The sequence below is a fragment of the Muscardinus avellanarius genome, assembly GCF_963383645.1.
Source record: "Muscardinus avellanarius genome assembly, chromosome: 10".
Classification (NCBI taxonomy): domain Eukaryota; kingdom Metazoa; phylum Chordata; class Mammalia; order Rodentia; family Gliridae; genus Muscardinus; species Muscardinus avellanarius.
In genome coordinates, this window is record NC_137796.1 from 105,954,207 (window position 1) to 106,073,203 (window position 118,997).

The 118,997-nt window shown below is 52.8% G+C and overlaps 3 protein-coding genes across 4 annotated transcripts; 2 read left to right on the top strand and 1 right to left on the bottom strand.

Moving 5' to 3' along the window:
* Positions 1-20,805: 20,805 nt before the first annotated feature.
* USP7 (ubiquitin specific peptidase 7) lies at positions 20,806-81,753 on the top strand (the record flags this gene model as incomplete). Of its 2 annotated transcripts, none has more annotated exons than XM_080702815.1 (31): positions 20,806-20,893; positions 49,404-49,508; positions 55,182-55,380; positions 58,296-58,434; positions 59,814-59,902; positions 61,128-61,236; positions 62,187-62,317; positions 62,802-62,856; positions 63,810-63,890; positions 64,437-64,527; positions 66,367-66,449; positions 68,681-68,790; positions 70,263-70,419; positions 71,642-71,786; positions 72,312-72,442; positions 72,902-73,036; positions 73,454-73,555; positions 73,741-73,846; positions 74,509-74,601; positions 74,687-74,754; positions 76,312-76,412; positions 77,155-77,308; positions 77,771-77,838; positions 78,146-78,254; positions 78,347-78,424; positions 79,165-79,265; positions 80,126-80,225; positions 81,024-81,143; positions 81,237-81,308; positions 81,408-81,498; positions 81,647-81,753. In XM_080702815.1, 31 exons carry the CDS (start codon positions 20,806-20,808, stop codon positions 81,751-81,753), a joined length of 3,318 nt encoding a protein of 1,105 aa, XP_080558941.1. The 2 variants fall into 2 exon arrangements, with proteins under 2 accessions (XP_080558941.1, XP_080558942.1); XM_080702816.1 differs by lacking the exon at positions 20,806-20,893 and adding an exon at positions 42,475-42,505.
* Positions 81,754-87,972: 6,219 nt separating this feature from the next.
* LITAFD (LITAF domain containing) lies at positions 87,973-88,456 on the bottom strand (the record flags this gene model as incomplete). Its single annotated transcript, XM_080702423.1, has 2 exons — positions 87,973-88,081; positions 88,347-88,456. The coding sequence occupies 2 exons, from the start codon at positions 88,454-88,456 to the stop codon at positions 87,973-87,975; spliced, it is 219 nt and encodes a 72-aa protein (XP_080558549.1).
* A 22,778-nt stretch (positions 88,457-111,234) lies between these two features.
* CARHSP1 (calcium regulated heat stable protein 1) lies at positions 111,235-116,980 on the top strand (the record flags this gene model as incomplete). Its single annotated transcript, XM_080704219.1, has 3 exons — positions 111,235-111,392; positions 112,656-112,778; positions 116,818-116,980. The coding sequence occupies 3 exons, from the start codon at positions 111,235-111,237 to the stop codon at positions 116,978-116,980; spliced, it is 444 nt and encodes a 147-aa protein (XP_080560345.1).
* Positions 116,981-118,997: the final 2,017 nt, after the last annotated feature.

A 118,997-nucleotide genomic window follows, 5' to 3' on the forward strand; every position in this document is an offset into this window, starting at 1 on the left:
TGTTTCTTCACCAGCCCCCCGGGCAACCACTAATCCACTTTCTGTCTCCATGGATTTGACTCTTCTGGACATTTGGTAGAATGGAATCATATCCTACGTGGCTTTTGCATCTGGCAGCTTTCACGGACCATACTGTTTTCAAGGTTGATCTCATGGAACCATGAATTAATGTGTGTGTGTGTGTGTGTGTGTGTGTGTGTGTGTGTGTGTGTGTGTGGTGTGTGTGTGTGTAGGGATGGAACCTAGGGGCATCTACCTCTGAGCTACATCCCCCACCCTTTCCCCCCCACCCTTTCCTTTTTTATCTGGAAACAGGGTCTCGCTAAGTTGCGGAGGGCCTCACTAAGTAGCCGAGGCTGGCTGCGAACCCAGGTCCTCCTGTCTCAGCCTCCCGAGTACACCCTAAGTTGCTGAGAGCCTGGCTAAATGGCTGAAGGTGGCCTTGAACCTGCAATTTTCCTGTCTCAGCTTCCCAAATACTGGGATTACAGGCCTGTACCACCACGCCCAACTATGCCAATCTGTTTTGGAAGTGACTTTTTTAACCAGGTGGTACATAGCTACGATGCCAGTATTTAGGGTTTTTTGCTTGTTTGTTTTGTTTCGTTTGTGGTACTAAGAATCAAACCCAGAGGCATAGTACCTCTGCACTATACGCCCAGGTCTATTTTTTATTTTGAATCAGGGTCTCACTCAGTTGCTGAGATTGGCTACAACCTGGAATCCTCCTGTCTCTGCCTCCCAAATACTGGGATTATAGGTGTGAGCCACCACGCCTGGCTAATCCCTGTAGTTAGCCAGGAGGCTGAGAGAGGAGGATTGCAGGTTCAGGAACAGCCTAAACAATTTAGTCAGACTTTCAGCCACCTAGCAGGGCCCTGTTTCAAAAAACAGAAAGAGCCAGGCGTGGCGCCTCACGCCGCACGCTTGTGATCCCAGCCTTCGGGAGGCTGACACCGGAGGATCGCGGTTTGTGGCCAGCCTCAGCTACTTAGTGAGGCCCTTTGCAACTCAGTGAGACCCTGTTTCAAAATAAAGACTATAAGATAGGGCTGGGGTGCAGCTCAGAGGCAGAATGCCCCTGGGTTCAATCACCAGTAGCAAAAAAAAAAAAAAAAAGAAAAAAAGGTGCTTAGCATTTGGAAGTTGCAGAGGAGCGCTTCCCAGGAGCCATTTGTTTTAACCAGGTGACGGGGATGCGCTCAGGGCTGCAAACTTGCCAGGCCAGGCAAGCCAGCGCTTTGCAGGATCTAAATGCCCAGCCAAGCCTGTTTGTAACTATTGAGAATTTTGTTATTTATTTCGTAGGACAGTGTCTTGGCATACAGAAGGCACTCAATCAATGTTTGTGAAGTGAATGGGGACTTATTATGCTCTCAGTAGACAGAAAGAAAAGAGAGATTTAAGAAGAGCGCTGGCAACCAGTTTACTCTATTCCTGAAAACGTGTTGGATAGCACGTTTTTCTGATAGCCAGAGACGCACATTCCTATCCTTCCTCTTTTCTTTTCTCTCTCATTTTATTTTATGAAAATAGGGCTGGGGATATAGCTTGGAGATAGAATGCTCCAGGGTTCAATCCCCGGTACAAGAAAGAAAGAAAGAAGAAAGAAAGAAAGAAAGAAAGAAAGAAAGAAAGAAAGAAAGGAAAAGGAAGGAAGGAAGGAAGGAAGGAAGGAAGGAAGAAAGAAAATAAAATAAACCAGGCGTGGTAGGGTACACTTGTAATCCCAGCTTTCGGGAGGCTGAGACAGGAGGATCACAGTTCAAAGACAGCCTCAGCTACTTAATGAGGCCCTCTGCAACTCAGACCCTGTTTCAAAATAAAGAATAAAAAATAGAGCTGGGGGTGTAGCTCGGAGGTAGAATGCCCCTGGGCTCCATCCCCAGTACTAAAAGAAAAAAAATTAAAAAAGGAATAGTCTAAGTTGCTAGGCGTCTCATTAAGCTGCTGAGGCTGACTTTGAACCTGTGATGCCCCTGTTTCAGCCTCCAAAGTACTAAGATTTCAAGCATTAACAACAACCACACCTGACTTTTTTTTTTTTTCTTTTTCTTTTTGAGGTACTGAGGATTGAACCCAGGGTCATTCTAGCTGTGAGCTACAACCCCAGCCCAATTTTTTATTCTTTTTTTTTTTTTTGGTGGTACTGGGATTGGAACCCAGAGGCTTTCTACTTCCGGGCTATACTCCCAGACCTATTTTATATTTCATTTGGAAACAGGGTCTCACTAAGTTGCTGAGAGCCTCATTAAGTAGCTAAGGCTGGCTTCGAACCTGTGCGATCCTCCTGTCTCAGCCTCCCCAGCGCGGGGATTACAAGCGTGCGCCACCACACCCGGCTTTTTATTCTTTATTTTGAAACAGGGTCTCACTAAGTTGCTGAGGGCCTCAGTAGCTGAGGCTGGCCTTGAACCCAGATCCTCCTGCCCAGCCTCCCAAGTACTGAGATTACAAGGGTGTACCACCATGCGTGACTCACCACACCAGACTTCTAAACACCTTTGTTATTTATTTATTTATTTATTTATTTATTTATTTATTTATTGCAGTACTGGGGATGGAACCCAGGGGCATTCTACATCTGAGCTACACTCCCAGCCCTATTTTTTATTCTTTATTTTGAAACAGCGTCTCACTGAGTTGTAGAAGGCCTCACTAAGTTCCTGAGGCTGGCTGCCAACATGTGATCCTCTTGTCTCAGCCTCCCAAGTACTAGGATTATAAGCATGCGCCACCACGCCCGGCTTTTATTCTTTATTTTGAAACTGGGCCTCACTAAGTTGCAGAGGGACTAAGTAGCTGAGGCTGTCCGGGAACCTGCGATCCTTCTGTCCCAAATCCCAAGTACTGGGATTACATGTATGCCACCACACTCTAGACACCTTATTTATTAATTAATTTATCTATCTATTCATTTATTTTTGCAGTACTAGGGATGGCACCCAGGAGCATTCTACCTCCGCACTAAATCCCCAGCCCTATTTTTTATTCTTTATTTTGAAATAGGGTCTCACTGATTTGCAGAGAGCGTAAGTAGCCGAGGCTGGCTGCGAACCATGATTCTCCTGTCTCAGCTTCCCAAATGCTAGGATTACAAGCGTGTGCCACCAGCCACCACGGCCAGCTCTTATTTATTTATTTAGTTAGATAATTTTTTTAGTACAAGGGATTGAACTCAGAGTCATTCTACCTCTGAGCTAAACCCTCAGCCCTGTTTTTTTTTATGTATTTATTTTTTTACTTTTGTTTTTGCAGTACTGGGGATGGAACCCAGAGGCATTCTACCTCCGAGCTACACCCCCAGCCCTATTTTATATTTAGTTTGAAACAAGGCCTCACGGGGTTGATGAGAGCGTCAGTAAGTTGTCAAGGCTGTCCCGGAACCTGTGATCCTCCTGTCTCAGCCTCTCAAGTCCTCGGATTATAAGCATGGGCCACCAAGTCTGGCTTTGTATTTATTATTTATCTATCTAATCGTCAGCGTGTTAAAGTGACGCTTTCAGAGTGTCTTAAGCTGGTGTGGTGGCACACGCTTGTGATCCTAATACTTGGGAGGCTGAGACTGGAGGATCACAGGTTCCGGAAAAGCCTCGACAACTTACTGAGCCTCTCAGCTACTTAGTGAGGCCCTTTGAAACTCAGTGAGACCCTGTTTCAAAATAAAGAATAAAAAATGGGGCTGGGGGTGTAGGTCAGAGGTAGAATGCCCCTGGGTTCCATCCCCACATCCCCAGTACTGTGGGGGAAAAAGTGAGGGTCTTTGTGCCGTGTGTGTGTGTGTGTGTGTGTGTGTGTGTGAGAGAGAGAGAGAGAGAGAGAGTTGCTGAGAGCCTCACTAAATTGCTAAGGCTAGGTCTTCTTTTATTTTTTATTTTCTGTGGTACAGGGGATTGAACTCAAGGGCATTCTACCTCTGAGCTACACCCCCAACCCCATTTATTTATTTATTTATTTATTTATTTATTTATTTATTTACTGGGCATTGAACCCAGAGGTATTCTACCTCCAACCTACACTTCCAGCCTGATTTTATTTGGAAGCAGTCTCACTGGGTGGCCGAGAGCCTTGGTAAATTGCCGAGGCTGGTTTTGAACCTGCACTCCTCCTGTCTCAGCCTCCCAAGTATTGGGTTACAGCCCGTGGCCATCATGTCCGGCCCTTTGTGTTATTTAATAATTTGTTTGTTTTTTTTGTTTTGTGTGTGTGGTGTCAGGGACTGATCCCAGGGGCATTCTATCTCCAAGCTACACCCCTAGCCCTATGTTTTAATTTTTAATTGAATCATGGTCTCACTGGGTTAAGAGCCTCACTAAGTAGCTGAGGCTGGCGGCAAACCTGCGATCTTCCTGTCTCAGCCTCACAAGTACATTACACACTTGTACCACCATGCCCAGCTTTATTTATTATTATTATTATTATTATTATTATTATTATTATTATTATTATTTTGGTGGTACTGGGATGGAACCCAGAGGCTTTCTACCTCCGAGCTATACTCCCAGACCCATTTTATACTTTATTTGGAAACAGGGTCTCACTAAGTTGCTGAGAGCCTCACTAAGTAGCTGAGGCTGGCTTCGAACCTGCGCGATCCTCCTGTCTCAGCCTCCCAAGCGCGGGGATTACAAGCGTGCGCCACCACGCCCGGCTTATTTATTATTTTTTTTAAACAGGATCTCATTAAATTGCCGAGACTGGCTTCAAACCTGTGATCCTCCTATCTCAGCCTCCCAAGTATTAGGATGACAGAACCGGGCCACCAAGCCCTCTGGGGAATGTGGGTTTTAACACGTCTTCTCATTCTATACTGGAAAAAAGTCCCAGTTCTGGAAATTACTGCCATGGTCTATTTTTTTTTTTGGGGGGGGGGTTACTGAGGATGGAACCCACGGGCTTTCTACCTCCAAGCCACACCCCTAGCCCTATTTTTTATTCTTTATTTTGAAACAGGGTCTCACTGAGTTGCACAGGGCCTAAGTAGCTGAGGCTGGATGCAAACTGCGATCCTCCTGTCTCAGCTTCCTGAATGCTGGGATTACAAGCTTGAGCCACCAAACCAGACTAGTCTGATCTTTTGTTAGGGGACCACACCCTTAAGTAAACCTAGCAGTCATACCAAAGAGCAGGGATTTCAGATCAGCCCTAGAGGCTTGGTGGGAGGGAAGGTGGGTGGGGAGGTGAGAGGGACAGTGGGCGGGAGGTGGGGCTGGTTATAAGGGTCTGCAGTGTGAGCGATGCGGACCTTAAGTCCTCTTCTCTGCTAGCACCCAGCGGACTCCTGAGCGGCCATGAGAGCCAAGAGGTCCAGACGCCCGCCACACCCCAGGTGCCACAGATCCTGGCTGCTCCCCAAGTGTCTGATGGAGCTTCCCCCAGATGTCCCCAGCACCAGCCGCCGGTCCCTGTGTCTCCTGGCTCAATTTTCCTGGAAGAAACCCAGCAAAAACCAAGGTATGTTTTTGTTTTGCTTTTTCTTTTTTGTCGTTGCTGCTGCTGCTGATTTTGAGACGGGTTTTGCTTCAGGCTGGACTGAAGTTGTAGAGTTATAGGCTGGCCCACACCTCCTTGGGCTGAAGCAGTCCTCCCAGGGCCTGAGCCTCGATCGTTGGCATTATGGGTGTACTCTACCGCACCTGGTTTAAGGGCTTTTTGTTGTTATTGTTGTTTTCGTCATTTCTGCAGGTTGTGATGATGCATGTCAGTAATCTTAGTCCTTGGGAGGCTGAGACGGGAGGCTCACAGGTTAGAGGTCAGCCTCAGCAACTTATTGAGACCCTATCTCCAAATAAAATATAAAAACAGGGCTATGATTTTATTTTATTTATTTATTTTATTTATTTATTTTTTGCGGGTCTGCGGATGGAACCCAGGGGCATTCTACCTCCGAGCTACACCCCCTGCCCTATTTTTTATTCTTTATTTGGAAACCGGGTCTCACTGATTTGCAGAGGGCCTCACTAACTAGCTGAGGCTGTCTGCGAACCGCAATATTTATTTATTTATTTATTCATTTATTTATTTATTTATTTGGTGGTACTGGGGGTAGAACGCAGAGGCTTTCTACCTCCGGGCTATACTCCCAGACCTTTTTTTTAATATTTTATTTGGAAACAGGGTCTCACTAAGTTGCCGAGAGCCTCACTAAGTAGCTGAGGCTGGCTTCGAACCCGTGCGATCCTCTTGTCTCCACCTCCCAAGCGCGGGGATTACAAGCGTGCGCCACCACGCCCGGCTAATAAGTAAATTTTAAAATAACAATAATAATAACTAAGAAAAAGAGCCCGGCATGCTGGTACATGTCTGTGATCCCAGTACTTGGGAGGCTGAGACGGGACAATCACAGATTTGAGACTGACCTTAGAAATTTAGTGAGGCTGGGCATGTTGGTGCAGGGTTGTAATCTCCCGCGCTTGGGAGGCTGAGACAGGAGGATTGCACAGGTTCGAAGCCAGCCTCAGCTATTTAAGTGACGCTTTCAGCAACTTAGTAAGACCCTGTTTTCAAATAAAGTATAAAACAGGTGGTACTGGGTTCCATCCCTAGTACCACCAAAAAAAAAAAAAAAAGAATAAGCCGGGCGTGGTGGTGCTTGTAATCCCAGCATTTGGGAGGCTGAGACAGGAGGATCGCGGTTCTCGGACAGCCTCAGCTACTTAGTGAGGCTCTTTGCAACTCAGTGAGACCCAGTTTCAAAATAAAGAATAAAAAATAGGGCAGGGGGTGTAGCTTATAGGTCAAATGCCCCTGGGTTCCATCCCCAGATTCTCAAAAAAAAAAAAAAAGAAAGAAATTTAGTGAGAATGTCAGCAACTTTGACCCTGTTTCACCATAAAAAAATAAATAAAAATGCTGGGCGTGGTGGCGCACGCTTGTAATCCCTGTGTTTGGGAGGCTGAGACAGGAGAATCCTGCAGGTTCGAAGCCAGCCTCAGCCTCAGCTGGCTTAAGAGACCCTGTCTCCAAATAAAATATAAAATAGGTCTGGGAGTGTAGCCCAGAGGTAGAAGGCCCCTGGGTTCCATCCCCGGTACCATCAATCAATCAATCAATCAATCAATAAATAAATAGAGCTGGGAGTGTAGCTCAAAGGTAGAATGTCCTGGATTCAATCTCTAGTACAAAAAAAATTTTTTTAGTTGAAATTGGCCACAAGGCTGGGCGTGGTGGCGCATGTTTGTAATCCCAGCATTGGAGAGGCTGAGATATGGGAGGATCGCGGTTCGCAGCCAGCCTCAGCTACTTAGTGAGACCATACGCAACTCAGTGAGACCCTGTTTCAAAATAAAGAATAAAGCCTGGCGGGGTGGCGCACGCTTGTAATCCCCACACTTGGGAGGCGGAGACAGGAGGATCGCGCGGGTTCGAAGCCAGCCTCTCTGGTTTAAGAGACCCTGTTTCCAAAAAAAAAAAAAAAAATAGGTCTGGGAGTGTAGCCCGGAGGTAGAAGGGCTTCCAGGAACCCCAGGACCACCCCCAAAAAATTAAATAAATAAATAAAAAGAATAAATAGATTTTCCTGTTTTAGTCTCCCAGGTACTGGGATTACAGGCGTGTGCTACCATACCCAGTTTAAATTACCTTCTTTCTTAATCTTTGTAATCCAAGGCTCTTCCAAAGCAGGAACGGATTAACCTTACTGACCACTGTTGGATTATATTGTTTTTAGCAATCTCCTGACATTTTCTCTATCCTGGGAAAAATAAAAATCTAAAAATCTTTCAGCCAGGTGTGGTGACACACACCAGAAATCCAGTACTTGGGAGGCTGAGACAGGAGGATCCCAGGTTCGAGGACAGCCTCTGCAACTACTGCAACTCATCTACTTATTGAGACCCTGTTTCAAAATAAACAATAAAGACCAGATGTGGCGGTACTGCCTGCGATCTCAGCACTTGGAAAGCTGAGACTGGAAGGTGGTGATGTTCAAGGCCAGCCTCAGCAACTCAATGAGTCTCTCAGCAATTCAGTGAGACCTTGGTTCCAAAAACTAAATAAATAAAAATAGGTCTGGGGAGTACCCCAGAGGTGGTAGTAGGCCCTCTGGGTTCCATCCCTAATACCGCAAAAACAAAACAAAAACAAAATAGGGCTGGGAGTGTAGCTCAGAGGTAGAATGCCTCTGGGTTCAATCCCCAGTACCACAATAAATAAACAAATACAATAAAGATATTTTAAGACCAAGAGTCATAGCAATTAAAGTGACAGAAAGTAGTGTGACGGTACGCATTTGTAATCCCAGTATTTGGGAGGCTGAGACAGGAGGATCACAGGGTCATGGTCAGCCTCAGCTATTCCTTAGTGAGGCCCTTTGCTGCTCAATGAGACCCTGTTTCAAAATAAAGAATAAAAAATTGGGCTGGGAGTGTAGCTCAGAGGTAGAATTCCCTGGGTTCCATCCCCAATACCACACACACACACACACACACACACACACACACACACACACACACACACACAAATTGATTGGGTGGGATGGTGTACGCCTTTAATCCCAGTACTTGGAGACTGAGACGGGATTGCAGGCTCAGAGCCGGTCTGTGCAATTTAGTGAGGCTTTCTGTAATCTAGTGTAAGAGCTTGTTTCCAAATAAGATAAAAACAGGCGAGGGGTATAGACTGCCTCTGGGTTCAGTCGCCGAGACCACAAAAAAAGAAAGAAGAAAGAAATGGTACCAGCTAGCATTAGCAGGCTGGACGTCCGTGCTCCCCATAAACTTGCAAAGCTCCTTTCCTGCCGGGATTTCAAGCGAATCTCACGGGCCCCTAAGCTCTGACATTTCCAATGAAATTCTGGCAGAGCTGGCCGGTGTCCACGCCTCCAGCTTTCGGCCTCCCACACGCCCGGGGACCTTCCCCGGCTTCGCCTTTGCTTGGGATTTGCATTTTTCTTCCAAAACTCCTTCAGAGAGGCAGGTTTGTGGGGCCGGAGTGGGGAGGTTTGGAGAAGGGCTCCCGTTGGGAGTCCACAGCCTCAGGCCGGACAGTTAGTTACCTGAGCTGGCCTAGACATTTTGTTGCCTCCGGGAAAACCTACTCAGAAATCCACTTCTTCCTCTTGGCTATATTTATTAGTCTTTCCTGTGGATTTGAAGTTGAACGAGATGAGGGCAGCTCCTAGCTGTGAGATGCCATTCTGCTCTTTGGAATAGACATTTCAAATTTTGAGCCGGGCTTGGTGGTGCACACTTGTAATCCCAGTATTTGGGAGGCCAGCCTCAGCTACTACTTATAGTGAGGCCCTTTGTAACTCAGTGAGACCCTGTTTCCAAATAAAGAATAAAAAATAGGACCGAGAGCCGGACGTGGTGGTATGCGCTTGTAATCCCAGCATTCTGGAGGCTGAGACCTGAAGGATCGCGGTTCGCGGACAGCCTCAGCTACTTAGTGAGGCCCTCTGCAACTCAGTGAGACCCGGTTTCCAAATAAAGAATAAAAAATAGGGCAGGGGGTGTAGCTTGGAGGTCAAATTCCCCTGGGTTCCATCCCCAGACCCGCAAAAAAAAAAAAAAAAAAAATAGGGCAGGTGGTATAGTGGTATAGTTCGGAGGTCGAATGACCCTGGGTTCCATGGATCTCAGAAACCCAGCAAGACCCTCTTTTCAAATAAGAAATAAAATGGGGTTGGGGCTGTAGCTCAGAGGTAGAATGCCCCTGGTTCAATCCTCAGTTAGACAGACACATAACACACACACACACACACACACACACACACACACACACACACACACAGGTGCCCTGGGAGCATTCTGTGGGGGGATCACTTAGATTCGAGACGGAAGGAATTGGAGAAAGCAGAGATCTTCCTGTCTTTTTCCCACCACCCCCTTAGTACTTTGCAGAAATGATACAAAAAACAAACATATGCACAAAACTGTCACATTTGATAGAGAATCCACAAAACTGCCCAGATTTGATAGAAAAATAGAGATAACACGTTAACGCGGTAATTTTAGTCAGCCGCCGGCTACAATATGTGTGGTGGAGAAATACAGACCCAGGTCGGAGCTGAGCTGGGCCCAGCCAAGGGGGCCACAGGACAAGGTCGAGGCCCAGGCACTTTGCCCTCCTTGGAGGGGCTGGACTGGAAGGTTCTGGACCTACCTAGGCCTGGGGACAGGGAGTTACCTGATCCGGATGTGGGTTTTGTTTTTGTTTGTGCTTTTTTTTTTGTGTGGTACTGGGGATCCAACCCAGGGGCATCTGTCTTCCTGCTACACCCAGCCCCAGTTTTATTTCTTATTTGGAAACAAGGTCTGGCTGGGTTGATGAGAGTCTCAGTACTTGCCGAGGCTGTCCTCGAACCTGCGATCCTGCTGTCTCAGCCTCCCAAGCACTGAGTTTACAGGCCTGCGCCACCACGCCGGGCCTTCTCTGCTTCTTGGAGGCTTGGCTTACAGTGGAGAGGGCCTGGGAGGGAGAGGTCACCCACGGAGGGTGGAGGGGAAGGTACTAGTGAGAAAGACAGAAGGGCTGAAAGGGATGGGGCTCTGAACCAGGGCCGGGGGAGAGAGGCAGACAGACAGACACACTGACAGCCTTGGAGGGAGGACTTGGAGTCCAGCTTTTGCTGGAATGGGCTGGACCTTGCAGAGCTGCGCCGAGCTGCCGTGCTCACCCCTAGTCTCCCTGTGGGCCTGCTTTCATAGGAGGGGACTTGCTGGGGCCTGCGATGACCCTATTTGCTTTAGGAGGCACCGGCCACCTTTTAGAATGTGACTGAAAGGTTGAAAATAGGGAGTTTAGGAGGGAGGTAAAAACGCCAACCGGGTTGTCAGAAGCTGCTTTACTGGGGGAGTCAGCCGGCGGTGGGGGAAGGGACCAAGGGCCATGCGCCGGGAGTTGTGCATAGTCCTTCCTGATGGGCCGGCGGAATCTCGCGGTAGATCCCAGGCGCCGAAGTTTTATAGGCATGCCGGTTCTCCCGTGACATCTGTAGTCTCAGATCTCAAGTATGTCTGGTGGCACCTGTAGTCTCCTGATATCTCCGCTTCTGGCTTCCGGGGTTCACCCTCCTGTTCCCGGGGAGGGAAGGGACCCCACTTACCAGTGATGACCAAGAGATGACAAGGTGATAGGTCATAACCCTGGTTGTGGGTCACTGGCCTAGTGCCCCTAGTTGGGGTCCAGGGAGTATGGTGATAAAGGACTCTGGGGTGAACACAGGAAAGGGTGTGATGGGGGGTCAGTCCTGGGGATGAGGCCATCCTCTGGCCAACTTATTTTACTTTTTTTTTTTTTTTTTGGGTGGTACTGGGGATGGAACCCAGAGGCTTTCTACCTCCGGGCTATACTCCCAGACCTATTTTATATTTTCTTATTTGGAAATAGGATCTCACTAAGTTGCTGAGAGCCTCACTAAGTAGCTGAGGCTGGCTTTGAAACTGCGATCTTCCTGTCTCAGCCTCCCAAGAGCGGGGATTACAAGGGTGAACAACCACACCTGGCTTTATATTACTTTTTTTTTGTGTGTGTGTGTGTGTGTGGTACTGGAGATTGAACCCAGAGGCATTCTATCTCTGAGCTACACCTTCAGCCCTATTTTATTGTTAATTTGAAATGGGATATTGCTAGGTTAGAGTTTTGCTACATGGCTGAGGCTGGCCTTGAACTTGCAATACCTATCTCAGCCTCTCATATACTCCCTAGTGGTTGCAGTGTGTGTGTGTGTGTGTGTGTGTGTGTGTGTGTGTGTGTGTGTGTGTGTGTTGCCAGAAATTAAACCCAGAGGCATTCTACCACTGTGTGACACCCTCAGCCCTATTTTTTTATTCTTTTTTTTTCCCGGTATGGGAATGGAACCCAGGGGCATTCTACCTCTGAGTGACACCCCCAACCTTATTTTTTAGTCTTTTAATTTTTTTTTATTTTGAAACAGGCTCTCACTGAGTTGCAAAGGGCCTCGCTAAGTAGCTGAGGCTGTCCTCAAACTGTGATCCTCCTGTCTTAGCCTCCCAAATACTAGGATTACAAGCCTGTGCCACCACGCCAGGCTCACAAGTTGCCGAGGCTGGCCATAAAAAACTTGTGATCTTCCTGTCTCAGCCTCCTAAATACTGGGATTACAAGTGTGTGCCACCACGCCCGGCTCAATGGTTGTGTGTTGTGTGTTTTGTGGTACTGGGAATTGAACCCAGAGGCATTCTACTTCCAAGTTATGTCGCCAGCCCAGTTTTATTTCTTATTTGGAAGCAGGGTCTTGCTAAACTGCCGAGGCTGGCTTCCAACCTGCAATCTTCCTGTCTCAGCCTCCCAAGTACCGGGATTACTAGTGTGTACCACCACGCCTGGCTAAGTGGTTGTGTTTTAGGCAAAGGATGGTTCCTGCGGACTTCTTGTGATCCAGGAGACGTCTGGGCTGGAGATGGAGCTCAGTGGTCCAGCATGCGAAGGCCCTGGGTTTAACCTGCTGTTGAAAGTGGCCGCTGTCTGTTTTCCAGCCAACATAGAGGAGACAGTGTAAGGGTAGCTTTTTCCTCCAGCCGGGCACTGAGCGCCAGGGCGTGGTGCAGGCTCTGCACTTGTCTTATCACTGAGCTACATTCCCAGCTCCTCAAACACGTCCTAGGAAGGATGATGCCTTTCTCAGTGCGTGCTTTCAGTGGGGGTTGCTAGAAAGTGACTCTACAACTAATATCCCCAGTACCTAAAAAAACAAAAAAACAGCTGGGCATGATGGCGTATGCCTATAATCCCAGTACTTGGGAGGCTGAGACAGGAATTTGGCCCCTGCAACTCAGTGAGACCCTGTTTCAAAATAAAAACTAAAGGCGGGGTATGGTGCCGCACCCTCGTAATCCCAGCAATCAGGAGGCTGAGACAGGATCATGGTTCATGGACAACCTCAGCTACTACTTAGTGAGGCCCTTTGCAACTCAGGGAGACCCTGTTTCAAAATAAAGAATAAAAGATAGGGATGGGAGCCAGGTGTGGTGGCGCACGCTTGTAATCCCCGCGCTTGGGAGGCGGAGACAGGAGGATCGCGCAGGTTCGAAGCCAGCCGTGCGCGCTGGCTTAGGAGACCCTGTTTCCAAATAAAAATGTAAAAATAGGTCTGGGAGTGTAGCCCGGAGGTAGAAGGGCTTCCAGGAACCCCAGTACCACCAAAAAAAAAAAAAAAATCAAAATAAAGAATAAAAGATAGGGATGGGAGCCAGGTGTGGTGGTGCACGCTTGTAATCCCCGTGCTTGGGAGGCTGAGACGGGAGGATCACACAGGTTCGAAGCCAGCCTCAGCTACTAAGTGAGACCCTGTTTCCAAATAAAATAGAAAATGGGTCTGGGAGTATAGCCCGGACGTAGAAAGCCTCTGGGTTCCACCCCCAGTACCACCAAAAAAAAAAAAAAAAAAAAAAAAAGATAGGGCTGGGGGTGTAGCTCGGAGGTAGAATGCCCTGGGTTCCATCCCCAGTACCGCAAAACAAACAAACAAACAAACAGAAATGAGGAAGCCGGGGGTGGTGGCACATGTTTGTAATTCCAGTACTTGGGAGGCTGAGACAGGAGGGTCACAGGTTTGAAGCCAGCCTCAGCAACTTAGGCCCTCCACAATGTACTGAGTCTCTGTTTCAAAATAATAAAATAGGGCTGGGGGCGTATCTCAGAACGGCCCTCGGTTAGGTCCTCAGTGCCACCAAAAAAAAAAAAAAAAAAAAGAGAAAAAGAGGAAAGTGGGTACCGGTAGCTGCCCGCGTAGCCCTGGCCTCTCTTTCCTCTTTGAATTTGTTAACATTTTCCCCCCTTTGTTTGGTACTGGGATTGAACCCAGGGGTGCTCTGTGAATGAGCTACATCTCCGCCCCCTTTTAAATTTTATTTTGAGACTGGGTCTCAGTAAGTTGCCCAGGCTGGCCTCCATTTTGCAATCCTCCTGCTTCAGCCTCCCAGGTCGACGGGAATATAAGTGTGTGTCACCACACCAGCTATTTTGTTCAAATGAGTCAACCTGCTTACTCTACTACATCTTTGTGAGTTGGCTTATTATTTTTGTTGTTGTTGTTGTTGTTGTTGTTGTTGTTATTATTATTATTATTATTATTATTATTATTATTGGTACTGGGAATGGAGCACAGGGGCATTCTAGCTCCGAGCTACACCCCTGCCCTGTTTTTTATTCTTTATTTGGAAACAGGGTCTCACTGAGTTGCAGAGGGCCTCACCAAGGAGCTAGCCGAGGCTGGCCACTAACCGCGATCCTCCTGCCTCAGCCTCCCAAATGCCGGGATTAATTACAAACATGCGCTACCACGGCTGGCCCTATTTTTTTATTTTTTAAGTAAGCTTGACTCCAACCTCTATGTACACACCTGCCAAACTAATGATTCTGTGGAGAATTTGCTTGGTAATTTTTTTTTTTTTTTTTTTTTTTTTTTTTTTTGCGGTACTGGGGATGGAACCCAGGGGCATTGTACCTCCAAGCTACACCCCCAGCCCTATTTTTTGGTCTTTTTATTTTTGAACAGGTTCTCACTGAGTTGCAGAGGGCCTCACTAAGTAGCTGAGGCTGTCTGAGAACCGTGATCCTCCAGTCTCAGCCTCCCAAATGCCGGACAAGCGTGCGCCACCCCACCTGGCTGTTTTGTGGATATTTGACTGTGTCCTTTCCTAAAACATAGGCAGGAGGAATTCTAACTCAGCACCCCTTGGTCATTTACTGAGCCAAGAGGCAGATAACAGGCCCAGCATATCCAGCCCATAAAGATCTGAGTAAAAGAGCGGTAGGTCTTTCTTGGGTTAGGCGCGGGGTCCTCAGCTCTTGTCTTTTCCTGCTTTTATTTATTTTATTTTTATTATTTATTTTTTTGCAGTACTGGGGATGTAACCCAAGGGCGTTGCACATCGGAGCTACACCTCCAGCCCTATTTTTTAGTCTTCTTAGTTTTGAAACAGGGTCTCCCTGAGTTTCAAAGGGCCCACTAAGTAGCTGAGGCTGTCCGCGAACCATGATCCTCTGGTCTCCGCCTCCTGAATGCTGGGTGTACACTTGTGATCCTGATTTTTTTTTTTTTTTTTTTTGGGTGGTACTGGGAATGGAACCCAGGGGCCTTCTACCTCCGGGCTACACTTCCAGACCTATTTTATTTTTTATTTGGAGACAGGGTCTCTTAAACCAGCTGAGGCTGGCTTTGAACCTGCGCAATCCTCCTGTCTCAGCCTTACAAGAGTGCCCGGCTCAATGATCCTGCTTTTATTCTTAAGCATCTCACAGCGAAGGGCAATAGTGCACACTCGCTCGTAATCCCTGTATTTGGGAGGCTGGGACAGAAGGATGGCAGGTTGGAGGCCGGACTCAGCAATGCCCTGACCGCTTAGCAACCTAGTGAGATCCTATTTCAAAACAAAAAATGGGGGTGGAGGTTGGAGGTTGAATCCCTCTGGGTTTAATCTCCAGTAACAGAAACACACACACACACATCCCATAAATAAAACCATCTTACCACCTCTGAATATTGAAATTTTTATCATTTCTGCCACAAGCCTTACTCCCCATTTTCCTGATAAGAACCTTGAGTTCTGCCGGGCGTGGTGGCGCACACTTGTAATCCCAGCGTTTGGGAGGCTGAGACCAGAGGATCTGCGGTTCACAGCCAGCCTCCGTACTTAGTGAGGACCTTTGCAACTCAGTGAGACCCTGTTTCAAAATAAAGAATAAAAAATAGGGCTGAGCCAGGCGTGGTGGCGCACGCTTGTCATCCCAGCATTCGGGAGGCTGAGGCCAGAGGATCGCGGTTCGCGGACAGCCTCAGCTACTTAGTGAGGCCCTCTGCAACTCAGTGAGACCCGGTTTCCAAATAAAGAATAAAAAATAGGGCAGGGGGTGTAGCTCAGAGGTCAAATGCCCCTGGGTTCCATCCCCAGACCCTCCCCCCCAAAAAAAAGGCTGGGCTTGTAGCTCAGAGTTAGAATGCCCCTGGGTTCCATTCCCAGTACCACAAAACAAAAACAAAACAAACAAAAAACTTGAGTTCAGAGAGGTTACTTAACTTTTGTGTATGTGGTTCTAGGGATTGAACTGAAGGGTGCTGCAGCATTGAACTTCATCCCGTCTCTGTTTTATTATTTTTATTTTGAGATGGGTCTCAGAGTTGCCCAGGCTGGCCTCCCACCTTACTTTTTTGAGTTTTGTTCAGATTACAGGCATATGCCCCTGAGCCCAGCCAAACTTTTCAAATTCAGGATTTTTTTTTTTTTTTTTTTGGTGTGTGTGTGTATAAAACAAGGGATTGCATCTAGGGGTATTCTACCTACCTCCAAGTTACACCCCCACCCCAGCCTTTTGTGTGTGTGTGTGTGTGGTGTGTGTGTGTGTGTGTGTGTGTGTGGTACTGGGGATGGAGCCCAGGGGCATTCTACCTCTAAGTTACATCCCCAGCCCTATTTTTTATTCTTTCTTTCTTTCTTTTTGTGGTACTGGGGGTAGAATCCAGGGGCTTTTCTACCTCTGGGCTATACTCCCAGACCTATCTTATTTTTTATTTTTTGTGGTACTAAGGGTGAAACCCAGGGGCCTTCTACCTCCGGGCTTCACTCCCAGACCAATTTTATATTTTATTTGGAAACAGGGTCTAAGTTGTTGAAAGCCTCACTAAGTAGTTGAGGCTGGCTTTGAACCTGTGCAATCCTCCTGTCTTAGCCTCCCAAGTGCAGGGATTACAAGTATGCACCACCATGTCTGGCTTCTATTTTTAAATTTTTTTTTTTTTTTTTTTTTTTTTGGTGGTACTGGGGGGTAGAACCCAGGTGTGTTTTCTATATCCGGGCTATACTCCCAGACCTATTTTTTTTTATACTTTATTTGGAAACAGGGTCTCACTAAGTTACTGAGAGCCTCACTAAGTAGCTGAGGCTGGCTTTGAACCTGTGCAGTCCTCCTGTCTCAGCCTCCCAAGCGCGGGGATTAAAGCGTGCCCGGCTTTATTCTTTATTTTGAAAAGGGTCTCACTGAGTTGCAAAGGACCTAAGTAGCCGAGGCTGTCTGCGAATCTGGATCCTCCTGTCTGAGCTTCCAGAATGCTGGGCCCAGGCTATTTTTTATTCTTAATTTGAAAGAAGGTCTCACAAAGTTGGGCAGGGCCTCACTTAGTAGCTGAGGCTGGCTGCAAACCTGGGATCCTCCTGTCTCAGCCTCCCAAGCACTGGAATTACAAGCGTGCGCCGCCACACCTGCATTTAAAGTCAGGATTTTAGAGAAGCCTGGATAAGATCCAGGTCAGGTAACTCAGACTCTTCAAGCCCCTCACTCTGGCCTGGCCTTAGTTGCAAAACCTTGGGTGAGACCCATCTCTCAATCTGAACCCAAATCCCCATTGCTAAACGTGTGGTGTGTGTGATTTGGTCATCTTTGTGTGTGTGTGGCATTAGGGAATGAATCCAGGGTCATTCTACCTCTGAGCTATACCTCTATTTCTATGTTTTTTTTTTAAATTTATTTTCAAACAGGGTCTCACTAGGCTAATGAGATTCTCACTCTGCTGAGACTGTCCTTGAACCTACAATTCTCCTGTCTCAGCTTCCCAAGTACTGGGATTACAAGTGTGCACCACCACGCCTGGCTGGGATTTGGCCATCTTTCTAAGGCACAGATTATTTAAGCCCTTGGTATTTCTTGGAGGACAGTGTAAAGACCTGTTAATCCATTTTTCCTCTGACACTCCTATGATTTCAGACCCCGACCAACATAGTCTCTTAGGTAGATAAATATTTTGGTTTTTCAAGAACAAAACTGAACCAACTGTTTATGCCAAGTCATGGGCCGGCCCCGGGAGCAGCAAAATATGTTTTGCTCACCCAGTAATGATAGGGTGGCCCCTCCCCGCACTTTACTGGTTCTACCTAATGACAGGTCAGCTTCTGGGGTGGTTCCTGTCTCCCCGGTTTTCCATCTCTTCCTTAGGTTTCTTTCTTCTTCATTTTTTTTTTTTTTTTGAGTCTAGAGATGGAACTCAGGGGCATTTGACCTCCAAGCTACACCCCTGCCCTATTTTTATTTTTTCACCCTAGTTTTTATTCTTTATTTTGAAACAGTCTCACTGAGTTGTGGAGGGCCTCACTAAGTAGCTGAGGCTGGCAGAAAGAGAACCATGATCCTTAGGTCTCCACCTCCTGAATGCTGGGATTACAAGCATGCCACCACGCCCAGGCTCTTCCTTAGATTTCTGAATCAGAGTGGACGTTACGATTTTTTTTTTAAATAGCAGCCATCAAGAATGGTGCCCTTAGTCCTCCACCCTTTGGGGCTCTCCAAGCCCTTTGGAGGGAGGCTTGTTGGCAGGAAGCAGGCATTATTCAGTGGATTCCCCTCTGCAGCTTTTCAACACACCCATTCTACCTCAGAGCTACAGGGTCTCACTAGTAGATTGCTGAGGCTGTCCTTGAACCTGTGATCCTCCCATCAAAGCCTCACAAGTACTAGGATTACAGATGTGTGCCACCACTCCTGGTGTATTTATTTATTTATTTATTTGCGTACTGGGGATGGAACCCAGGGACATTCTAGCTCTGAGCTACGCCCCCAGCCCTATTTTTTATTCTTTATTTGGAAATAGGGTCTCACTAAGTTGCAGAGGGCCTAAGTAGCTGAAACTGGTGAACCGCGATCCTCCTGTCTCAGCCTCCTGAATGCTGGGATCACAAACTTGCTCCACCACACCCGGCTTATTTATTTTTAAGACAGCGTCTCCCTAAGTTCCTGAGGGTCTTGAACCTAAGATCCTACTCTCCCCAGCCTCCCAAAGCACTGGAATTACAGACGTGCGCCCCCTTGCCAGATTGAAAGCGTCCTTTTAAATCTTGAACTCAGCAAATGATGAGGCTGGCGTGTGAACCGATAAGCCTATCACGTTCTCCCCAACTTTTCCTCTGCCAGAACTGGCCTTCCTTCCGCAAAGCCCGGGAGCACCTTCGCCCAGAGCTCTTTTGCACGGGGAACTGTTCATTAGCATTTGTGTGAAAAACAAGTTTTCCGAGCTCCGGAGGAGGGGGGGAATCACCTATCAGCCGCATTCTGCCCCCCTGGCCCGGCAGGAAGTTCACTGGGGGGGAACCTTCGAGTGTCTGAGCTGCCTGGGGCGCGGTGGAACCCCACCTCCATCCAGCCCGCCCTCAGTAGGAATCCCACCCCCGGGAGCCCGCGCGTCCCGAGCTGCGGGCTCACTTCTGTGAACCCAGTGTTCTTTGGGGGGTGAGCAGATGTACTGTGCAGGAGCCGCAAAGAAACGCGGCGAGAGGGGGTAGGGAGGTGGCGTGCGGGACAGGAACCCCCCTCCTGGCCTTTCTAGGCCAAAATTACATCCCCCCGGAGACGGGGGCGGTAGAGACGCCCCCGACCCTCTTCCTCCTCCTTCGCCTGGTCCACACAGCCCCGGTTACCATGGAAAAGCGGGGACCCTCGGCATCAACGGGCCTGGGCCGGGCCACAGACAGGGGATGGGGGGCGCGCCCCGGGGCTTCTGAGCGCGGAGCGGGCCGGGCCGGGGCGCACACTCTCGCCCGGGCCGGCGGGGAGGGGGGCGCGCGCGGCCGCCCGAGCCTTGGGGGTGGGCGCCGGGGGCTGAGCGCGGTCTCCCGGGCCAGGGGGGTGGGCGCCGGGGGCTGAGCGCGGTCTCCCGGGCCAGGGGGGTGGGCGCCGGGGGCTGAGCGCGGTCTCCCGGGCCAGGGGGGTGGGCGCCGGGGGCTGAGCGCGGTCTCCCGGGTCAGGGGGTGGGCGCCGGGGGCTGAGCGCGGTCTCCCGGGTCAGGGGGGTGGGCGCCGGGGGCTCAGCGCGGCCGCCCGAGCCTTGGGGGCGGCGCCGGGGTCTGAGCGCGGTCTCCCGAGCCTGAGGGGGGGGGCGCCGGGGTCTGAGCGCGGTCTCCCGAGCCAGGGGGGTGGGCGCCGGGGGCTGAGCGCTGTCTCCCGAGCCTGGGGGGGGCGCCGGGGGCTGAGCGCGGTCTCTCGAGCTTTGGGGGGGGGCGCCGGGGGCTGAGCGCGGTCTCCCGGGTCAGGGGGGGGGCGCTGGGGGCTGAGCGCGGCCGCCGAGGCCCCGCTCCCCGCCCCGCCCGGCCACGGGCAGCAGTTGGGGCCGCGCCCCCGCCGGGGCGGCGCCCGCGCCCCGCCCGGCCCCCGCGGCGCGGCCCCCCCGCAGGCCGGGCCGGGCCGGGGGCGGGCCCCTGCGGGCCGCGGCCCCGCCCCCCGCGCCGCCCCCCGCGCCGCCCCGCCCTCCGGCTCCCGCCCGCGGCCGGCGCTCGGCTCGCTCTCGCCCCCCATGCGGATGTGACATTTCACGCCGCCGCCATTTTGAGAGCCCGCGGAGCCGAGCGCCGGGCCGCGTCCTCCGCCGGAGCCCCGCCGCCGCCGCCGCCGCCCGCGCCGCCGCCCCGCCCGCCGCCCGCCGCCGCCGCCGCCCGCCGGCCCCCGGGCCCGCTCGCCCGCCCGCCGCCCCCGGCGCCCGGCCCGCGGCGGGGCTGCGCCCGCCCGGCCGCCCTCCGCCCGGCCCGCCGCCCGGCGCGCCGCGGCCCCGCAGCCCCGGCCCCGGCCCCGGCCCCGGCGGCGGCGGCGGCAGGCGGGCCCCGCGCGGGCGGCGGCGGCGGCGCTGCGGGAGGCCCGGCCCGGCCCGCCGCGGCGCCGCGATTGGGCGCATCGCGAGCAAGTACGTGCGCGTCTCCCTGCCGCCGCCGCCGCCGCCGCCCGCCGCCCGCCGCCCCGGGGCCGCCGCCGCCGAGGACGCGCGGGAGCAGGAGGAGGAGGAGGCCGCCCCGCCGCCGCCGCCGCCGCCGCCGCCGCCGCCCGGCCCGCCGCCCGCGCGCCCGGCCCGCCGCAGGCCGCGGCCGCCATGAACCACCAGCAGCAGCAGCAGCAGCAGCAGCAGCAGAAGGCGGGCGAGCAGCAGCTGAGCGAGCCCGAGGACATGGAGATGGAAGGTGAGGCCGCCGCCGCGGCCGGGCGCCCATTGTGGCCGGCGGCTCGCCATCTTTACGCAGGCCCGGGCCCGGCCGGCCGCGGTGCACCGTCATGGGCCCCGCCGCGCATTGTGCGGCGCCCGGCCCGGGCACAAAGCGCGGGCGGAGCGGGGCCGCCGCACCTGCGCCCGCGCGGCCGGACACCTGCGAGGCCGAGGCCGAGGCTCGCGGCCCCGGGCCGGACCTCGGCGGCGCGCGCTGGCCGGGGCCCGGCTGCCCCCTCGGCGGCGTGATGGAGGCGGGGGCTCGGGCCGCGGGGCGTCGGAGGGCACCCCGCGTGGCTCGTGATCCGCGGCGGGGAGGGGGTGGCTGGCCTCCGCGCCCGCGGGGGGCCCGGGCTGCGGCGCCCCGGGTCTGCTCCCCGCGGGAGGGCTCGGGTGTGGGAATGAATGGAGGCCCTCGGAAGTGGCGGTGGAGCGCTGTGTCCCGCGGCCAGCGCTGGGCGGCCGGGTGGGAGCCGTGGTGGTTCCGGGGTGACTTACTGCTGGCAGTCGGCTGGCCACGGAAGGACCGGCCGTGGTGCGGAGGACAGGGCGGCTGGGGCGCTCGCCAGTGGTAACTTACCGGGGCAGGCCTGGGGGCAGGAGCGCGGAGTCCACGCCAGGGACCAGGCCAGCTGCTTCCCTGGGCCCCGGCAGGCCGGCCACTAAGCAGAGCGGCCGGCAGGTCCGATTAAGCAGAGGTCTGAAGGAATCCGTCGCCCAGAGAAGTTTGTGTCTCCCTGTTACACTCGGACTCTTTTGCAGCATGTCTAAAACCAAACCGGAAGGATTGCTCTTCAGCTTCCTTTTCCAGTAGTATCTGACCAAAATAAGATCCGGAGCACGTCAGTTTGCCAGGCACACGCTCTTACCTACTTTTCAAGTGTCTTAAGCACTAGTGAGAGCGGGAAAACCCGGCCATCGCCGGGCAGTTTGCTCGGCCCCCCCGGGGTCCGGGTTGGCGTCAGTGACCACAGGTTTCAGGGCTTGGCTCAAGGCTAGAGTGTCGAGCCCAGGAAGAGTTTTCCTTGGAGGTGGCGTGTGCTTTCAGGGTGGCTTGTATTTGCACGTCAGAGCAGTGTGTGCTTTGGAGAGGTAACCCCTGAGATCCCCTGATCTGCAGGATCCCGCAGTGGGTGACAGAGGGCTGTTGTTAGTGGCTGCCGCGGCCGCCAACTGTTCCGGCTGAGCCTGGGTCCAGGTTTCCTTATGCAGGAGGCCCCCGTCCCCAGGGCCGTGGTCCTTGAGGAGTCCCAGTGAGCGTCCACAGGTGTGCGGTCGGCTCAGCCTCCCCTCCTCACGTGGGGGCTGCTCTGTAACTTTGGGTGGGGGAGAGTAAAAAGCCAGAAGGGTGGGATGGGGAATGCGGCCTAGGCGGGCTTCCTTAGCCCGGCGTGTGAGTGGGATCCCCATCAGGCGAGCCAGCAGCTTACACCTGTTGGGAGCCTTTGCCTGGCTTCCTCAGAGCCAGCAGCTGGAAGCTGTCAGGGTCCTGGCCAGCTCGAGGCTCGGTGATGAGCAGCCGCCTGCCCCTCTAGGGTGGGTGGTTTCGAGGAGCCGGGGAGACTGGTTGGGTTGGTTGGCGCTCAGCCCCTGCCCATAGGTCAGGGTTAGTTCGCTCCCCTCCCGCCCCACTTAATGGGGGTGCGCCTGCGTCCGACTGAACTCAGTCTTGGCTCAGGATTGGGTTTTAATTATGAGCAGGTAGGGGGTGGGAGGCGGAGATGAGGCCGCGTTTGGGAGCGCAGCACGGAGGCGGAAGCGGCCGTCGCACCGTGTGGGGAGGCCTGTGGGGCGGTGGAGGAGGTGGTGGTCTTAGGACTGGCCGGGATTGGATTTGCCTGGTGGTTTTGTTTGCCGTCTACCTTTGGTGGCCCGGAAGGCGTGTCTGGCTCGGGGCTGCTTCTCAAGGCCTTGGAGAGATGGTGGTCTGGTCTGTACCCTGTTGAGTCCACAAGAAGTTTCCCCAGAGCTTTCCTCCTGCACAGACGGTCCACAAAGACATAAACGGTCTGTTCCTTGCGGTCGGTTCCTGGGCCCAGGTGAGCGGGAGCTCCAAGGTGGACGGTAGTCAGTTCCTGTCTCTGTACACCTCTGCCTGCAGGAGCAAATCCTGTGTTGCCCACAGCTCCTGAAGAGGTCGTTGCTGAATTTGGGGCTCCACACCTGTGTGGGGAGATGGGGTTTCAACCTATTTTCCTGCTGAGGAATGCTTAGAAGCAGAAAGTGAGTTCTTGCGTACACACACCGACCCAGATAAGCGTCCACTTGTGCTTTCATATCTAAAGTACAGGCTCTTTCAAGTAGCCGTGTGATAGTACTGAGAGGCTGGAGGCCTTCCTCGGGGTGCTTCGGTGGCCGGAGCTCCCTTGGAGTTAGGAAGTGAGCATGGGCACGGAGAAGCTGGCACAGACTGGGCAGCCCCGGAGCGACGGAGGCGACGGCGCCCAGCGCCTGCATGCCGGCCCTGGAGCTCCACTCTTCCAGGCTGTTGATTGTTCCATTATTATCTTCTGGGATCAAATGATCCATACTGGCAAACCTGGGAAGAAAGTGTATAGTTTGTCCTGTTTTCTTCTGAATTACTTTTTTTTTGCGGGGGGGGGGCGTTAAGTTCATAGTAGGGCAGGATGATGGCTGAAAAGAATGTGGACGCCGGGCGTGGTGGCCACGCTTGTAATCCCAGCATTCTGGAGGCTGAGACTGGAGGATCGCAGTTCGCGGACAGCCTCAGCTACTTAGGCCCTCTGTAACTTAGTGAGACCCTGTTTCAAAATAAAGAATAAAAAACAGGGCAGGGGGTGTAGCTCGGAGGTCGAATGTCCCTGGGTTTCATCCCCAGACTTGCAAAAAAATCAAAGAACCTGGACTTGAGTTGGGCCTCATTTCCGTTTGCTTTTGGTGCTGGGGCAGACTTGGCTAGGCAAGTGCTCTGCCCCGGGCCGCACCCCCAGGCCTGGGTTTGAGCCTGGGTTTGCTGTGCGTTGCTGTGTGATCTCATGCAGGCTGCTTGAGCTCTCGGGTTTCTGCATTCTTGGAAAGGAGGTCATTCATACCTGCCCAGGTTGTGGTGAGACCAAACTTGGCGAGCGCGTGCAATGTGGGAGCAGCCTGTGGAGCGCAGGTGTCCACTGAGGGCGCTGCTGTCATGGTCAGACCTTCGCAGCTGAGGAGGGGTCTGCTCAGGGCACGAACCAGGGGAAACAGGCCGCAGGTGGGCCATTGACTGTTGGTGGTATGCAGATGTCCTGCCGGAATGGCTCCCTGGTGTGGAATTGCAGGAAAACCGGAGCAACCTGAGTCAAAGCAAGTGATGTCCGTGCATGCCTGGGTTTGATGTGCCTGCAGCGGAGTTTTAAAGTTGAGGCAGAATGTTTTGAGGAAAGTCGACTGGGTAATAGGAGTTGGATGTGTTGCATCGGGTATCGTGTGACTGCTGCCAGCCGGTCAGCTTGGTGGCTTCCGACTTACTGCGATGGTGTGGGAGCGCCTGGCGACGACTTGGAGAACCAGGTGGAGGCCGGCAAGCCAGCTCGCCCAGCGTCCTGTGTCGGAGTTGGCCTGAAGTTCTTCTGGGGCCCCGCATCCTCATCAGGCCTGTCGGTGTCTCTTGTCAGCCTCCTAACTGAGGCTCTGGTTGGGGCTTGTGCTGTCCCTTCTTACGGGTTCAGTCCTGAACCCCTCATAGCCAGACACTGCAGGCTGCCTGAGGCACCGCGTCGCCTGTGTTGCCCAGTGAGCCTGCACCCCAGGGTGCGGCCGTAGGTGTCTCAGTGGGGCTCGACTCCAGCGCCCTTCCCCAGGAGAGGCCGCAGTCGGGGTCCTGCATCCTTTTGGAGCAGACAGACACCTCGGGAAAGTGCTCACACCCTGCTGAGGTGTGGCCTTTCTCCTAAGCCCTTCTTTCTAGCTGGCATTTCAGCCACACTCCGAGCCAAGGGTCCCCCTGGGGGACCTGCCTCTCTCACCGTGGGATCATCAGTTTAGATGACTGAGCCTGACGCGGTGGTGCACACGTGTAATCCCAGCTTTTGGGAGGCTGGGACCAGAGGACCGCAGTTCTCAGTCAGCCCCAGCTACTTAGCGAGGCCCTCTGCAACTCAGACCCTGTTTCAAAATAAAGAATAAAAAATAGGGCTGGGAGGTGGAGCTCAGAGGTAGAATGCCCCTGGGTTCCATCCCCAGTACCACCAAAAAAAAAAAAAAAAAAAAGAAAAGAAAAAAAAGAAGGCCTTGTGCTGTTCTGCCATGTGTTTATGGAGGCACTCATTCAGGAAACAGGGCTTCCATGAAGTCTGAGGCTCAGCAGTAGTGCAGGGGCTGGCCGGCTGGCAAGGTGGCCTTTGAAAGGACGCTGAAGCCATAAACCAGTATCACTTTGATAGCTGCTAATTCACTTTTATTGCTTTCAACGTAAGTTGCTTTAAGTAACATAATGGCATTTTTTTTTATCCTGTTAGAAGAAAAAGCTTTTTTCCCCCAGAGGAGCATTTTCATAGACCTTCATAAATTACCAAAAGTTTCTTTTGAGTATTTCAAAGAATTTTTGATACTGTTTCCAGTTTTTGAATGAGTAATAAGTAGCCTGGATATTCCTGCTTGATTGCTAAGGCAGAGAACCACCCTGGAGAACAGGGTTGTAACAAGGTATTTCTTGACATTTCCCCGGGCAGAGTCAGAAGTTAAATGCCACCTGCTTCATAGACTACTTGTTCTGAACCTATCTGGACTGTTGAGAGTTGGAGCAGCGGGCTTTCCGGTGGCCAGAAAGCAGGTTGTGCCATTCCCTAGCACGCCAGCCCGTGCCTTGGCTACTGTGAGGTCGACTGTGGAAACGCTTGAGGAGAAGCAGACCCGCTTCCTGGGAATCGGAGCTTTTATTTGGAAATTGGAAACAGTTTTTAGAAAGCTTCTCAGGCAGGGACAGAAAGGCCTGGGCAAGACCGGGGGTTTGCAGAACTCAGCGGGGCACCCGTGAGTGGGCCTAGCACTGCCTGGAGAAGGCTGTGGCCTTGTTCGCCCGCAGCCCTTGGTGGTCAGATGCGCAGGTGCCCTCGGGCGCCCGCGGAGTCCACCTTGGGTCCCTGGGAACTGGACGCTGCCGAGGAGGAGGCTCCCGTGTGGAAGCAGGACAGTGTTGTGTGACTTCCTGCCTGCCGCAGGACGTCCAGGCCCAGGCCCTGGGTTCTCATTCCAGGCCAGTGACTGAGGTTTCCTGACATCCTGCTGCCGGGAGGGCAAGGTCCTGCGTTGCGGATCAGCCCGGGAACCTTGCGCAGTGCTGGCCTGCCCTGCAGTAATGGTGCCCTGGTATCTGGTGTGGAGCGAGTCGTGTGAGTTTGGTTGGGCAGCCTGTGTTGCCCAGTGAGCCCACACCCAGGGTGCGGCCGCAGGTGTCTCAGTGGTAATCAGAATTCTCTCCGCTGTCCCTCCTGCCACCCCTTTGGTGGTACTTTCAGACAGTGAAGGGCGCCTTCCCGAGGAAGCCACGTGGTGCTGCTCTGTGTAGGCCGAGCCGTGGGCCGGCAACTTAGAGTTGCAAGAGCGTTTCATCAATATGACTTTGGGGAGTGAATTATATGTCAGGGCTCATAACTGACCCTATGCGATTATTCTTTTAAAACAATTACATGTAATGCTCCTTAAAATGTGCAAATGGCTACACAGGCCAGTAGTAGCATAAACCTCTTCTCTTCCTTTCCTCTTTTTTTTTTTTTTTTTTTGGTGGTGCTGGGGATGGAACCCAGGGGCCTTCTACCTTTTATTTACACCCCCAGCCCTATTTTTTTTTTTTTTTTTTTTTTTGGTAGTACCAGGGATGAAACCCAGGGGCATCCTACCTCCAACTACGCTCCCAGTCCTATTTATTTATTTATTTTATTCTTTATTTTGAAACAGGGTCTCACCAAGTTGCAGAGGGCCTCACTAAGTAGCTGAAGCTGGCTGCGAACCGTGATCCTCTGGTCTCAGCCTCCCAAGTACTGGGATTACAAGCACCTCTTTTTAAGTAGCGTAGGATATTGGTAATATTATAAGTTCTTCTATTCTTCTATTTAATATCTGCTCGCAGGAGAAACTCACAGCTGGCAAACTGAAGTAGTTAAAACACTCAAATACTAACGTGCTTTACAACTGTCCTGGATACTTGGAACTCTCCCCATATGATTCTGGGCCTTCCTGTCTCAGAGCTAGAGCTTGTAAGGACTGAGGTGGGCAGAGGGGAGTGGAGATCTAACCTTGAGCACCCTGGGAGGAGCTAGCTGCTGAGTGGGGACAGGGTCTGCCTGGAGCCACAGCCTCCCAGCTGCCTCTCACTCTCGGTAGCAGGGATGATCAGGGCTGCTTCTCCTGGTGCTGTGTCTTCTTTGCCCTGGCCAGGATCCCGTGTTTCCCTGAAGCATCCCAGGGCTCTTAAGAATCTAACCCCAGCCAGGCGTGGTGGCGCAAGCTTGTAATCCCAGCATTCAGGCTGAGACTGGAGGATCTGGGTTCGTGGACAGCCTCAGTTACTTAGTGAGGCCCTTCGCAACCCTGTGTAGATCCTGTTTCGAAATAAAGAATAAAAAGCTGGGCGTGGTGGCGCAAGCTTGTTATCCCAGCATTCGTGAGGCTGGGACTGGAGGATTGCGGTTTTCGGACAGCCTAAGCTACTACTTACTGAGGCCCTCTGCAACTTAGTGAGACCCTGTTTCAAATTAAAGAATAAAAAATAGGGCAGGGGTATAGCTCGAAGGTCGAATGCCCCTGGGTTCCATCTCCAGACCCCCCCCCCAAAAAAAAAAGAATCTAACCCCACACCATGCAATTACTGTAGCCACCAGCCAGGGGCCAACTTAAGTTTGGAATCAATTCTTCCTTTGACTACCGGTGTTTGAAGTCTTCAGGGGTCAGCGTGCCGCCGCCCCCCCCTTCCAGTACAGATAGAGGACCCTGCATCTCCACTTGGAGCGTAAGCGCTGTGCCGCCCTAATGGATGTGGTTGGAGTCTTGCCTAGGTGTCCTGAGGACCTCATCACATGACTGTTGGAAAGATGCATTGTGTCCTGCAGGAGCAAAATGAGTAAGAAGCATATTGGAAGGGCTTCTCAAATTACTTGGGAAGAACCAGGGTTTTTTTTTTTTAAATTTCTAGTCCATGGATAATACTACTTGTTAGAACTGTAATACAAACAAATTAAGTGGAGCGGAAAGGACCTAGGAGCCGGGTGTGGTGCCCCATGCTTGTTACCTTGCAACTCAGTGAGACCCCGTTTTAAAATAATGAATTAAAACGAAGCCAGGCATGGTGCATGCTTGTAATCCCAGCATTTGGGAGGCTGAGACGGGAGCATTGCGGTTCACGGCCAGCCTCAGCTACTTAGTGAGGCCTTTGCAGCTCAGTGAGACCCTGTTTCAAAAAAGAAGGAAAAGTGGATCTGAGGCTGTAGCTCAGAGGCAGAATGCTTCTGGGTTCTATCCCTGGCACTACAAAATAAATAAATAAATAAATAAATAAATAAATAAATAAATAAATAAATATAAAGAATAGGGCTGGGGGTGTAGCTCAGAGATAGAATGCCTCACCCTCGCCGGGCGTGGTGGCGCACGCTTGTAATCCCCGCGCTTGGGAGGCGGAGACAGGAGGATCGCGCAGGTTCGAAGCCAGCCGCACGCTGGCTTAGGAGACCCTGTTTCCAAAATGAAAATGTAAAAATAGGTCTGGGAGTGTAGCCCCGAGGTAGAAGGGCTTCCAGGAACCCCAGTACCACCAAAAAAAAAAAAAAATGCCTCACCCTCCTTCCGCAAAACAAAACAGGAAAAGCTTCAGTTTAGTCGGGCTTGGTGGCGCACGCTTGTAATCCCCGCGCTTGGGAGGCTGAGACAGGAGGATCCCACAGGTTCGAAGCCAGCCTCAGCTACTCAGTGAGGCTCTCAGCAACTTAGTGAGACCCTGTTTCCAAATAAAATATAAAATAGGTTTTGGAGAGTATAGCCTGGAGATAGAAAGCCTCTGGGTTCCACTGCCAGTACCACCGGAAAAAAAAAAAAGCTTCAGTTTGTTAATAAATTCAACAAACATGAATTGCTGAATTAGATTTCAGCAGTTTGAAACAGACACTTGGTACATGCCAGTAGTCTCAGTACTGCGGAGACTGAGACAGGAAGACCTCAATTTCAGGCTCAGCCTAGCAACCAAGGAAAACCCTGTTTCAAAATAAGATAGCCCAGGCATGGTGCACATACCTGTAATTTCAATAGGTGGAAGGCTGAGATAGGATTGCAGGTTTGCAGCCAAATTCAGCAACTTAGACCCTGTTTCTAATTAAAGAATAAATTCGGGCTGGGGGTGTAACTCAGAGGCAGATTGCCCCTGGGAGAACCCTGATACCATAAAATGAATGAAAGGGCTAGGTGTAGCTCAGACTCCTTGGGTTCAATTCCCAATGATCCCTCCTCCCTCAAACAACAACAACAAAACAGTACAGGCACAATTTGGAGGAAAAAAAAAAGCATTGCAGAAATTGCATGTTTGAAGCCGGGCGTGGTGGTGCACACTTGTAATCCCCACGCTTGGGAGGCTGAGACAGGAGGGTCGCGCGGGTTCGAAGCCAGCCTCAGCTACTTAGTGAGGCTCTCAGCAACTTAGTGAGACCCTGTTTCCAAATAAAATATTCAAAAAGGTCTGGGAGTATAGCCCGGAGGTAGAAAGCCTCTGGGTTCCACCCCCAGTACCACCAAAAAAAAAAGAAAAAGAAAGAAATTGCATGTTTGTAGAAGGCACCAATAGATGATCTGTTTGTCCCCTTGTACCAGATGTGGAACAACTGTGAAAACCTAAAACCTGACCAAGAAACAGGCCACCTGGGGTAACTTTGAAATACTCATGTAGCAGAATCGAAGGCCCGGGGCGTATGTGCTTTTTCATTCCAGTGGTTACTGGGCAGAACCTTGCATGGAATAGCAGTTGCTTGTGTCAACGCCAAGTGCACACCCCAGGCAAAGGCCACAGCGCGCCTGCACACGCAGCTCTGAGTTATTTTGTGGCACTGGGGATTGAACCCAGGGGTATTCTACCTTGGAGCTGTATTCCCAGCCCTATTTCATATTTATTTTGAAATAGGGTCTTGCTAGGTTGATGAGAGTCTCACTACTTGCTGAGGCTGTCCGTCCAACCTGTGATCCTGTCTCAGCCTCCCAGGTACTGGGATCGCAGGCATGTGGCACTGTACCCGGCTCGCAGCATTTCATTAGACGGCTTTGATGTATCCTGAAAATTATAACTTATCTCCCACTGGAAGAGAGTGATCGGGGCTTCATTTATCTTTGGGTTATAGTTCCACTAGTCCTAAGATCTCCCGGGCTATGCCATGGTCCTACGTGTGTAGGCTGCCTGCAGCTGTCCGATGTGCGTGGCCGCACCAGCTTGGCAGTGCCCAGCCCACCCCTTGTTAGAGATGAGCCCCTGGGTACAGGTTGGATGTGGCAACAGATCTAAAGTTCACTCCTTGCTAGGGTACCGGCTGTAGCCCCCCACCCCATACACACACACCTGCCTGCCTGCCTTTGTCCTTTCAGGGACAGAGGGCTGGCCTACTTGCAAGGGGTGGGTTGGGGAGGACTTCCAGAGGAGGTGACATGGTGGACTGGTATCCTGAGAAATGCGGGGGAGTGGGGCTTGAATCTGCTGGCCCTGACTAGAGGTTTTGGGTCTGTGGTAGCAGAAGGACCCCCTCGCCCCCTGTGACATCTGTGCCCTGATCCCTGGCACCTGGGACGCACTCGGTCACACAGCAGAGTCCTCCTGCGGATCCCTGGTGAGGCCGTCCTTCGTGGTTCAGATGGACCTGTGTGGTCACAGGGTCCTGGGAAGGAGTCGGGTCCTGTGGCAAGAGTGGCATGGCCAGCCCCTCCTGGCCTGGAGGCACAGGGGCAACAGGGGAAGAAGTCCATGAGCCCTCAGAAGGAGCAGCCCTGCCGACACTGTGATTTTGGCCAGTGAGAGCCATTTCAGACTTGGGACCTCCAGGTTTTCAGTGATGGGTTACAGCAGTTCAAGGAAGCTGGTATGCAAGGGGCGGGTCAGGAGGTGCGCAGGTGCATGCTGAGGGCCGTTAGTGGTGTGGGCTCCAGGTGCCCCCCCCCCCCCCGAAGGGGTGCACCGAGCGAGTTGGAGAGTGGAGCCCGCTCACCCAGGGCAAGTGCAGGCCAGGGTTGGAGCCAGGGTGCCTCTGGCAGTGGAACAGCGGCGTGGCTGTGTTCATTGAGCAGCCTGGCTACCTTGTCTCCTACCTCGCCCCAGAGCGGCCAGCTGCAGACGGGCAGCCTCGTCTGAGTGTTTCTGTGTGGTTCACCACATGCTGTAAGTAGAGAAAGTCTCCTGCCACCGAAATGTGCTGGGGCCCACACAGCGCAGCATCCGGAACTTGGTGCTATAGAAAGATACCACGCGCCTCGCTACACATTGCCGGTGGCCTCCTCTGCCAGTCGGGTTCTGTGGCGCGTTTTGATAAGGTCCTGGGCTGGCGTGATGTATTCCTGAAGCGAGCCCTTTTGTGCCGTGTGGCTGAATGCGTGCGTGCGTCGGGATTCAGGCGGGCCCAGACTCAAGGGGCCTGGAGTGCTTGGCTCTCCAGATGGTGGGCTCGGTGGCGAGGTGTTTGGAACAGAGTGGACCCGTCAGCGTGGTGCCGCCCGCCCACCCACGGGCCTCTCCCCGGAGCAGCCGGCTCTGAGCGCCCAGGCGCCCACTTGGAGCCTGCAGGTCACACTCGTGGGCTGGTGAGGCTCGGCTCCAGGCCCAGGGCCCATCCGAGGCCCTGGCTGCCTGTGTGGGTGTCCTGTCACCTGACCTCCTCCTTTCTCCAAGCCTGCAGATTGTGCAGGTGGGAAGGAATCCGGGTGGAGGCCCTGGCGCCTCAGGATTCCTTAGCTGGGCAGAGGTTGAAAGCAGTGAGATGACTTGGGAGGTGGTCGCCGTGAGCTCCCAGCCAGCCCTGTGCGGCCAGGGCTTTGGCTTCTAATCAGTCTCCTCACCTGACTGTGTGTGTCGCTTTGATTGAAACTGGGGCATGGGTTCTACCACTAGTCCATACCCCAACCCTTCCCCCATCTTGTGGTACTAGGGCTAGAACTCAGGGCATTCTACCACTGAGCTATACCCCAGCCCTATCTTATTTTGAAAGTCTCACTGAATTTCTACACACTGGCCTCAAACCTGTGATCCTCCTTTCTCAGTCTCTTATACTAGGATTACAGGCTTGTGCCATATGGCCAGGCCCCTGATAGTGAAAAAAATTATTTGTGGTACTGGAGGTGGCATCCAGGGGCTTTCTACCTCCAGGCTACACCCCCAGCCCTGTTTTATAACTTATGTGGAAACAGGGTCTCACTAAGTAGCTGAGGCTGGCTTTGAACCTGTGTGATCCTCCTGTCTCAGCCTCCCAAGCGCAGGGATTACAAGCGTGCGCCACCACGCCCGGCTTCTGACAGTGAATTTTAAGGATGGGATAGGTATGTGTGGTGGCACACACCTGTAATCCTAGTACTTGGGAGGCTGAGATGGAGGATCACAGGTTCACGGCCAGCCTCATCTACTTAGTGAGGCCCTCTGCAACTTGTGAGACCCTGTTTCAAAATAAATACTAAAAAAATAGGGCTGGGGGGTGTAGCTCATGTATAGAATGCCCCTGGGTTCCATCCCCGGTGCTGCAAAAAAAAAAACAAAAAAAAAAACCCACAAATAAACGCTCGGTTAACTGCATGTGCCTCTTAGTCAAATAAAGTTGAAAATACCAGTTCCTGTCAGTAGCCACATTTCAAGGCTCAGAGCCACACGTGGGCGCCTTTCAGGTGGGAAACACAACTTGACACTGCATCGGCAGGTGGTGGGACCGCAGCACTGTAGACCCGTGGGCTGGGTTTGCCTCTCTGCTTATAGGGAGCTCTGTCTTGGTCAGGACTGGTTAGAGTGTGGAAAATGAGGCACTTTGCCTGTAATAACGGAGGAAGAGGGTCCAGAACTGAGCAGCAAGGTGCATGCTTGAAGGCAACCGGTAGTCTCTCCTTCAGGTCCACTAGCTGTCGGAGATGAAGTGATCAGGGGTCTGAGCAGCACTCCCCGGGGTTCGCACACAGATTTCTCCAGGCCGTGGGGCGGGGCACTGTGGAGGGCCGTGGAGGACGTTGGGATTGGACTCGCGAACTTAGGCAAGGTCTGAGTGAGGGAATGGAGCACTGGCCTCTGCTCCTGGCCAGTGTGGCCACGGCGCCTCTGCCTTGCTCCCGCGTCCTGGTTCCCACAAAGCACAGCGCTTTTCCCAGACTCAGTGCTTTCTATACGGTAACTGAGAAGTGCTTCACACTGCATGGGCACTGAGGATGGAACCAGGGCCTTCCACCCCGCATGCGCTTCCAGGCAGGTATGTATGTACTTTTGTTTTTTGCAGTACTGGAGATAGAGCCCAGCAGCATTCTACCTCCAAGCTACACTCCCAGCCTGTTTTTTATTTTGAAACGGGGTCTCACTGAGTTGCAAAGGTTTCACTAAGTAGCCGAGGCTGGCTTCGAACCTTCAAGGTCCTCTTGTCTCAGCCTCCCAAATGCTGAGATTACAAGCCCAGCTGCTTCACACTTTTATGTTTTAGTTTCAGTCAGATAGCAGCATGCTACACTGTTAAAATTTACCTGTTTGAGCCTGGCGTGGTGGCGCACGCTTGTAATCCAGGCAAGCGCTCGGGAGGCTGAGACAGGAGGCTCGCACAGGTTCAAAGCCAGCCTCAGCTACTTAGTGAGGCTCTCAGCAACTCAGTGAGACCCTGTTTCCAAATAAAATATAAAATGGGGCTGGGAGTATAGCTCGGAAGTAGAAAGCCTCTGGGTTCCACCCCCCAGTACCACCCCCCAAAAAAAAAATTTTACCTGTTTGGATAACAGTTACAAAAGATTAGATGAGCACCTCCCCTCCTCCCTTGCAGTTCTGGGGTCAGACTCAAGGCTGTGTGTGCTGTGTGTGCGTGCTAATTAGGATTGAACCTGAAGGCATTCTACCTCTGAGCTACATCCCCAGCCCTAGTGTAAACACACACACACACACACACACACACACACACACACACACACACACAATTTGTGGTGCTAGTGTTTGAACCCAGAGGCATTCAACCTTAGCTATACCCCTAGCCTATTTTTTTTTTTTTTAATTTCTTTTTCGGAAACAAGGTCTTGCTAGGCTGCTTAGAGCTTCATTAAGTTGCTGAGGTTGGTACGCACCTGTGATCCTCTTGTGTCAGCCTCCCAAGTACTGGGATTGCAGGCATGGGCCACCACTTTCAGCTTTATTTTTATTTTGAAACAGGGTCTTGAGTAGGTTGATAAGTCTCACTACTCATTGAGGTTATCCTTGACTTTGTGATCTTCCTGTCTCCTCCCAAGTACTGGGATTATAGGCCTGTGCCACTGGCTTGGCTTATTTTTTTTTATATAAAATGTAATCATGATTTCAGTATCTTCACAGTTTCATTGCTATCAGCATAATTTTAGGACTTTTTTTTTTGCGCACTACACCCCCAGCCCTATTTTTTATTCTTTATTTTGAAACAGGGTCTCACTGAGTTGCAAAGGGCCTTGATCCTCCAGTCTCAGCTTCCCAAATGCTGAGATTACAAGTGTGCGTCACCATGCCCGACAATTTTAGGACATTTTCACCACCACAGAACCCTCTAACTGCAGGCAGTCACTCACTGTTCCCCCCCAAGGTGACCACTGATGGATCAGTGTGGATTTGCCTTTGCTGGGGTTCACGCCAATGGGGCCGTCAAGTCTGTGCCTTGGGTCTGACTTCTTAGCATACTGCCCTCAAGCCCCATCCCGCTGGGCCAGTGTCAGCACTGCCATTCCTCTGCGGAACCCCGTGATGTGATGTGTGCCGGACCAGAGGGGCATGCAGGTTCTCATGAGACCCATCAGCTGTCATGGGTTTCAGCCAGCGCTTTGAAGGGGGGACTCCACCGCTGAGCTAGGAACATTCTTTGGTACCAAGCTGCAGAGTGACTGGGTGGTAGAGGGTGGGTGGAGGCACAGTCAGTGGGGTTCCATTAGGAGGACCTGTGGGCTTTTCTCTCCACAGCTGCGGGGCTGGTTGGCGTGGTCTCTTCCTGGGGTTGGTGTTGGAGCTGATGTGCGCAGGCGGTCTTGGGGTGGGAGTGAGGAGCCAGGCTGCACCGTCTCTGGCCCTGGCGCTGTTTCCAGGTCTCCAGCTCAGTGACAGCCGGTGCTGCTCAGAAGGCAGACAGCCTCCCCCAGGTGGGAGGCGCTCCCCTGTCCCTCCCTCCAAGCAGGGAGGGGCTTCTGGTTCAGATCTGGAGGGCTGCACAGTTCAAGGCCACAGGTGGTCTGTGCTCGTGATGAGTGGTATAGGTGGCTACCCCGTATTGAGGACACACCCCTTGGTCTGGCATGTGATTTGCAAATGTTTTCTTCCCCTCTGTAGTATGTCTCTGTTCTCAAAGCCTTTGACTTTTTTTTTCCCTGGTGGTACTGGGGTTCTTGGAAACCCTTCTACCTCTGAGCTACCCTCCCAGACTTTTTAAAAAAAATACCTTTATTTGGAAACAGGGTCTCTTAAGCCAGCGTGGCTGGCTTCAAACCTGCAGGATCCTCCTGTCTCCCCCTTCCAAGCAGGGGGATTACTAGCGACCCCCACCAAGCCCGCAGGCCTTTGACTCTTAACAGTACAATTTATCTCATTTGACTTGAGGGCTGTGGGGGTTTTGCCCAGAGGTATAATGCTTGGCTAGCATGCCTGAGGCCTTGGGTTTCTTCCCCACTGCTGCAAAAGAACTTTTTGGGTTCTTTTTTTTTTTTTTTTGTGGTACTGGGGTTCCTGGAAGCCCATCTAACTCTGGGCTACACTCTCAGACCTATTTTATACTTTTTAATTTGGAAACAGGGGTCTCTTAAGCCACTGGCTTCGAACCTGCGTGATCCTCCTGTCTCCACCTCCCAAGCCACCACGCCAGGCTATTTGTTTTTTTTTTTTTGGTAGTACTAGGAATTGAACCCAGGGACATTTTACCTCTGAGCGCCATCCGCAGCCCTATATATTTATTTTTGTGGTATTGGGGATTGAACCCCAGGGCATTCTACCTCTGAGCTATTACCCCAGCCCTGTCTTCTTTTTTTTCTTCCTTCCTTCCTTCTTTCCTTCCTTCCGTACTGTGGATAGAACCCAGAGGCATTCTACCTCCGAGCTACACCCCCAGCTCTATTTTTTTATTTATTTGGAAACAGGGTTTCACTGAGTTGCAAAGGGCCTCACTAAGTAGCTGAAGCTGTCCTTGAACTGTGATCTCCCAGTCTCAGCCTCCCAGGCTTGCACCACCACGCCCAGCTTAATCTTCTGTTTCTTGAAACAAGGTCTCACTAAGTTGCGAGGACCTCACTAAGCAGCTGGGGCTGGCCACAATCTGCGATCCTCCTGTCCCGGGTTCCCTGGTACTGGGATGACAGGCCTGCGCCACCGCGGCCACTTTTTCATTTTATTTTGAAATGGGCTTGCTAGGTTGAAGAGGGTCCTACTACTTGCTGAGGCTGGCCTGTGAACTGGGATCGCAGGTGTGAGCCACCATGCCTGGCTGGGTTCTTGAAATTGGTACCATGCCGCGGTCGCCTTGCTCGCCTTCCATGACAGTTTTCCTGCAGCTTCCCTTCCCAGTGTGTTTGGCTGGAGGTTTCTGTGGAGGCTTGTGGCTTTTCGCCATCGTTTCTGCCCACAGACGTCTGTTCTTTCCCGTGCCATTAGCGAGGCTCCTCTTTCCTTTTGGTGCTTCTGTGTCTTTGTCAGAATCCAGCACGGGCATGTGGGCTGCCTCTCTTCTGGACCGCTACCCCATCTTAATTCCAAGGCCTCACAGCGGACCTCAGAGCCAGGTGACGGCATTCCCGAGTCTGCCTTCTGCCTTCCCACGTGCCATCACCTCACCTTCATGTTGGGATCCGCTTCTCTAGAGTTACAGAAGAAATTGGCTTCTTTTTTTTTTTTTCTTTCGGGTCTGGGGATGGAACCCAGGGGCATTGGACCTCCAAGCTACACCCCCTGCCCTATTTTGCATTCTTTATTTTGAAACAGGGTCCCACTGAGTTGCAGAGGGCCTCACCAAGTAGCTGAGGCTGTCCCCGAACCGCGATCCTCCGGTCTCAGCCTCCCGAATGCTGGGATGACGAGCGTGCCCCCACGCCCGGCTTGGCTGGATTTGTGTTTAAAAATGATTATTGTTGTTGGTGCTGGGGTGGGATTGAAGCGTTCTTCTTCCAAGTACATACCTGGCCCTTGTAAAACAAGGTTTTAGCAAGGTGTGGTGGCGCACACCTGTAATCTCAGTACTTGGGAGGCTCACACAGGAGAATCACAGGTTCGAGGCCAACCTCAGCTACTTAGTGAGGCCCTCCAGCACTTGTGAGACCCTGTTTGGAAATTTTAAAAATTGGGCTGGTGGTGTAGCTCGGAGATAAAATGCCCCTGCGTTCAATCCCCAGTACTGCAAAACAAACAGACAGACAGACAAAAAGTAAGCCTTATGTGGTGGTATGTGTCCTAGGTGTTATTTAATTAATTAATTAATTAATTTTTGTGTGTGTGGGTCTGGGGATGGAACCCAGGGGCATTTGACCTTCAAGCTACACCCCCTGCCCTATTTTTATTCTTTCTTTTGAAACAGGGTCTAAGTTGCAGAGGGCCTAAGTAGCTGAGGCTGTTCGAACTGCCATCCTCCTGTCTCAGCCTCTGGAATGCTGGGATCACAGGTGTGTGCTACCATGCCCGGCATAGGTGTTATTTTTTTTAAATAACAGCAAGTTTCTTTCTGTGTTAGGTTCTTGTTTGGCTCTTTCAAGTAAAGAAACTTAGTTGGAACTGGTTGTGTTTGGCCAGTTTGGGAAGTTTTCACCAGCAAAACCTGTTTACCTCTGAGTTCAGCCCCCCTCCAGCCTGGCTTGTCTTTGAGTAGTGCTTAGGGAAGCCCAGGCATGGGGCGGGGAGGGGGAGTGCTGCGCTCGCCAGGGAACAGCCCTTCCAGGCCCAGGCCTCTGCATCCCTCTGTCAGGACCCCAGCACCACGGTCCCAGCAGAATAGCAGGAGCTGACCAGGAAGGCCTCCCTCCTGTCAGGGTCTGTCCAGGCTGCAAGGTTGGCTGAGGACAAGCACTGGGACTCTCTTGGTCTGACAGCTCCTCCAAAGACAGGGTGGTGTCTTCATCCAGGGCCAGGTGCCCCCAGGAATATGTCAGAATGAGATTCAGCACCTTCACTTTGGCCCTCAAGGCCCTGCCGGCCCCCGCTCCCCTCTCTCCTTTCCCGCACACTCCCTGGCCACCTGTGGCTGTGTGGGTGTGTGTTCTGCACCCAGAGGTCTCTTGGCCAGCCGAGGTGTTCATTTCTCCCCCGTGGCCCTGCCACTGCTCTCCTCCATTAGGGCATCACCTCAATCTCTTGTGGTCTTGAGAGCCCCTGGGACTCGAGGGCTTGTCTTCTCCAGCTCACCCAAGCCCAGGCCCAGCGCAGGGGTAGCTGGGAACTGTCAGGCCCTGGGTGACGGTGTTTCTGTACTTGGAGGCAGGTAGGGTGTGCTTACTCTTTAGGAAGAAGTCTCAGCCGTTCTGCAGTCCACACTGCTACTGAGAGGAAGGGGTTTATTTGCTCACTGTTTTTGGAAATTCTGGATTCATTCTCCATGAGGCCAGGGTCTGAGGCTAGGGCATGGCAGCTGGAAGCCAGGAGAGGGAGCATGCAGAGCTCCCATCGTGGGGGCCAGAAGCAGAGTGGGCTAGCAAGGACATTCAAAGATAAGGTCGCGCTGCCCGCCTGGAATCCCAGCACTTGGGAGGCTGAGGTAGGATTACAGGTTCAAAACCAGGCTCAGCAACTCAGTGAGGCTCCCATCAACTTAGGGAGGCCAGGTTTCAAAATAAAAGGTAAAATAGGGTGGGAGTTGTTTGGCTCACAGTAGGATGGCACTGAGTTTAATCCCTAGCACCACAAAAAAACAAACAAAAAAAGATGTGGGCACAGCCCTTAAGGCTGCACCCAGAGGGACCCACTTCCCCAGCCATGCCCGCCCTCTAGGTCACCACCCAGTAAGTCCATTACAATAGACTAATCTTAGTGAGATTTAGCTGTCATCCCTGAGCTGGGGGGCATTCTCTACCTGACCATAGCAGGGGACGAGTGACAGCTTGGGTCGCATAATGATAATGGGTTGGAATGGACCTTTAATCATTATCTTTGAAGCATAGTAGACATTTTCCACTTAGCATATTCCAGAATGTGGTGCTTCCAAGAGCGTTTCCATATCTAGTCAGGTACGGAAGAAGTGAGCGCCAGGAAGTATCTGCGAGTCTGGTCTTAGACTGGGGCGGCTACTTGCTGGCCGGTGAGTGAGTGTCTGCTCCTTTCACCCAGTGGCTGCAGGGGCCGGAAGCTTGGCGCCCTGAGCCGGTAAGGAAGGACCAGCTTTTAGATCTGTGGTGGGGCAGAGGTCCCTCCGGCTTGCACGATTTCTGATCATTTTACATCCTTTTGTTCTTTGCACTCTCACTGAGTTTCCCTAGACCTTTTTATGTTTTGAGATGGGATCTACCTAAGTTCCCATGCCGGCCACAGACTCGCTGTCCTTCCTCAGCCTCCTGAGGAGCTGGGACTACAGGCGTGGGCCACCACAATTGACTTTATTGTATCCTTTGGATTTTTTTTTTTTTTTTTTTTTTGTGGTACTAGGGATGGAACCCAGGGGCATTCTACCTCTGAGCTACACCCCCAGTCCTAATTTTTAGTCTTTTTTTTCTTTGGGTGGTACTGGGGTTCCTGGAAGCCCTTCTACCTTCGGCTACACTCCCAGACCTATTTTATTTTTGGAAACAGGGTCTCTTAAGCCAACTGCGGCTGACTTCAAACCTGCGCGATCCTCCTGTCTCCACCTCCCAAGCGTGGGGATTACAAGCGTGCGCCACCACGCCCGGCTAGTCTTTTTTTATTTAAACAGTCTCACTGAGTTGCAAAGGGCCTCGCCAAGTAGCTGAGGCTGTCTGTGAATCGTGATTCTCCTGTCTCAGCCTCCCGAATGCTGGGATTACAAACGTGTGCCACCACGCCGCCCAGCGTATCCTCTAGAATTTTACCCCTTCATTACTTCATTACATTCCAGAGCTGTCCCTGAGGCCCATGTCTACACGGGAGCTCCCAAGGGGACTTTGTCCACCATCACTCAGATTTCCCGCTCCCTGGGTGGTCCGGAAATCTGCTCAGGAGATTCTGAGGAGTGTGGTAAGCTGGCCTGGGTGTGGCTGGCCTGGGTGTGGCTGGCGCTGTCCCTCCCTTCCGGGTGCCCCCTCCTGGTGTAGAGGGCTGGTTATGGCTGTGCCGCCTCCTGACCTGGCCCCACATGAGCGCCTCTGAGGCTTTTGTCCCTCTGGCGGACAGTCCTGGCGAGCTGTTCTTAGCACCTTCTGCTCCGGTTGGGGTGCTGGCTGGTCATTTGTTTCTCTTGTGAGCTTAGTGCTAAGCTTCTGGGCTGGCTCTTTAGGGGCCTGGACCTTCGGGAGGTGAGGGAGTGGTGCGTAGAGCTGCAGGAGTTTGCTGCGCTGCATATGAGCCTTGTGCAGCCGTGTCGTGTGGCCCAGTGTGCAGAAGCGATTGGGATCGTTCTGCTTCTGGCCAGTCTTCGCTGGTCGTGGCCTTTGGACAGAGCAGGGCAGGCTCTGTGGAAACCGAGAGGCCGCCGGGCCCTGAAGTGGAAGCCGCGGGCTGCGCTGTCAGTCTTAGGATCACTCTGCAGAATGCGGCAGGGGAGAGGTGGGAGAATGGCTGAGTAAGCTGTGGCCCAGTGTCGTGGCTCTTAATAGAAATTAAATCTTGAGTGTGTTTATGCACATGTACACGCACCCCCGCCCGATGGCGGTCACTTACGGTGTAACTGAGGAGCGCTGGTGTTTCCTTCCTGAGGCGCACGCGTGCTGTGCACATTACATGCGTGTCAGCGCCGAGGGGGCTGGGGAGGCAGCACGTGGAGCAGAGCCTTCTGCGGCGTCTGCCTGGTGGGGAAGGTCCCTTCGCCTGCGCGGCCGCCGCCTTGGCATTAGATGCTCGAACATCTCATTCTCTCCCAATCCAAACGTAAAAAATCAATGAGGAGCCAGTTTCTGTAGAGAAATGTGCACCACATTGCGATCTGTACTGCCCTCAAGCTGGAAGTGCCCAGTGTCAGGACCGGCCAGCGCTGCCACACCCCTCCCTGTGTTGGATTCCTACTTGCCAAGAGAAAGGGACAGGTCCACGGGGCTTGGCGGCACACGCCTGGAATCCCAGCACTTGGGAGGCTGAGGCAGGAGAGTCACAGCTTCTGGGCCGACCTCCGCAACTTAGACCTTATTTCAAAATAAAAGATGAAAAAAGACTGGATTTGGCCCCTGGTAACAAAAACAAAACCTGCTTAGGAGTTTACAGTTATTTCAGTTTAATACGATTTTAGTAGGAATTGTACAGGTGCATACGTTCTTTGGGGAACACCCGTTTTAACAAAGCATGTGTATGGTTGGACGCAAGGCCTGTGATCCCAGTGACGGGGGTGGGGGGGAGTGGGGTGGGGGGGTCCTGAGGCAGAAGGATCGCAGGCTAGGGACCGGCCTGGGCAACTAGTGATGCCCGTCTCAAGCGCGAAGGGGTGGGGTTCAGCTCACAGATGAGCACCTTGGGTCGGGCACAGGTGAGGGCCTTAGTCCTCACTAGGTGGGTGTCTCCTGCTGCTGCCCCACAGATGCTGGGGCTCCCGCTCTGTCCTAGCGTCCCGTGCCAGGCCCAACCGTTCTGCCTTAATCCAGCTTGAGAAGTTAAGGCACTTCGAGTGCATGGTGCTGAGGTTTTAATGCCAGTTATCTCACCTGCTTCCTAGGCTTGAGGACTCGCCATGTTGCTATTATAAGATATTTGGCCAGGCGTGGTGGCGCACGCTTGTAATCCCTGCGCTTGGGAGGCTGAGACAGGAGGATCACGCAGTTTTGAAGCCGGCCTCAGCAACTTAGTGAGACCCTATTTCCAAATAAAATATAAATAAAATAGGGCTGGGAGTGTAGCCTGGAGGTACAAAGCCTCTGGGTTCCACCCCTAGTACCACCAAAAAAATAAAATAAGATTTTAATTTTGGGATTTTCAGGAAAGTGCAGCGTTAGTATGGAGATTTTCCACCTGGCCCGACTGGGTCCTCTGCCTTGTGCATGGTGCCCAGCACTAGGCTCCTCTGCCGTCTCAAGGACGGGACCTCAGTTTCTGCTTACCAAATACAACACTTGAGGTTTTCACCAATTTCCCCACTAGCACCCTCTCTCTTTTTTCAATTGCCGTATCTAAATATGATGAGGTTGTTTAGAATGTGTTTCTGGTCCTAAGACTAGAAGTCTGTAGGATGTTTTTGAAAAAGAACGCTGAGGCCCAGGCCCCGCCTCTGGAGATTCTATTCAGTCACTCTGGAAGAGAGAACCCTCCCCCTCCCTCCCCCCCCCCCCCCCCCCCCGCACAGACCCGCGGCAGCCTGCGACATGGCTGGGAACCACAGGCTGGGGCCAGAAGGTGATTAAGGGTTTCAGAACCAGTGCTGACGTTTCTGAACTATTCTTCTGAAATGTATTGGGGATTGCCGGTCAAATTGTACAAGTTTATAATTTATATGCAGAAAGTACAGGTTTTCTTTTGTGTATGTGTGTGTGTGTGGTACAGGGGCTGGCTGGAACCAATGGGCTCTCTACCTCTGAGCTACACTCCTAGTTCTATTTTATTATTTTGGTACAGAGTCTCACTAAGTTATGGAGGGCCTAAGTTACTAAGGCTGCCTGTGAACCTGTGATCCTCCTGTCTCAGCCCCCAGAGTACTGCGATTACAGGTGTGCGCCACCACACCCAGTTTCAGGTTTTCTTACTGATCTGATAACCTCTATGTTAAATATTCCTTTTTTTAAATTTGTTTTGTACTGGGACTTGAACCCAGGGATATTCTACTTCCAAGCTATACCTTTAGCCCCCCCCTTTTAAATTTGAACCTGTCTCATTTCCTGAGGCTAGCCTTGAACACGAGAACTTCCTGTTTCTGCCTCCCAAATACTGGGACTACAGGCGTGGGCTGCTGGGTGCATATATTAAGTAATATCATGAGTTCAGGGAGCTGGGTGTGGTGGCACACACCTGTAACTCTTGGGAGGCTGAGATGGGAGGATGGCAGGTTTGAGGTCACCTCGGCAACACGTGAGACCCTGTTTCATATTAAGAAATAGGGCTGGAGGTGTAGCTCTGAGGTAGAATGCTCTTGAGTTCAATCCCAGCAGCAAACAAAAGCATTAGTTTGGGGGATGGAGAGCAGAGAGAAGGGGGACCTGGTGGAGTGGGGGTGAAGATGTACTCCAGGCTCCAAGCCTCCAGTCCTGAGAGGCGAGTCGGCCGTGCCCTGTGCCTGCGCACTCCGCCTTCACAGCAGGTGCTCTCTCCACCTGGGAGAGTAACGAGCAGTGAAGGGGTGCCTGAGCCCGCGGCAGCATCGGCTGTTTAGCCCAGGCACTGCCTGGTGGCCCTGCCCCCCCTGCTGGGGGCCACGAGGTTTCCGTGTCTCTTGGGGGCCCCCCACTCTGGCCTTGAACAGCGACGAAATGCTAGTGCCAGCAAGCTGGAGACCTCCACTTTCTGGCCTTTGATCTTATCCAGGGGTGAGATTCGCGTGTTCATTAGTCCCACTTGATTTCCATAGCAATTGGCCAGAGTTCTTTGGTAGAATAGTAGTTCTGTGTTGACATCACAAATGGAAGTCAGTGGGAGAAACCGGACGCGAGCATCGCCGTCCATCCTCAGCAGAAGAGGAAGAGGGGAAGATTTTATAATCTGGCCACAGGAGCCCGTGATGTCTCTAAAAATAGGTATTCTGTGCCTTTCAACACACAGCGTGTCTCTGATACTTAGAGTAAGGAAACTGTCTTCTGTTGTATTTCTGAGTATAATGCATACTTTGGAATGTTGATTGCTATCTTTAATACTGAGGGTTGAACTCAGTGGAACTCTGCCTCCAGGCTACCCCAGCCCTATTTTTATTCCTTATTTTGAAACAGGTCTGGGTAAGTTGTGGAGGACCTCACTAAGTAGCTGAGAGTGGCCGCAAACCTGTGGTCCTGCCGTGTTGTGCCTCTCAGGCACTGGGATGACAAGCATGCGCCACCACACTCGGCTCCCGATTGCTTTATTCTCCTGCAGACATTTAGTATACCAGGAACGTGTGTGTGTGTGTGTGTGTGTGTGTGTTGCTGAGGGTAGAACCTTGGGTCTCCTGCATGTAGACAAGTGCTCTACCATGAGCTAACCCCAGGCCCCAGTGACTTTTAAAATCGGTTTTAAATCATTAGTCTTGGGTTGAATGGGGTTCCGCTCTTATTAAATTTGATAATTGTGTCAAAAAGTGTTGTAGTTCATGTATGGCCAAATCAATGTTATGTCTTACAAGTTTCCAACAAGGTGAGACCTACGTCTAGAGCAGAATCGGCCCCCGCAGGCATAGCGTATGCGCAGGCCAGCTCTCCACACGCGCTGCTGCCCTCAGACGGTCCGAGGCCATTTTCAGAAGCTTGGTACAACCCCCCCCCCCCCCCCCGGGAATTAGATACTTGCAGATTTACTGTGTCTTGATTAAATCTTTAGTGTGGGGAACCTTTAAAAGCTGCATATTCTGTCCCTTGGGAGATAGACCTGAGTTTCCTTGCAGGCTGGCTGGGTCTCTAGGAAGGACCTGCTCTAGAGCTCACCAGCACCTGGTCTTTGCCGTCTCCGACACCGTCCCCCTGCCGCGAAGGGTGGTTGGCTGCGTCCATCTGGATGTGAGAGATGGGCTCTGGCTCAGGAGGTGAAACTTGCCTGATTTGTGTATTAGGAGCCAGCTGCAGAGAAGCCCTGTCTTGATTTCTGATACATCTTATCAGGCTTTCTTTATTCCTGGTGCTGAAACATGGAGTCGAATTTTGTTAACTTTTCCCACCTCACAAAGTAACAATTGGGATCCGTGCATACATATGAGTGGATTTTAATTTCTATAATTGCCATAACTTGAAAAGCACTTGTCACAAGTCACCAAAACAAATTCTCCTTTCTGCTGTAATCTGAATTCACTGGACCTCATAAAACCAGAACTGTTGTCTTTATTTCACAATTAATTCTATAACTTGTCACAATTTAGACCACTTGTGTTTTCATAGTATCCTAATCTTAGAAGGGTCTGTAATTTTCAGTGGTCTGTAATTTTTGCATTTGTGTATTATAAACCATGTTTGTTTTTTGTTTTGTTTTATGCTACTGGGAATTGAACTCAGGGGCATCCTACGTCTGAGCTACACCCCAGTCCTGTTTTATCTTTATTTGAAACAGTTTATCTAGGTTGCTGAGAGAGCCTCACTACTTGCTGAGGCTGTCCTCAAACTGTGATCCTCCTGTCTTGACCTCCCAAGTGCTGGGATTGCAGGCATGCGCCGCCACACCGGGCTCTGCCGCGCCACACCGGGCTCTGCCGCGCCACTTACGCAAACCCACCTCTGGGCTCTTGTGAAGCAGTCTTCATCATTAGGTCCTTAGGCGCTCTGTAAAGAGAAATATTTTATTTCTGTTCCAACACAGTTCTACTTATTATAAGAATGGTTGCATGTAATAATAATTGCTATCTTTATTAACTAAACATATCCTGGAATTATATAGGTACATTGAGAACTTTAAAAAAAAAACCTTTTGCAACTCGGTAAGACCCTTTTTCAAATTAAAGAATAAAAAATAGGCTGGAAGTGTAGCTCAGAGGTAGAGTGCCCCTGGGTTTCACCCCCAGTACCACCCCCCAAAAAACCCTGCAGCATAATATAACATTGGTAGAATATGAACCCAGGGGCAGTCTGTCTCCCAAGTTATATCTCAAGCCCTTAATTATTTACTTAATTTGTGGTACTCTGGATGGAACCCAGGGACATTCTACCTCTGAGCTACATCCCCCAGCCCTATTTTTATTCTTTATTTTGAAACAGGGTCTCACTAAGTTGCAAAGGGCCTCATTAAGTAGCTGAGGCTGTCCTAGAACCTGAATCCTGTCTCAGCCTCCCAAATGCTGGGATTTCAAGTGTGTGCCACCACGCCCAGCTTTTTTGTTTTGTATTATTATTGTTATTATTATTATTAATTATTAGTGGTACTGGGGTGGAGCCCAGGGGCTTTCTACCTCCAGGCTATACTCCCAGACCTATTTTATACTTTATTTGGAAACAGGGTCTCAGTAAGTTGCTGAGAGCCTCACTAAAGTAGCTGAGGCTGGCTTCGAACTTGTGTGATCCTGTCTCAGCCTTCCAAGCGGGGGAGCCACCACGCCCGGCTTTTGTTTTGTTTTAAAAGCAAGGTCTCATTAGGTTGCTGAGTGTCTTGTTTTGTGGCTGAGGCTGCCTGTGGAATCTGTGACCCTCTTCTCTCAGCCTTCTTAAGAACTGGGATTACAGATGTACATCGCCACACCTGGTTCCCATAAAACTTTTTTTTTTGGTTGTTTTTTCCATGATTGGTGATGGAACCAGGGATATTTTACCTCTAAGCTATACCTCCAGCCCTGTGTTTTTTTTTTTTTTCCTTTATTTTGAAACAGGGTCTCACTAAGTTACAGAGGGTCTAAGTATCTGAGGCTGGCCCAACCATGATCCTCCTATCTCAGCCTCCCAAGTTCTGTTATTACAAGTGTGTGTGACCACACCTGGATAAAAACTTTTTAAAATTGTGATTTGTTTAATCCCAGCGCTTGGGAGGCTGAGACAGGAAGATCGCACAGGCACAGTATCACCCACAAAAAAACCCAAGAAACCCCAAATTCCCTTCTTTCTTGTCCCTTACATCGACTACCTGTCACTGATAGGAATGCGGTTCCTTCCCTGTCACTCTTGTGAGGGCCTGGAAGTCAGGGGACCAGTTTGAAAGTATGTTTTTTTTAAAATTTATTTTTATTTATTTTTTGTGTGTGTGGTACTGGGGTGGAACCCAGAGGCTTTCTACCTCCGGGCTATACTCCCAGACCCATTTTTTAATATTTTATTTGGAAACAGGGTCTCACTAAGTTGCTAAGAGCCTCACTAAGTAGCTGGGGCTGGCTTCGAACCTGTGCAGTCCTCCTGTCTCAGCCTCCCTAGCGCGGGGATTACAAGCGTGCGCCACCACGCCCGGCTGAAAGTATGTATGTTTTTAGAAACAGCTTTTTAACACAATCAAATGTATATATTGGTATTTATTTTGTATTTTTAAAATGTTTACTCTTTTTGAAGGTGGGCATGGTGGCACAAGCTTATAATCCCAGCATTCGGGAGGCTGAAATGGGAGGGTCACGGTTCAGCTACTTAGTGAGGCCCTTTGCAACTCAGTGAGACCCTTTTTCAAAATAAAGAAAAAAAAAATAGGGCTGGGGGTGTAGCTCTGAGATAGAATGCCCCTGGGTTCCATTCCCAATTAACCCCCTCCCATTTTTTTTTTTTTTTTTTTTTTTTTTTTTACTCTTTGTGATACTGAGAATGGAACCCAGGGGCATTTCACCTCCAAGCCACATCCCCAGCCCAGCTTCTTTTTTTTAATTTTTATTTTGAAGCAGGGTCTCACTAAACTGCAAAAGGGACTCTATATTGATATTTATTTAGTAGAACAACTAAGAGGCAGTCAAGATTGGAAGTGCTCTTGATCGTGTCTAAATATGGGTGGCAGTACCCACTTCTGGTATTGGAGAATTTGGGGAACCGTAAGAGGAGGAAGCACTTTTGCAAGAGTCACGGGAAAGGTCTTACAGTGCAGTCAGTGAGTGGCTAGGGGGCTTTCGGAGCACAGAGGAAGGCCATGGAGCTGTCCGTGGTGCTGAAGCGCCTTGGCTGCTCCTCTGACCCTAAGGCCGCACACACCCACCTTTTGCTCTCTACTGAAGCACACCTCCTCATCCTGAGTTTCCTGATTTCCTGTTGAAATGTCTGGTGCACCAGGGAGAGCTCACTCTGGCACAGTGGGGTCAACCTTGGTAGCTGTGAGCTCTTCTAAAACAACCTTTGAATTGAAATGGGAAGTACGAACTTCTTTAAAAGTTTGCCATTGTTTGTTCTTTCTGGAAGATACGCCCTTCATCAATGTGAGATAACTTTTTAAGTCGGTGAATGAAAATCATGCTTATAAGGCTGTAATTAGTTATTCCCATATTAACTAATCATGACTTAAAAGGGGTGTGTGTGTTGTGTGTGTTTAATGTACTGGGGGTGGAACCCAGGGGCTTTCTACCTCTGGGCTATTTTATTTGGAAACGGTCTCACTCTGTTGCTGAGAGCCTCACTAGGTAGCTGAGCCTGGCTTTGAACCTGTGTGATCCTCCTGTCTCAGCCTCCCAAGTACTAGGATTACAAGTGTTGCAGCACCATGCCCTGATCAACTTAAAAGTTTTGAAACCAGCCTTCTGATTTATTTCTTTGGGGGACAATACTAGGGATTGAACCCAAGGGCATTCTACCTCTGAACTGTACCCCCACTTGTATTTTATTTTTATTTTGAAGTAGGGTCTCTCTTGATTGAGTCTCATTAGTTGCCGAGGCTGTCTTCAAACCTGTCTCAGCCTCCCAAGGACTAGGATTTCGGACGTGCACCACCACGCCCGGCTGATGGTGTTTGTAAGCTAAGTTTTAGTTAGAATTTAGAATGACAAGCCTATTCAGCCAGTGTCTAGGTATGTCCAGACTCTTGACGTGTTTACACAGAAGTTGTCTGGTGGCGGTTTCAGGACAGGAGTGTAATGATGAAGGGACTGGCATGTGTCCATGACAAATCTCAGCGTCTGTTCTGCTATGTACATTTCTATCGACAAGTTACTGTAGGATTAAGTTTTAATTCTCAGGAAACCTGTTGCAATTGACTGTCTTCCTCAACTGTATGAAGGTTCTAAAATCTAAAGTGACTAGCGATTATAGAATAAGCTGGAAAGAAACTAAGTATAAACGCTCTATGCGTAGAAAATTAATTTATAAGTAAAATTGTGCATCTAGCAGCTTGTCCTGCAGTGTGCCCTGTGCACACATTCCACCTAGCCACCTGGGCGTGGTCGCGCATGCCTGTAATTCCGCACTTGGGAGGCTAAGACAGGAGGACCACAGGTTTGGAGCCAGCCTCAGCTACTCAGGGAGGCCCTCCAGAGCTGAGTGAGACCCCGTTTCCAATTAAGAAAAAAAATAGGGCAGGGGTGTAGCTCTGAGGTAGAATGCCCTGGGTTCAATTCCCAGTACTGGGGGGGGGGGATTCCACTTAGCATTTTGAAAGCAACATAAATGAGTGTTTTATAAATATACCAGTAATCGGCCTGTATCACAAAGAGTTCTTATTACCATACACTTAGGAAAGCACTTTTTGCTTATTCAATCCTGTCCATGAAGGTAACACCCATGGAATTTCTTTGTTTTTGTTAAAGCTGGAGACACAGACGACCCGCCAAGAATTACTCAGAGCCCTGTCATCAATGGGAACGTGGCCCTGAGTGACGGCCACAGCAACGCAGAGGAGGACATGGAGGATGGTAAGTGCCGGGGCTGGCGCTCCCCGCGGGGCTGGCGGCCAGAACGCAGGCTCCTGTAGCTTTTCCTTGAGTACCTGTGAGTGGAAGAGTAGCTAGTCTGGGCAGGTTAGATCCGAGCACAATCTGGAGTCCTGTTTTGTGTGGGATTTCACGGTAAGTGGCTCTCCCGCCCGGCAGGGAGGCCAACTCCGGAGGTGTGTGGCGAGTGGGCGTCTCTCCTGCCTGCAGTTCTCCCGCCGCAAGTCCGTCGCGCTCCGCTCTCCTCTCGTTTGCAGCCCCGGGCGTGGCTCCCCGCATTCTCCGTAGTGTGCAGCAGTCGTTGTAGCTGAGCGGCCTCCCCACCTGTGAGGTGTGAAGTCAGAGTGGAGCGTTGGGCTGCCTGCCGCCCACTGCCTGTGTAGCACACACATGAAAGGCACACGCACACGCATGGACAGTCTGTGTAGGGAAGCAGGATTTTCTTTTGGGACCATTTCTTCGTTATAACTTAGCAGACCATGTGACCTGAAGATTGGCCAGGTCAGAATCTTGAGAAAGGAGCAGCCAGACATTGCTCTGTGCAGCCCCTGGAATCGTGCAGTGTGATGTGAAACCATGTTCTGTACAAGCATGTCCATCAATCCTCATGAGGGTTGTGTCCTTCCCAGGGGAGTAACGGGGCAGTTGAAAGAAACCCTGAGGCACGGGCTGCACCACCAGAAGGACTGCTGTTCAGACCTCCTGCCAAAGTCCAGCCTCCCTGCGAAACTGCAGCCGTAGTTGAGAGTTCTCTCACAGTGCGGCTCCCCCCTGGCAGCTGGCTGAGGCAATATCTGAGGAAGGTAAAGAGGCGGGCCTGAGCCCTGCTGCTCGTTCTGTGGATGTGGAGTGCGCTTTCCACGGTAGCCGAGGGCAGCGGTGTGGGTGCGGTGTCTGGTTCTTGGGCATTTCGTGGTTTTCTTCAGACACCAGAGAGGCCAGGTGCGCTTCCGAGAGCTCCTCGGGAAGGCGGCCGTTCCGAGGTGCAGGTGTGCTTTAGGGTCAGTTTGGGCCAGCCCACCCGCAGCACTCCCAGCACAGCTTGCTTCTAGCGCCACCCCCGTGTAGGGGAAGCTTTGGAAGAGAGTGAGGTTAGGTAAAGATGGGGCTGCCCGTGTCTCCCCTAGCCACAGCCTACCCACCTGCAGGCACAGCTACCGAGACTGCGTCTAGACCTGGCCGGGTCTCTCCGTGGACCCAGGCTGCCTCAGTGAAGAGCCGCAGCTATGAGGGCTTAGATTTCACACAACTATTAGGCATGAGCCCTGAGGGTAAATGATAGGCCCCCAGGGCAGGGAGGGGCCCTGTTGTAGGAGCTCAGGTGGAAAGGTCCAGTGCTCTTCGGTGGTCACGGCTTGGTCTGGAATCTAGCATGGTGGGTGTGGGAGGGAGAGGGCCAGGGTCCTCCAGGCGACGCTTGGCCGAGGGCAGCATCTCTCCAGCCATGAGTGCGTGGTGAAACACCTTTCTGTAGGGAATAAGTGCAACACGGCGTGTTCTGATCGCTGGGAAATTTGAGGAACTCTGGGCTGAGCATGGTTCTTTACCACGCCAGGCATCGGTGCCTTGACTGCTGCTTCTCTGGAGTTTTGCTGGGTCCCCCAGCCTCTGGACTTAACCCCTTTCCCTAAAGCTCTTTCAGTCATGTCAGAAAAGACATACAGTCTCAGAAATGTTCGGCTAGAGGGTTGGGCAGATTATCAGTGATTGACTTGAAGTGCACAGCATCCCTTTGTAGGGACCTTGCTCGCGTGAGTCCAGTGTCTGATGCCAGGTGGCTGGGAGGATGTTTGGTGTTAGGAAGAGCGTTCTACGGTCTCACTAGCGTGGGGCAGTGAGCAAACCACGGTGGTTCTCGTCATATTTGTCTGTTCTTCGTTTCTCATGGCAGCTTCTCTAGATCAACAAGAGAAGCTTTACAGCAAACAGCCCCTGGAGACCTAGTTGAATTTAGATTAGATTGGTGTTACTCATAAGCAGAGGTTGAATTTAGATTAGATTGGTGTTACTCATAAGCAGAGGTAATTTCTGGACTTTTAAGTAGGACTTGCAAAAACTTGAGCTAGCCGGGTGTGGTGGCACGTGCTTGCAATCCCAGTACTTGGGAAATTGAGACTGGAGGATCATAGGTTCGTGGCCAGCCTTGGCTAATTAGTGAGGCCCTCTATACCTTAGTGAAATTCTGTTAAAAAACGAGAATAATTTAAAAAAATATATGGTTGAGGGTTTAGCTCGGAGGTAGAATGCCTCTGGATTCAATTCCCAATACTGAAAAAAGGGAACAAAACAAAGAAAAAACCAGTTGCATTAGAGTGAATAATTGAGGTTTGATAAAATTGCTGCCAGAATTGTGCGTGGTGGTGCACACTTGTAACCCCAGAACTTGGGAGGTTGAGACAGGAGGATCGCGGCTCATAGCCAGCCTCAGCTACTTAGTGAGGCCCTCTACAACTTAGTGACATCTTGTTTCTAATGAGAATAAAAAAAAAATAGGGCTGGGGGTGTAACATGGAGGTAGAATGCTCCTGGGTTCTACCCCCAGTTCCGCAAAATAAATAAAATTGCTGCCAGAGCGTCATTGAAGAAATTTTTGACTGTCAACCCAGGCTGTCCAACGGCCTTTGCCCTGTAAAGATCCCAGTGGTGGAAAGATGGGTGCAGGTGGGAGCTTTTGGGCCGGGCTGTCTGCTTCTGCCAGAGTCTGGCTGGCCTGGGCGATGACAGCTGCTGGCGGGAGCCTGGGCCTCTGTAAGAGGCGAGGCGGAGGCAGTGACGCTGTCTGAGATGACAGCCTACGGTCGAGTGAAATGCTGATTCGGCTGAGTCTGAAGTGTCCTTTTCAATCCTCAGCACACTTTGTTTGTCACCTTTGAAATAATTACAACCTCACGTGAAGTGGAAAATGTATATAAGATCCCATATGTTGCCATATCTGTTTTGTTAGGCAGAGGCCTTTATTGGTCAGTGACATTCCTTGTATGAGGCTAATTAATTGCTTAGATCTTTCTGAGTTTCAAGTATCTTTTTGTAGGCATTTTGCTTGGCATTTAATGTTTTTAATTCTATGAATGTGAAGAGTTTAGAGCCACTGAAGTGCATTTTCTCTTTTCTCTTTCTTTGTCTTTTTAGTGTGTGTTCGTGCTCAGGATTGAACGCAGGGCCTCTTGCGAGTTAAGCATGCTCTCTGCCACTGAGCTATATACCGCTGGCTCCCAAAATTATTTACATGAAGTTTCATGCTTTTCTGTAAGATAAGTTGGTTCTAAGAATGTGCCTTGCCCATAAGGCTGAGGCCCAGTGTGTCGTTGAGCAGCGTGTGCCCGGCAGTGCCTGGCTCGGGGCCCAGGAGGCACGGCGTTGGTAGGCGTGGTACCACGCTTTATTTCATGTCTAAAGAATAATTTAAGAACTTAACTGTGTGGGGTGGAAAAATTTAAAAAGCATTTAATTATTTTGGTACTGGGGATGGAGCCCAGGGGCATTCTATCTCCAAGCTACACCCTAGCGTCCATCCTCTCCCCTTTTAATTTTTTTTTTTTGGTGGTACTGGGGTTCCTGGAAGCCCTTCTACCTCTGGGCTACACTCCCACGGGCTACACTTCCAGACCTATTTTTTAACTTTTTTATGTGGAAACAGGGTCTCTTAAACCAGCGGGGCTGGCTCCGAACCAGCTCGATCCTCCTGTCTCCGCCTCCCAAGCGCTGGGATTACAAGCGTGCGCCACCATGCCAGGCTCCCCTTTTAATTTTGAAGGAGGGTTTTGCTAAGTGGCTAAGCCTGGCCTTGAACCTGGGATCCTCCAAGTACTATAGGCATGTACCACCAAGCCTGGCTTTAAAAAAAAAGCATTTACATATATATTGATTCATACCAATTGTAACCCTACAAAGCTGAATTAGACAAAATAGATGAGTTTGAAGCATAAACTTTTGGTAAGAGAACATGATTCTTCATCGGTTTCAGTCCGTTTTCTTGTTCTGTGTAAATGGCACCTATGAAGCGCCAGGCTGCGTCTGATTTCATTGGTGTCCTCATGTTGTGGAGGGTTACGTGAAGGCCGGGAGTAGATTTGTAAAACCACAGGTATGAGCCCTGCTGAGGGGCTGACGAATCTTGAGTCTGTAGCCCTGCTTGCACGATATAAAATGCTTAACTACTCAGTGTGCCTCAGTCTCCTAACCTGCAAAGAAACTAAGTACCATCCACCTTTCTACCTTGCAGAGTTTAAATGCTGTCCTGGTGTGTGGTTTGTACGTCCATAAACACGCGTGGCAAACGTTTCTTGCCGGGTTGTTTTAGATATTGCTGTCTTGAAGGAGTTAGACTTGTGGCAGACTCGGTGTCTCTCGGAGAGACGGGCAGCCCTGCCGGGCCAGGCTTGAACTGGGCATTCTTGTAGACGGGAGTCCCTCTTTGAGCTGCTTTCATTGTGAAATATGCCCCGGGTCTGGACCACAGAGCTGCACGCCACCGAGCAGGGATAGAGTGTGAAGGAGTTGGGGATAGGAGTGCTGTCACCAAGACGGAGCTTTATTTTTCTGGTGAAGAATACTCTCTCAGGAGGACTGATGGACATGTTTTCTAAGAACAGATTCAGTTAGTTGCAACCTTGGAGCAATTTCTGCATAAGAAATTGTGCAGAATTGGCCGATCCTGAGAACTCAGTTGTGTGCGTTTTTTGGAGACATGGGTTGTGGGGTCCCGTGGCGATGGCTGCCGGAGTTCCAAGGATGCACGGTAGCAGTGCGTCCTTATTGATGGGCTTTTTAACCTGAGCTCACAGCCCCGTTTGTGCTTTGGGACCCCGGGGTTCAGGGATGTTGAGGACTCCTGGTTTGAATGTAGGGAAAGCCTTTGGGGCCGCCTGTTCAAGGAGCACAGCCCTCAGTGTGGCCCTTGTCCTCACCTTGTCCTCACCGACGCCTGGAACCCCCCACCTCCAGGTGGTGGTTTATGACGCACCAGTGCTGGTCAGTAACAGCCTGGCTGGGTGGCTGTGGGGTGACTGTAGGCTCCCTCACGGTAGTTTGAGGACTGAGCAGACGCGCTGCGGCTCATTGAAGGCCGCGGGCCTGTGGCCTGCACCCCTGCCAATGCTCCGTGAAAGGTGCGGCTTGAACCTGCTAAGACGCGTTGTGCTGGCAGAAACTAAAGTATTAACACTTGATAATGGCTCCTATTCATGTTGAAAATACCACTTCCTTACCTTTAAAAAAGTCACTCCCGTCAAGAGTCTAAGCTTAGTATTTCACAGAAATTGTGAGGTAATGAAAGTGTGTTCCAGTCTGAATCATCTTGCCCGAGTGGTGCTGTGCGGCCAGGGCGAAGGCTGCCCCTCGCCGGCCCCCGAGTGCCCGTGGACTCTGCCCCCCCTGCATTCACTCAGCGTCCCGAAGACTTGGGGAGAAAGGCAGGTGAAGAGACATTGCCACCACAGTGGGCTGTGGCGTCCGAGGGGAAGGCGAGTGCATGCGCCCTCCAGGCCAGGCAGGCCTCAGCGCGCAGGCCGGCCCGCAGCCTGGCCCTCTAGAGGGAGCAGTGCTGTCCTTTCCCCAGGGTCCTAGCAGCTAGGCGGAGGCTGCACGGGGCAGTGCACCCACGCGTGCAGGCGCTCCCGCTAGCGCGGCTCTGACTGACGGCGTGTTTTCTTGCAGACACCAGCTGGCGCTCCGAGGCGACCTTTCAGTTCACTGTCGAGCGCTTCAGCAGACTGAGTGAGTCGGTCCTTAGCCCTCCGTGTTTTGTGCGAAATCTGCCATGGAAGATTATGGTGATGCCACGCTTTTATCCAGACAGACCACACCAAAAAAGCGTAGGATTCTTTCTCCAGTGCAATGCTGAATCTGATTCCACGTAAGAGTTTAAATGATGCAACTAAAATCCACAAATAGTTATATTACATTACTGGAAACCAAATTCGATCGGCCTCACTCAATTTCATTTTCAATTTTCTTGCTGCCTCTACACAGTCCTTTGATTTTTAAATTGTACTAAAAACATCTCTCTCTCTTTAAAAACGACTGGTACGTATTATCCAAAGTAGAATAGTATGTCTTCCCCTTGCAAATAAAAAGCCTGTGTGTGTGAGTCGACCAGCCCGTGGAATCAGGGCCCGTCAGGACTAGCTGACCGCTGGCTAGCTCCAGGCCTTCTCATCCCCAGTGACCTTCGAGGGGCAGGCTGCATCTGCTAGGGCCTCGGAGGATAGACTGAAATATGTCCTGCGCTGGGCGTGGTGGCGCACGCTTGTGTAGTCTCAGCACTTGGGAGGCTGACACAGGAAGATCACAGGTTTGAGGACAGCCTCAGCAAATAGACTCTGAGCAACCTAGTGACACCCCATTTGACTTTTTTTTTTTTTTTTTGCGGGTCTGGGGATGGAACCCAGGGGTATTCGACCTCCGAGCTACACCCCCTGCCCTATTTTTTATTCTTTATTTTGAAACCGAGTCTAACTGAGTTGCAGAGGGCCTCACTAAGTAGCCGAGGCTGTCCGTAAACCGCGATCCTCTGGCCTCAGCCTCCCGAATGCTAGGATGACAAGCGTGTGCCACTATGCCCGGCTTTGAAATCCTATTTGAAAATAAAAATAGGGCTGGGAGTGTGGCTCACAGGTAGAATGCCCCTGAGTTCAATCCCCAGTGCCACAAACAAAGTAAATAAATAAAACATGTCCTGGGGCATTTACCATATATATATGGGCCTCTGGCTTATTTTATGGGAAAAATTTATTCATAAGTTTTTTTAAAAGAGACTTTAAAATGTCTTTAAAGTTGACAAAATCTTATTGGTCCTTCACATGAAAATGAAGATTAAAAACACCCTTCACGTTTTTACGACTAGTTCAAACTTTCTACCCATTAATTTTTTTAAATTTAATCTCAAAGTTTTTGAATCTCAGCTGGTCATGGAGGCACATGCTAGTAGTCCCAGTACTTGGGAAGGTGAGACAGGATCACAGGTTCAAGGCCAACTTGAGCAATATAGCAAGACCCTGTTTTGAAATAAAAAGGGTGAGGAAATAGAACACCTCTGAGTTCAGTCACCAATACCAAAAGAAGAAAAAAAGAAAAAGGGGGGCTGCTGCCGACATGTACCTCTTCTGTCCCGCTCCGCTGCCGGCATGGGCCGGCCCTGATGGGGACGCTCTGCAGAGGGCCTAGCTCCGTGATGGAGTGTGCGGGGTCCTGGGCTGATGCCCCGGCGGGTTCCCAAAGCCATGTTCCTGCAGCAGCCAGCCAGACCTCCCCTTCTGTCTGCCTTATGATGTGACCCTATGAGTGGGCCGGATTCGTCTTCCCCTGCAGGCTTTGGCCTGTATAGTGATTGGGAAAGAGTGAGTTCGCATGTCTTACAAGCATCCCGAGCAAGTAGAAATGCCTGGCTAAGTAACTGTCCTTCCACTTGCTTCAAAAGGCACAAACCATGCCGTAGGCCAGTGCTTAGCACCCACACACAAGGCCCTGATTGAGTCGTACACCTTTCCTGTAGTGGGCTTTAAGGTGATAGACCTTTCTGATTGCCTTTTTTTTCCCCTTTTCTTTTCCTTTTCATACTAGGATGGAATCCAGAGGCATTCCACCTCTGAGCTATATCCCCAAGTCCTCTTTTATTTTTTTAAAAGAGTCTTGCGAAAGATGGTACATATTGGCCACAAACCCGCAATCCTCCTGTCATAGCCCTCTAAGAACTAAGATTGCAGGCCTGTGCCACGAGCTTTTAAGCAGTGGCTCAGAACCCCTTCGTGCCCTGCCCTGTGCCTGGCTGCCTGCACTGGCTGCTCTTGTGGCTGTGACTCGGTGCCCGTGTGTGCTGAGTTCCTTGATGCCGGGCAGGACCGCAGCGGCCCGTGTGCTTAGTCCATGCTCGCACGTAGGGGAAGGTGTGCTGGGAGACCTGAGAGGCACAGGGGACCGTAGAGATGCCAGGAAGGCGGCGCCCAGTCAGTAGAATCCAGAGGTGTGGTCTCTCTTGGCCGACCCCTCCTCGAGGTGCTGTGCATTGAACCCATGGCCTCATATTTGCCAGGCATGTGCTCTACTTTTTCTTTTTTGAACTGGGGATTTGAGGATTGAACCTAGGGGCGTTCTACTTAGCTACATCCCCAGCTCTTTCAATTCTTTATTTTGAAACAGGGTCTCAGTAAGTTGCAGAGGGCCTCACTAAGTAGCTGAGAATGGCCGCGAACCTGTATCAGCCTCTGGCTCCATTCTTTTCGCGTAATTACCTGACCAAATAGTTAACTATTTTGGTTTTTGTCCCCCTCCTCCCAATTACTGGGGTTGACCCAGGGGCACTCCACCACGGAACTCTATCCCTGCCCATTTTAGTTTTCATTCTGAGATCGAGCCTCACTAATCTTTCCATCTCAGCCTCCTAAGGTGGTGATCCTCCTGCCTTAGCCTCCTGAGTAACTGGGATTGCAGGCGTGCACCGCCATGCCTGTGCGCTCCCCTAGTACACTAGAGTGCTAGGGGTTGAACCCCAGGGCTTCGTATGTGCTAGACAAGCACTCTGCTGCTGAGCTACATTCTTAAGATTGAAAGCTTGGTTTTTCAGTTTTGTAGATAGAATTTTGAAATACTGGCCTCAAATCTTAGGACTTTAAAACCATGAGTTAAATCACTGTACTCCACAGGGGTGCCCCCAAATCCCCTTTTCTCTTTTAAGGGTAGATAGAAAGGAACTTGCAGGTTCTGGTTTAGTGTCTTTAAGGACACCCGAGGTCAGCGCTGCGGACTAAGGCTCAGGTGGTTTGTCTTGAACAGGTCATGGTCCTGCCACGCACAGGCCGTGCTGAAGATCATCAACTACAGAGACGACGAGAAGTCCTTCAGCCGCCGCATCAGCCACTTGTTCTTCCACAAAGAAAACGACTGGGGGTTTTCCAATTTCATGGCCTGGAGTGTAAGTAACAGCACTTACAGTGACCTGAGCAGTCTTGTTTGTTCTGCTAATTCTTTTATTCTTGAGATTTGTCCTTGGCGAGTGGGACAGATTGAGAATGTGTTTGGCCCCTTGGCTTAGGTGCTTGATAATACCCATCTAGACTCAAGTCCCAGCTTGAACGACACGTCACAGGGCCTTCCCGACAGGCTGAAGTTCTTCTAAGGACATTAACCCCTCAGTCTCGTCCCGAGTCAGACCAGTACTGGGTGCTTTCATGTGACGAGTTTCACACGAGGTAGCTCATTGTAGCGCCTCCTGCAGAGGTGCTGGCCCGTGGAGTGTTCTTAGGAACGTTCATGCTTCTAGGTTTTCCATCGCTGCTTAATATTACTCCCCGGCCCAAGTTCTCTAGACTCCAATCCCTGCCCTGATGAGCAATGCCAGTTCCTCCTGCCGCACTGTGGCACTGAGCTGAGCCCAACTGCTTCAGGAGAGCCTCCCAGAGGGCCTTGCTTGTACAGACCACAATTTAAAACACACGGAAAGCCAGGCGTGGTGGCACACGCTTGTAATCCCAGCATTCGGGAGGCTGAGACCAGAGGATCGCAATTCGCGGACAGCCTCAGCTACTTAGTGAGGCACTCCATAACTTGGTGAGACCCTGTTTCAAAATAAAGACTAAAAAATAACAGGGCAGGGGGTGTAGCTCGGAGGTTGAATGGTTTCATCCCCAGCCCTGCAAAACACACACACACACACACACACACACACACACACACGGATGCTTCTGATCTAGAAGCAAAACTAGTGTTTTTAAAAGTGATTTTTAGAGCCACGGGTAACAGTGCACACCTATAATTCCAGTACTTTGGAGGCTGAGACAGAAGGACCACAGGTTCAAGGCCAACCTCAGCAATTGAGTAAATCACTGCTTCAAAAAAATAAAGGCGAAGTGTGGTGGCGCACGCTTGTAATCCCCGCGCTTGGGAGGCGAAGACGGGAGGATTGCGCAGGTTCGAAGTCAGCCGTGCTGGCTAAGAGACCCTGTTTCCAAATAAAAATATAAAAAATAGGTGTCTCGGAGTGTAGCCCGGAGGTAGAAGGGTTTCCAGGAACCCCAGACCACCAAAAAAAAAAAAAAAAAAAAAAAAGTAAAAAGGGCTGGGGGTGTAGTTTAGAGAGATATCCTCCTGGGTTTAATCCCCAGTACCAAATAAAAATAAAGAGGACTGGGAATACAGCTTGGAGGCTAGTGCCCCTTTGTTCAATCCCTGGTGCCAAGTAAATCAGTAGTAGAGCTTTCTTCTGTTGAATACAGGGCACAAGGATAATTCTCTTTGGAATAAAGTATTTGTGTGTTCTTGTACACGTTGGATATTCTCACTTATCTCTTACAGGAAGTGACGGATCCTGAGAAGGGATTTATCGATGACGACAAGGTTGTGTTTGAAGTGTTTGTACAAGCGGACGCTCCCCATGGCGTTGCGTAAGTTTTACACTGGGGCTCCTAACAACGCCTTTAGTGCTGAGCTGAAGGCGGCAGTCAGTGTGTAAGAGACACCCGTGTTCCGCACACACGCGTGCTCCGTCTCGCCTCGGCACACACCACGGTGTCTGCTGCACGTTCACCCTCACCAGATGTGCGGGCAATTCCTCTGAGTCCTTCACGCTGGGCTGGAGGGATGTAGCCTGGGTCACTGGGGCAGCCATCTCAGGTCGTAAAGAACTGTGGACGGGTCTGGCTGCATGAGAGCGGCATGTGAAGAGTCACCGCAGAGCTGCTGTGCTGTGGAGGCCCGGCGTGGGGGAGGCCGGGCAGTGCATGGTGGGCGAGGGCTGCAGCCGTGCAGCCCCGGCCTCCCTGAGCCACGGTGCAGCCGAGGCCGGGCCGGGCCTGCTTGCTTGCAGTCTGTGCAGAGGAGGCGGGCGGGTGCTCGAGTGTTCTGCCTTCGGGTCCCATTCTCGCTCCCTGTTAGCACAGGAGGGCTGATATGGGCACAGCTCAGAGGCGGCTTTTTCCTCTAAGCTACCAAGTAGTGGGATGAATGGGAACTCTACATTCCCGTCATTTCCTGCGTGTGCAGCGCTTTGCAGGAAAGACACGTCTTGGCCTTTTTCATGTCTTGCTGACCACACGTGACTTCTGTAATGTGTGTGTGTAATGAAAGTGCTCCTGGAGCACATTTGTATATATATAGGACCCTATCGGCACCTATGGGTGTCATCTTGATGATGGTAGCCGTGTGCGGGATGTGGTGGCCCTCACTGGTAACCACAGCAACTCCAGGGGCTGGGCTAGGCTCGCACGTTAGGGGCCAGCCAGTGAGGTCCTGTCCCGGAATGGAAGGGCTGGGGAGGGAGGAGCTCGGGGTGGCGCTCTTGCCTCGCCTGTGGACAGCTCTGGGCTCAGTTCCAGTACCACAGACAAAGCAAACAGGAGCGCTGCAGAGCATCAGCAGGCGTGTGATCAGCGGCCTGTGCGTCCAGGGACTGTGGAAGAGCCTGCGAGAACGCGGCCCAGTGTCCTTAGTGCTGCGGGCCTGGGGGTGCGGGACCTGGACCCTGCCCCTGCTTGGTCAGGATTAGGAAGGAGGTGATGGTGCAGGATAGTGCCATTCGGCTGCCCCGGCACCACCTCCGCCGCCCCACACGCGTCGCCGAGGCCGGAGGTGTCCTGTGCAGCTTACCCTCAAGCCCGACTGCTCTTTCAGGTGGGACTCAAAGAAGCACACGGGCTATGTCGGTTTAAAGAATCAGGGAGCGACTTGTTACATGAACAGCCTCCTGCAGACCTTATTTTTCACAAATCAACTTCGAAAGGTAAATGAATGGTCTTTCTCTCCTGCATCCTTGCACCACTCTTCTCCGTCAGTATCTTAAAGGTCAGAGTCCCCAGCCCTCTTGTGCCATGGCACTGCCTCCACCAGGAAGGTGTCCCTGGTGCCGGGACACCTATTAGGCCAATAGGTGTTCAGAAAGTGTACCACAGACCTAACTGAAACTATTTGAAATAAGCTTAAAAGTCTCTTTAGAACATGAAAGCCATTAGTGGTAACAGCTGTGAAAGCCTTGACGTTGAAATGGGCGCACTGGAGAACTCCTGGCTGCATCTGCGGCCGCTCCGTCAGCATGTAGACGCGCCCTGGACCTAGCCTGGTGCTACTGGTTACTGCCTCGGTACAGTGCGAGCTGCTCTTGGCAGGGCCTTGGCCTCCTCCGCCCCTCCCATTTCGTTTGTACTCTCAGATAATACCATGATAGGACGATGTGGCAGGGGTAGCAGAATGGGGATAATTCATTTACAATTTTACAGATCTTTTATTCACAAATGATAGTAATTAAAAACATTGTTCTAGGAAATAGGATATGAATTTTGCTCTCAACTTTTTTTTTATTTTGGGCATGGTGGTCCACACTTATCATCCCAGCCCTTGGGAGGCTGAGATGAGGGGGGATCACAGGTTGGAGACCAGCGCCAGCCATTTAGTGAGGCCCTCTGTACCTTAGACGCTGTTTCAGAATGAGTAACACAGGGTTGGCGGTGTCGCTGGATAGAATGCCAGTAGCACACATAAATTTTTTTTTTTTACCTCCTTGTGTTTTCTAGATTATCTCTAAAATCATTGATGGTTTTTCAGATCGTTTTTTTCTACTTTGGGGTTGTTACATGCCTTAGCATTTACCCTGCTCATTGTGATGTTAGAAAGGATGGCTTTCTAAGGATGGCTTTCTGAACGCTCGAATTCTCATTTCTAAATCACTTCTTTCAGGCTGTGTACATGATGCCAACGGAGGGCGATGACTCGTCTAAAAGCGTCCCTTTGGCATTACAGAGAGTGTTCTATGAATTGCAGCACAGTGATAAGCCTGTAGGAACAAAGAAGCTGACAAAGTCATTTGGGTGCGTACCGGGGTCTGCTCGCCTGCTTGTTGAGACGACCGGGCAGGAGACGAAAGTGAGGGAGAACGCAGCGCGGACGGCAAACCGGGAGTCTGGGCTCCTACGTGTCGCAGTGTTTTTAATCTTTGCATTTTATTTCACCTCTAAAAACAGAGGCTTTGTTTTAGATTTTTGCTAGAGAAATAATTCACCACTTAAAAGTTCGATTTTTTTCATCAGAAGCACAGAGGTAACTTGGAAGTGTGTGTGCTCAGAGGCACCACTGCTGGCGGTGAGATGCTCAAAACCGTTTTGTAAAACAATTAGAAACATTTTGCTGTCTGCTGATAAAAGCCAGCTCACCTGTGAATTAGAGCCCCCCCAAAAGAATGAGTTGAAGAATTATAGTTGATTATTCAGTTTCGTTTTTTAACCTAAGTTGCTTTTAATTTACTCATTTGAAGTCTGGAAGTTTAAATAGAGATGTCCATTTTATCTTTGAAAGGTGGGAAACTTTAGATAGCTTCATGCAACATGATGTTCAAGAGCTGTGTCGAGTGGTAAGTTTTAAGCCATAATTGTATGGTTCTTACATTGAAAACTTTGTTACCAAGTAAAACCTCGGGCTTACTTCAGACAACCCCCATCTTTGTTCAGAACCAAACCTAAGCCTGAACAAAAAGGCAGCACCTGTCTAGTTTCGAGCTAGAGAGAACTGTTTTATTTCAAGGTAGAGTGTTAGGGCAACCTTGAGCCAGTAGTAGGCAGTAGGCGTTCACCTGCTTAAGTCAGTGTGTATGTTTATGTGTGTGGGTCATTAAGCTGAGAACCAGATTGGCTTCGGCGAGTGCCCTAGTGGTCCTCAGCCGCCGCAGGGTGGCAACGTCTACGCTGCCATCCAGGCCCCTCCAGCACACCTGCGTTCTCACGGATGCGTACCGAGTGCTGGTGCCTCTCCCCAAACCCTTGTTAGTCACTAGCAAGCGCTCAGTTTCCAGTTGTGATGAAAGACACACACACACACACACACACACACACACACACACACACACACGTGATATGGCTGTTCAAGGTGATTGGCTGGGCAAGGTGTGTTTTCTTTTTTGCAGCACTAGCTGGATTGAATCCAGTTCATTAAATATCCATGGACAAACCAGTCAATCCTGTTGACAGGCTCAACTCATTAATCTCTTGGTGTGGACCATTACGAGTTAAGTTTAGTGATCAATTTACATGCTTTTCCACAGAGGTAAAATGAATATAAAAAAATGCTTCTAAAGACACTACAGATTACTAATTCATTCCAAAGGCTGTATAAAAGGTTAACCTCAACTGTTGCATGTAGATATTTTTGTAAAAATCCAACCAAGGAGAAAGATTCTGTATGTTTTTGATAATTGCATGCCAAAGGTCATGATAGCCTAGAATTGCTTTGACCATTGACATTTTCAAGTATTAAGTTACTGTTACTTAAGCATAAACATGATTCTAAAGTTCAAACCCTCTCTTTCAGTTGCTTGATAACGTGGAAAATAAGATGAAAGGCACCTGTGTAGAAGGCACCATACCAAAATTATTTCGAGGCAAAATGGTGGTATGTGCTTTCTAGTTGTTTGTTTGTGTTTGGTGGTAATGGGATGGAACCCAGGGGCTTTCTACCTCTGGGCTATACTCCCAGACCTATTTTATATTTTATTTGAAAGCATGGTCTCACTAAGTTACTGAGAACCTCACTCAGTAGCTGAGGCCAGCTTCGAACCTGTGCGATCCTCCTGTCTCAGCCTCCCAAGCGGAGGGATTACCAGCATGCGCCACCACACCCAGCTCTGCTTTCTAGTTTTAAAAAATTGGTTTTGATGCCGGGTGTGGTGGCGCACACTTGTAATCCCAGCATTTGGGAGGCTGAGACCGAAGGATCGCGGTTCGTGGACAGCCTCAGCTACTTAGTGCGGCCCTCTGCAACTCAGACCCGGTTTCAAAATAAAGAAAGAAAAAAAAATAGGGCAGGGGGTGTAGCTCAGAGGTAGAATGCCCCTGGGTTCCACCCCCAGACCTGCAAAAAAATAAAAAATGGTTTTGAGATTTTAAAATGCAGAATTGACTTAATACTAAAGCTGTGCTGTGTTTTGTTTGACCACAGTCCTATATCCAGTGCAAAGAAGTAGACTATCGGTCTGACAGAAGAGAAGACTATTACGATATACAGCTAAGTATAAAAGGAAAGAAAAATAGTAAGTTTCACGTACCTCATGGCATGAGTTTTGTTACCATTTCTGCTATGGTTTAGCATATCGTTCACACAAGTGGTCTTTACTGAAATACAGCTCTGGGAGGCGGCTGGTCTAAGGTGGCTGTCCCCTGCAGGCCGCCCACTCAGGCCCTAGGAGCCCCCATCTGAGGGTCTAATGGCCCAGGCTACTCTTGCGCGTTCTAGGAGCATCTTTAAAGGGAATCATGTAGTTTGTGTTTCCCATTCTCTTCTTAAGATACTTGCAGGTAGCATAGTTTGATTTTTTTTTTTAATTGCTCTATAGTCTTCTTTTTTGGGGGTATACTACAAAATTTTGGAAACCGCTCTTATCTAGATGTTTTTGGTGGTTTTCAGATTGAGGTGGCGGGCCCAGGACTGACCTTGTTCGCACCTGCTTACATTTGCAGCACGTTGGGCTGCGGCCTGGTCTGTGGGTTCGGGCCTGGTCTATAGATCCTGGAAGGTCTGTAAAGCTGGCTCCTTTTCACACGGGTGTGTTGGCGGTTAGGTTGGTTTTTTTTTTTATTTTATTTTTTTTTTATTTTGGTGGTGTTGGGGATGGAACCCAGGGACCTTCTACCTCTAGACTACACTCCCAGACCTATTTTATATTTTCTTTGGAAACAGGGTCTCTTAAACCTGCTGAGGCTGGCTTCGAACCTGTGTGATTCTCCCGTTTCAGCCTCCCAAGCGCGGGGATTATAAGCGTGTGTTACCACACCCTGCTAAGTCTTTATTATTTTATTTATTTATTTATTTATTTATTTTTATTTTATTTTATTTTATTTTGGTGGTACTGGGGTTCCTGGAAGCCCTTGTACTTCGGGCCACACTCCCAGACCTATTTTATACTTTTTTATTTTTGGAAACAGGGTCTCTTAAGCCAGCGCGGCTGGCTTCGAACCTGCGCGATCCTCCTGTCTCTGCCTCCCAAGCATGGGGATTACAAGTGTGCACCACCACGCCCGGCTTTTTTTTTTTTTTTTTTTTTTTTTGTTGTTGTTGTTGTTGGTGGTGGTGGTGGTGGTACTGGGGTTCCTGGAAGCCCTTCTACCTCCGGGCTACACTCCCAGACCTATTTTATACTTTTTTATTTTTGGAAATAGGGTCCCTTATGCCAGCGAGGCTGGCTCTGAACCAGTGCAATTCGTCTTTTTTATTTTTGAAACATGGTCTCGCCGAGTTGCGAAGGGCCTCACCAAGTAGCTGCGGCTGTTGGCAAACCGCGATCCTCTGGTCTCCGCCTTCGAATGTTGGGATTACAAGCGTGCGCCACCATGCCCGGCTTAGGAATTATTTTCTTGATTTTAGTGAGATCCCATAGTTGGTTTTGCTTTCCTGATGCTCTGTTACCTGTTATCGCTCCCGTTTGTATACAGTCCACCTACAGCAGGTGTGTGTTGGGGCGTCAGGGCCACCGCCCGGCTGCCTCTGGGGTTCCAGATGACCCTAGAGTTTCCTCGGGGCTTGGAGTCACCACCAGCCTTCGTGTCTGTGCCCGCCAGCTGTCCCCATGCTCGCTCGTGTCATGCTGTCTTACGTGCTTCTTTAGTGTTTCTGACACAGTCCAGGCCTGACCCTTGCCCTGGGCTGCCTTTGGCTGCCCTGGGCTGCCCTCCAGGTCTTGGGGTCAGTGAAGGTGGCAGCGCTACATTTCCCTCAGTCTAGGAGAGGGGAGCCGCTGTCCCTCACTCTAGTCAGGATCTCGCCTGGTTTTCTCAAAGTATTAATAATACACATAACTTGCACCGCATAGGCTGTTATCATAATTGCTGTTTTAGTCTTCACACGGGATGACCTATTTCTCGTTCTCTCTAAGTATTTGAGTCATTTGTGGATTACGTGGCAGTAGAGCAGCTAGACGGCGACAATAAGTACGATGCCGGCGAGCACGGCCTGCAGGTAATGCGGGGCCCTGCAGCGGCCCGCTGCCCTCCCCTCTGCCCCATCCCCATTGTGACACGAGGTGCTCCGGCCCCTCTGCACACTCCGCTGTCTAGAGCGTGGAGTTTCTGTCTCCACAATGTGGTCCGGCCGAGGGGGCATGAGCTGGAGTGCAGCGCCATGTTGACTACGGACGTCCTCCGGGAGGTGGGGGATCACCAGGGGCCTGCAGAGGTTTTCTTTACCAATATCCTGTTCCGTGGTGGTGGTGTCCTGGTCACACAGTTTCCTAGTCATTTGGACTCTCTTATTTACCCCAGGACTCCCCTTTTAATGCATCTAGTTTTCTGAAGGTTGCAGCTTCTAGGGTAAGAGTCCTTCTTAGGCCCATGGTCCCACAGGGCTCTGGCCCTCTGCTGGAGCTGTGAGTTTCCTGGACCATTGGCCGGCCAGTCTGCTGAGAGGCCCGGCTCCTGCAGCCAACCACCCCGGGTCTTATTCTGCAGCCTTATAAACTGGACTCATTGGCTCAAATTATGTTATGATTAAGGCTTTTCAGATGGGCCAGTTGCACCCTTATGGTGTTGGTGGTCTCCGTTTTGGAGCAGGGAACACATCCGCTCTCCCGCTAGACCAGCCCACCCAGGGCGCTGAGTTGTAAATAGCAAAGTGTGCAGATATTAGAGCTTTGCCAGTTGGGTGTGCAGAGTATTTGTTAGCTCACAGGAGTTGTTCTGGGGGCCAGGTGAGCAGTAGATACAGCTGGGGGGGGGCCAGTGGTGGAGATGCAGGCTGGTCTCTCAGGCCACTCCTCCGTGTGGACCAGGGTCACTCCTGTACACCAAAGAACGTTGCCAAATAGGTGTGTCATGTCAGAGCCTCAGGGCCTCCAGGTCTCTGGCCTTTCTTGGAGATAGGGGTTTACAGCCTGAAGAAAGATCTGATTTGGAAATTCAGCGGTGTCAGACAAGCCACGAGGGCCCTGCCTGCCCACAGGCTAAGTGTCAAGGTCTCACCTCAGTCTAGTGAGGACCAAGGAGACCTGGGCGAGGGGAGCAGGATAGATGGAGGTGGAGGGCAGCCGCGGGCCATGGCGTCTCTCCAGCTGGACCCTCCTTGAGGTGGGTGTGCTCTGGCTGCAGAGGCTGGCCCTCCCTGGGGAGGGGCCTGCTGGGTGGCCTGGAGCGCAGGGCGCAGCAGCGTGCGTGATGGGAGGGACTGGGGAGTCAGGCTGTTCTCGCGATCCTGCCAGCCACCCTGTGTTCATTTCACTTGTTCTGAGCAGGGCTTCCAGGAGCATACCTAATCTAACGTAACCGTTACCATAATTTTCTGCTTTTCCACGTAACAATTTTTCTGTGGTTCTCCATATTTTTCAGAGTGCTTAATTGCTATGCACTATGGCAGCAAATGGCTGTTTTCATCAACCCTCCCCCATTGCTGGGCAGCCAAGCCAGAATGTAATCTCCCACACTGTACGGCAGAGACCTGGTGTAGACCAAAACAGACATTTTAATTAATTAATTTATTTATTTATTTTTGTGGTGGTACTGGGTTCCTGGAAGCCCCTTTACCTCCGGGCTACACTCCCAGACCTATTTTATATTTTTTTACTTGGAAACAGCGAGGCTGGCTCAGAACCAGCGCGATCCTCCTGTCTCCGCCTCACAAGCACGGGGATTACAAGCACGCGCCACCACACCTGGCCAAAACAGACAGTTTAAAAGCACCCTAATATGATAGCTAAACTTCCTTGCCTGTCCCCAACCCAAGTCCCCAAACATGTTCAGTGGTGCTGAAACAGTACTGAATCTTACTGCTTCAAGAAATAGTGGGGGCAGGCGCCGTGGTACATGGCAGTGGCCCAGCACCCCAGCAGGTTAAAGTAGGAGGACTGTGGATTCATGGCCAGCCAGGACAGTGAAGCAAACACCGGAGCCAAACATGTGCACGCTTGCAATATCAGCACTTGGGAAGCTAAGACAGGAAGGTCACAGGTTCAAAGCCAGCCTCAACAACTTAGGCCCTCAGCAACTTATTGAGAGCCTGCTTCAAAATAAAAGAACAAAATAGGACTGGGGTGTAGCTCAGAGGTGGAATGCCCCTGGCTTTCATCCCCAGTACCACACACAAAAAATAAAAGCTGGGGGTTATATCTCAGTGGTAGAGCGCCCCTGAGTTCAGTCTTCAGTCCTGCGAAAAGAACAGAGTAGAGGTGAACTAAGCTTGTGTTTCTTCTCTCTGTTCAGGAAGCAGAAAAAGGTGTGAAATTCCTAACGTTGCCACCAGTGTTACATCTGCAACTGATGAGATTTATGTATGACCCTCAGACGGACCAAAATATCAAGATCAATGACAGGTAGTCTGCAGCGGGGTGTAAGCGGCCGGGGCGCGCTGTGTCTGTGTTTTCAGCTGTCTCTGGGTCTCTCATGCTCTTCTGCCTTTGGGCTGCGGCCTCCAGCTGGCAGCCCCCTCCCAGGGTGCTTCCCTGGCCCCAGGCCTCTGCGTGGCAGACTAAAGTCTCTAAGGATGAAGGTTATTCCTGTTTTATACGGATTGGCACTTGCTGGCATCTCTAAGAAGTTGGATTTTGCCACAATGTAGATATTACCACAGACTAGTGCATTCCCTGATATTCTGTAATCTCTCCGTTGGTGGTTACCTTCTAGAATGTGCTAGAATTTTCAGCAGCCCGGAAGTACTTGGATGCGTGCCCTAGTTTTCCAGATTCTTCAGGTAACAGGTGTAAGAGTGATAATGATGGAGGGAGATAATGCAGACCTCTTTATCTCATTGAGGATACCAAGATTTCCCCTGATTCGCTTGAGCACCAGCTTTGCGCAGGGTAGAGGGTGGTCAGGCACCCTTCACACTGGGGAGTGTGACCCACTGGTCCTTGGCCTGCTCACACGCTTTTCTATGGTGTGTGTGAGAGCCTGTCCCCGGTAGCCCTCCCCCTCTCCGCCGGGTGGCCCTAGACCAGTATCACCACTGCTATGTTTAGTTCCACCCTCCCCGTGTTTTTGTTTCTGTTGTTGGAATTTGTTGTCAGTGTTTAAGAAATCATGAGATCTCACACAAATGTCCAGATTTCTGGCTTTGTTCTACAACTCAGGACATTTGGCCACACAGGGCTGCGGCTCTCGGAGGTGGTGGTGCTGGGTCCGAGAGCGGAGCCAGCCCTGTGCACCCGATCTGTCCTCCCCTTGGGCCTGCCCTGCCTCCTCATCCTCCCTGCCTCTCTCACCCTGGTGATGAGATTCGGTCAGCTAGATCCCACAGTGTGGAGCTAGCGCTTGCGGGGCAGGGCCCAGGGTAGGTGCCTGCGGAAGGTGGAGCCAGGGCGTCCTGTTTCCTGTCTGTCTTCTCGGGCTTTCCCATGCTTCTCCGGGTCAGCTGTCCTCGGTAGTCTAGCTCCTGGGTCTTCAGACTCGGGTACTCATGAGAAGGTCAGTGTGAGCTTATCACACAACTGACTGTCCGTTAGGTCCTTGGACTTGAGACTCTGGTGTCTCACGGGTATTTGGGCCAAATGCAGCCTCAGCGGGGAGGGCTAAACGCGCGGTATGTGCGTGTATGCCTCTGCCGTCGTGTGCCCCGTAAAGATGCATGACGACAGCGCACAGTCTTTATGTTGACCTGAAGAGCTGACCCATTTTCTCATAAGTAGGGGGCTGCCTCAGTGGTAGTTCAGATTGCCTCTGAGTCAAATTCATTTTTCTTCACTAAAGAAAAGTAGTCATTAATTAAAAAGGCCTTAATAAATAAAGCTGAAAGGTGTGTATAAATGAGTGGTGGTTTCATTTTTAAGTGTTGGTTTTGTTTTAACAGGTTTGAGTTTCCAGAGCAGTTACCACTTGATGAGTTTTTGCAGAAAACCGATCCTAAGGACCCTGCGAATTATATTCTGCATGCAGTCCTGGTGCACAGTGGAGATAACCATGGCGGACATTATGTGGTGTATCTCAACCCCAAAGGGGATGGCAAGGCAAGTGTGGGGCCCCGGGCGATGCCCATCAGGAAAGCCAGCTGCCGGGTGCCCTTGCGTTTCTGCTTTGTGAGCTTGGTAGGCGAGGACGCCTGGCCCCTGTTGGGTCCGTGTAGTGGTCTCCTGTACAAAGTGCTGTTTTCCAGTTTATTTAACTGCCTCTACTTTAAAGGTAGGGATGGCACTTCTGTTAGTAACGGACCCTTGGACCTCACAGAATCCTTTCGCAGTTTTCAGCTGCACACGCCTTAAGCCATGGGCCTGAGCGGGGCACGGTGGCATGGACCTCCTCCTGTCATCTCTGTGACCCTGCGAGCCCCGAGGGCTTTACTGCCTGGCAGATGAGGGTCAGAACTTGTGTCTAAGGCTGCAGGGCCAGCAAGTAACTGCAAGGGTCGACCACCTTTCCCCTGGCATTTGACTTTTAAAGTGGCTCCAAGATAAGGCACTGGAAGATAATAGATACTGCTTAGGTACGAGCCGGGTCGGCTTTCTAAGTCCTGGGTTATGCCATGGGGGAGAACAAAATGCCCCTACAGGGTTATAAAGGCACGGCAGGAAATGTTTGCCATTTGAGATAGGTGTGCTTATGGCAGTGTGTGTGTGTTACTGTGGATTGAACCCAGGGGCATTCTACCTCTGAAATACACCCCAGCCCTATTTTTAATTTTTAATTTTGTTAAATTGCTGACAGCCTCACTATATTGCTGAGGCTAACTTCAAATGCACAGTCCTCCTGTCCTGGGATTATGGGCATGTGCCACAGTTCTACAGAGGTGTTGCTGTCAGCGGATTAAACCTATGTGGGAAGTGGGCTATTTGAGTTGATTATAAAAATTGCTATTGGGCCGGGTGTGGTGGCGCACGCTTGTAATCCCTGCGCTTGGGAGGCTGAAACAGGAGGATCGCACAGGTTCGAAGCCAGCCTCAGCTACTTAGTGAGGCTCTCAGCAACCTAGTAAGACCCTGTTTTCAAATAAAATATAAAAATAAGGTCTGGGAGTATAGCCCAGAGGCAGAAAGCCTCTGGTTTCCACCCCCATGACCACCAAAAAAATAAAAATTGTTATTTGGCGGATAGTAGTGCTCGGCGGCACCGAGTGTCAACTGAGGTGGGCAGATGCCCAGGGCACCTTGTCTGAGGCTGGAGGCGGTGCCCGCATGCCCCCCTGGTCCGTAGTGCCTGCCGCTTGGCCCTGATGTCTGGCTGCTTTCCTTGCAGTGGTGTAAATTTGATGACGACGTGGTGTCCAGGTGCACTAAAGAAGAAGCAATCGAGCACAACTACGGGGGTCATGACGACGACCTCTCTGTCCGACACTGCACTAACGCTTACATGCTGGTGTACATCAGGGAGTCGAAACTGAGTGAGTGCGCTTGGTGTCTGCTCTTTTCTCTACTGTGAGGAACTCACCCAGCTGTGCCATGAATCCCTCAACCCCCATGGTATTTTATGCCAATAAAATATAATCAGTGCCAGGCGTGGTGGCCCATGCTTGTAATCACCGCGCTTGGGAGGCGGAGACAGGAGGATCACACAGGTTTGAAGTCAGCCGCGCTGGCTTAAGAGACCCTGTTTCCAAAAATTAAAAAAAAAATAGGTCTGGGACTGTAGCCAGGAGGTAGACGGATTTCCAGGAACCCCAGTACCACCAAATTAATTAATTAATTAATTAAAATATAATCAATATGCAGCAGAGAGCAGTGGGCCAAGCTGTTTCCTGTCCAATGCCTTCTCTGCTAATTAGACCTATTTCACATCGCAAAACTCTTGGGATCGGGTACCAAGTTATTTCACTTTAGTAGATGACTTTTAGTGGCCGAGAATCAGGACCTGGTGAGAGGAGGGTCAGGTCGGCACCCAGGTGAATGAGGATGTGTCTGTCCTGCAGGTGAAGTTTTACAGGCCGTCACAGACCACGATATCCCTCAGCAGTTGGTGGAGCGATTGCAAGAAGAGAAGAGGATCGAGGCCCAGAAGCGGAAGGAGCGGCAGGAAGCCCACCTCTATATGCAAGTGCAGGTCAGCTCCCCCTCGGCCTTCTGGTCCCCAGGGCGGGGTCCCCATGGCCAGGGAGAGGGAGCCGCACAGGCGCTGGCCCGCACTTGGCCTCTGTCCGGAGCGTTGCAAAGCCCCTTCGCTCAGGCCACTTCTGGAATGTGCATCCAGTTCAGGGATAAGGGCTGAGGTGTGAACAGAGACGCAGGCCACAGAGGGCCTCAGAACCGAGGAGGCCGGTCTGGAGGAGGCCCACCGGCAGGCATAGTCGGTGTGGCTGGGGCCCAGGGAGGAGTCGCACGGTTGAGCGCACTGGGATGGGAGCGTGTTTTCTGGATGCTGGACTGAGTGGCAGGCTCAAGGCTCCCGTGCTTGGTGTTCTGAAGGTTCTTTGGGAGCAGAGCTTGGCTTAAGCATGTGCTTAGCAGCCACCTTGTGCTGTGTCAGCTCCAAGGTCTCTTCTGTGCTCCCGTGCCGTTTCAGATCGTCGCAGAGGACCAGTTCTGCGGCCACCAGGGGAACGACATGTACGACGAGGAGAAGGTGAAGCACACGGTGTTCAAGGTCCTCAAGAGCGCCTCCCTCTCCGAGTTCGTTCAGAGCCTCTCCCAGACCATGGTGCGTGCCGGCCTCCCCGATCGCTTCTCACTCTTCCCGACTGCTTGGGGGCTTGGCGTCCGGGTGCAGGCACCGCAGAGGAGTGGCGAGACTCGGCTCCTGTAGAGCACGGAGGGCAAGAAAGGGCTCCTGACTGGGCAGGAGCGCCACGGGCTTCCAGAGCACGTCTCTGCCCGTGTGCTGGCGTCCCGGAGAATCCCTATAGAGGCGGGCCTGCGAGCGCTGCCCGCCCCACCGCCGCCAGCCGTGAAGTGGGTGCCCGAGCCTCGGATGCTAGTCACCCTAAGGAAGGGGTCAGAGCTGTCCAGATCAGGGCGAGGAGTTGTTACTATTTTTTCCTTTTAATTACCAGTTCATTAAGTTGATATTGAAATATGTAGTTGTTTTTGCCTTCGTTAACTTCTCATTTTCTTTCAGGGATTTCCACAAGATCAGATTCGACTATGGCCCATGCAAGCACGGAGTAATGGAACCAAGCGACCCGCGATGCTAGATAACGAAGCCGACGGCAATAAAACAGTAAGTATCGTTGGTGCTGGGGGTCTGGTGTGGGCGCGGGGGAGGCTTTGTCGCCGCGGTTGGCACACTGTGTGGCCCCTGCCCTGCTCAGTAGAACCGGACCTTGCCTGCGGTGCTTAAGTGTAGATTTCACGCTGACCTAAGTGAGTAGCCGCATCTAAAATCAGCATCTCTTTTGGAAATAGATGATTGAACTGAGTGATAATGAAAACCCTTGGACAATATTCCTGGAAACTGTTGACCCCGAGCTGGCTGCTAGTGGAGCAACATTACCCAAATTTGATAAAGACCGTAAGTGCCACGCAGTGCCCCACGGGTAGATGGCAGAGCTGGGTCCTGGGTCGCTCTGGGCACAGGGCGGGCCCTCCTCCCGCAGAGGTCTGGCGGCTGGCCCCGCGGCGCGCCCGGCTCCTGTCCAGCGCTTCTTGATGGAATCACCTGGGGCTCGCTGCAGGCGGTCCATGAGGCCAGGGCCGGCAGCGGCGGAGCGAGTGGCCAGGCCTGGCTCTTGCCCGCATCCTGCTCGCCTCCTTCTCAGATCAGATAGGGCAGGGTCACAGGTGTCTGTTGGGGTCAGGTAGTAAGTATTTTAGTCTCTGGGCATTTGGCCTGGTGGCCATTGCTGCTCTAACGTTAACAGTCTCCTCGGATGGGTGGCTGTGTTCCGCCTCAGCTTTACAAACAAGCTGACCCTTGCAGTGAAGTTGCAGGTTGGTGCCTTTGGCATAGTCACGGCCTTTAGGCCAAAGCCCCACAGCAGTGATACTCACCCAGCTGGTCGGTGCTGGGTCTCTAACGGAGTAGCCCGGTCTCCTGGCGCGCCTCTTCTGACCCTGGAACCTCCAGGGCATCCGCTGCCATTCCGATGTCGCTGAACTGCGAGGCTCACGTAGTTCTTTGCTTTTTACTAACTTTTCTGCTAAGAGTCTAATGGCCTGTTCATCAACTTGTAGACGATGTAATGTTGTTTCTGAAGATGTATGATCCTAAAACACGGAGCTTGAATTACTGTGGGCACATCTACACACCCATATCCTGTAAAATACGTAAGTCCTGGCTGCACCTGCCCACTAAGTAGATTTTGCTCGGTTTACTACAACCTTGGGTTAAAATATCTTTTCTTTATCCTAGGTGACTTGCTCCCAGTTATGTGTGACAGAGCAGGGTTTATCCAAGACACTAGCCTTATCCTCTATGAGGTTTGCATCATTTCTCTTTCATAATCAATGTGTGCTCAATAGTTGGGATATTTGTTTTTCTGGCCCTTTGTTTCTTGATTACGTTAACTCAGGGCCTCTGGTGGTAGTCTTGGGAATTACAAATTTTTATTTTGTATGTATGTATGTATGGTGGTGCTGGAGAGTGAAATCCAGGGGCAGGCTACATCCAATCTACGCCCCTAGCCTTTATTTATTTATGGTACTGGGGATTGAACCCAGAGGCATTCTACCTCTAAGCTCTATCCCCAGCCCCTTTTCTTTACTCTTTATTTTGAGACAAGGTCTTACTAAGTCACAGAGGACCTCATTAAGTAGCTGAGGCTGGCTGCACACCTGTGATCATCCTGTCTCAGCCTCTCAAGTACTAGGATTACAAGCGTGTGCCACCACGCCTGGATTTATTTATTTATTTATTTATTTATTTATTTATTTATTTAATTTGGAGACAAGGTCTCCCTAGATTGATGAGCGTCTCACTACTTCTTGAGGTTGTCCTTGATTCTGTAATCCTCCTGTCTCAGCCTCCGAAGTCCTGGGATTGCAGACAGGTGCCACCACACCTGACTACACATTCTTAAATATGTGATTTTTAACTATGTGGGATCAGTGATTACTAGAAACGTTTGCTTGTTTTTCCCACTGGCATAACTTATTAAAAGTGTGAGCTAGCCGGGCGTGGTGGCGCACGCTTGTAATCCCCGCACTTGGGAGGCAGAGACAGGAGGATCGCGCAGGTTCGAAGCCAGCCGTGCGCGCTGGCTTAGGAGACCCTGTTTCCAAATAAAAATATAAAATAGGTCTGGGAGTGTAGCCCGGAGGTAGAAGGGCTTCCAGGAACCCCAGTACCACCACCACAAAAAAAAAAAAAAGTGTGAGCTAGGAGCTGGGTGTGGTGGTGCACGGTTGTAATCCCAGCACTTGGGAGGCTGGGACAGGAGGATTGTGTAGGTTCAAAGCCAACCTCAGCTACTTAGATTTTCAGCAACTCACTGAGACCCTGTTTCCAAGTAAATTATAAAATAGGTCTGGGGTTGTAGCCCAGAGTTAGAAAGCCCCTGGGCTCCACCCCCAGACCCCCCCAAAAAATGTGCGCTGAGCAGAGCAGTAGTATTAGTAATGAAAGTCTCAATTACTAGGGGTCTCTTGGGCTGAGGCGTTTAGGGCCACTTTGAGCAGCACAGGGAGACCCTATCTCTTTCAAAAGGCCAAAAGAGCTGGTTGTGGTGGCGCACACTTACAATCCCAGCTCTTGGAGGCTGAGACAGGAAGATCGCGTAGGTTCAAGGCCAGACTCAGCTACTTAGTGAGGCTCTCAGCAATTTAGTGAGACCCTGTTTCCAAATAAAATATAAAATAGGAAATAGATCTGGGAGTATAGCCCAGAGGTAGAAAAGCCCCTGGGCTCCACCCTCAGTACCACACACACACACACAAAAAGTAGATGAGTAGGCTTGGGTATCGATAAAATAGTATGGCCATTTTAAACATTAGAATTAAAATTTGCAATGAAACTATTTTATATCTTTTTTACTCTAGGAAGTTAAACCGAATTTAACAGAGAGAATTCAGGACTATGACGTGTCTCTTGATAAAGCCCTGGATGAGCTGATGGACGGCGACATCATAGTGTTCCAGAAGTAGGTGCCTTTGGCTTCCCCTCGCTTCCTTCTACTGTCAGAAGTGTGTGGACAGTTTTAGAGACAGGAATTGTTGGACGCCGCTGAGTGTTGACAGTAGCAATGCTCTTGCACTTCCTAAAGATGTCCACAGTGATCTTGATAGCAGTTAGTAGTGTATAAAAATTATTTTTGAGAGCTGGGTGTGGTGCAGCACGCTTGTAATCTCAGCATTTGGGGGGCTGAGACAGGAGAATCACAGTCCCGACAGCCTCCGCTACTTAGTGAGCCCCTCCACAACTTAGACCCTGTTTGAAAATAAAGAATAAAAAAATAGGGCAAGTCTTTTTGAGTTATTTTTCTTCCCTTAAAACATTTGAAGTTAAAATTCCTTCGAATGCACCTGCTCCGTTAGCTCTCCGGTCTGTCTGGAGTGAGCTGTGGACCCACTCAGGCCTGTGGTCTGAGGCGCACAGTGGCCAGAGCCGCTTCACAGCGAGCAAAGGCTGACCCCGGCCGAGGCCCTGGTGCTGGTGCTGCACCTCGGCTGGCTCTGCGCAGGAGGCACTGGCTGTGTGCTGCTCTTGGGAACCAGCCTCTCCTGTTGCTCTAGTTAGAGTGGCACCGGCAGCTGCTTGGGCCCCGCTTCTGGTGGGGCTTTCATGATCGCGAACCTCTTGGTCACCGCCGCCTGCTGAGGGGGCCTTTTCACCAGCCACCGCGGGCCAGGACTTAATTCAGTCTGCGTGCTTTTTCTCCCCAGGGATGACCCCGAGAATGACAACAGTGAATTGCCTACCGCAAAAGAATATTTTAGAGACCTCTACCACCGCGTTGATGTCATCTTTTGTGATAAAACAATCCCCAATGACCCTGGATTTGTGGTTACCTTATCAAACAGAATGAATTATTTTCAGGTATTGAATAACTGCACTCCCTCTTTTCCACACCAGAAGGACCCGTTAACTTCCCTGATGTCAGAGAAGCTTTCTGATGGCTTTGCTTCATAAGCAGGGTTCAAGTCAGTTGTCTGGTAGACCCCTCGGGCTAAAGCTGCCTGGGAGCCGGGGCTGTGTGCACCCCACGCCCATCCACCGCCCCAGCAACCAGGGTATTGTCCCCTGAAATCTCTGTCCTGGCATAAGTCTGGGACGGCCTCACTTACAGCGTGCCAGGTGTTTAACACCATTAATAAGTAATCATCAGAAAATACACTATAGGGGAGAGGAGTTCAGAGATCCCAACACCAAAAATGGAAAAGCTACCCCATCAGACACGATGCTCCCGTGGTGCTAACCACGAGGATTATGAGCGGGTGCCAGTCAGCTCTTCACCAGAGACCCGACACTTGCCTCTGTTTCCCCCGGTGGCACCTCCAGGTCGCAAAGACAGTGGCACAGAGGCTCAACACGGACCCCATGCTGCTGCAGTTCTTCAAGTCTCAAGGGTAAGGCCGGCCCCGGACACGTCGTGGGAGCTGCCACTCCACACCTCTCGGCTTGAGAGGGGCTCGCCGGTGCGCCCACCGCAGCCAGGCCGCTGGGCACCGCCTCGCTGTGGGGAAGGGTCATCCGCCTGTGGCCGGGCTCAGGGTTGTGCCGTGCTCTCGGGAGCATTGTGTGACCAGGAGCGGGAGTGTGGAGGCGAAGCCCCATCTCCTGTGTGAGGCCAGTGCCTGGCGTGTGTGCACACTCAGGATGCGGGCGTTAGGCCAGTAAACAAGCCGTTTATTTATATGCTGTTTCCTTGTGTAGTTATAGGGATGGCCCAGGTAATCCTCTTAGACATAATTACGAAGGTACATTAAGAGATCTTCTACAATTCTTCAAGCCCAGACAACCTAAGAAACTTTACTATCAGCAGGTACGAGTCCAAATTGATGCAACTGGGTAATGAGGAGCAGGCCCGGGTTTTTGCGGAAGCATCTCTACAACTCGTGTCTCTTTTCTTAATAGCTGAAGATGAAAATCACAGACTTTGAAAACAGGCGGAGTTTTAAGTGTATATGGTTAAACAGCCAATTTAGGGAAGAGGTAAGTTTGCTTCCCACTGTGAACGTTGACTTTCATTGAATCCTGCCTATGGTTTCTACCCCCAGACCTTGAGAGCTAAAACTCAAGACACTCGCCCCTGGGCGCAGCCTGGTGGGGCCCCAGCAGTGCCCTGCCCCGCTGCCATAGCCTTGGGCCTCAGGTGGCGACAGTGCTGAGCCAGGGACCCGGCTGCTTTCCTGCGCAGTGGGGAGCTTTGGGTGGGTGTGGCGGTGCCTGCTCGGCCGGCCGGAGTGTGCAGACATCGGTGCTGCCGCAACCCAGGCCGCCGGAGCAGAGGTGTAGCCAGCCGCCACCCTCCAGGGCCCCTTTGCTCTCCCCTAGCTCCTTAGGTGTGGAGGGAGCCCTGAGGCCTAAGCGCCTCCTGTTTCGACTCCATGGGGCTGAAGCCGCAAGGCCGGCCTCAGGCCTTCTCTGCACTAGCTTTTTTTTCTTGATGTGGGGAGAACTGGAAAGGCTGTGGCTGAGCCCCTGGGGACCGCCTCCCCAGAAGCTGTGTGGCGAGCCTTCCACAACCAGGCGGCATTTCCTCTCCATCCTGGCCTGATCCTGGGGCTGGGCAGATGTTTCCCGTGAGGGGATCCACGGCACGGGGCTATGGGCAGGGTGGAAGGAGGCCGGCCTGGAGAGCTTGCACGAGGCCAAGTTTCTCTCCCTCTTCAATCAAGTCCATTATAGGAGTCGTTGCCTTTATTAAACAGCCATGTCCGGTCTCTCCTTAGGAAATAACACTATATCCAGACAAGCACGGGTGTGTCCGGGACCTGTTGGAAGAATGTAAAAAGGCCGTGGAGCTCGGAGAGAAAGCATCAGGGAGACTTAGGCAAGTGCTTCCCGAGGCTGAGGGGGGAGCGGTCCTGGGACTGCCCACTCTGCACACGAGCCCCGGGCCAAGGCCTCCTGAAACTAGCGAGCGGCCGGGGTCTGGATGGAGTTCCTAATTCAGCCATTTCCTCCTCCCTCCTGGTCTGACCGTGTTACTAGCTGCAGTGATAGAGAAGCCCCTGAGAGGCAGGGTGACTTGATTGGGTTTGAGGTCAACCTGGAGCTCCTCTCGGGACTCTTGGCTGACAGCCCAGGTGAGGCCGAACGCGCGCCAGAAGCCCAGGCCACTTGTGGTCAGCGTGGCCTTGGGGCCAGCCCGGAGGTCACGTGGCCTCTGGGCAGTTAAGCTCTCAGAACGGTCTCCTTGTAAACTCACTTAGCTAAGGAGGCCAGTATCACCTCAAGTGGAGTGAGCAAAGGCCAGCTCGCCTTGGATTCCCTGTGGGAAAGGTCAACAGCACCGTCCTAGGACTCCCAGCTCGCAGGCATCTGCTTCTTTCTGACTTTCCCAATCTCTTATTTAAGAAAAGAAAAGAGAAAAAGGAAAACGATAGGCATATCTTGGTAGCATGACAGGCATGTTTTCTTTATTGGGTATTTTGATTTTGGTACTGCAATTGAACCTGGGGTGTTTTATATTTGAGCTACAACCTCAGCCCTTTTTATTTTAAAACAGGGTCTTGCTAAATTGCAGAGGGTATTCTTGAACTGTCTCAGCCTCCCAGCCACTGGGATTTCAGGTGTGCCACTGCACCGGCTGATGTGGTTTCTTTCCAAACACGATTCGTTTGTGTTGACATTTTATATTTACCCAAGCGTGTGTACTTCACTGTTGGCCCTTGTTTTTCCTTCATTCAGGCTGCTAGAAATTGTAAGCTACAAAATTATCGGTGTGCATCAAGAAGATGAACTATTAGAATGTTTATCTCCTGCGACGAGTCGAACGTTTCGAATAGAGGTAACTGGCCCTTGTTGGCCCAGAAAGAACTGGTGGCCCCTCAGGCAGCTCAGCCCTCCGCTGCCTGTGTGAAGAGCACCGCAGGCTGTACAGTGGCCTGAGTTTGCTTCATGTACTAGTAAAGTGGGCTTCGAGGTTAATTTTATTCTTCCAGATTTTGGAAACGTTCTTTTATGAGGAAATGACATAGAATGCGAAGTTCCCATTTCTGTCATTTTCCTGGTAGAGTCTGGGGACCTGAGTTCCGTCACCTTGTCACTCGGCCATCTCGCCTTCCACCTCGCCTCCCCAAACTCCACGTCTCCCCATCCTCGCCTCCCCGCCGCCTCGGCGCTCATCGTCTGCCCTCTGATACGAATTTAAAATGAGCACCAACAGATCTGAGCAAAAACTAGGGATCACCTTAACTTTAGAGTTGGGACATTTCTGTAGTAACTACAGAACTACATTATTTTTTTTCCCGAAAAAATTTAAGTATTGTCTTCTGGCTCCAAACTCGCATTATTTTAATTATATTCATCATGACATTTTGCCAAAAATATGATAGCGGTAGGCAGCTCCTCGTCACTGTAACAAGACAGCGGAGATCCGCAGTGTACCAGGAGGAGGGCGGCCCCACCTGCCGGCCCTGCTGCTGTGGGGTCTGCGAGGAGGCCCCTTCCTCACCTGGAGGGACAGACACAGTGAAGGGACCAGGCTCTCCGGCCCAGAGACCGGACCTGGCCTCTGGGAGTAGAAGTGAGGATTTAAACACAGCCGCCCGCCCCTGCTGACTGCGCTCTGTTGACGTGTCCCCAGGAGATACCGTTGGACCAGGTCGACATCGATAAGGAAAACGAGATGCTCATCACAGTGGCCCACTTCCACAAAGAGGTATTTGGGACGTTTGGAGTTCCGTTTTTGCTGAGGATACACCAGGTAAGAGTTGTGCGGTGGGTCAGAGCCGGCAGTGGGGCTGGGGCTCTCCCGGGGAGGACGGCGGGCCTGAGCGCACAGTCCTTTCCCTTCCAGGGCGAGCGCTTCCGAGAGGTGATGAAGCGGATCCAGAGCCTGCTGGACGTCCAGGAGAAGGAGTTCGAAAAGGTGCGCTGGCCCTGCGCGGCGGAGCCGCCGGCCTGTGCTCCCGGATAGGAGCTGTGCGCGTGCGGAAATAACGGGGAAGTCTCACTTTTTGTCTTGTAGTTTAAATTTGCAATTGTAATGATGGGTCGGCACCAGTACATCAACGAAGATGAGTATGAAGTAAATTTGAAGGACTTCGAGCCGCAGCCTGGTGAGCGCCCTCTCCTTGGGGATCCGGGGAGGGTGGGCGGCCCCTCAGTGGCCAGTGCTTGTGGCGGGGGGGCTGCAGGTGAGTGAGCAGCGGGGGTCGGGGGGACTCTGGCCGCCCGAGGGCCTCATGGGCTCTTCCTTCCCACCAGGTAACATGTCTCATCCCCGGCCTTGGCTGGGGCTGGACCACTTCAACAAAGCCCCGAAGAGGAGTCGCTACACCTACCTTGAAAAGGCCATTAAAATCCATAACTGACTTCCTTGGCCAGTGTGTTGAAGGCGAGGGACAGCGGTGGGTGTGCCCCTTTTTAACAGCGTAGAACTTTGGTACACGTTTGCTCTAGCCGAAGTCTCCAGCAAGAGGATTTGCTGCTGTTAATTTTATTTTGTTGAGGCTGTTCAGTTTGGCTTCTATGTATCTATTGACTGCCCTTTTTGAGCAAAATGAAGGTGTTTTTATAAAGCTTGGATGCCAAGGAGAGTTATTTTATGGTAACCACACTGCAAGGCGCTATCAGCCTACGGGGAGAAGAGGTGCCCAGGAGGCGGGCCGCCCGGGGGCTGTGGCTGGGTCCCGGGCGTTGCTGCCCGGGGGGCTGCCTGGCCCCCGCCAGCCCAGCCCTGCAGCTAGCAGCTGGGGTTTAGGCTCGTCCGAATCACTTCCCTCAGTTACACTTTCAATGACCTTTTGTGCATCTGTAAAGGCGAAACAGAGAACTCACAACCTAATAAATAGCGCTCTCTCCTCCCTGTGCGCTGTCGGCCTTCTCGGTTCCTCGCCTCCAGCTGCCCGGGTCTTTTAATAAACTCTCACTTCGGTCAGCCACTACTGTCTGCAGCCCGTTGGCAAGGCGGATGCACTGAATACAGTCCTGACAGACATTCTGGGGTCTTTTTGTCCGATTGGAAATGTTGTGAAATGCAGTTAAGGTTTACTCTGCTGCCCTGGCAAACTTAACAACGATCTCCACAGTTGACACGAGCAGGTTTGAAAGAGTTACAGGGAGAATCCCGCCAAGTGGACCGGACGGAGCGGCAGGGAGGGAGCTGTTAGCAAGAGGGCATGCTCACTCGTGGTTAGTAAGCTGTTGACTTTGTAAAAAGGGTAAAATAAAAAGGAAAAATGAAATTGTATATTTAATGAATGAACATGTACAATTCGCCCGGGCCTCGCCGAGGGCGAGTGCAGGCGGTCTCACTGATGTCCATACTCATTGTGTGCGGTTTTATTTCCACCCCGCCTCATTTCCTTTTGTTTGGAGCTAATGCCAGCTGCCTGTCTAGTTTTGAGTGCAGTAAATAGAATCAGCAAATCACTCTTTATTTTTCCCCCTTTTCCAGTATTTTTTTGTTTCTGTAGCAGCAGTGTACACCAACTCTTCCTGTATATTGCCTTTTTGCTGGAAAATGTTGTATGTTGAATAAAATTTTCTATAAAATCTGTAATTCAGTGAGTGCCGTGGAAGCACAGGGTGGCTTCTGCGCTCCCCGGACACAGGCTCGGGAGGCCCTTCCCCAGCCGAAGGAGGTGTGCTGAGAGGCGTTTCTGGGTGGCAGGGTGTGGCTCTGTCTGGTAAGTTTGAGTCCAAGGCAGGATACCAGCCAGACCTGGAAGTGTAAGGAGGTGCTGCTAGCCAGAGGGCCCTGGCTCCAGCCTGCAGAGGAGCAGTCAGGGCGGGTGAAGCCGCCCTGGTGTTTTTTAGGTGTGGGCTGGGGTCTGTAGTCTTCAGACACTCGCCTCCGTTTCCCCCTGGGACACACGACCTCCTCTGTGGCGGGTGCTGTGCTCCCCTTCCCAGTCCCCAGGTCCAGCACCAGGAGTTTGAGTTCATGTAACTGGTTCTGAGGAGATGTGAGTGGGGCTTCTTAAATGTAAGGGAAGAGAAGGAGCCGCAGGGGGGGCTGGCTCCAACCCCCAGGCCACGGCAGCCCTCCTGTACCTGCAAAACGTGGCCACCTGTGGCGGCAGGGGCCTGAAGCCGGCGAGCCCGTCCGCGTGCCGAGATGAGCAGGGAGGCGCCGGGACGCGGCGTGCGCCATCCTCCCCGTCCGCAGTTACCTAGGCTCGGCCGCAAGGCACCGCGCGGCCCTCGTGGGAACTTCCCTGGAAAGGACTCGCCGCCTCTGCAGTGTGGAGCCGCCCGGGTCAGCGTGCCCATGGAAGACGGCCGTGCGCCAGCGACGCACGTGGGCGCTGCTGTTAGAATAAACGTGTCATATCAGAGAACCAATCTGTGCCCACACGGGTGGGGCTTTGGCGCACAGGGAGGCGGGACCCTCTGCGTGTGGTGTAGGTCCCGGGGCTGAAGCGGGGAAGCGGGTGGGGGGTGAGAATCGCACCCAAGCTTCACGGCTTCTTGTGAGGCCAGTGTTCCCTGGGGCCCAGACAGACCACTCTAACGAGTAGATAGGTCCACTGGGGAAAGTGGGTGGGAGCTGGGCCTCGCCCCTCAGGGAAACACTTAAATCCTGTCCAGTTAGCACCGTGTCCCCAGCGCTTTGTGGGGCTCGTTACATGGCGTTCTGTCGGCCTGGCCCTGTCCTGACGGCACTGTCCAGCAGAACCTGCTGCTGAGGCAGGATAGTCTATCAAGTACTGGGTGCAGCGGCCACGTGGGCCTCCCTCTGCTGAGGGAGCAAAGTGCTTTTGGTCGACTTAGGTCCTCCCTGCCCCTAGCGTCTGTCGTAATGGGTGAGTAGGTGTGTGTGGCCCTGGGGATTTAACCCAGGGGCATTTTGCCTCTGAGCTACACCCTCAGCCCATTTTTATTTATTTTTTTATTTTATTTTATTTTTTTTTTTGGATCTGGGGATGGAACCCAGGGGCATTCAACCTCCGACCTACAGCCCCTGCTCTATTTTTTATTCTTAATTTTGAAACTGAGTCTTACTGAGTTGCAAAGGGCCTCACTAAGTAGCTGCGATTGTCCGCAAACCGCGATCCTCTGGTCTCAGCCTCCCGAATGCTGGGATTACAAGTGTGCGCCACCACGCCCAGCTCCATTTTTAATTTTTTTTTTGTTTTTTTTGTTTTTGTTTTTGGTGGTACTGGGGTTCCTGGAAGCCCTTCTACCTCCGGGCTACACTCCCAGACCTATTTTATATTTTTGAAACAGGGTCTCTTACGCCAGCGCGGCTGGCTTCGAACCTGCGCGATCCTCCTGTCTCTGCCTCCCAAGCACGGGGATTACAAGCGTGCGCCACCACGCCCGGCTCATTTTTTAATTTTGTGACAGGGTCTTGCTGTTTTTTGGAGAGTCTTTGTTGCTGAGGTTGGCTGCGAACCCGCAGCTTCCTGTCTCAGCCTCCCAAGTACTGGTATCACAAGTGCCTGCCGCCATGCTTGGTTCAGTGGATAACGCTTCTTACAGGATTCTCCTCACCTTTGGGGGTCAAGCCCCAGAGCCAAACCTGCCGGCCGCCCTTTCCTCCATCTGCATGGCTTCGGGTTTCTACAGAGCCTGTTTGTGCATGGCTTGGCATCTAGGTCAGGCAGTGATGCCAGCCTGAAGCTGCGGGCGGGGCTGGGTGTATCCTCCCTGGCCTTGGCCCCTCACCCTCCGCCTGGCAGTGGGGAGAGCTACAGGCGTCTGGCAGGGAGCGGGCACACGTAGATGGCAGAGCCCTGCCGCGCCCCTGCTGTCCCCTGGCGATAGGCGGGGTGGGGCAGTCCTGGCTTGTGCCCCAGTGGGATGGACAGCAATGGCTGATGGGGCTGCTAGGGTTAGCCCTGTTCCCTCTGCCTGAGCCACCGCTGCTGAGCACTGAGCTGGCCAGGCGCTGTGCTGGGACTTGAGGCTGGCAGGAGGCCTCAGGGCAGCTCCGGGGGGCCTCATGTGGGCTCACCGCCCACCTGCCTTCTCCAGGACCCCCAGCTCAGGCCTCCTTGGCCGGTGGATCGGACCTGTTCTCAGTGTCGGCTCCAGGGACGGCCTGACTCCCTCAGCCCTGACGTCTTCTTGGTGATACCTGTGGCCACCCTCGACGCCCTGCGTGGAGGGTAGATCCTGCTAGGGAAGGGGCTCCTTGTCCCCACCTTGGCGCTATTATAGCCACGGCTGCCCTTTGTGAAAAGGAGGAGACAGTTTACGCCAGGTTGTGTGTAAGGTGGGGGCAAGATGCGGTCATCCCTGTGGGTCAGGACATCTGTGTGAGATCCCCCACCTTTGAGATGTCAGAGGCTGGGCATGGTGGTGCACACTTGTAATCCCAGCTTTCGTGGGCGGGGGGGGGGGTGCTGAGACAGGATGTCGGTTTGCGGAGACCCTGTCTCGGGGCTAGGGGTGTCGCTCTGAGGTGGAATGCCCCTGGGTTCCATCCCTAGTACTACACAAAAAAAAGATGTCAGCTGGCATGTCCCTAGTGCCTTACCGTCCCACCCATGGGACTGGTTGTCCTGGAGCTCGTCCGTGTGCAGTGAACAGGGCTTTGCATACCGTGTCAACCAGAGGAGCCAAGACCGACAGTGGGCCCTGTCCCAGGACGGTGCTCCGTGGATCCAGGTGAAAGCCAGCTAAGTAGCTCAGAGAGCGGCGGAGTCGGGACAGGAAGGCGCCAGCTACGTAGGGTTCGGGCTAACCGAGCGAGCATGTCCAGCAGGACCAGGTGGCCTGCGCCTCTTGCTGCTGCGGCCTGGACGCCTGCAGACTCACCAAAGATAAGACTTTTCCTCTGGATCACGAAGGTGGCCTTCTTTCCCAAGACCCCATGGCCTCGCCAGACCAGCGGCTGCCCACTGTATCAACCGGGCCTCCCTGGCTCACTGCTGACGTGGCGTTCGTCTGATGTGTTGCAAACCCGAGGGCACCACCGTCAGGTACTCACCGAGCTTCCCGGTTGCTTGGTCTTTCTAAAGCACCATCTAATCTTAAACATGCTGCTAAACTGGGCCTCCGTGTGGGTGCTGGGGTCAAGCCTCCCAGTCCTGCGGCAGGGGCCAGCTCAAGTTAGGTTTCCGGGGCCTCCCGCCAGGGTGAGAGGCACAGCCGCCAGGGCCTTCAGATCTGGAGAGCTCTGCCCTGGAGCTCGTCCCTCCCGTCTGCTGTGACAGAAGGACCTGCGTGGCCTTGGGCTGGGTGGCTTTTGCCTAAGCTTCCAGGAACCTCTCAGCCTAGGTCTGCTAATAAGTCCACCCCTGCGGGCTTCTCTTAGAGTTACTATATTTGCACCACCTGGCTCTGCATCGTGGGCCAGGATAGCACTGCCCTCCCGGTGTGGCTGTGGGCATTTCAAGTCCTGGTACAGTTCAGAGAACTACCCTAGCTGGGCCGGCAGCTAGCTTCCTGTTAACGTTTTTCTCTTGTTTTTCTCTTTGCCATGTGTGTGTGTGTGTGTGTGTGTGTGTGTGTGTGTGTGTGTGTGTGTGACTGAGGATGGAACCCAGGGGCCTTCTACCTCCAAAGTACACCTCTAGACCTATTTTATTTGGAAACAAGGTCTCGCTAAATTGCTGAAAGCCTCACTAAGCTGGTGAGGCTGGCCTCGAACCCATAATCCTTCTGTCTCAGACTCCCAAGTTCTGGGATCACAAGCCTGTGCCACCATGCCCGGCTCAGAGCGATACTTTATATTTTACAAAACTAAAAAAAAAAAAAAAAATCATCCAGTCAGACACTGGATTTTCCTTCACCCCATGGCCCTTCCTCTTCTGGTCCCCAGACCCATTTTACCCAGCGTGGGTCCCACTCAGGTCAGTGTGCGGCGGTGGTCTGTGAAGGGGTCCTAAGTGTTTATGATATCAGTGAGGAGCCAACCCCCGCTAGGTCCTGCAGGTGCTAGGCTGAGTCAGGAACCTGGGGAACATGGCGGAGACCAGAGAATGCTGGATGGAACTGGACGCCGAGCAGGGAAGCAGGGCCATGGGGGTAGGGGGAGCCGCCAACTCATTGAATGGGTGGAAAGAGGGGAGAGGAAGAGGTTGCTTCAGGGCGGAGGGGACAACTGTGGGGGCTGCTTGGCAGAGTCGGTGACCAGAGGTGGCAGCGCCGTCCACAACCACACAGCCCATGCTGGGGGAGAAGAGGGTGTCCCCCCGAGACCTGTGGGTTTGGCAGGCCCCGGGGCATCCTAGGGAGGTGGCTGTGAGATGCGGGAGCTGGAGAAGAGGCCCAGCTCGGGACTCTGAGAGGACTGGGCGGGCTGAGGGAGCCCACAAGGAGGTGGTGGCTGGACATCAGCAAAGGACGCAGCGTGAGGCTCGAGGGCCGGTTGTGTGGCAGTTAGCAGCAGGTCACGGTCCACCAGGCGAGGGCAGGGGTGGGGGTGAGCCTCGAGGGATGCACCTTGGGGTGACCGGAGCGCAGGCTCCCTGCAGAGACGGCAGGCTTCCCCTAGACAGAGGCGATGGCAGGGAGGCAGGGAGGTGGGAGATGGTCCGCAGGCTGTGGCTCCTGGAGAGGAAAGGACAGACCTCACGCTCCATCCTTGGTCTACCGAGGGCCGCCAGCAGAACACACAGGCATTTATTCCGCAGCAGTCACAGGCGGCGGTGGTGTAAGAGCTCCCGCTGGCACACAGGGCAGGAGTGGCTCACGTCCATCAGGCTGTTCATGCAGAAGGGGAGGAAACAGCAGCCCAGAAAGCACCTGTGTCAAGCAGAGGCGGCTGAGAGACAGCAGCAGCCCCAGAGCCCTCGCCGCCCTGCCCCGGGGCTGCCCAGCCGGCGCTGACACTGCTGGGGTGACTTCGGGCCAGGGGGCCAGGCATCGCCCCATCCATCCCGCACGGGTGTTGGGGCAGAGGGCCCTTCCTCCGAGGGCGGTGAGAAGCCGATTTGGGGCCTTCACCGTCCTGTCTTTGACAGTCCTGCGGGCCAGCACCCCAGACCAGCGGGGACCCCACGCCACTCACCCAAACACAAAGAGGCCTGTGCACAGCAGCCAGGTGAGGAGCCCAGGCACCGGGGAGGTCACCGTGATGATGTAGTTTCCGCAGTAGGGACAGATCATCTGCATGGGCATGGAGGCTGTGGTCCTGGGCATTGTGTACACCCCTGGGGGGTGGGAGATCAGTCAGACCCCCACCATCCCTCCCACCGTCCACCTCACCCCACACTGCGGCTTCTCGCCTCTGTGATCCACTAAGTATCGAAGGCCTTGCGGCTGGGGCCCCACATCCCACCACCCACCTGCCTCTTAGCCATGGGGGCTCCCCGGGTCCAGACCCCCGGCTTCCTGCTGAAGTGAGGACAAGTCAGGGAATCAAACCTCTGGGTTCAAACAGGGTCCCCACCATCCCATGAGTTCCCAGTTTTCTTGGACCACCTAATTAGCCAGAGCCAGCTGGGTGTGGTGGCGCATGCTTGTAATCCCAGCGTTTGGGAGGCTGAGACGGGGAGATCGTGGTCTAGGACAGCCTCAGCTATTTAGTGAGGCCCTGGGCAACACAGTGAGACCCTGTTTCAAAGTAAAGAACAAAAAATAGGGCTGGGGGTGTAGCTCCGAGGTAGGATGCCCCTGGGTTCCATTCCTGGCACTGCAAAAAAAAAAAAAAACACCCCAAAACTGAATCCATCCCCAGCCCTGCCCCACGCCCCAGCTAAACCCGCTGCCTGAAAGGACAAACCTTCTGTGCACCTGTATTTTACTTGGACCAAACAAAGTGTGCTTAGTGACCACGGCCTTAACCCAGGTGCGGGGCACACGCCTGAATCCTAGTACTTGGGAGGCTGAGACGGGAGGATCGCACGCTTGAGGACAGTCTCAGCAAGTGGTGAGGCTCTTACCAACCTAGCAAGACCCTGTTTCAAAATACCAAAAAATAGCAAGCCAGCTACTGTAAACCCCAGGACTGGGGGGGCTGAAACAGGAGGATGGCAGGTTCCGAGGCCCTCCGCAACTTAGTAAGACCTTGTTTCAAAATAAAGAATAAAAAACAGGGCTGAGGGTATAGCTTGGAGGTTGAGTACCCCTGGGCTCAATCCCCAGTTCCACAAGTAAGTAAAATAAAGATAAACATAAAACAAAATGGTGGCCCTTTTGGGTTTGGGGTGGTTCTATTTGTTTTTCTGTGTGGCTTCTGTGTTCGCTTAGCATGCAGGAAGGACTGGGTCCAGTCCCAAACCAGAGGGGAACCATTCGAGGGCTTTTTGTTTTGAAAAAGGGTCTCACTGAGTTGTGGAGGGCCTCACTAAGTAGCCGAGGCTGGCCGCAAATCTCCATCCTCCTGTCTCAGCCTCCCGAGTACTGGGATGGCAGGCGTGCACCACCACGCCTGGCTGACGTGGAAGCCTATCCCCAGTCCAGCCTGAGCTTGAGAATTCCTTGGGAAGTTGGTTTAGAATCCCAGAGCCCAGGCCTCACCTTGGGGGCTCTGCCCTCCTCAGTAGTTGCGAGGGGGAAGACAGGGTAGAGGGGTGTTCGCAGGGCGTTCACCGTATAAATATTGCTGGAGCCCGGCATGGTGTAATCTCAGTATTTGGGAGGCTGAAACAGGAGGATCGCCTCTACATCTCAGTAGACTATTTCAGAATAAAAAATAAAACAGAGCCGGGCGTGGTTGAGCATGTGTGTAATGCCAGCACTTGGGAGGCTGAGACAGGAGGATCGCGGTTTGTGCACGGCCTCAGCCACTTAGACCCTTTGCAACTCGGTAAGACCTGTTTCAAAATAAAGAATAAAAAAAAATAGTGCTCGCTGGGCATGGTGGCGCACGCTTGTAATCCCCGCGCTTGGGAGGCTGAGACAGGAGGATCATACAGGTTCAAAGCCAGCCTCAGCTACTTACTGAGGCTCTCAGCAATTTAGTGAGACCCTGTTTCCAAAAAAATATATAAAATAGGCCTGGGAGGATAGCCCGGAGGTAGAAAGCCCCTGGGTTCCACCCCTAGTACCACACACACACACACAGACGCGCGCGTGCGCAAAAAAAAATAGGGCTGGAGGTGTAGCTCAAAGGTAGAATGCCTCTGGGTTCCATTACCACAAATAATACCAATACCACAAATAATAATAATTAATAATAATATAATATCCTAGCACTTGGGAGACTGAGACAAGAGGATCTTGGTTTGCGGATAGCCTCAGCTACTTAGGCACTTTGCAACTCAGACCCTGTTTCAAAATAAATAAAAAATAGGGCTGGGGGTGTAGCTTGGAAGTAGAATACCCCTGGGTTTCATCCCCAGTACCACAAACAAACCTTTCTAGAGAGCACCTGTTGTATACCAGCCTGGTCCCCAAGCCCTCACATCAGAGAGCGGTGCTTTGGTTATGAGTAGCTCCTGGGAGCCAGGGCTCCCATTTTAATCGATTTTAATTGGCGGGCCTTGGGGCTGCGGGCTGGGCTGGGCTGGGCTGGGGCTCTGCACTCACCAGTGTGATGGGTCTGCGAGAATTGCGGGTACTGAGTAGAGCCTGGGTTTCCCACAGGAGGAGAATAGGGAGGCGGCGCCTCTTTGGGAGGCCCTGGATCTTGAGGAAGAAAAAGCGCTTTAAGGTGCCAGCTCTCAGCCGATCACATCAGCCCCTGCAGAGAAAGTGTGACCAGCCAGAAGGGGAGTCCAGGTGCTCACAACCAAATCAGGGTCTTGCCAAGTTGCTGAGAGGTTCGCTAAGTTGATGAGGCCAGCCTCAAGCCTGTGATCCTCCTATTGCAGCCTCCCAATTACAGGCATGTGCCATGATGCCCAGCTGAGCCCCTCGATCTTAAATGGTGGGGGCAATGGGGCGACCGGGTGCCTGTGCGCTTTCCTGGAGAGCCATGAAGCATTCACATGGGGCTTGGGTGCTGTGTCTACCTCCAGCCTCTTCTGTCCCTCCAGGAGAGGAGTCTGGTGGCTTGAGATGGGCTCCTGGGACACCCTCCACCCAGCACCTGCTCCCAGAGTGGGAGCCACCTCAAGACACGCCCCAGTTTACCCACAAAGTCCTGACTCTGCGGGAGAGAGAGGTGGGTTTCGTAGCCATCCAGGACCCAAAATCCATACCCATCTTAAAGATGAAGACGTGGGAGGTGAGGGTGGCATTCAGGCCTGGCTGCCTGCTGCCGGGGGGGGGGGGTCATGCCAACCTCAGCTCGTGAGCGGTGCCCAGCCCTAGTCAACCCTCTGAACCCATCCCTACAGCCCAAGGCCTTTCAGAGGAGAGAGCTGCCCAGGACTGCCGCTCTCCCAGGGCCACATGGCTGCGCCCCAGCTGGCCGGACCCCCAGCCCACCGGCCTGGCTCATGTCTGGGCCCCGGGGAGGATAAGGCCACGCCAGATGTGGGAGAGTCCTGAGCCCTGCCGGATGAGATCCCTATGACCTTCGAAGAGAGGGCTCATGGGGTGCGGGCCTGCCCACTGAACCTGTTGGGTCACCTCGGTGGCAGGAGGTAGGGGTCCTTGGGTAGAATAGGTCCCAGGCTGAGGGAGGCCACCATGAATCCCACCCCGCCCCCCATCCTGGCCCCTCCAGCCCCGCCCTGGAAGAGGGCAGCCTCACCCTGGGGATGGTTCCACCTTGGCATGGTGGGGGTCGTCTGCCCCAGCAGTGGGGTCTGGGCAGCCTGGGGTTTCGAGCCCTGAGCGGCAAAGCACTTGTCATGGGGTGTTCCCATGTTGGGACTGGCAGCGTGGAGGAGTGGGCGGCCTGCGGGCCATGGCCATTGTGACCTCCTCACAGTGGCCTGCCAGGCCCTTGTCCCCAGGCCCAGCAGGAGGGGTGGGGCCACCGGGGCCTGGCCTGTGGGGCTTCTGAAGACCCCAGACACCTCGCGGCTGGGAGACCTGAGGACTGGTGGAAATGACCAGGAGCCTGGACACTGCGCAGCCATCGCATCTGGCCTTCTCTGAGGAGTCCTGCGGGAGTCCACCCAAGGTCTAGCCCCGAGGATCTGTGTCCTGTCTCTTATTTATGTATTTACTTATTGTGTGTGTGTGTGTGTGTGTGTTACTGAGGATCCGTGTCCTGTCTCATTTATTTATGTATTTACTTATTTAGTGTGTGTGTGTGTGTGTGTTACTGAGTATCCATGTCCTGTCTCTTATTCTCTTATTTATTTACGTGTGTGTGTGTGTGTGTGTGTGTGTGTGTGTGTGTGTGTGTGTTACTGGGGATTAAACCCAGGGCCATTCTACCTTGAGCTACATCCCAACCCTCCTCCATTTCTTAAAAATTTTTGAAGCTGGGCGTGGTGTCTCACACACTCGAAATCCCAGTACTTGGGAGGCTGAGACAGGAAGATTGTGCGGGTTCACCCACAGCCTCAGCAAGTTAGTGAGGCCCTCCAAAACTTAGTGAGACCCTATTTCAAAACAAAGAATAAAAAACGGGGCTGGGGTATAGCTTGGAGGCAGAATGCCCCTGGATTTAATCCCCAGTACCATACACACACACACACATACAATAAAAGATAAAAAAGTTTTCTTGTTGCCAGGTGTGGTGACGCACGTTTGTAATCCCAGGATTCGGGAGGCTGAGACTGGAGGATCGCGGTTAGAGGACAGCCTCAGCTACTTAGTGAGGCCCTCTGCAACTTTGTGAGACCTTGTTTCAAAATAAAGAGTAAAAAATAGGGCAGGGGGTGTAGCCCGGAGGTTGAATGCCCCTGGGTTTCATCCCCAGACCTGCAAAAAAGTTTTCTTGATGCCGGGCGTGGTGGTACACGCTTATAATCCCAGTACTTGGGAGGCTGAGACAGGGGCATTGCACATGTTCGAAGCCACCCTCAGCTACTTAGTGAGGCTCTCAGTAACTTAGTGACACTTTTTTTCAAAATAAAATATAAAATAGGTCGGGGGGTGTAGCCTGGAGATAGAGGCCCCTGGGTTCCATCCTCAGGACCACACACACAAAAAAATGTTTTCTTAAAACAGGGTCTCATTAAGTTGTTGAGGCTGGCATTGAACCTGTGATCCTCCTTTCTCAGTCTCTCAAGTATTGGGATTACAAGCATGCACCACCATGCCCGGCTTTATTTACTTGTTCTTGGTATTGGGGATTGAAACTAGTAGCATTCTACCTCTAAGCTATAACCCCACAGCCCTCCTCCCTTTTTGTGTGGTAATGGGGATGGAACCCAGGGGCGTTCCATCTCTAAGCGACACCCCCAGGCCGATATTTTATTCTATATTTTATTCTTTATTTTGAAACAGGGTCTCACTGAGTTGCAAAGGGCCTCACTAAGTAGCTGAGGCTGGTCGCAAACTGTGAGCCTGCTGTCTCAGCCTCCCGAATGCTGGGATTACAATAGTGCACCAGCATGCCCGGCAGCCCCCATCCCTTTTTATTTTGAAACAGGGTTTCTCTAAATTGCTGAGAGCCTCAATAAGTTGCTGAGGCTGACCTCAAGCCGGTGACCCATGTACTAGGATTACAGACATGTGCCCCCAAGCCTGGCCACTTCTTCATATTTAAAAACGTCTGCAAGCCGGGCGTGGTGGCGCACGCTTGTAATCCCCGCGCTTGGGAGGCGGAGACAGGAGGATCGCGCTGGTTCGGAGCCAGCCGCGCTGGCTTAAAAGACCCTGTTTCCAAATAAAAAAGTATAAAAATAGGTCTGGGAGTGTAGCCCGGAGGTAGAAGGGTTTCCAGGAACCCCAGTACCACCACACAAAAAATAAAAATAAAAAATAAAAACATCTCCAAGTGTCTGCCTGCAGAGGTACACATCTGTGTACAGGTGTCTGCCTCTCCTCCCTGTTTAGTTTTGGGGACACGGGTGAGATCTTACCTCTCTCTGAAACTCCGTTTTTCATTCCTCATCTGTAAAAGGGATAGCAGCAGCCACGGTTGCTGAGAAACCAAACAAGACCCAGCTGTGGTTTGTGAGAACGGCCCAGAGGAGGAATCCCCATCACCGAGGGTGTCCCCTGTGCGGAGGACAGGCTTGGCACCAAAAGCCGGGACCCTTCCCCACACTGCGGCAGGGCTTCCCCTGATGCCAAGTGATGGGGACTGAGCCTATATTGATGCTTAATAAGAGCTGTATTCATTGCTAATAAGAATAAGCTTTCATACTTAGGCAAAACAATAAAATCTTTTCTCTGGTCTCTTAAACTGTCAGCCAAGAGCTGCAGCCAATGCTAACCTCGGTCAGCTGAAAGTCAGCCGTCAGCCCAAATATGGAATGCTAAACACTAAATTCCTACCGTAGTTTAGTTTAAGGTTAAGAGAACCTGTACTAATTACCAAGTACACAAAAGAGTTATAGCCCGAGGTCTCCATCCTTTAAAAATAAGTTTTCAACATAATAATTTCTAGCAGACAGAGATAGAAAAGGGCTGAAAACTCCCCACGGACACGGGTGGATGGTACAGGCCTCCTCCGAAGCGGGCGCATCCCATGGAACCCCTGACCTTGTTACCAGGTAACACGTCTCGGTCATAAATCTAACAAGAGAGGCTGACACCGTGGGGTCATTGGTGGCCTGGGCTGCGTAAGAAGACTGTGGCCAAGCAGGATGGGAGGAGGAGATGATGAATCCTTATAAAAACTGTTCAGCACCCAAAAACTTCAGTGACTTATTTCATGTCACTCCACTGTACCTCAAAAGCAGTGCTTCCTGTCCGTCTGTCTGTCTGTCTGTCTGTCTCTTTCTGCCTTTATAATAATAAAAACTGCTTACGCTTACAGCAGAAGAGTCCTGGCTATTCTTTGCTACAAACAGGAAAGAACAAGAACCCGCAGCTCCATCTTACACCGGTATAGTCTGGCTGTCCCTCCCTAACACTAAGGACACGGGGACCTCCAAGGAGAACACGGCCTATTGGCTTGGCAGAAGCCGAATGTTAGAGACAGGTGTGGGGCACACGCTTACGATCCCAGTACTCGGGAGGTTGAGACAGGAGGATCACGGGTGTGAGGACGGTGTCAGCAAGTAGTGAGACCCTGTTTCCAAATAAAATAGGGCAGCCAGGTGTGGTGGCTTACACTTGTAATTCCTGCGCTTGGGAGGCTGAGACAGGAGGATCGTGCGGGTTCGAAGCCAGCCTCAGCTACTTAGTGAGAGAGGCTCTCTGCAACTTAGTGAGACCCTGTTTCCAAATAAAATATAAAATGGGTCTGCGAGTATAGCCTGGAGGTAGAAAGCCTCTGGGTTCCACCCCCAGTATCACCAAAAACAAAACAAAACAAAAAATAATAAAATATGGCTGGGGGGTGTAGCTTTTGGAGGCAGAATGCCCCTCAGTCTGATTCCTAATACTACAAAAAGTTAAAAATAAAAAGGCTGGGGGGGGGGGTCTTGTTATCCCAGCGTTCGGGAGGCTGAGATGGGAGGATCACGTTTCACAGCCAGCCTCGGCAACTTAGAGGCCCTTTGCTACTCAGTGAGACCCTGTTTCAAAATAAAGAATAAAAAAATAGGGCTGAGGGTGTAGCTTGGAGGTCGAATGCCCCTGGGTTTCATCCCCAGTACCACACATACAAAAAAAACCCAACTATTAAAAGCAATAGCTAGCTGGTAAAAATAAAGTAATAATAATAATTAATAATAAATGAAAATAAGAAAAAAAATAAAGGGAGGGAATGGAAAAGGATAGGAAAGAGAACAATTCCCATAGATTGCTACACGGTGGTCTCTCCAGGATATGTTGTTTCTGTTTTAAAGGAAGCCAGGTGTAGTGGCTCACACTGTGTGTGTGTGTGTGTGCGTGTGCGTGTGCGTGTGTGCGTGTGCGTGTGTGTGTGTGTGTATACTGGGGCTGGAACGCAGGGGCGTTCTACATCCAAGCTACACCCCCAGAGCCCTATTTTTTTTTTTTTTTGGTGGTACTGGGGATGGAACCCAGGGGCCTTCTACCTCCAGGCTACACCCCCAGACCTATTTTATATATTTTTGAAATTTGGAAACAGGGTCTCTTAAGCCAGCAGGCTGATCTGCACGATCCTCCTGTCTCCACCCCCGAAGCGCAGGGATTACAAGCGTGCGCCACCGCGCCTCGTCCAGACCCCTATTTTTTATTCTTTCTTTGGAAACAGGGTCTCACTGAGTTGCAGAGGGCCTCACTAAGTAGCTGAGGCTGTCCGCGAACCGTGATCCTCCTGGCTCAGCCTCCCGAATGCTGGGATGACAAGCGTGCCCACCACGCCTGACCCGGCTCATGCTTTTAATTCCAGTCCTTGGGAGGCTGAGATAGGATTGTAGGTTTGAGGTCTCAGCCTCAGCAACTTCAACTGTCAGCAACCTAGCAAGAACCTGTAACTCAGAGGGGTTAAAACATTTGCAGTTCCTAAAACTAGAGGGCAAACAACAGGAAACGAACCTGACCGTGTATCAATTTGACAGCAAATCCACACAGAGGAGCCTTATTTAAATAGCTCTGTCAGCGGGGCTTGGCACCCTGGGTGTGAGCGAGGAGGGAGCCCACAGCGGCTGCCGCGGCTCCGGCCATCGCCGCCAGGGGGCAGCACGTGGCCGCGGCGAGCCAGCCTCGCCACGCCTCCCTCTGGCAGAGCAGGCCCAGGGTTCCCCCAACCCTGGCAAAGAGAACCCCGTTTTCCCGGCCCCTCATGGGCCTGGCTCGGAGTGGGGAAGCCTGAGGGGTCGTGCAGCTAGCCCCAGCTCACTGTCGGACAGCCGACTTAGACCCGGGTGTCTGGACACCGGGGCACAGCCCTGGGGACATTCAGACCTAACTGGCTCCTGCAGCCTTCTGTCTTGAATTTCAGAGCTCAGGAAGAATTGAGTTTCTTTCCTTTTTTTTTTTTTTTTTTTTTGTGTGGTACTGGAGATTGAACCCACCGGCATTCTACTGCCCTTTTTAGTTTTTGTTTTGAAACAGGATCTGGCAAGGTTGCTGGGAGGCTCCACAAGTTGCCGAGGCTGTCCTCGAACCTGCGATCCTCCTGTCTCAGCCTTCCAAGTGCTGGGATTACAGGCGTGTGCCACCCTGACTGGTTTCATATTCATTTTTGTGTGTGTGTGTGATTGAACTGGGCATTTGACCTCTGAGCTACATACACCCTCAGCTTTATTATTATTATTATTATTATTAATTATTATTATTATTATTATTATTATTGCAGTACTGGGGATGAACCCCGGGGTATACTACTTCCAAGCTACACCCTGAGCTCTATTTGTTATCCTTTATTTTATTTATTTAGTGGTACTGGGGATGGAACCCGGGGGCTTTTCTACCTCCGGGCTATATGTCCAGACCTATTTTATATTTTACTTGGAAACAGGCTCTCACTAAGTTGCTGAGAGCCTCACTAAGTAGCTGAGGCTGGCTCTGAACCTGTGCGATCCTCCTGTCTCAGCCTCCCAAGTGCTGGGATTACAAGCGTGCGCCACCACGCCCGGCTCTATCCCTTATTTTGAAACAGGGTCTGAGTTGCAAAACAGTAGCTGAGGCTGTCCACAAACTGTCATCCTCCTGTCTCACCCTCTAGGATGCTGGGATTACAAGCGTGCGCCACCACACCCGGCTTTTTATGTTTATTTTGAACCAGGGTCTTGCTAGGTTGAGGAGAGTCTCATTCCTTGCCGAGGCTGTCCTTCAATCAGCGATCCTCCTGTCCCAGCCTCCCCAGGACCGCACCTGCCACAGGATCAAGTTTGACAAGAGTTCCCATCTGGAATGAACAGCTCACATTAGTTTAGTTGCTGACATGTTTAGTTGCTGATCACTGGGCCCGAAAACCATCCGCTCCGTGAGGGTAGGACTCTCAGTTTCCTTCAGAGCTGTCTCCCAGGTACTTAGCACAGCACCTGGCACAAAGTAGGTGCTCACTCAAGCTTACTGAATGAATGGGAAGTGAAGGGCGCTCCCTGCCTGGCACAGAGGACACGGGCCGTACTGAGTGTGCAGTTGATAATAATGAAGGCCGGGCATGACGGCGCGCGCTTGTCATCCCAGCATCCGGGAGGCTGAGATCGGAGGATCGCTGTTCGAGGACAGCCTCAGCTACTTAGTGAGGCCCTTTGCAACTCAGTTAGATTGTTTCAAAATAAAGAATAAAAAAATAGGGCTGGGGGTGTAGCTTGGAGGTGGAGTGCCCCTGGGTTCATCCCCAGTATATTTATAAATAAATATAAGGCTGGGGGTGTAGCTCGGAGGTAGAATGTCCCTGGGTTCAATTCCCAGAAACACACACACACACACACACACACACACACACACACACACACACACACACGGGAGGTGGCCGAGGACAGAGAGGGGGCTGTCAGAAGGAAGTGGCCCCAGCAGGCCCCGGCAGGGAAGCAGGTGTTCCTAGAGGCTGAGGCCCGCCGGCCCTCCCTGCGCCCCTGGCGGAGCCAGGCTGCCCTGATTGTAGACCTCAAGGCCACCAAGTCTGCTGTGAAACTCAGAGCTTTCAGGGGGATGCTGAGGATTTGGGGGGCGGCATGGCAAGGAAAAAAAAAAAAAGGAATCCAAGCTTCAGTTTCTTTATTTTCCTTTTTTTCTTTTTCTTTTTGTAGTATCAGGGATTGAATCGAGGGGCATTCTATCTCCGAAATACACCCTCAACTGTTTTATTCTTTAATTTTTTTTTTTTTTTTTTTTTTTTTTTTTTGCGGTTCTGGGGATGGAACCCAGGGGCATTCGACCTCTGAGCTACACCCCCTGCCCTATTTTTTATTCTTTTTTTTTTTTTTTTTTGGTACTGGGGTTCCTGGAAGCCCATCTATCTCCGGGCTACACTCCCAGACCTATTTTATTTTTGGAAACAGGGTCTCCTAAGTCAGCACGGCTGGCTTCGAACCTGCGCGATCCTCCTGTCTCTGCCTCCCAAGCGCGGGGATTACAAGTGTGCGCCACCACGCCCGGCTTTATTCTTTATTTTGAAACCGGGTCTCACTAAGTAGCTGAGGCTGCCCGCGAACCGCGATCCTCTGGTCTCAGCCTCCCGAATGCTGGGATTACAAGCGTGCGCCACCACGGCCCAGGTTATTTTTTAATATTTTTGCATTACTAGGGATGGAACCCAGGGGCCTTCTACCTCCAAGTGACACCACCAGCCCTATTTTTATTATTCTTTATTTTGAAACAAGGTCTCAGTTGCAGAGGGCCTCACTAAATAGCTGAGGTTGGCCGCAAACCACGATCCTCCTGTCGCAGCCTCCCAAATGCTGGGATTAAAAGCATGCAACACCACACCTTGCTTTATTCTTTATTTTTATTTATTTACTTATTTATTTGTGGTACTGGGGATGGAACCCAGGGGCATTCTACCTCTGAGCCACACCCCAGCCCTATTTTTTATTCTGTATTTTGAAACAGGGTCTCACTGAGTTGCAGAGGGCCTCACTAAGCAGCTGAGGCTGTCCGCGAACCGCGATCCTCCTGTCTCAGCCTCCCGAATGCTGGGATGACAAGCGTGCGCCACCACGCCCGGCTTTCTTCTTTATTTTTGAAGCAGGGTCTCACTCAGTGCAAGGGGCCTCGCTGAGTAGCTGAGGCTGGCCGAGAAGGGCCATCCTCCGGCCTCTGTCTCCCAGGTACCGGGAGATGCGCCACCACCCCTGGCCCCGCGCCTCAGTTTCTGACCTGTGAAATGGGACCAGAACAGTGGCCTTGGAGTGCTTTCTGGAAGGACAAGAAAACACGAGGCGCTTCGGCGTGAGGTGCAGGATGGGCAGCGCGTCTGAGCGTTGCTCCCCGAATTCTCCACCCTAACTACCGCAGCCGGGGGTACCGTGAGGTGAACGAGGTAGGTCCTGCAGGGCCCGGTCCCTCCTTATCTGTATTTTAAAAGTTCGTTATTTTGCTCGGCAGGGTTTTTTTTTCTTTTTTCTTTCTGGCATTAATTTTGATTCTTTTTAGGGATCGGCAGGAAAATCCTGTTCACCGTGGCTGCGTTGTCCAGCACGCTCCTAAATTCTGTCCCTCAGGCGAGTCACCCTAGACGGGGCCTACTAAACAGCGTGTACCTCAGGCCCGGCCTGTACGGTTACCCGCCCTTATGAATTTCCAATTTTCTTTTACATCTGTACTTCCCTCTGGGGAGGGCGGGAATCCAGGGTTCTGTTGGGCCTTTTAAAAGCATAGCAAGCTGGGCAGGACACACGCTTGTCATCCCCGCGCTTGGGAGGCTGAGACAGGAGGGTCGCGCGGGTTCGAAGCCAGCCTCAGCTACTTAGTGAGGCTCTCAGCAACTTAGTGAGACCCTGTTTCCAAATAAAGTATAAAATAGGTCTGGGAGTATAGCCTGGAGGTAGAAGGGCCCTGGGTTCCATCCCCACTAACACACACACACACACACACACACACACACACACACACACATCAAACTGGCGCAGCTCATGCTTTCAATCCCAGTGCTTGGGAGGCTGAGACAGGAGGATCGTGCAGGTTCAAAGCCAACATCAGCTACTTAGGCTCTCAGCAATTTAGTGAGACCCTGTTTCCAAATAAAATATAAAAATAGGTGTAGGAGTGTAGCCTGGAGGTAGAAAGCCCCTGGGTTCAATCCTCAGTACCACACACAAAAAAAAAAAAAAAAAAAAAAAGAAAGAAAAAGAAAAAAAGAAAAGAAACTCTGATCTTTTTCTGGACATCATGGTGCATGCTTGTAATCCCAGCATTTGGAAGCTGATATAGGAGGATTGTGGTTTGTGGCCAGCCTCAGCTACTTAGTGAGGCCCTTTGCAACTCAGTGAGACCCTGTTTCAAAAATAAATAAATAAATAAATAAATAAATAAATAATAATAATGATGATAATAATAGGTCTGGGGGTGTAGCTTGGAGGTAGAATGCCCCTGGTTTCCATCCCTAGTACCCACCCCCAAAAAACAACTCATCTCACTTTATTTATTTATTTATACAATTTATTTTCTGTACTGGAGATGGAACCCAGGGGCATTCTACCTGAGCTACACTTCCAGCCCTATTTTATTTTTTTATTTTGAAACAGGGTCTTGCTAAATTGCTGAAGGTCTCACTAAATTGCTGAGGCTGGCTTCAAACCTGGGCTGCTCCTGCCTCGGCCTCCCATGTACTGGGATTTCAGGTGTGCACCCACATGCCCGACTCCAATCCCACTTTGAATCCTGCTTGGTCCCAGCCCGTCCCCAGTCCTGGCCCGGAGGCCCCCGCTGTCTGATGTTTAATAACAGCTCTACTGGATTACAATCCATCCATTGCAAACATACAATTCAAGAGTTCTTAGAATATCCACAGAGTTGTGCAACTCTGGCCACAATTTTGGAATATTTGCCTTACCTCCAAAAGAAACCGGTGCCCTTGGCCATCAAGTCCACCCCCGCGCTGTTTTGCAGTGTGGGGCGAGGAACCTGGGCGCCTGCGCCGGGCAAGTGCATCCCAGCCGAGCCACCGCCCAGGCCTCCAAGGCTGCGTCCTGTCTTCCTGGGCTGGCCTACTCAGTGGATTTCTCTTACCTGCCTTCTTTCCTTGAGCACACCCAAGCAGTATAGATACTTTATTTTTTTTATGGTACTGGGGATGGAACCCAGGGGCTCCATCTCTGAGCTTACACCCCCAGCCCTATTTTTTATTCCTTAGTTTGAAATAGGGTCTCATTAAGTAGCTGAGGCTGGTCTCAAACCTGCAATCCTCCCGCCTCAGCCTCCCTAGTTGTGGGATTACTAACGTGTGCCACCACGCCCGGCTTCCTAGTTTTATCTATCGCTCAGATAAGACAACCTTTGAATACGTTTGTGAATATATATTCTCTCCTGAAAATGTCTATTTCTTAGTTTTCTTTTTTCTTTTTGCGGTACTGGGGATGGTACCCAGGGGCATTCTACCTCCAAGCTACACCCCCAGCCCTATTTTTTATTCTTTATTTTGAAACAAGGTCTCACTGAGTTGCAAAGGGCCTCACTGAGTAGCTGAGGATGTTGGCATACCGTAATCCTCCGGTCTCATCTTCCCAAATGTTGGGATTACAACCGTGTGCCACCGCGCCCGGCTCATTTCTTAGTTCTGTAAATAAATCTTTATGTCTGGCCTCTGCTGAATATTTTTCCATCATATAAGTCAAGGTCCCCCTCCAGTCCTGAGTTGCGGGACCAGCCCTTCTCCCGCGACATGGCTCGCAGGGTGGGGTTCTAGCAGGGTCGGGGGCCTAGCGCCCCAGGACAGCTATGGGATTCTCCTTCCCTGTGCCCGCACACACCCACCTGACCCCGGGTGCAGCGGCTGGGGCTGCTCCCCGCCTGGGTAGCCTCTCTCTGCTCAGCTTCTGTTCCTTCAAAATGGTATCAACACCACCTGCTTCCAGAGACAGAGGACCCCAGGACTGAGTGGATTAAAAAAAAAAAAAAAACAAAAAACCAGAAAAGCAAACAAAACCCACAGCTCTCCCGCCGTTCTTCGGCCGTTTTTATTTTGTGTTGTTTTTGTTCCTCTTCGGTGTCCCGCCGTTATCTCGGTGCCGAGACGGAGGCGCCGGGCTCATCAGGACGTAGAGCCCAGCGCGGGTGCGGCGGGACCCACGGGCCGGGGACGCGCGCGGCCTCCCCACGGGCCGCGGCGGGCTTCCACCGCGCGGGGTCCCGGCCCCTGCGATTGGCTGGAGCCCCTGGGGGCGGAGCCTCGGCGCCCCGCCCCGCCCCCGCCCCGCCCCGCCCCGGGCTCCGCGCTCGCAGTCGGAGCGGAGCCGCGGGCAGAGCCGAACGCGTCGCAGGTGGGAGCTCCTGGGACCCCCGGGGGGGCGTGGGGCGCCGGGCCCGGGCTCCGGGGGCCACAGGGATGGGGTGCCACCTGTTGGGCCGCCGCTGTCCCGCTCCAGCCCCTCGTGCGGGGCCTCTCCGGCCCCTGCCGGGTGCCCCGGCCGCCCGGGCCAGTTTGGGGAGCGCGGGCTGTTCATGGGGGGGGGGCGGCGTGGGTGTGGCCGCCCCCGGAGGGATCCGGTGCCACTTCCCGCCCGGACACCTGTTTCGTGCTCGCGGGGAGCTGTCCCCCGCCCTCCCCGACGGGCCGGGGCGCGGATGGGGTGACTCGCGGTGGGGGGGGTGAGGCGCGGGGGCGGAGCCAGCCCCCGGCCCCGCCTGGCCCGGCCAGCTGTGCGCCCCGGGGTGGGGCGCTGGCCGGCGGGGCGGGGGAGTCCCCGGGCGCCGCGCGATGGGCGGCACCTGGAGGGGAGGGGCCGGGGCCGGGGGCGGGGGGGGGCGGGCGGAGGCGCCACACTTCACCGCGCCCACCGGCCGCGAGCCGCGCTGGCCGCCCAGGGTTGCGGGAGTGCAGCGTTTAAGAAGGGAGGTCGGGGCTGGGGTCGGAGGGGGTGTGCGTGCGCCCCCCTCTCCCCGCGGGAGGCAGGGGTCAGCCCGCCCCCGGCAGGGCCTGGGTTCCTAGGGATGGAGAGGTCTCGCGGCCAAACACTCAGGCCCTCGGAGCCTCCTCCGCGGCCGCAGAGAGGCGCTGGCCAGCCCAGGGCCGGGAGGGGCGCTCGGTACTTTCCCTCCTGCTGGCCGGCTCGGTATTTCTTAATTCTCCTCGCCACCCAGGCCGCTCCTCCTGATCTGATCGCCGCGCGGAAGGCGGCGGGCGCTTGTAGAAACGACCGCTTGGAACCACCCCCGGGGTTTAAACTTGCCCGCTGGCGGCACCTTGGTCGTCTAAGTGCCAAACTTTTCAGGGATTTCTGTTGTCCCACCCCACGGCCTTCTCCAGCCGTGCCCAGTCTCCTGGCCGCCCTCCCCCGGGGCCTTTGGGGCCCTGTGCGGGGACTGAGGCTTGTGTGGCCCTCCTTGGGCCCGGGCCCTCTCACAGCCTCCCTCTGCGGTGCCCCCGGGGCAGCCTGGGTGGGTGGGTGGGGTCCCCCCACCCCCTGTGCGCCGAGCCGGGCCCAGCATGGGGCCTGGGGTCCTGGGCGGGGACCGGCCGTTCTTTGTTCTGCTCAGTGGCCAGCCCAGGCTTCGGGTTGGAGCCCCGCCGGGGGCCGAGGGGGCTTGGGAAGGGTTTTTCCAGACCGCCCAGCGCCCCGTCCACCCTGGGCAGGGCTGTTGTTGGTTCAACACAGGCACGACGCCGTTCCCGGCGCTTGGGCAGAGGAGGAAACTGAGGCAGGGCCGAGGGAGTGGGAGGGCACATGGGGGTCGCGCGGCCCGGCTCTGCTGGGAGCGGGCTTGGTCACTCTGGAGAGGCTCCCGGGCCGAGCGGGTGCGTCCGTCCGGGCGGGGAGTGGCCAGCGCCCCCTGCGCGGAGCCGTCGGCGCGCTCGTGGGTCCGCTCGAGGGTCAGCCGGGCGGCTGCACGCCGGCCCGGAGGCTGTGTGTGCTGTGTGCGGGGTGGGGGAGCTGCCCCCCCAGGCTGGGTGGCCGCGGGGTAGGGACGGCGCCCTCCGCAGAGCCGGCCTTGTTTGCGCCCTCCCCGCCCCACGTCCCGCCTCTCCCCGCCCCTCGCTGCCTCCGCCCTCGCCAGACCCGGGGAACAATGGAGCGGAGTGTGGCCGAGTGGAGCTCGCTGTCGGCCTCGGCGCTTCCAGGGACCCCTCTGTCCCAGCTCAGCTGACCCGCCCTCCCCGCCCGCGGGCCCCCAGCTCTGCCAGGCCCAGCTGGCTGGGGCTCGGGCTGGGGCTGCACGGGGTCCCTTCCAGTTTCCCGGAATCCAGGGCCCCTGGGTAACTTTCCGGAGCCTCCCCTCAGCCGCTCCAGCCCCCTGCACCTGCTCAGGGCTGCGGGCTGGGCTGCGGGGCGGGCTGCGGGGCGGGCCAGCCGACGGGCCGCTGCTCAGTGCCGCCCCCTTGGGAGCACCCTTAGAGACGTGTGTCTCTCCAGAGGATCCAGGAGCCGGGGAGTAACTCCGTGGTAGCCCCTGGTTCAGCATGCGGGAGGTCCCTGGTTTCCATCCCCAGAATGTGCGCGCCCGCGAACACACACACACACACACACACACACACACACACACACACACACAAGAGCTGCTCAGACCCCATCCTCACCTACAAACCAGAAACTGCATTTGATCGCTCTCCCCGGAGGTGCCTGGGTGCCCTAGTTTCCACATCTGTAAAATGGCCTTGGACAATGACCCGGGCCCTCCCCTTAGGCTGATGTGGGGATTAATCTAGGTAATGTCTGGCCAGGTGTAGCGGGCGCGGCTGCCATCCCAGTGATTGGGAGGCGGAGACAGGAGGCCAGCCTGGCAACTTAGTGCCACCCTCAGCCACTTAGGGAGACCCTGTTTCAAAATAAAAAAGAAAATAAAAATAAGAAAGGGCTGGGGCTGTAGCTCAGAGGTAGAATGCCCCTGGGTTCAACCCCAGTACAAAAAAAAAACCCAAAAAAAACCACCTAGGTAAGCTGTATGTGCCCAATAGAGCCCTCGCAGGGGGGCAGCACAGCCTCGCAGCTGCCTGCCCCGTGCCCACCCTCGGGTGGCCTCATGCCCACTGGCTGGGGGCGTCCCAGCTCCGTGCCCAGGTGAAGCCTGCTCTTCTCAGCGTCCCACAGCACGAAGGCAGCCTGGTGCAGGGAGCGCCTCTCACTAAGGCGTGCACGGCAGATGGCACCCCAGGGCCCCCTCCAGAAAGAGCACCTGGCGCCTGGCTCAGGAGCCCGTCCCTGAAATGGTGGACTTCCAGGCCTGCAGGGCAGCAGGGTGGGGTGAAGCGGGAATGGGGGTCCGCACACTAGGCTCCTCGGGAGGAGGGGTAAGGCCTGCTCCCCTGTGCCCGACGAATTCCAGAACCTTCCAGGAAGAGCTCAGGGCCCGTGGAAAATTCCCAGGTATTTTGGGCTGAGGTTCCCCTGTCCCTGGAATTCATAGGGTGGGAGCCCCTGGGGACAGTCACAGTGGGCGTGGCTTCCTGACCCCCAGGTCCAGCCTGCTTGAATGGGTACTCATCAGAACTGGAGGCTGCCGGGCGTGGTGGCACACGCTTGTCATCCCAGCATTCGGGAGGCTGAGACGGGAGGATTGTGGTTCACAGCCAGCCTCAGCAGCTACTTAGTGAGGCCCTCCGCAACTCAGTGAGACCCTGTTTAAAAATAAAGAATAGCCGGGCGTGGTGGCGCACGCTTGTAATCCCCGCGCTTGGGAGGCAGAGACCGGAGGATTGCGCAGGTTCGAAGCCAGCCGCGCGCGCTGGCTTAGGAGACCCTGTTTCCAAATAAAAATGTAAAAAAATAGGTCTGGGAGTGTAGCCCAGAGGTAGAAGGGCTTCCAGGAACCCCAGTACCACCAAAATAAATAAAGAAAGAAAGAATAAAAAATAGGGCTGGGGGTGTAGCTCAGAGGTAGAATGCCCCTGGGTTCCACCCCCTCCCCAGTACTGCAAAAATAAAAGAACAAAAAAACTGGGGGCTGACTGTGGAGGGTACACAGCGGGTGGTAGGGGTTCCCCCCATTTTACTTTGTTTCCTGTACCCAGCGGCTGCACTAGGAGGAGGGTGTGGCCCTGGGGTCTCTGGGTGAGACCCCAGCCATGGCTGCCAGAGGCCTGGGGCGGTCCCATCCACTGTATGCCACTGATGGCGGCTCGCCCTTGCACCTGGGTGTGGGTTCCCGTGTGTAGACAGCTGTGTGTAGCGTGGGCATGTGTGCATAGACACACCCCCGGCAGGTACATGGGGATGCCCCATACGCCTGAGCACACACCCTACCCGTGTAGTCATGTGCACAGAGACACCACACAAACAGCCGACATGGCCTGCTTTGGCGGTGACATTGGGTCTGAATTGTCACTGGCCGGTCACCAGGGCCTGGCTTGGAGCCACCCGCCGGCCTGACCTTGAGCCCCACTGGCTCCCGCTGGAGGGGCAGAGGGGCGTAGGAGCTGGGCAGAGGCGGGCCCTACCTCCTGGGGGCCTGGGTGACCGGCTGTCCCCCTCCCATGACTGGACTCTGGCCCTGCCGCCTGCGCTGAGACCACTCACTGCGCCCCGCTGGGCTGGCTCTTAGCCAGTCTGCCTGGCCATCCCGCCCTGGTGGCCCCAGGAGGCTGGCAGGTGGTCAGGGCTCCCGGTCGACACCGTCTTCCAGCATCGTGACTGTGGGCTGGCACTTGGCACTCCTTCGCACACCTCGAGGCCAGCCTCACTGGGAAGAACCTTCGCAGGTGCCCCGGGCCCTCGGGGTGCAGAGGGACCCTGCGTGGCCCTCACGCCATGCCCCGCAGGCCTGGGGCTTTCCAGGAGGGGCGGAGCTGCAGAAGGAAGGGCTCCTTCGTTTCAGGCCTATATTTTTGGCTCAGAATGAGTGTGGGCAGAGAGGCACTGGGGTGTGGAAAGGAGTCACAGGACGAGATGACAGCAGTTCCTACCTGGCTCCCGCCTTCCCTTGCCCCAGTCTCCTGATGAGCTTTAGTCACAGCTGGGGGCTTGACAGCCCCAGGACCTTTGCACCACCACCACTGTTGCCCTCCATTCTTCCCCTGGCTGGGTCCTTGCTCCAGCCTTCCCCTCCCTCAGCTCCCTCCCCACTTTGCTTCCATTTTCTCTGGGTTTACTGGTTTCGGCCAGCACTGATGACTGTGTATATATACATATTGGGGATGGAACCCAGAGGCATTCGACCTCCCAGTGACACCCTCAGCCCTATATTTTACTCTTTATTTTGATACAGGGTCTCACTGGGTTGCAGAAGGCCTCACTAGGAGGCTGAGGCTGGCCGCGAGCTGCCATCCTCCTGTCTCAGCCTCCCGCGCGCGGCTTTCTGTTCCCGTTTTTATTTACTTCTTGATGGCGCGGCCCCAGGCTTGTCCCCGTGTCTCCAGTGTCCTGAACAACAAGGCCTGCTACGGGGCGCGTATGCATTGGGCGACTCTGATGACACCTCCGTCCACAGGCGAAGCTGGCCGTTACTGCCTAGTGCTCCGGGCAGGTCGGTGCCTTAGTGTTTAGTGTCTGTTGGTCCCTCTCAACTTCACGATGAGGCCGTGAAGCCGGGGCTGTCATCATTTCTCTTTTGCGTCGTAAACTGGGGAAACCAGAGCTTAAGAAACTTGCTGGAGACCACACAGCTGGCAGGCGGCAGGAATTGAAGTCAGCCGTGGCTGGCTTGTTTTTTTTTTTTCCAGGATTGGTGATGGAACCCAGGAGCATTTCACCTCCGAGCTACTACACCCCTGGCCCTATTTTTTCAGTCCTTTTAAATTTTTTTTGGAAACAGGGTCTCACTAAGTTGCAAAGGGCCTCGCTAAGTAGCTGAGGCTGTCCGCGAAGTGTGAGCTTCCCGATTCAGCCTCCCAGATGCTGGGATTACAAGTGTGTGGTTGACTTTAAGAGAGGGAGGGAAGCCGGGGCTGGTGACGCAGGCTTGTAATGCCGGCACTTGGGAGGCGGAGATAGGAGGAGTGCACAGGTTCGAAGCCAGCCTCAGCTACTTAGTGAGACCGTTTCCAAATAAAGTATAAATTAGGTCTGGGAGCATAGCCCGGAGGTAGAAAAAGCCCTGGGTTCCACCCCCAGTACCACAAAATAAATAAATAAATAAATAGATAAAATTAAAATTAAAAGAGGGAGGGAGACTGATTATAAAGGGGAAGGGCTGCACGTCTGTAATCCCAGTCCTTGGGAGGCTGAGACAGGGGGATTGCAGGTTTGAGGACAGTCACAGCAAGTAGCAACACCTACCAACTTCGCAGGACCCGGTTTCAAAATAAAAATAAAATAGGGCTGGGGGCATAGCTCTGAGGTACAAAGCCCCTGGGTTCAGTATCACCAAAAGAAAAAAGAAGAGGGGAGGGTCGGTGCCACCCGGTCCTGCGAGGCGGGGTGGGTGGGGGCCGCTCCTCTCTGGGTTAGCCTTCTTCCCAGAACTCCGGGCGTTGGAACATTCTAGGACTCTATGACCTGTCCTGCTGCTCATGCTGAGGCGCTGACCGCCGGCCCAGCAGCCGGGGCCTTTCCGAGGTGGGGGCTCCTGGGACTCACCGTGCTGCCAGGCTGCGGCTGCAGCTGAGACAAGGGTCAGGAGGTACCAGTGTCACTTGATGCCGGCTGGCTGTCCCCTCCCAGCTGCGCAGAGCCGAGCCCTGACGGGAGTGTGGGGATGGGGAAGAAGGCCGCCCCTTGGGGCCCGCAGGGCTGGAGGCCCTGGGGCACTGCGGGGAGGCCCTGGGCTGCCCGGCCCTTCTTGAAGGAGCTGGAGACTTCTCTCTCCAGGCAGGCTCCTGGGATCTTAAGACAGTTCTACCTCTGAGCTACACTGGCCCTCTTTTTATTAATATTATTATTAATTTAAGCCAGGCATGATGGCATACACTCGTAATTCCAGAACTCGGGAGGCTGAGACAGGAGGATCTTGGTTTGCAGACAGCCTCAGCTACTACGTGGGCCCTTTGCAACTCAGTGAGATCCTGTTTCAAGATAAAGAATTAAAAAATAGGGCTGGGGAGCCGGGCATGGTGGCGCACGCTTGTAATTCTAGTACTTGGGAGGCTGAGACAAGAGGATCGCACAGGTTAAAAGCCAGCCTCAGCTACTTAGTGAGGCTCTCAGCAACTCAGTAAAACTCTATTTCCAATAAAATATAAAAATAGGTCTGGGAGCGTAGTCCAGAGGTAAAAAGCCCCTGGGTTCCATCCCCAGTTCTACTTAAAAAAAAAAAAAAAAAAGACTGGGGATGTATGGGGATGTAGCTCAGAGGTAGAATGCCCCTGGGTTCTATCCCTGGCACCACAGTAAATAAACAAACAAAATTTGAAACAGGGTCTCACTAAGTTGCTGAGGTTGGCCACGAACCTACGATCCTCCTGTCTCAGCCTCCCAAGTACTGGGTTGACAAGCGTGCTCCCATGCTTGGCTTTGTATTTTAAATTTGAATATTGCTTGGAAGCCACAGCAGACCTAGCCGGGGGTGTCTGTGTCCCACCTGTCTGGGAACCTGCGGACCTCTGAGCTCAGGCTGACCCCTGGGCTGCCAGGGTTGTTCTCTGTCCCACCCACCCTGTGGCCCTGTCCCCAGCCTGGGAAGCTGAGCCACCCTGCTGCCCACTTCCTGGGTGTGGACATTGAACCCAGAGGGGAAAGGACCTACCCAGGGCCTGGGAGCCCGGGCCGCTGCCCTCCTTCCTCACCTTGAGCGGGGCTGGCCACATCCTTGTGTCCACTGGGCGCAGTGGCCAGGTCCTGCCTTCTGCAAAGTTGCTAAAAGCGAGGCAGGGGCAGGGGAATGCTCCCTCTGGGTCTAGCCACACCCCAGTTCTCTTGGGGGTCTCCAGAGGGGACTCACTCTCAGAGCAGGGGCCCGCTGGGGCGGTGGAAGCTCGCTTCCAGCACCTGGCCCTGTCCAAGGGGCCTGCTGGGTCTCTGGGCTTGCTTGCCCTGTTTCAGTTCCTGGGTGCAGGCTGTGACGGCCCCTTAGGCTTCCTTTTATTGTGACACTGGGGATGGAACCCAGGGGCGTTCTACCTCTGAGCTACACCCCCAGCCCTATTTTGTATTCATTATTTTGAAACAGGGTCTCACTGAGTTGCAAAGGGTTCACTGAATAGTTGAGGCTGGCTGTGAATGGCGATCCTCTTGTCTCAGCCTCCAGAATGCTGGGATTGCGAGCCTGCCCCCCCCCCCACGCCCGGCTTCCCCTTGGGGTTCTTGTAGGGCGTTTGAGCTCCTTCTGGAACGTGCTGGGGTGTTTCCTGCACGTGAGGTAGCCCTGTGTCTGCCTCCTGTTTGCTGTGTGGCGGGGTTCTGGGCTAGCAGCTGAGGGTTCCTGACCCGCCTCCCTCCCTCTCACAGCCTCCTAAGGAGGCCAGGGTCCATGCCAGCACCATCCTTTTCAGAGATACTGTCCTGCAGAGCGGTGATAGGAGAAGGCTGTCACGGCACCTGGGAGCCCAGAGCAGGCGCCCCATGAGCCTGCGGCAGCCAAGAAAACAAGTCTCAGACACAGGGGGGAAGCGCTGGCCCCACCCCTGAGCCATGACCCCTGAGAGCCCCCCATCTCTTTCCAGGTCAGCAATGTCATCTGAGCCCCCGCCGCCGTCACAGCCCCCCACGCACCAGGCCCCCATCGGGCTGCTGGACACCCCTCGGGCCCGAGAGCGCTCGCCGTCCCCGCTGCGGGGCAACGTGGTCCCCAGCCCGCTGCCCACTCGCAGGACAAGGACCTTCTCCGCGTGAGTCTCGGGCGGTGCAGACACTTCCTGAAGTGGCCGAGGTCCCTGCGACTCTGGCCATCTCAGGGTCTCAGCAGTCCCTGGGGAGTCTTAAGGCTGGGGGGAGGGCTGGTCTACACTCCCAGGCACTGCCCAGCCTGCAGGGTCTGGGGCCAGTGTGTGGGAAGCTGCTGGGTTAAAAATTGGGCTCAGCTGCACCATGGGGGGGTCTCAGGCTGGCCACAGGGCTGCGAAGGACCCACAGGACGCCTGGCAGGTGCAGTCGGGCCCAGGGACCGGAGCCTGCTGCCGCCGTTATTAATAAGTAAGCTGGGGTCGGGTGTGGTGGCACATGGTTGTAATCTTAGCATTTGGAAGGCTGAGACCAGAGGATCGCAGGTTCAAGACCAGCCTCAGAACTTAGATTTTCAGCAACCTAGTGAGACTGTGCTTCAAAACAAACCAAAAAAGAAAGGGTTGAGGTTATAACTCAGTGGTAGAACACCTCTGGGTTCAATGCCCAGTGCCAAAATAAAAATAAAAAATAAAAAGTGGTATACTCTGGAGGGATGCTCAGAGATCTTCTGGTTCAACCCATTCCTTCTACATGCGGATGCCAGCCTGAGAAAATTGGCCAGAGTCATCCAGAGAGGTTTTTTTTTTTTTTTTTTTTTTTTTTTTGTAGTATTGAGGATTAAACCCAAGGGCATTCTACCTTGGAATGGCTAACCCCACGCCAACCTTATTTTTTATTCTTTTTTTTATTCTATTATTTATTTATTTATTTATTTATTTATTTTTTGTGGTACTGGGGATGGAACCCAGGGGCATTCTACCTCCAAGCTACACCCTTAGCTCTATTTTTTAGTCTGTTTTGTTGAAACGCAAGCGTCTCACTGAGTTGTGAAGGGCCTCGCTAAGTAGCTGAGGCTGCCCACGAACCGCAGTCCTCCAGTCTCAGCCTCTCAAATGCTGGGATTACGAGCATGCGCCACCACCTCTGGCCTATTTTTTATTCTTTATTTTGAAACAGGGTCTCACTAAGTTGCGGAGGGCCCCACTAGCAGCTGAAGCTGGCCGTGAGCTTATAATCCCCCCGTCTCAGCCTCCCGCGTACGGGGATCGGAAGCGTACACCGCCATGTGAGTGGCTTCATGCCCTGTACATGGTGGTCAGTAATAATCGTGAGGTGCGGGCAGCGCTGGGCTGATCTGGCTGTGCTCCAGGAGAGCGGGCGGCCGCCTGGAGGGCCCGTGGGCCCTGACACCTTCTCCTCGTCGTCAGGACTGTGCGGGCTTCCCAGGGCCCCGTCTACAAAGGCGTGTGCAAATGCTTCTGCCGATCCAAGGGCCATGGCTTCATCACCCCGGCCGACGGTGGTCCCGACATCTTCCTGCACATTTCCGAGTGAGTTGCCGGCAGGCTGAGGACGGCGTGTGCCCGCGGGGTGCTGGGTCTCCGGTGGGCACGGGCAGGCACGACTCGGCCTGTGGCTGGCATGAGACTTGTTTTCGTGTGTGCCCGGTGGGGTGGGACCCGCGTGTGGCTGAGTCGGGGTGGTGTGTGGCTGGTGTGTGCTGGTGTCCCGATGGGTGTCCGGTTCGTGAGTATGGGTGTCCATGTGTCTGTCTGTGGCAGTCCCTCGGGGGCCGACTGCACCCGGGAGAGAGTGGAGGTCGGCTGGGGTGTGTCCAAATGCCCCCTGGATTTGGTCAACAAATATTTGTATTTGGGGGCGTCCTTGGGAGTTGGGGCACCTGTGCCCTGGGACCCCATCTCCTGCTGTTTGTCACAGCAAGTGGCCTGTGAGGCTGGGGGCAGCCCGGCCCTTTTGTTCCAGGAAGGAAGTCCAGGGCTGGACCCGGGCTCGGTGACATCCTTCCTTCCTGAGTGTCTGGAACCCGGTGCGGGCTGCACGTCCGCGGGGCTGGAAGGCATCGCGGCCCCTGCCTCACCCCTGGTCTTCTGCGCTGTCGCAGATCTGTGAGGACCCTTTTTTTATTGGGGGGGGTGCTAGGGGTTGAACCCAGGGGCATTCTACCTCTGAGCTGTGCCGCCAGCTCTATTTTTATTTTTATTTTTTTTTTTTTGTGGTACTGGGGATGGAATCCAGGGACATTCTACCTCCCAGCCCTATTTTTTTTTCTTTTTTTTTGTGGTATTGGGGTTCCTGGAAACCCTTCTACCTCTGGGCTCCACTCCCAGACCTATTTTTATATTTTTATTTGGAAACAGGGTCTCTTAAGCCAGCGCGGCTGGCTTCGAACCTGTGCGGTCCTCCTGTCTCTGCCTCCCAAGCGCGGGGATGACAAGCGTGCGCCACCACGCCTGGCCTCCTATTTTTTATTCTTTATTTTGAAACAGGGTCTCACTGAGTTGCAGAGGGTCTCACTGAGTAGCCGAGGCTGTCCGCGAACCCAGATCCTCCCGTCTCAGCCTCCCGATTGCCGGGTTACAGGCGGGCGTTACCATGCTGGGCTTGAGAACAGTTAGGTGCACTCCATCTCCACCTGTTTCTTAGTCCTTTTCTTTTTTGTGTGTGTGGAGCTGGGGTGGAACCCTGGGCCTTCTCACGTGTGCTGCTAGCACTGACCACTGGACGCCACCCCAGCCTCGCGCTTCGGGTAGCGGGAGGCAGAGGCCCCTCCGCCCACAGCTGGCCTCCTGAACAGACACACCTGAGGGATCTTTTGCAGCAGTGGGAAGGTTCCGCGTCCTGTGTCCCTCCTCCAAGTCTCTGCAGCGGGTGCCTTTCAAGGCCCCCTCCATCCTGGGTACACACCTGCAATCCCAGTACTTGGAAGGCTTACACAGGAGGATCGCAGGTTCGCAGCCAGCCTCAGCAACTTAGTGAGGCTCTCTGCAACTTAGCGAGACCCTGTTTCAAAATAAAATAATAAAATTTGGCTGAGGGTGTAGCTCGGAGGTTGAATGCCCCTAGGTTCTATTCCTAGGGCCACACACACACACACAAAAAAGGAGAGAACTCCCTTTAAGCTAGGCACAGTGGCGCACGCCTGTAATCCCCATACTTAGGAGGCTCAGACAGGAGGACCGCAGGTTCAAGGACAGTCTCAGTAATTTAGCGAAACACTGTTTCAGAATTAAAAATAAAACAGGCTGGGGGTGTGGCTCAAACGTAGAATGCCCCCGGTTTTCATCTCCAGAATAAAAGCCCCTTCTACAGCGCAGACGGGAGAAGGATGCTGACGTGCCGTGCGCACGCGTGTGGACGCGGAGGTGGACGTGTGCTGCCTCATTCCAGCCGGGGTTCCCAGGGGTTTGCAAAGACATACGCAGTGCAGTATAAAATGAAAAGCAGGGTTAGTGAGGCTCGGTGCGGTGGTGCATGCCTGTAATCCCAGCGATTTAGGAGGCCGGCATGGGGATCAGAGGTTCAAGGCCAGCCTCTGGAATTTAGCGAGACCCTGTCTCAAACGAAATAAAAAAATGGGTCTGGAGAGAGAGCTCAGTGGTAGAGCACGCCTGGCTTCCATCCCCAGTGCTGCCCCCCCCCCCCAAAAAAAAATAGCACGGGGTTGGGGGCAGGCACGAGTGGTGGAGATGCCCTGCCCTCCGGTTCCACTGTGAGGACTGGGTTGCAAGCTTATTTCTGAGCTTCCTGGTGGCTAAATCAAAGAGGGAAAATGCCCTAAGGGTCTCCAGTTGAAATAGATGTGTCCCGGGGAGGTTTGCTGACCCTGGCATTTGGACTCTGAGGGTCTTTTCTTCCTGGGGTCTAGTTGAGCAGCACCAAGAGGCCCCCTCGCTGGGATGGGGGCTCATATCCCTCGAAACTAGGGAGCCTTCCTGGGGAACCCCTCCTGGAGCCAGCTTGAAGCATATCAGGGATTTTCTTTTCTTTTTAGGGGGAGTGGGTGCTGGGGATTGAGTCCAGGGGTATTGTACCTCTGAGTTCTACCCCCAACCCCATTTATTTATTTATTTATTTATTTATTTATTTATTTATTTATTTATTTATTTATTTATTTGGTGGTACTGGGGATGGAACCCAGGGGCCTTTTACCTCTGGGCTACATTCCCAGACCTATTTTATATTTTATTTGGAAACAGGGTCTTTTAAACCAGCTGAGGCTGGCTTCGATCCTGCGTTATCCTTCTGTTTCAGCCTCCCAAATGCGGGGATTACAAGCGTGTGCCACCATGCCCGGCTTTTTATTTTATTTTATTTTTGTGGGTTTGGGGGTGGAACCCAGGGACATTCAACCTCTGAGCTACACCCCCTGCCCTATTTTTATTTTTATTTTTTTGGTGGTACTGGGGTTCCTGGAAACCCTTCTACCTCCGGGCTACACTCCCAGACCTATTTTATATATATATTTTTAAATTTGGAAACAGGGTCTCTTAAGCGGCTGGCTTTGGTTTTTGTTTTTTTGTGGTACTGAGGGTGAAACCTAGAGGCTTTCTACCTTCGGGCTATACTCCCAGACCTATTTTATACTTTATTTGGAAACAGGGTCTCACTAAGTTGCTGAGAGCCTCACTAAGTAGCTGAGGCTGGCTTCGAACCTGTGTGATCCTCCTGTCTCAGCCTCCCCAGCGCGGGGATTACAAGCGTGCGCCACCACGGCCGGCTTATTTTTGTTTTTGAAACAGGGTCTTGCTAGATTGCTGAGTCTCACTGTGTTGCTGAGGCTGTCCTCGAACTTGCAGCCCTCCTGTCTCAGCCTCCCCAAGTACAGGGATTACAGGCTTGTGCCACCATGCCAGGCTAGAGACTTTCTTAAAGGCTCAGTGCATATCTGGGGATGCCAGGGCAGAGACAGCGGGGCCCCTGGGGCTGGCCATTGTGCTGAGGGAGCTTGGGAAATCTGGCCCAGGCCAGCTCTGCACCCTGATGGCCTCATTTCTGGGGCACGCACGGGCTGACTGCTCTCCCAGCCACAGGCCAGTCCCCAACATCTTTTTATTTTTCTCCTCCTTTTTACCTCCTCCTCCTTTTTCTTCTTGGTGGTAGCAGGAATTGAACCCCAGGGACATTTCTACCTCCAAGATACACCCCTGGCCCTTTTTTTGTTTTGTTTTGAATCTCACTAGGTTGCTAAGTCTTGCTAATTTGCTGAGGCTGCCCTTCCACTCTGTGAGCTGCTCCGGGACCCTCCTGCTCTGCCTCCCAAGGACTGGGTTACAGACGTGCACCGCACGCCCAGCCGCATAGCCCTCACGGCTAATGCTAGGTGTGAGCGCCCGCAGCCTGCTGGGCTCCTTCAGATGCAGAGGTGCAGGCAGGGTCAGGCTGGTGCAGGCCGGCTGCTCCCTCCGGTGGACGGGCAGGAAGCTGGACGGGCAGGAAGCGCCATTCCACCTGGCCAGTCAGGCAGCACCTGGTCTGGTGGCCTCTGCCCCTGGGTGCGGGCATTGCAGGGCGCAGTCTGCTGGGAGTTTTCTTGCTGCGGGCACCGACATGCTCTTTGTGTTTCTGCAGCGTGGAAGGGGAGTACGTCCCAGTGGAAGGTGACGAGGTCACCTATAAGATGTGTTCCATCCCGCCCAAGAACGAGAAGCTGCAGGCCGTAGAGGTGGTCATCACACACCTGGCGCCGGGGACCAAGCACGAGACCTGGTCCGGACACGTCGTCAGCTCCTAGAGGACCGGAAGCGCCTCTTCCTGGGCTTGTGGGAGACTTTGGGGGAGGAGGAGGAGGGCCACACTGGAGATGACTTTCTCCTGCACAGAAGGGGCTTTCGGGGGGTCACGGTCCCTTTTGAGTATCTCCCGGGGGCAGGCCGGTGCCCTCACCCACCCACCAGCAGTCTCCTGCGGGCACAGCCGGCACTGACCATCTGAAAATGACCATCTGAAAAGCATTAAAAGCATATAAAAAGGAGAGGCGCCCTGCTGGTGGCTGAGCAGAGGGTCCCCCCCCAGGCCAGGGCGTGGGTTGAGGAGCCTGTTTCTCCAGCCACCCAGCGCAGCTGGCTCAGCCCCCAGAGGCCTCTTCCCCCACCTTTGAATTAGAGGCGCAAAGTCCCCAGATCGGGCTGGGGTGCAGCTCGGTGGCCGGGGGCTTGCCTAGCATGCTCCAGGCCCTCGGTTCCATCCCCAGCACCCCAAAAGAAAAAAAGTCCCCAGATCCCTGAGGCCCACCGGACGGGAACAGGGGCCCTACCTGACTTCCCACGGTGATTCTCCCCACGTCTCCCTGGGCACCGGGGCAGGGCGCTCTTTGAATCTGATTCGGGGCTTGGCTGCTTCTAAGGGAGTTGGCACCAGAGGAGCTGGGTCTTTGGGTTGGAGGGCTTTTATTTCTAGTGGTTTTGTGGCCCTGCTGCATGGCTGGGAAGACAGTTTCCGGGAGTTTGGCTCCCACTAGAGTCAAGCCACCCGGATGCTGGGGCTGAGCCCCGACTCCCTTTTAGAAGCCTGGTCTTTTGCGTCTGCTTGTAGCAGAGTGAGCAGCCGTCCGCAGCCTGACATTTGGGTGGGGAGTGGAGGTGGCCACGGGGAGGGTAGAAGTGGGGAGAAGGGCATGTGCAGAGAGGGGTCCGTAATCACAGAACCTGCCCCGACTCCATCCACAAAGGAGTAGGTAGCTTGCTTCCTGCCCTCCTGGCAAAGTCAGAAGTTGAAGGTTAAAATAGGGCTTCAGTGCAGGGTAAAAGTAGCTAAGAAATGCTGTGGGCCCTTTTCTTTCTTTCTTTTTAAATGGCTAAAGGTCTCCCCTAGAGCCCGCGCTGTTTACCCCCTGCCGTTGACCTAGCAGAGTGTGTCGGCGTTTCAGTAACCGGCTCCTTCGGTTTTCCCTCGCAGAACTTTGGTTTGGCTTTAGTTGTGATTTGAACATAGTCATTGGTAATAGGTTTTGAAGTACGCGGCCTGTGTGTGGTGAGGAATTCGCTTGTCGGTAAGGGGAGGCGAGCCCTCGAAGCTGTGGCTGTGGGGACAGAAGAGAAAGGAGGGGAGACGGAGAGTGAGGCATCACTTGGCGGGGGAAGCGCTGAGGACGCGGCCACCCCAGCTGAGTGTGCGCGCTCTTGTGTCTGCGCTGCACTGGGGAAGGGATGGAGGCCTGGGCCTATTTGAGCGGTGGAGCTGGTTTAAATTGGCAGATTAACCTTGTTGCTGGCGTGTGTGTGAGCGGCGGCAGATGCCCACCGTCCTCCTCTCCCGTTTCTGTGAAGTAAGTTGGTGGATTTCGCCGTGGTGGGCTGTGTGCGCCCCCGCCGGGGTCCTCCCCACCCCGCTCTGTCCCCCTCCAGCGTGGGTGCCTCCCGGGGCCTGTGGTTTGGGTACAGACCACATTTCCCCAGCCGCCTCCGCCAAGACCCGCGAGGGCTTCCTGAGGTGGTGGGCCCCCAAGCGTCTCCTCCTGGCCCCCCAGGACCCCGTCCTGCCGGCCCCTGGGCGAGCCTGGGAGCCGCCGCGTGGCCAGTGAGCCCCGCGTTGTTTCCTGCGTGGCCGGGGTTTTTCATCTGAAGAGTGTTCTAGAACTGCAGGCTATTGGAGTTGGCAGGGACCCTGCACTCACACGCAGGGCTCGACTGCAGACAGGAGGGACACGGTGTCCACGACCCAGCACATCCACACCCTCCTCCCGGCAGCTCCCTTTTCTCAATAAAGTTTGTTTTGAGCAAGGCTGCGTGCGTGCTTGCCTGTGTGTGTGT